This window comes from Sinohyriopsis cumingii, chromosome 6 (genome assembly GCF_028554795.1).
Source record: "Sinohyriopsis cumingii isolate HCF-2022 chromosome 6, ASM2855479v2, whole genome shotgun sequence".
Classification (NCBI taxonomy): Eukaryota; Metazoa; Mollusca; class Bivalvia; order Unionida; family Unionidae; genus Sinohyriopsis; species Sinohyriopsis cumingii.
This window is the reverse complement of record NC_142966.1, coordinates 56,113,765-56,243,023: the sequence shown is the minus strand read 5'-3', so window position 1 is coordinate 56,243,023 and position 129,259 is coordinate 56,113,765. Positions and strand designations below refer to the sequence as shown.

General features: G+C 37.4%; 2 protein-coding genes across 2 annotated transcripts; one reads left to right on the top strand and one right to left on the bottom strand.

Annotated features, from left to right (window-relative positions):
* Positions 1–12,041: 12,041 nt before the first annotated feature.
* LOC149796980 (uncharacterized) lies at positions 12,042–95,419 on the bottom strand. The gene is made up of 10 exons (XM_089960676.1): positions 95,276–95,419; positions 37,132–37,321; positions 35,131–35,234; positions 33,217–33,345; positions 31,796–31,978; positions 30,744–30,838; positions 29,473–29,652; positions 27,800–27,878; positions 26,590–26,889; positions 12,042–15,314 (listed from the first exon to the last, which is right to left on the bottom strand). Exons 1-10 carry the CDS (start codon positions 95,352–95,354, stop codon positions 15,103–15,105), a joined length of 1,551 nt encoding a protein of 516 aa, XP_089816802.1. The 5' UTR covers positions 95,355–95,419; the 3' UTR covers positions 12,042–15,102.
* On the top strand, positions 90,877–91,587 carry LOC149796981 (uncharacterized). The gene has a single exon (XM_089960164.1). It carries the CDS (start codon positions 90,877–90,879, stop codon positions 91,585–91,587), a length of 711 nt encoding a protein of 236 aa, XP_089816290.1.
* Positions 95,420–129,259: the final 33,840 nt, after the last annotated feature.

Here is a 129,259-nt window from a genome sequence, read left to right as displayed (position 1 = left end):
AAAGACAATCAGTAGCGACGCGTTCCAGTATAAAAAAGACCTGCGACAAAGTGGGTGCATCAGTGAACGTCCAAAAGATGTCACCTCCAAGAAGTGCACACCGTCACTATCGTCAGAAAAGAAGGAGACAAAGGCAGACTCGTCATCAGACAAAACGCTTAGCCAAGCATCGACTTTACCCTAAGAAAAGATACAGTCGTTCAAAGAAAAAGAGGCGTCAACAAAGGGGAGGATTCCTTGGCTATTTTGGAAAAAACGTTGTCACCTTTAGGACAAAGTGATAGTCCCCAAAAAAAAGATAAAAGGGCGTGTGTTAAGTCATCGACGTTAGTGTATGTTTGGTGAATGTCCCGGAACCCACAAGCAAAGATGTCACCCTCCAGAAAACATTTGTCCTCTAAACCCCAAGGAAAGAAAAGAAAAGGACTGCCTCCACGTTTAGTCAAAGATGGGGACATGTTATCTGTCCTGCCCAAAGCCTCTCCACCCCTGCGAAAAAAACTCATTCAAACGGCCTCCAAAGAGGTCATCGATACCGTGTGCGAATGTTGTTTGAACGTGTTGAAAGGCACGATCCCTTTGTCCAAACACCAGAAACAATGCTTAGGGAAACATCGTCACGTTCTTCGTCAAATGGTTCAAAAGAAAATTCCCATTCGTCAAAAGAAGAAGATGTTGGTCCAACGTGGAGGAATTTTCCCCCTTTTGTTAGGCCCATTACTGAAAGGAGTCTTGGGAACCGTATTGGGAGGACTGGTGGGAGCAAGATTAAAAGGCCCTCTGGAGTCCCAAGATCTCAGAATTGACCCCTGACATCCCATGGAAGGACGAAAACTAGCTTTAGTGCCTTACAAACGATGGATGCAATACCATCGTTAGCAAAAACAATGCACCCCGCATTTACCTCCCAATCCCAATTTGACTGAGATGTCCCAGTTACAACACGAATTGCAGTCCTTGATCGATCGCCAAGATTTGTCCGAAACAGAAAAATCGCAAAAGTACGGTCAACTCTTGCAACGACTGCAACTCTTTCACCAGAAAGCTTTAGACCAAACAACTCTACCCACTCTGAAAGATTTTAAGACCTTGATGAAAAGTCCAGCACCATCATCACTACCACCACCACCACTACTACCAACCCCAGGGGTCACCAGAGATGCTACCCCACGAAGACCTGAGGAAGAAGATATACGAGAAGTGTTTCAAACACCGTCAGCAGCTCCCATTTCAAGTAAGATTGCAGCATCCTTGTTGACCCCGTCCCCCACACCCCAACGAGAAGAAATGAAAGCTTGGGTTAAAAAGATGATGTCCACTCCTCCTTCGACAGAAGTGAAAAAGAAAGAAGGGAAACCAGAAGTGAAACAAGAAAAGAAGACCAAAGCCATTTCATTGCCACCTCCACCACTACCTTCGACTTCTACTCCCGTAGCCCATCGGACACGTAAATCCGTTTCCAAAAAACCCTCTCGTCCCACCCAAAGTAGCATCACCGAAGAGTGGGTGACTTATTAACACACAAACCAACAAAAAATGGAAAAAGTGTTAGCCAGCATTTACTACGATCCCTCCCATCCTGCAGATTACGCAGGAGTTCAAAAATTGTATCGTGCTGCCAAAACTCGACTGAAAAGTCTCCGTTTACCTCAAGTGCAACGATGGTTACAAGAACAAGCTACCTACACTTTACACAAACCCATTCGACGCAAGTTTGCCAGAAGTCACACTCGAGTGGAAGGCATCGATCATCAATGGCAAGCCGATTTAGCCAATGTCTCTCATTTGGCCAACTACAATCGTGGCTACAAATATTTGTTTTGTGTCATCGACGTCTTTTCCAAATTTGCCTTGGTCGTGCCCTTGACTTCCAAATCGAGCAGCGAGTTAGTGCGAGCCCTGCAACGGGTGTTGAAACAAAGCGGTCGTCACCCTCTTCGATGGCAAACGGACAAAGATACCGAATTTCTGAACCAAGCTTTCCAAAAAGAATTAAAGAAACGTGACATTCATTTTTTTACCACCGAGAATCCTGAAACCAAAGCCAGCATCGTGGAACATTTTGAATGCACTTTGAAAGAACGCATGTGGAAATATTTTACGCATCACCACACTATGAAGTACCTCGACATCTTACCACACCTGGTGCAAGCATACAACCAATCTTACCATCGAAGCATTGGACGTGCCCCGCAAGAGGTGACTCCCGAGAACGAAGTGCTGGTGTCTGATCGCCTGTTTGGTACGTCCCCGACGAGGGTTGTCCCCATGAAAAGTGGAGTGTTGGACGTAGGAGATTGGGTACGCATTGGCAAAACCAAACGCACTTTTGACAAAGGTTACTTACCTAACTGGACCACCGAATTGTTTCGTGTCACTGGATGAGTGCATGGCCGTCATCCTGCCGTCTATAAATTGGAAGACATGAACGGAGAAGTGCTCAAAGGAACGTTTTATTTGCCCGAGTTACAACGTGTCACCAAAAAAGAAGACGACGTGTACGACATCGAAAGCATTCTCGAACGCAGAACCCGTAAAGTATGTAAACGACGTGTCACAGAAGTCAAAGTACGTTGGAAAGGATATCCACCCACTTTTGATTCTTGGATCGACGCTTCGCAAGTCATCGACTATAAAAAGAAGTGACCATCATGCCCTTTCACACAGACGCAGCTACTGTGACCACTCCTTCACCCAGTTCTTCTCTGCAAGATTTACGGAAACAACCCTTATGGGTGTGGTGTGGAGAACGTATGCCTAAAACGCAAATCGTCTTTTTCTGCCAAATCTTTGTGGTGTATTGTGTCATCGGGGCAGCCATTGCCAATTTGAGTTTGCAACAAGGAGACAAACAATTGTGGACCATTTTATTAAGCAGTTGCATCGGTTACCTGCTTCCCAATCCCTCCCTGAAATTCTCTTCCAACGGAAACAATGGGAACCTTGTGTCCAGTGCCAGTGTCAGTCACCACTCCAACAACAACAACCCCATTTTGGGCGGAGACACGCCTCTGACGTCCGGTAACCCCTCGGACAACCACAGAACTCTGGAATTATGAACAATTACAACCAATTTTACTTAACCTTACCCAGTGACAGTTCCATGGAGGTGTTTGCCAATAACACGTTGTGCTGTTACACGACCAAATTACCTCAGGCCATCCAATTAGATCACGAAGCCCATTGGGAGGCGGATTTAGTGGAAATCATTCACCCGACCCAAGTCCTCAATGTCCTTCCCAATCAAAATTTTTTTTTCAGTGGAAGTTCATGACGAACAATTGCAACAGTACTTGGATACCAACGTCAAATATGACAAGAAAACCCCTGGCACAAAAAATCAAAAGTGGACCACCTATCACTTGTTCATTCCCCCAGGCTATTATTTTAGTGGTCAACATTTGGTGAGCACCATAGCCTCCAGGTTTAATGTCGTGTTTCTTAAAGCTTTGGAGAGTGTCAAAAAAAGTGTCACCATGGAATACCATAAAGTAGCTCGTCGCTTCCTGATGAAATTTCCTGAGGGGGGGGGGGGGTAAAATCATGTCTATTTTATTTTGTCCTGAATTGTTTGACATGTTGGGCGGGGACATGGACATGAGGATGACCATGTTCAAGAAAAACGAATTACCAGTCATTTACGACAACGATTCTTTTGCCAAGTTTTTTCGTGCCTCGGTAGAACTGAACCAATGACGGAATTTGATCTTTGTGTACTCCGATGTGGTGGAGTACAACGTGGTGGGACACACCTCCGTACCGTTACTGCGTGTCATTCCTTTCAAAGTGGATTCTGCCACAAACGCTGACGAGGAAGGTGGAAACACTTATCACGTTCACCGCGAATTTGTACATCCTCACTATTTGCCGGTCAGCAAGTCTTATTTGGACACGGTCAACATTGCTATAAAAGGAGATCTGGGACAAAATATTCCATTCACCAAAAGAAAAGTCACGGTGAAACTCCATTTTCGAAAGCAATTCTCTCACGAGTTGTAAGTCATGTATCCAGTGTACCGAGGCGTTGCTCGACAGCGAGGACACGGTTTAGGAGATATGCTAAAATCGGCTTTTCTTTCGGTGGCTCCCGTGTTGAAACCGTTGGTGACACGCGGATTGCACGCCTTGAAAGATGCCGCACTGACACAAGGCAAAGAATTTCTCCAAAATGTCATCATCGACAAACAAAACCCAAAAGAAGCCTTCTTGAGGGCAGGCAAAAATGTCTTGCTGCAAACGGGTAAACACCTTTTAGGTCGACGAGAAACACCTATAAAATCATTAAGCCACAATCATTGAGAAAATATTAGATATGTATTCTGTTGTTTACAAAATCAGTGTTACTGGTCAGGTACGACATAAACTTGATTTTGGATGAGGTCAAGAACTAAATATAATTATGCATGACATATAATCGTGGAGAAAAAGCTAAGAAACGATACAAATTACATATTCATAACATTCTTTTTATTATTATTATTATTATTATTATTAGTATTAGTATTATTATTATTTTATTATCATTATTATTAGTATTATTATTATTTCCTCAAGTTTTATCATTGGAAAAGAGAAAGCTTTTAAAGTTTGTGTGGTTTTACTGTATGAAACTGTCTGAAGGACACTTCAAGGTATTTGCTATAGCTGAGCTTCTTGGATTACTAGGTATACAATGCATGCAAATGTTGTCAAACAAAAAAGTTTGAAATCTTCGCCTCAGACGATAATTTTAAGATGCTGAATTATAATCTATATTATGGTACTGGAGAGCCAGAAAGTTTTACGTTCAAATATTCATAAAAAACATCACTTTCTTCTTTCCAAGAACACAAACTTAAATGTATTTTGGAAAGAGAAACTGAACCATTTATTTGAAAACACTGTAATTTATGACCTGTACAAGTTTGATGTAGGAAAACAAATGGATGCTGAACATTTTTGGACTAATATTGACAGTATTTTAAGAATATAATGAATGACATCTTCAGAAAATAGCACAAGTTGGCTTTGATTGGGGGCTTTTGATAACCATAGCTATGACAGATAAAGACTGATGGTTTTATGTCTATGTAGATTGGCATACATGTAACAAAATAAGTTATGTAAAGATAATATAGTTGATTTTGGCCAAATATTGACCATTTTACCTGCAAAAGATGAAAAATCATGCATAAAAAACAACTATTTTGTTCTTGTAAGGCATGCCATAAACCAGGATAGAGAACACTCTAGGTTTACTGGTAGATAGATCAGTTGAATCATATAGAATATTCTGGCATGAGTAACTTTAGGTAATTTATTAAAGATATGGTGTTCCTTCCCACTTTAATTTTAATTGTCCTGCTCTAATTGTATTATTACACAAATTAAGTCATAAATGCCGCCCACGTGTATGCGTTTCTATGGATACAATGTGAGGCTGTTCTTCCCTATAGATATCATGGTACCACCTGTTTTTCCATTGACATTAATGCTAATGTTTTGTGAAATAAATATACTTTTATCCGTCCTCAGCATGCATGTCACACAGTCATAGAGAACAATGTTAGGTTGTCAATTTCACAAGGACAGAACCAGGTACTCCATTGTATTTAAGAGAGATAACTCTGCTGGATCTAGACAGGGGTAAGAGTTATCTAGCAACAACAAAAAACATTTTCAATAGAACCTCAGCAAACGGGAGGTAAGACTTTTTAACATTTGGGGCGGCCGATCAAATTTCGAGAGGCCTTGGTAAGACCCGCATTACAAAATGCTTGATCAGATATTTGTGTTGGGTGTATCTCCTAGCAATGACGAGGTCATAACGCAATCAAATGCAAAACATCATCCATTTCTCAGAATGCATATGATATGCTTTTAGAACCTTATTTTGGAGTGTTTTCCATATGAGCGATGTAGCATACTTAGCAATCCATAACGGATGAGTCAGTTTCTATCATATATATACGGCTTTGCTTCATTAGAAAAGGTGCATCTTCTATAGCTACCATATCGAAAGCGTATCTTCAACTTCGCGAAATTTACATATCCATTTTTGATCCATCTGGTTAGTTCTTTAAATGTTTCTTTGACACGTACATTGAAAACTGTGATCCTCTTGAAACCGTGTAGAGTCTCTTAAAAAAGCAAGTATAAAATCTATTTTTGCAGCTTTTCTATAATGGCTCATCCATTTTCAAACAGACACTGCAGAAAAATTCATTAGGACATACTCTATCAAACCTATTTTCAATGTCTCGCCCTTTGAAATGGTGCGGCTTTCATAACATAGATCTGAAATGTCTAATTGCAACTTCATCCTCAGAACGGTCTTCCCAATTGTGCCCAGACATGGATTAAATGTTTAATAGAACTTGTACTATCAAAGTTATATCAAAGTGGCTTCCCTAGCAACGATGTGGCTTCCATAGCAACCAATTAGAAAACCACCATATAATACTAACATACCATCGCATATCACTATATGTAACTAATATATAACCAATATCAAAAGGCGTCTTTCTGTTAAATATGTCCTTGTACTATGTGTAGTAGGAGGAGTAATAGCATGAATGCCTTTCACATTCATACAACAGGTGATGTCCTATTATCTTGACACACTGAAGTTATTCAAAGTAACAGAGTGAAATAACATGTCAAATACTACTAATGGTCAACAGATAACTGGAAATTAGTATTGCTTGTGTATTTGTTATTAACCATGGTACCTACCATATTACTATGTTTGCCTTATGGAACAATGTATGCAACGTAAGAAATATCAAACGCTTTTGGTCATCTTGTTTTTATTTTCTTACACATTTTTATTCCTTATACCTATATTTCCCTTTTAAAACAATTTATGCAAAGTAAGCAATTTCATTTCTTATACATTTCTGGATACTTTGAACTTGGACACTTTGGTAAAAACCTCGAACCTGGATTAGACCACAACCACTTAAGGGTCAACTGGTATTGTATATCAGTGTGTGTGTCTGTGTCTCTGTCTGTACCGGTGTTTGTACGATTTCACATCAGTTTTTATTACTGTTCACATTTTTCAAAATTTTTGAACCTTTGAAATTGTTCCAGTTCAAATTTACTTTTATCCCGTTTTAGGGCAAAATAGTCATAAATATAAAAATTGATGTTTATGCGTTTTATACAGTTGCAGAATGGGGCACATTATTTTCTTGTTGTTTGGTCGTATATCCACTGGTCTGTATGTCCCATTATGTATATTTAGTTATATCCTTAATATTTGTATATAATTGTAATTTGCACTTTAGATAATAAAAACTTGATGTTTACGTAATTAACATTTGTAAATGATTGTAAAATGTAAAGGGACTGTTTACAGAGCCTTTGAACATTCTAGTCCCTGTGTTGTTGACAATTAGATTGAAATGATTCACACACACATATATATATATATATATACAGAGAGAGAGATAATCAAATAATTCATTTCTTTGACGTAATAATATGGGAATAAAGTTTGACCAGTGTTTACATCTGTGTTCAGATATAATTTGAGAGGAATTATTTATTTATAGCATTTGAGTTACTAAAATGCTCATTCACGTTTGGATTTATACACACTGCTTTGTATTATTGCGAACACATTTAAAGACATTCTGGATTGCATCACTGAGTTATATAAGATCATACAAGGCTATCCGAACTCATTTGGAAAATTCTGTATTTTTAGACCTGTGATAGGATATTTAGGGCTATTTAGGATTTAATTCAAAATGCTGTAGGCCTAAGTGTCTCTTGAATTTTCGTTTTGTAATGTAGGGAAATAAAGAACTTGTTGATTTTACTTAACATTGTTGGTTTGACGTTCTTTCTGTTATAAAATTAAAGACCTAGGGTAGAAACATTTTACTCAAATGTCTTTCAAAATGTTTTTTTTTTGTCGGTTCTTATGGGGATCTGGCTGAAATAATGAAATCCACTTCAGACATTTGTAGTAGATAGTATCATTTTTATTTATACATCAGAGCAATTTTCCGCGAAATATTGTCAGATTATTCCAAATCACCTCACGTGAAGACGTCTGCTTGTACAAGGTGTGAATGTTTACCATTTAACACTTTCTTCAACATGAATGCGCTCGTGTCTAATTACATCATAAGTCTCTGTAACTGAAATGCCAATTTACATCACAGTTGAAGGGATGCATTGAAGTGCTAATTTGTGTTTTACCAGCGAATTCCATCTGAAACCTGGGTAATTTGTTTCATTCGTTATCGTCTTTGTCATTGTCAAACCTTTTAGTAAGATAAAGTCCACTTTTCTCAAGTATTTTCGCCTGGTGACTCAAGTCAAATTAATAGAATAAAACTATATGTGTCAGTGGTAACCTCCGTGAATATATATATCCATCCCATGAATGGTCAACAGGCCATCAGAGTCAATGCCACGAAATATCAGTAAAATGTTACAGTTGTCGAGATCCTTAAGCACGTATGCGTATTATCGTGTTTCATAAATTACATTTGTGTTTCTGTGTCGGCCTCGGGAACGTATTCTAGCCAGGTTGTCATGGTGCTGTAACATCACATCATCGTACACAACAAGATTATCAAGATCGTCAATGCCGGAGACTTCATCGTTTGTACAAAAAGGAATCAATGGAAGGTGATGACTTTTTGCCGACGCAAGAGTTTCCACGACACCTGTGCGAATATAATAACATTGGAAGGTCGTCAGCAGATGGTGCAAAAACATGTTACTCGTCTCATGCTAGTCGTCTCATGATCAGATTGAGCAGCAGTGTAGTTTTCCCAAATCATTCAGGGTCAATAATCATCGCGTTGACTGAGTTTGGAAAAAGTCAACATACTGAAGTGTTCCTGGCTTTGCCTGTACAGAGAAGTCAATGACGGTAAAAATGGAGTCATTACTTTCTCTTAATAAATGTTGAATGCCACTTATTGTTTAACACAATCATGCATTCATATTGTGCGCGATGCCGCATGAAAATTTGCACTGCCAATCCAACGCGGGCCCAAACAATTAATGGTAGAACAGCAATCTCGCCAACGTGTGTTCGATGTGAAGCAAAGAAGTTCGTTTTCGTGTAATGGACGTAAACATGAGTCTTAAAAATAATGCAGCGGTGATGTCGCTGCTGCGTTAGCGACTCTATCCATGGCACCGTGAAGTAAATACCCTAGTGAAAAATATCCAAATTACATTCTTGAGGGCATGGGGCACGCTTGGATATAGTGAGGGCTGCACAAGTTACCCAAGGTGTCGATATAGCATGGCTTGCCAAACAAACGTTGTTGCAAATTTACCTACCTGCACCAAGAAAAATTATGTGGGACCCCCAACGAAGTTAACTAGACCGATCTTTGTTTCTCCAACATGATCGGGTACGTGGACTAACATACAAATATGCGTTCACTATTGCAGATGCAGTAAGAAGATACAAAGAAGCCAAGCAGTTAACGTCTAAAAGTATATGTACACGTTAGCCTCGAACGTGACCACTGCTGCTTAAAGACTGTACTACTTGGCATATTGTGACCTGTTACCTTCAACAGGTTAACCGTGTATTGGTACGACTCTGTGGTCTTAAACTAAGTAACAGAAAAAACGAAAACTAATGAGTTTTGTACAATGCAACCCTCGAATAAAAAGTGAACAATTAAAAATAATTTAGAGTATGGTGAAAAATACCTAAATAGTAATTTAATTAAAGTGCTATCACAAGTCAAAACGTATCGAGTATTCCAAATGAGTTTTAGTAGTAGTCAGAATGTGTGCATTTGGGATTTTTGTGAAACAAATGGAATGCAGGTGTTGGAAAAATGAAAATTCAATGTTCATGGGTAGATGATGATGATGATGATGATGATGATGATGATGATGATGATTAGTATTTACCAATGTCAAACCCAACGCGGAAAGTGCTAATGTGATCACAGTTGTGTGTAGTGTTCTGGGTGAAGTGGTTCTGTGATTTCAGTCGAGTTTATCATTATCTAAAGAACATTCGTCAATAAAACAAAGTTAAGGAGAGAATACACATGACAATGAGGGGTTTGTTCATGTAGCTGTTGTTGTTGTTTTGGGGTTTAACGCCAGTTTTCAGCACACGATAGGCTATACATGGCGGCCAGTATTATGTAGACGGAACTCTGTAACTCTCCTCATCTCACTTGTGCAATAACTTCTGCGAGGGACCCGTGATGGCTCAGTGTTTAACGTCCAGGACTCGCAACAGAATAGGTGCGGGTTCGATTTCTACCATGCCAGGTCACCTACCGCTTGGGCTCTTTTTTCTCTCCAATTTTGCAGTAAATATCTTATTTGCGTTACTGTACTGTAAAACAACAAGCCAAGCTAACCACTTTTGCTACTATACTGTAAAACACCAAATCAATATATTTGTGTTATTGCAATGTAAAACACCAAACCAAATTAAACGCCTGAGTTACTGTACCGTAAGTACCGAGCCAGACTAAGCATTTGTGCGAGCTTGTGCAGTTTCACGTTAGGTTATATATATAAAAATAACAGAAGTGACGCCGAAATGATGTTCTCGGCAAATGATTACATTGTCTAAACTTATCAAGTCCATGTAATAATATCCAACACTATTGTCCATACTGGCTAATATTTAAAGTACTTTATTTATATATGTCCTGGCACATCCATACCGTATTTTCAAGTGATAAGATTATATAAGTATATATCTAACAATATATTGCTTGTACGGTCATTTAATTACAATCTCTTGACATTCTCAGTTTTTGTTGGTATCGAGGAGCAATAATTTCTGTTTAATACAAATCTAAAAAAAAAATCTATATACTTGATTTAAACAATATGGCATAAAGGTCAAAGGCAGTTAAAATCCGAACTCAGCCATAAGCACGGCAAAAGGGTATTATAGATATAACAAGGAAGACATATTTTAAGACATGCCTCGCAAACAATCGGGACTCCGGGTGGCCGAGTATTCTAAGGCGCTCTTCGACGCAGATCACTGACATCTTACCTCTGTCTGTGGTTGATCTGTATCCAAAAGTTACAGCAGTCACTGTGCTCTACGTTGCGACAGTAGACATGACTAAATCAATATGAATATGTCCGGAACGGTAATTTCACATTGTAAACAAAAATCCAGCAATACTCGAATGCGTAATTAGTTTCTATAGTGACATACAATTCCATCGTGACGCAGCATCTTTGCCGGCTTTACGTTTGAGTAGAATTGCTTCAGAAATTCAAATAAAATCTCTCTGTTTGCTACAGGCTATATATGTACGCTTAACTTCTGACATGTTACAAGATAGAATCTAACTCGAATGAAAGGCAATGTAACAGTTGTTCAAATGTATTTGATCCCTTGGCATATTCTCCAGTAATTAATCAACAATCTCCTGCCTTTATGGTTGTCTCTGGACAGTTTAAAATATGCAATTCATCATAGTAAATATGGTAAAGTGAACATTTTGCGCATCAAAACACTATCTATTTAAAAACAATGATATCCTTTTCAGAATAGGTTTTAGTACTTCAAAAAGACGACCACTTTTAAGTGATATCTTTTGGATTTTCTGGGAATACTTTTAATATGAGCCCACTTTTACAACCATGTCTTTTGAACTTTGTTGCAATATCTTTCAAAAATTCATTGATGCTTTTCATTTGGTATTGATGTATTTTGTGATCTACGATCAGTTCCTTTAATCCCCTAATGTCGTCTGAACTTTGCATCAATGACTTTTGCAGACTTATGTTTATAATTATTCATTTCCTTATTTTCTTTCAAGATCATCCGCCCATACGTTACCATAATGAGCTCAGACAGTTTGGTTCACTAAAAGGCATTGATTGTAGGAAACCAAGAGCAACTGAACTTCGTCAGTTACCCAATAGCTCGCGTTTAACGTTGATGAATACATCCTAACAGATTCACTGACTATGGCAACACAGCAGAAAGACTCTAGGTTTTAATGCAACTCTAAAAATATATTCATCACACTAACACGCTCTATATTATCGTATCGCTATAAAGAACCACAAAGACTTAAGCGAAAAGTGACAACATTTATTGTTCAAACAATGTGTAAAAAGAATTAGAAACCAACACAGTGATTGCATCAATTATTTACAAAGACAAACTCCTACAATTTCTTTAAAAAATAACGAAAAAATAAAAACAGCACTTGATATGGATCTATACGATTGAACAAATTATTTCAGCATTTTCACTACAAAACACGTGACAAGCGAATAAATACGTATTTTACATTTGACCAAGCAGACATACTTTGTCCGATTAAAGAATGAAAGGTTTTGTAAATTGTTTGATGGTCCTCAACATTTCATAGACTAAATGTAAAGTTTAATTTTGAGCAAAATAAATTTTAAGTTAAATTTTTGTGCCGATTAAATTTAAAGTTTACTTAATAAAGAAACATTATGATTTTCTTTATATTTTTGAACAACCGATTTTCCAAAAGAGATGTTAATCTGGTAAAGTTTTCCTTGAAGAATTCAGAGTCTGAATAACTTAATACAAAATAAGTACTTAAAGCATGTAGCAAAACATGGTCAGCCCAATAACACATCTTCCGTTCATGCGTTTATAAAAACTAAAACATCAAATATATGTGACAAGCTTCTACTGACCGAAGTGCTAAAACATCTTGTCAATTCATAAAAAGAAAAATACGTCTTCCAGTAATACAACTTTTATCACAGTTATTGTATAAATAAAAAAGAGATATCACATTTTCCAACATTAATATTTGTAATTGAACTTTACATTATTCGAATTATGGCAAAAAGTTTATTATACTTCATATATGTAAAACCTTTAAACCTTTTCTATTGGTCCAAATCTCGGGTACTAAAAGTCACAATAAGCGTTTAACGTATGAACTGTGCAACTCTTTTTAGATCAGCAATACTAGATATAATAATCGATTTTATTCGTCGGTCGGCAAAACAATATTAGTCTGCGTCCAGATGAGAGGGCAAATAACGTACGTCCGTTATGTTTTTTATAACCTTTGCTTTGACTTCATGCGTGCAAAAACGTTATAGAATCACGCGTTAATGTTTACCCTAGCATAATACGCCGAGCTTCAAATATATTGAGAAAAGTCTAGCAACAAATAACATACTATCTGCAGCAGTCGATTTAAAATTAATTTTTGAGAAAAGAACTTAAGACCACTGTTTTCAAAATAGCATAAAATGTGAAACGTTACTTGTACAGAAATAAGTGTCACTTAGTTTTTAACAAGTTATTCTATTTTTAGAAAAGTAACCAAGGGAAATAAATCCTGCTGAAATTAATTTTAACATGAACTGTTAATTTTTAAAAATGGCTAAAAGGTCATAATAGTCTCGCTGTAATGCGTTATTACAATGCCGCTAGCTACCTTGCATAAGTCAGTTAAAGGTTATTCTTACTTTAAGAAATAAGTGAACCAGAGTGATTTTGGTAATTCAATATATATATATATATATATATATATATATATATATATATATATATATATATATGAATATAAAGCTATCATACTCTGCGGCAAATAGCTAACACTTGGTAGTTCTATATGTCATGCTATAATGCTAGGAGGAAGAGGAATCGAAAATACGGGAATCTAAATATTAGACATTGTAACGTGATTGCAAAATCAAAGAATCTACAATCTCAGTAGAAAGTATTAAAATATCTAAATTTTAATAAAACTGATAAAAATAATAAATTAGTTTGAAATAATACGTATACTTCAGTAATAATATTCAGTCATACATCACATTTTGTTCTTTAGTTCAACATTAGTCTGGTGCTTGAGTTAAACAAAATATATACACATAATTCGGTACGTTATCTATGACAACAAGAATTCATTTAAATAGCTTTAACAATTACAAAGAAAACACGTGCGCTACCTCAATCCTGTGTATAGTGCATGATTCTAATGTATCCATTACTTTTTTTTTTACTTTAAAAAAAAAACAACACCATTTCAGTTATTTACTTACACATTGAAATGAATAAGCTTCTTAAAAAATGAGGTATACAATGGATTCATGCTTAAAATCATTTGTATTTAAAAGAATTGTAATCAAATCCGATAACGACTCACCGTACAGCTGAGACAACAAATTATGGTAGAAAATTCATATTTCATAAAATTAAAATAAAATATTAATAAACAGGTGGGTAGGGTAATACTGAATGACATGAATGACGGCTTTTCTCGTTAAAAACAAAGTTTCCTCTCAGGTTCATATTCTCAAGAATTGTTTTATCTATGTCTTATATCCAGAAAGACACATAATTGTAATTCGAAACTAAAAGCCGACAGCATTTCCACCCCACCCCACCCCCATACATTGTACAAGCGTAGTTAATCATATTCTGAACGTCATAGGGAAACCGCATTGTTTACCTGAAGTTATACTAATCATAATGACTTCAATGCAATTGAATTCATAAGTACAGAAAATTTGCATCAAAATCTAGTCTGAAGATTCAGAAGCAACGTTTATGTGACAGGTTACGTTTCTAAACGAGACTCTACCAATTTTGTTGCACGGAAAATAAGCAGCACGAGCGACAAACACGAATCATCAGAGCATAATGTACTAAATACGTCGTAGCTGTAAGCTCTTTTTGTAAGGAAACAAGAATTGACAGAAGCACGTGTCGACGTATTGCTCACAAAGTAACATTGACACTGAAAAGGGATTATAAAATGGTCTTACAGTTCAGTAAACGGGGGCAATCAACTTGAAATGCCCATATTATAAAAATAAGAAATAATGCCTACCTGATGAATAATAAATGAGGATGTAAAGTTTATTTGAGAAATAATGAGTATCCTGCCAATAACGTTCGATTTGTCAACGAATCTGTCTCTTTCTCTCGTTTCTATCTTAAAGCAAATGTTATTGAGATAATTTATACATGTATCAGTTTTTATGATGATAATTCAAGTATATTAGATACGTGAAAAACATAAATATTCATCTTCTAACGCTTTGCAATTCTAATAAAAATTAATCATGTGTATGTCAAATGGAACGAAAAACCCACTGAACTCAAAATATGGTACATAATTCAGATTGCAGACTTTATTTTTTGGGCTTTCCAATTGAAGGAAGTGGCTTCTTCTGCACGGGTTTGACATCGTTCATCGGCACGCCATTTGGTACGATCTGGATTGCAGAGGGTGGCTGTGTTACGTTAATAGGGGTCAGACCCGGTTTAGGGGGCAGCTCTGTCATTAGTGCCGGGTTGTTAACAAAAGCTTCCTTCAGTTTCTCATTATCAGAAGGTGCATCCGCTGTTGAAACAAACATGAACATCTTTAAGCAATGCATAACAACGCACATTGCCACTTACTTAGTGACTGACTGACTTACTCGAAGTGAGATTAAAGAATGATTTTTGCATTTTTTGCATCTCATCTTAACATGGGCAAGAAATTTCCTAGCAGTTTTGTGTCATCCCGACCAACTGTAAAAGAAAAGAACAGGCGTGACAAAAAGCGAACAAACAGACGTGGTACGTCAATGGTTCCCATGCTTGATAATAAACAGGAGTGTTAAAGAGATTTAATATTATTTAATAGTAGATAAATGGTAGTAGTTCATTTGTATCTAACTAATAAAATAAAAACAGTATGTCGTAACAAAATGAATAGGTATGAGCTGTTCATTAAAGACGCATCTTATCTTAGTTTTATGTAGAAGGTCGTGAGACTATAAAATCGAATTTTGGAAGATTTGAGCAATCGTTGCTATCACATTAATGTCTTCTTTAATGCCTACAATGTACATGTCAGTCACTCGGGATGGCAGAGACAAACATTTAAATAAATATGTGCAATCCGTATATAGAAATGTTGTATGTGTACGTGTTGGTGGAAAGAATGGCCATGCTGTCCAGGAGACGGAGGAAACTAAAAACGCAAACAGTAGTCTGTCTCAAGTACAGTGCATTCTTTTAATCAAGATAAAGCAAACAAGAGTACAAACTTCACCTAACAAGTTCACATGTCTGCTATCAAAACTACAGAAACTACTAGATCCCCTGGTAGGCAGTGCGAAGCACCAAAGCAGTAAAGTATGCATTGTTTAAATAGGGTGAAATAATCACAGATGAGAAGATAGAGTAGTACTTCGAAATAATGACATGAAAAGAGTGATCAATCTAAATAAAGAAACGCCTGTAAAACTGGTTTAATTTTCCAAAAAGTTCGTTAACAGAAAACCTTGGAGGGTATCATTCAAAACTGTGACACTGACAACAGGACTTGTACAATAAAAATATATACATCAATCCTGTTCATAATTTCGATTATTTAAATTCGATCATCCCACTCCCATCCCTTATACTCGCCCAAAATAAACAACAGTGTACTCTACTGCGGCTTTTAATTGAATATAACTATGATTTTGCTATAGTTTTTACGTCATACCAAACGTTACTGTTGGTGACATGCGCCATTAAGATACGTGTGTACTGCGCTAGATATTTATCAGTTACTCTTGAAACCTTGTATAATGAGACAAGTGGAAATAATCTTAGAAATTGAGATACCAGTATCTTTATCAGTGAATAAAAAAAACTGTTTGCAAATCCATTGTTCCTTTTACAATGTCAGTGGTTATTACTTCATACTTGAGGTTCCATATACTAGAGGTTCCGTCATTTCTGTTTAGATTCGTGCGTTTACATTTTAAACAGATTCAAACATTCTTTAAAAATCCATGTAATGGATAATTAGCCAAAAGAAAACTTGTGTGCCACCACTTAAGAAATTACGTGCAGACTATTTAAATCATTTTTCTGATTAGCATTGTTTTATTTGTCTTATGTTTTGAAATCTTCTACTAAAGGCTGAAACTATATTAATATGGTTTCCTGTTCATCGCTTGTCTTTATTGTCAGTCTGTCCGACTGTGCGTGAAAGCTTTGTTTTCTTTCCGAATGATAAATGTCAGCCCGTCCGGCTGTGCGTGTTACAATAATTTAGACGTGGAATGACATTACGATTTGAAACTAAGTTCTTAATTTACAGCCAAAACGTCAAATGGTGAGGTCACGGTGTCTTAGAAAAGGAATATACAATTAATTTCTGGGCAATGATTATAAATCTTCGAAAATACATTTACCAAACCTCACTGGTAACTATCTCGAGAGGATCCAACTATACACTTCAGTTCTGGTTCTCAGCATCAAAGGTCAAGGTTACTGTTGACAAATGTTCGCCATTTTAGTCTGAGTTCTCCTTGACATGCCTTTACAGTACTTCACCTCACTTATATTGGTATCAGTCACTAGATTTAACTTTAGTTACAGTCGTTATTTATGACTCAGAATACGCGACTTTGAATGTAAACTTAAAAGGGCGTTATCAATTATTGACCTCGTGACACACGTTTTGATTGGCTTCTTTCGATCACCGGAACAAATAGTAAAACTGTTTACGTGGCACAAAGAACGACTGAGCTTAAATTTCCAGTTTAATGCATAGCATTACTTCTGAGAAGTCATTTTCATGTGCTAATGCTAGAAACTTTATTATATTAAATCAGAGTTCATGCGCTTCATGCCTGCAATACCTATCAGAGTTGTCTTAGTCTTAATTATACTCTGCCCGCAAAACTCGGGTGCGTGCGTTTTCAGCTATATCTTCAAACAAAATACTTACTCACCTTGTTAATACCTGAGTTTGCTCAGAAGAAAAAAAAATGACAGATATGTATATGATCAATTTAATATTGAATACTGTAAGAGTTCGAAGTCGATAAATTGTTGACATAGTATGTGTTAAATGTTAATGATTTATTAATGGGAATTTCATTATTATATGGAAGCACCGTTGTTTCCTCCAATCATATCACATTTTATTAATAGGACTTCACTATTATATGGAAGCACCGTTTTTTTCATCCAATCATATAACAATTTATTAATACAAATCCCCTTATTATATTCAAGCTGTCACGTTTGCCTGCCCGCGATTACATAAGTCAGGAACAAAGGAATGGGTTAGCGCAATGAGTATGTCGACCCTACACTGTTACGGCGATTTTGTTTGTACAAGAACCCTCCGTTAGGTGTTAAACCTCTCATGTAGATGTTGAAAGCTTTGTTCTAAGAACAAAGGACCCTCGATGCTATTGTAAATCTCTCCGCTTTGAGAGATGGCCCCAGGCTCGTCTGTTAAGATGGACCGACTGGGGGTAGAATTGATATCCAATCATAACTGAGGAAGGGTGGGGCCATCAATTCGAATCAGAACTTAACAGTCATTTGAACTGATAACGAATTAGTGATTTGTAAGCCGTCGTACTGGTAGAGCCACTCGTGATTTGGCGGGAAAACTCTTAGTACATTCTAAGGACAGAAAGCTTCGTAAAGGAAGCTTTTGGGGACAGAGTAGTCAAGTCCCGAGTCTCAGAGAGACAGGATAGAAATAGGCGGAGAACGCCGGAAGGAGAAATAGAGAATAGAATTAGGCGGGGAACAAGCCTCGTTGAAGGAAAGAGAGAAAGAAAAGGAGGAGGAGTAAGGAAGACAAAAGGGGAGGAGGACAGGAAGAATCAGAGAACGCCGGAAGGAGGAAAGCAATTGGTGTAGTAAACTCAGATGAGTAGCAACTAAGTACAGGGAAAACCATCTCACACTAAAATCACGTGATGAAATAGGTTGTCACATGGTCGAGAGGAAGTAGATTGGTTGAGAAATTAATATCGTTTAATTTGTATTAAATTGTTATTCTTTTGGATTCACCTTTGTGTTCTTAATAATTTAATTGTCGGTATTGCTGACTGGGGGCTCGGAGCTTTACCTCTCTCTATCACTAATTTCACTTCCTATGAAAACGAGCCAGGGTGGGAATTCCACAGTAATTCAAAAAATTTTGGGAGCACCCCACCCTAACGCATAACAGTGAGTCACATAGAACTTCACAGTGGGCGCTTCTTCCGGGATTTGAATTAGACATAAATATTATTTTACGACCCAAAGTTTATTTGTAAGGAAGTATTATTGAAAAGTGTGAGATATTTTCCATCCTGTGTATTTTGAATTTTTATGATTTTCTCATCTTGTGTTTGTTATATTTGATATTTGCATGCTTGGTAGATCTTTAATTACTTGCAGTAATTGTGAAGCATATATCGAGCAAATATCTTACCTGGACGAAATTAGTTGCTGTCGACAGGTAAGTATTTGGCTGGGAACTTGTAATATCTGTCCATTGTTAGTAAGGTCGAGACAAGGTATCACTTCCTATTAGTATAACAATATGGCTACAGAAAGGCAAACGATCAAGGAGTACCGTGCCATTGGTTCGGAAGATCTCGGATACGAGGGAGATCGCCTGGCAGCATTTATTGAAGAAAGAATCAAGGAATGGAAGGCAGAAAAAGCAGCGGAGAAGGCGCTGGCTAAGATAGCAGCGGAGCAAGAGCTGGCCAAGATATCAGCGGACAGAGAACTGGCCAAGATATTAGCGGACAGAAAGCTAGAGCTGGCCAAGATAACAGCGGACAAAGAAACCCAGAAAGAGCTGGGGCAGGCCCGGATAGCCGCCGAGAGAGAAACACAGAAAGAGTTGGAGCTGGCCAGGATATCAGCGGCCACAAAAGAACGAGAGCTCGCTCACACTCTCGAAATGGAGAAGGTCAGGTTATCGGCTAGGGACACCGATAGGGACGACGCCAGTACAAGTTCTGGAGGGACCGGTCGACTATTTTCTCGTGCAGTTTGAGAAACTCGCTCACGCTCATAAAATTCCTGAACAACATTGGGCGATTAATGTCTCAGCTTTTTTGCAAGGTGCAGCTCGTGAAGTCTACCACGGCTTAGCTGCAGACGATGCTGGCGACTATAATGCGCACAAGAAGGCCCTTCTTTGCCATTATCGGCTGACTGCCGAAACGTACCGTAAACACTTTCGGGACTCGACGAAAAAGGCAACGGAGACCCACTCTCAATTCCATACCCGTGTTCGAGGGTTATTTGAGAAGTAGATGAAGATGGCTGAAGTCGAACGATCGTACGACGGGCTACGCGAGGTTATACTCAAGGAACATGTCCTGAGTACTTACCGTCGCGAGTTGACAGTCTTTCTTGCAGAGAGAGAGCACCGGACGCTCGAAGAGATCACTAGCATGGCGGAAAGATACGAGCAGGCACACTCGAAGAGTGGAGGTTCTGGTGGTGCGGACCCACCCCGACCCACTAAGTCACGCCGTGTGGTTGAGGTAGAGCCAGCTGTCCGTAACCGTCGGGGCGACGGGAGGGTCGGAGGGGGATCTACAGGTAACGATGCCAACCATAGACCTGGACAGGCCTCACCCACGAAAGCGGGACTTGCAGGTCGGCGAGGGCCGCCGACGTGTTACAACTGCAAGCGCCCGGGGCATATTGTCAGGGACTGTCCCAAGGGCAGGTAGACCCAGGTGAATGACGTCGCTAGGAAGGAGCGCGAGCCGGAGGCAAGCTGTAAATCAGCCAACCTCGCATCTGCTACTGTCAACGGAGAAGGTGCCACCATCTTGTATGACACTGGGTGTAGCGTTGCAGCCCTTGTCGACAAGAAATATGTGAAGCCCGAGGATTACACAGGGGAGGTAATCGAAGTTCAGTACGCGAACAGCGCGCGTGACTCATTGCCAGTGGCTGTCATTGACCTCGATTCACCGTACGTGAAGGGGAAAATTGAAGCTGCGTGCTTGAATGGTTTATCACATGACGTCATACTGGGATGTCGTTATGTGTTGCCACAACCGAACCCGAAACCTGCACACCGATGCCGGTGAGTGCTGTGGAAACCAGGTCCAAGAGTCGACAGACGAAAGCGAAGCCGATGGAAGTTACGTCGACACCGGTGAGTAACTTTCTTTCGGCCGAGTTGAGGAAGCTGCAACAGGAAGACGCAACTCTGGCGCAGTTGCACAAACACCCTGCAGCAGAAACGGAGAAAGAAACTCCGAATGGCGTGGTGAAGTTCGCATGCAAGAAGGGGATCTTGTATCGCCACGCCAGGAATGGTAACGAACACTTTAAGCAAGTCGTCGTGCCAAAGGAGAAGCGATGTGAAGTGTTGAAACTCGCGCACGAGAGTCTCATGGGTGGACACATGGGAATTGCCAAGACGCGTGACCGTCTTTTAAAAGAATTCTACTGGCCAGGGGTCCATGGAGACGTTAAGCGGTTCTGTCTCTCCTATGACAAGTGTCAGAGAATGGCACCGAAAACGGATCATCGACCCGTCCCCTTGGGGAGTACATCCCTTATCGATGAACCGTTTAGACGCGTCGCGATGGACTTGATCGGACCGATAAAACCCGCGTCGTCGCACGGAAATCGGTATATCTTAACGACCGTAGGTTACGCTACACGCTATCCGGAGGCCGTCGCGCTGCGTAATATTGATTCGGAAACCGTCGCGGCAGCGCTGTTTGGGATTTGGTCAAGAGTCAGAGTGCCCGACGAGATCCTGACCGATCAAGGGACACAATTCATGAGTCGCGTTGTAGCAGAGGTAAACGGACTGATGTCGATTAAACATCTTACGACTACACCGTATCACCCTCAATGTAATGGGCTGGTCGAACGGTTTAAAGGGACATTGAAGAACACGCTCAAGAAGCTGTGCGAAGGCCGCCCTAAAGATTGGGATAGATACATTCCTGCAATGCTTTTCGGATATCGGCAAGTACCCCAAGCGAGTTTAGGGTTTTCTCCCTTTGTACTCTTGTACGGGAGGACTGTACGTGGCCCAATCGCCGTACTGAGACAACTGTGGACGGACGATCACGCTGTGGAGGAGGTACGCACTACCTACCAGTACGTCGCGGACTTGCGCAACAAATTGGAGGAAGTTTGTTCCCTCGCACAGGAGAACCTCAAGCGAGCGAAGGCGCGTCAGGCGAAAAATTACAACAAGCGCGCAAAACCACGCCAGTTTGAAGTAGGGGACAAGGTGTTGTTGCTGCTGCCCCAAGAACACAACAAGGTGCAAGTTTCCTGGAGGGGTCCATAGGTTGTCACCGAGAAGGTCGGAGGTCAAACCTATCGGATACGGCTACCAACGAAGGAGAAATTGTACCATGCCAATCTCCTTAAGAGATACCGGGAAAGAGAGACCGTCAGCGATTTTTTTTATCGCCACGATAGTCACCGAGGACGCCGAAGGCGATACGGAAGGTGCCAACACTGTTCCGAGCTGTCCGTTAACGAGGGCTGAGACACCCTCGGACGTGGAGTGCGACCCCATGTTGACTGCGGTACAGCGGGAAGAGGTTCAGACGTTGCTGGCCGGGTATTCCAATGTGCTTACGGAAATACCCGGGAGAACGTCGCTTGTCGAGTTCGGGGTTAAAGCTGGTTGACGACCGGCCAGTCCAACGGAAACCGTACTCCTTGCCCCACGCAAAACGACAAGTCGTGAGGAAGAAGGAGATCGAGCAGATCATTGCTCTGGGAGTAATCGAACCCGCGGACTCTCCGTACAGCTCTCCAGTAGTCCTAGTGCAGAAAAAGGATGGCACCCATCGGTTTTGTGTCGACTACCGGAAGCTGAATCAGGTGACAAAATTTCAAGTCGAAATGCTACCTGACCCGGAACGTATTTTCGCTTCTGTCTCGAAAGCGAAATATTTCTCCAAGCTGTATTTGTCCAAGGGCTATTGGCAAATTCCGGTAAGGGAGGAGGATAGGGCAAAGCTTGCTTTTGCTACTCCCGACGGGACCTACCAGTGGTTGGTCATGCCGTTCGGGGTACAGAACGCGCCCAGCGTCTTTACTAGGATGATACGGAAGCTGTTGGAACCCTTGCGCGATAGGGGTGTCCACAACTTCATGGATGCCCTCTTGTTAGCCACAGAGACGTGGGGTGAACACCTCACTCTGTTAGCTGACGTTTTGGAGCGGCTACGTCAGGCGGGATTGACAGCACTCCCTTCCAAATATCACTTTGGGTTCCGGACATTGGACTATTTGGGACATACCCTGAGCCAAGGCACGCTGTCCCCAGAGCAGTCGAAGGTGGAACAGCTGAAAAACGCAGCACGGCCCACCACAAAAACTGAGGTGAGGTCATTCCTAGGATTGGCAGGGTATTACCGGAGGTATGTGGCCAATTTCAGTGCGATTGCGGGGCCGTTGTCTGACCTAACCAAGAAACGGGCACCGAGTAAAGTTATTTGGACTGATTCGTGTGAGCACGCTTTCCAAACGCTAAAGGATAGGCTTACATCCGACGCGGTTGTCCGTCTACCAGACCTGTCCAAAGACTTCGTGCTTCGTACTGACGCATGTGACACGAGACTTGGAGCAGTACTACTGCAAGAGCACGAGGGCACGCTTTTTCCTGTCGCGTACGGCAGTCGGAAACTGTCTGCTGCCGAGAACTACTCCGTATCGAAGAAAGAATGCCTCGGAATCATGTTCGGGATATCACGGTTCGAGGGGTACTTATACGGGCGGAAGTTCATCTTGGAGACCGACCACCAACCACTCGCCTATCTCGCGCAGGCAAAATTTTCGAATGGACGCTTGATGCGATGGTCGCTGTTCTTACAGGAGTACCAGATGTAGATTAGATACGTGAAAGGAACCGAGAACGTAGGCACTGATTTCATGAGTAGGAGAGCTGAAATGTCATAGATCGCTTTGTAGATAACCGTATGTTGCGCGTATATTCGTGTCCGTAGTCAGCGTGTAGTGTCGCTATAATTTTGTTATTTTATTACGCGCAGGAACGCGCATTTGCATTTCAAGTAATTTGTTAAATAAAATCCCGATTTTATTCTCAAACGTGGGGGGGGGGATTGTCACGTTTGCCTGCCCGCGATTACGTAAGTCAGGAACAAAGGAATGGGTTAGCGCAATGAGTATGTCGACCCTACACTGTTACGGCGATTTTGTTTGTACAAGAACCCTCCGTTAGGTGTTAAACCTCTCATGTAGATGTTGAAAGCTTTGTTCTAAGAACAAAGGACCCTCGATGCTATTGTAAATCTCTCCGCTTTCACAGATGGCCCGAGGCTCGTCTGTTAAGATGGACCGACTGGGGACAGAATTGATATCCAATCAGAACTGAGGAAGGGTGGGGCCATCAATTCGAATCAGAACTTAACAGTCATTTGAACTGATAACGAATTAGTGATTTGTAAGCCGTCGTACTGGTAAGGCAGAATATACTCACTCCGAGGGAGCCACTCGTGATTTGGCGGGAAACCTCTTAGTACATTCTAAGGACAGAAAGCTTCGTAAAGGAAGCTTTTGGGGACAGAGTAGTCAAGTCCCGAGTCTCAGAGAGACAGGATAGAAATAGGCGGAGAACGCCGGAAGGAGAAATAGAGAATAGAATTAGGCGGGGAACAAGCCTCGTTGAAGGAAAGAGAGAAAGAAAAGGAGGAGGAGAAAGGAAGACAAAAGGTGAGGAGGGCAGGAAGAATCAGAAAATGCCGGAAGGAGGAAAGCAATTGGTGTAGTAAACTCAGATGAGTAGCAACTAAGTACAGGCGAAAGCCATCTCACACTAAAATCACGTGATGAAATAGGTTGTCACATGGTCGAGAGGAAGTAGATTGGTTGAGAAATTAATATCGTTTAATTTGTATTAAATTGTTATTCTTTTGGATTTCACCTTTGTGTTCTTAACAATTTAATTGTCGGTATTGCTGACTGGGGGCTCGGAGCTTTACCTCTCTCTATCACTAATTTCACTTCCTATAAAAACGAGCCAGGGTGGGAATTCCACAGTAATTCAAATAAATTTGGGAGCACCCCACCCCAACGCATAACAGTGAGTCACATAGAACTTCACAGAATCACATTTGTTTCCTCCAATCATATCACTTTGTATTAATAGGACTTCACTAGTATATGGAAGTACCGTTGTTTCCTCCAATCATATCACATTTTATTTATCGGAATTTCCTTTTTATATGGAACCACCGTTGTTTCTTCCCGTCATATCACATTTGCGATCACATTATTAGTTTGGTTAGTATTAAACAAGTCTACATTAGTTTGAGAAATCAGCAAACTTAAGATAGAGTACCCACCTTGTCGACGGTAACCTTGGATCACTTGTCGACCTAACAAATCAATAGACAGAAGGGCAAACGCACAATCAAAGCCGATTCTCTGTGTAGTTCAGATTCTTATTCAAACATATATGAAACGTATGTGCATGTAAAGTTGGTGTTTCAAAATTAAATCTTAATTTCCAATTTTTCACCTGTTGATATTGTTGTTTCGTTAGCCGTTTGATTTTCGCCTGAGAAACTTCCATTTCCTCGCTTTAAATTCCAAACAGTGTCCGTGCCATAATCAGTCACTACAAAAGCATCGTCAGTTTTTTTATTCATGCATATCGACTAAAGAAAGAAAACCTTGCGATAATATTTATGTAAATATTTTTAATGTTAAGCCTCTTTCTGGTTGTCACGATTTTTGTAGCATATGTTTCATTTTTTTTAAAAAAAACATATTTTTGTTAGATCATTTGAGAGAGAACAAAAAAGGTTCTAATCGAATATATATATATATATATATACTCATTTATAAGAGATCAGGGTTCGGCATTCTCGAAACTTTCAATTATACACTCGAAATCTCTGCCTCATTAAATGTAACTGCGTGTCACTTGTTCTTCCCGCCATTAGATACATTATCTGGCAATTTAGATGACTATGTTTAATTTTAGATTATCTTACTGAAAAGTTTTGAGAATAGATGCCTGGGTGTTTTGGACGCAGATGTCCATGAATCATCATACCTGTTTAACTATTGACACATGTCGTATACGATTCATTAACTTGCAACCAGTTCCTAACAATCTGCTATTTTCCTAATAATTCAAACATGTAGCAGTACCAATTAGTTTTAACTGTATTACCCTGTTCAGGTTAGGCCCTATATCATTTACACAATTCATAGTTAATACGGATGTGATATTAGCGAGACAAGATATGCACGCTAATCTTTACCTTTATACGTACATTGGTAGTAGAGAAATGCATGCCACAAAATTGTGATGACAAATAAAAGGATAAAAGAACATTCATGAACTACAGCAGTGTGTGTGGAAAGTTTTAACCCGAAACACGAAGAGAGAGTCCATTCAAACATAACATTATTTATTTCATATACAACAATTATGAGATTAAAAACAGAAATGTAACATAATGTATGTTGAATTGTTGGATCCAGTCTCTGTTATCAAAATGTGAAATAGACCTTAATCCGTGGCCACTAGCTCTCTCAAAGTATTTCTATTGACTTCATATATATGCCACACGATGACAATAACCGTGTAAAAAGTAACTAGTTTTATAAAACCGTTACCAAAGTGACATACCCATTCAATCCAGTGCCTACTGTTTTGGTTGTTTAATATATAAACTTTAATCACATGTATAGTATCTCTGACTGAACACCAGTGGATTGTATTTCGATGTGAAATAGTTGTAAAAACTCGCACTTAGGAAACAGTTTACATCGAATATACATTGTGAATGTATAGATGAATAAAATACTAATTTAAATACTAGCTTTCTCATTCTATAAAATTTTTATTCTCTTGCCTTTCGGGTTTGGCTTGATTGGATTAACTCCTGTCTTCTTGAACTTGAGGCAATACAGTAGCACTAACGCGGCAGCTAGAACAGCAATGAAAACCAATCCACCCGCTACTGCTCCTCCGATAACCGTCCCGCTAACTCCCGAACTCGTAGACGCTCCGCCAGATGTTCCATTACCACTACCGCTGGCGGCTCCCGTCGTTGTTGATGGTGTTGGTGTTGTTGTTGTTGTTGTTGTTGTGGTTGTCGTAGACGTTGATGTGGTCGTTGTTGATGTGGTAGAAGTTGTCGTTGTTGTGAAGGCTAAGAGTCAAAAGTTACGATAAAATACTTGCCTTGATACGTGTTTCAAAGGTTTCCCACATTCGGTATACAAATGTCTTCGTGATTTTGTTGACTTTAATTAAGCGGCATCTTATCTACAACTTTGCATCGATCCTGTTATCCTTCACTTACTGATTATATTTTTCTTCCATACGGAATATTAACCATAATAAGAAAAAGCACAGTCAATAAATATTATACTACGCTTGTTTTTTTATTTATTTATTTAATTATTTATTTATTTATTTATTCATTTTTATTAAACACCCATAAATGGAAAGGTTACTTCTTAGACAATATTCATCTAAAGGTATATAATCATAAAAAGTGCTAAAGTACTCCAAACGGTTAAATATTACAGTAGGCAAAGGAATACTTACGACAGTAAGCTACAAATAAAAACAGGAAAAGTATTAATGTTCTGCTTATAATTGGAATAAAAATAAAGCTTTGCAGAATTCACGAATATGCAATCATGAGTACTTATTAGTAAATATAAAAATTGGCAGAAATAATGCATAAGTAATCATTGGTACTTATTGGTAAAAATATTAGTCAAGAACATTGACTAATGTGTAATTGTGGACGGATTGGTTAAAAAAAAAGCCAACAACATTAACGTGTCATTTGGGATAAGAATTGTTATAAAAGAAATATACATTAACGGAATTAATTCGTATATAACATTGTGCGCTAATATGTACAGCATTAACAATTTGGGCAGTGATTATCTATAATCTTGAAATGACAACCCAACATTGGGTCTACTGCTTCGTCTCCGAAAAAAGTCATGCAAAATATCTTTCCTACTATCAATTACTGTGGAATAGAACTTATTATGCATATCAAGAATTTCATCTTGATATGTGTTACATTGCAAGGAAATTACTCATTAACAATGAACTGCATTCCTCTAACAGAACAATTTGTGCAGAATACAGCACCAGAACAAAAGTACCAGAATTTTCCTGATTTGACAAAAAACGAAAATTAGACAGTTCAGAAAAATTTAAAAAATTATTATTATTATTATTATTATTATTATCATTATTATTAAATAGGATCAAGTCAAACAGATAAATTGTATATATTTTGCACTTTTTGAGATGTAACAAAGATGACATATCGCTTTGTGTCAGGATATAGGTGTTAGGTTTAATACCGATAGACAGCAGCTGACCAGCATTTTGACGAATCACACCGTATGAGCAACCAATGATATAAATCGTTGCATTGCAACAGGTCGGTTTAAAAACCTAACAGAACGAAGTGTCACGACTTTCAAGAGTATTATCCAACACAACCTCTGTTCGCAATGAAACTTGTGTAATTCTCCAATGAATGTATCCCCATAAAAAAGAAACAAACAAAATATCAACAACAACCACAATAACACAATATACCAGTTTATACAGTAAACTGGAGTAATCATTTTCAAACCCAAAATACAAAATTTCAAGATATAAAATTAATCTGTGATAACGCTCAGAAATCCGCAATACTCAGGAAAAGCAAGAGGCTGGTTCCACACTGTGTGCGCGTGAGTGTATGCACGCGAGTGCGTGTGTACTATAGTGACTATAGTGACTATTTGTTCACGAGAACTTCATATCGAAGTAATCTTTTAACTATTGCACACGTTAGTAAATACTATATGATTCTTGTCTTTTTAAAAGTTTGCGAAAACATTTTACGCTTACACCGCCACGAAATACTTGAAGTTATCCTAGTTTGTAAGTCCCTGCTATGTTAGGGACAATAGGAAATATACAACTAACGTCAGATGCATAGTTACATTCTAGGCTATTTGAAAAATCATGATGATCAGGCACTGGTGACTGTCTTTACGGTATGTATTTGTATGACATAAAACTGCTACAGCATGTATTTGTATGACATAAAACTGCTACAGCATTACACAACGATTCTTAGTAGTACCAGTAGCTTTAAGATTATTGTGAGAAGTCGCCTGAACGGAATGTGAATAGGCTCAAGTCGCCGGGTATACAAATCGAACATTTTTGAAATTTATAAGGCGGACTTCTTTTGTACTTTAAATCCTCTAAATTGGTAGAAAACAACTGTTTATTATATTTCTAATTAGACTGAAACTGATGCATCAATGTCTTAATCCAGTCTTAAATGCCTTGTCTTCTGGATCTTGCTGAAAATAAATATGAGTATGACCTTCGCTCTAATGTCCCCAACATAAAAATGGCAATGGTATTTGTCATTCTAATGCAATATCGGATAGTCCCAGACATGTAATGATACCTTTAAATCTAAGGTAATTCCCACCCATGCTGGTAGCTCTTACATTATCATTAAACATAGCAAGGGTATACGTAAAAATAAGGTAATATCAGATAATCCCACCCATGTTGGTAGCCCGTACATTACCATTAAACAGAGCAAAGGTGCATGTAAATCTAAGGTAATATCAGATATTAACAACCATGCTGGAAGCCCGTAAATTAGCATCATACTTAGTTTCTGCGCGCGCATTTCACCTTCTTGCACATTGTTGCCTATATTACATTTATACAAAGGCGCCAGTTTTACCTTGAGGTCATAAATAACTGCCTCTGTCAAAAGCAAATTGTTTGCTAAATACTCACTGTATGGTGTCATCGTTAGTTTCGCCCCTATTGTAGAACCATTCACCACTGGCAAGACGGTGTTTGTCTGGCCAGATCGACAGTAGTCATAAACATACGTTGTCTTCGTGTTATCCGTAAAGGTCTGGAAAATAAATATCAGAATAAAAAGACACATGTGGTCAGACGAATCACATAAAGGACATTGCTTGATATTGATTCTGAGTTTCAGTTTATGTTATGTTTTCTTTGGGGGATGTTTGTTTTGTTTGGGAAGGGGGATGTTTGTAGGGGTCTTTTGATTTTCATTTCGTCATTGGGCTATCTAAGAGGTAACTCTAAAATATTTTGCAAGGACATCATCTCCGGAAGCAATAAAAACACAATTTAACTGTCCCCTTTAGCACTGATTCTTACAAATAAGGTTCGGCACAAAATACGGTGTTCTCATTTTCTGCATTGTTTGTTATTGTATTTTAATTTGCATCAATTTGAAAATTATCCTGATCTAGTTTCTAAAAGAAGATCAAGTTTTAGTCGTCTTAAAAATCTTCTTTTATTTTTTTGGGCGACTTCAGGAAGAAATTTCTCGACAGAGATTCGTGCACTGAAACTGTGTGCGTTTTCTCCGTTCTCAATAACAGCAGGGTTCGATAGCGAGTGTTTCTTTTCCTCAACAAGCCACGACTTCGCTGGCTGGAATTAGTATTCAATTCTGAGTCAGGCGTCTTTACGAAACATCGTGTGTATTTTTCTTTAGCCATATCGCCGTTTTATCACTGTATCTAGCACCTATTATTAAAGCTGATTAGTTCGGTTTCTCGTGTAAACTGCTCATTACATTCCGTATGTAATCATTGTACAATACATTATTCCAGACCCTAAACAACGATGTCCATTTTTACTCCGTACATGATGGTAAAGCGTGGAAAATACTCATGCTCAGACATCTTATCGTTAGCGAAATAAATCTCACAAATTTTACTTGTGTGATTCATATCTTAAAACTTTGCACAGAAATATCCATAGCGTAACAATCAAAATTTCAGACAGACTAATTGACATCTAATTCTAAATAAAATACCCACTGTATCTTACGAGCTATCCGTTTTTATTTGCTGATTTCGTATTGTAAAAATCCCTAAATGAAAATTCAAATTTAAAGAAAAGGTAATGTTTGGATAACGATGTGCAAGTGTGTTAATTAAATTTTTAATTATGAAAATGCATACTCACAAAACAGGTAAATTTATGAGAAGCCACTGAGTTGAAAACCACCATATATTTGTACGTTAGTGAAAGCGTCACAATGTGGTACCAGATACCTGATGCTAAAAAAAAGATGACAGTCAATAATAATCACTTTAAAATATAAAAACGTTATGGTGTTTAAGTGTAATTATTGGCTTATCCAAAGAATATGGACTATGTCTACAGTACTTTTTAAGTAAACAGACTTTTAATGTTTAAAATAAAGGTACTGCACTTTAGGATAAGCACTTTATATTTAGTCACGAGGGTAACGCTATCTACCAATTGTATATGCTCAATATGTGGGCATCTCTATCTACCAATAGAATATGCTCAATATGTGGGTAACGCTACTGACGAAAAGAGTATGCTAAATCTCTGGGTAACGCTACTTACCAGCAGAGTATGCTAAATCTATGGGTAACGCTACTTACCATCAGACTATACTAAATCCGTGGGCAACGCTGTCAACCAACTGAGTATGCTAAATCTATGGGTAACGCTACTTACCATCAGACTATACTAAATCCGTGGGTAACGTTGTCAACCAACTGAGTATGCTAAATCTGTGGGTAACGCTGTCTCCCAATAGAGTATGCTAAATCTGTGAGCAATGCTGAAGTCGTAAAACTTGTTTGACTAGAATAGTATGCTCCCTCAGTAATACAGCATATTTAAGTGATTACTGTAGCACGGATTTCTGAAGCCATTCAGATTTACGTTCGGTTACTTTTCAACACACATACTTTTGCTTGATTACTTTGCTGGTTGGTTATCCCCTTTGGTCCTCTTTTTCAAAATGTAGTAATGCTTGGTGTGATTGGTCGGAACAAACAGCCAATAGAATCATCAGATAAGTAATCATGACTTCCAATTATGTAGGAATAAAATTTAATACGTTCAGCATATATTTTTTTTTAAAAAATAATTTAGAATAAGTTATCTAAACTTCGTAAAAAGAAAATAAGGAATGGTAGAATTAAATTTTTCGCATGATAGAAAAGAGTACCAGTCTTTGCTGATTAAAGTATACTTACCACCATACGCAATAGACTGAGAGCATGTTGTAAAGTTGAAAGTCATGGATACCCTGGTGTCACAAAACACCCAGTTGTCAGAGGAACTGGCACACGCTGTTGTGCCGCTAGCGTCCGTATAAGTGTAATCAAAGTTGGCAAACAGTTCCGTAGAAACGTTCTGGGCTGCTGTAGAGGCCATACCTGTAGCAAATGCAGAATTGCGAATCATTTTAGACATCAACCTTTTTTTCAGGGGCAGGAATTTGTTTACAAAACACGATGATTAATTCCGTAGGAAATATGATTTCATCGTTTATCAAAATATCGGTGAAAAATTCCACCTGTGATAAATCCCACCCTGAAATAAAATCATCACCACCAGACCCTTAGAGAAAATGACTCGTGCCTTGAATTGCTGCTTTGACCAGTACCGACTTGTTTGAGTATAAAAAACAAGACTGCTATGAAAAGATCATGTATGGATGACAGCACTGCCTGACTTAAGTTGACGCAATGTTTTGACAGAGCGTAAAACTAGTTATTGACACAAATGAGGTACTAAAAGAGAAACTGTCTAATGACTTTTCACTTTCGAACATAAAAGAACTAACATAAAAAATCACAGCAATACCAAGTTTATTCTGAATCACAAAACGGGTACACTCCTAGCATTCTGATCTGAATACAACCAAACTTTATTTTGTTTGCAGAAATGAGAAATAATGGTGCAGTACAGGCCAATAAATACATATTCCCTGCTAAAAAAGCAAAGATATGAGCTGAATACGATAGTGTAAGCTAGAAACACAAATTTGTTGCAATATTTTAAAAATATTGTAAACAAAGTAAGACTCTGTGGTTTGGCTTAAGATATAGTTTTATTTAATTATCTAGTACACATAGATACATTAGAATAATCAAGATGAATTTATTTTATGAAATATTAAAAATTAAAGAAAGAATTTATCTAACTGTTCTGGTGCTCCTACAGTTCATTGTGCTAAAAGCCATCGAAAATAAATGTCTGATTGACAACTCGAGCTCCAACTAAGAGAACATGTACACGACTACTTAACAACTCGAAGCTTCAGGTACGTTTTGCTGATTAGCTTTATTACCCCTTGTGACTTTGTGGAGAATGAGATATCATATATATTCAAGAATATTTGACTCACGTTGAAACTCTCTAGACTATTACTTTTTCTCATAATCATATGCTTAAAATTCACATTATCATTCAAACGGAAAGTCATGAACACACGTTATGAGCACTTTTGATGTGCGTTATTTTAGTGATAGGCACGCTACCCACACCACCCGTAATTGCTTGCGGTTGGCTTGGTGAAGTATTCGCTTCATAAAAATATCAACCTCTACTATTGCCCTGTTTCAGCTGAATTTTCAGTTACGTATTTTATCAAGCATAGGCGTTGGTTTACCTGATTTCAAGAGGACTTTGAACTCTGCCACGTCGCCCCCGTAAGACGCATCGCACGTAACGGCAACTGTAGATAGGGTATTATCGCTTGTAACCAATACGCTTTCATTTTGTGCATTGGGTTGTTTACCTACGAACGAAACAAATACTGTTTAAGTATAACTTTTAGTAAGCCTGGTTTATTTGAGACATAACTAAACGGTATTCTGAAACACAATAAATCTTTAGTCAAGCCTGCGATTTATTTCAGTATAGTTCATAAAGACGCCATAGCCGTATATATATATATATATATATATATATATATATATATATATATATATATATATATATATATATATATATATATATATATATATATATATATATATATATATATGTGTGTGTGTGTGTGTGTGTGTGTGTGTGTGTGTGTGTGTGTGTGTGTGTGTGTGTGTGTTTCATTGTCTGGTTATTTATGACGATGAATTGTTATAAGATTATGTAAAAAGGTATGAAATTCTTTCGGTTACGCCTGCGGGTATTTCACTGTATTTTTATATATTCCGTTACGAAACCATAGTTGGACACCTAAAAGAAGGACTGTAGATCCAATAAGATTAGATATAGTACCACACATCTATCGATACAAAACGCTAGTTACTAGGTCTTAAGCGCAACTGAGAACACTTTAGCAAGCTTTTACACTTTATCTTCTTCCGCGGTAAAACTGCATGTCTTAACAAAATTAAGTCTTTTTTTAAAACTAATGATACCAGGGCCTCAAAAAGGAAATTTAAATTAGGTTAGCACTTGTTTCCTTTTCAAAGACGACGTTGTAAGATGTTTCATGGAAGAAAAGAAGTAAGTATTGATCTGCTCGAGTGAGGTCATTCCACTCTATGACGAATAGTTTAAGATAGACGGAAAAATGTATTGAGTGAAAGAATTGTGCGGCATTTCTTCTGAATATTTTTAGTGGCTTCCCTTTCATTTGTCATACGACAGCTCCGGTGGCCTAGTGGTTAGAGCGTCCGCCTCGGATGCGGGAGGTCGTGGGTTCGATCCACGGTCGAGTCGTGCCAAAGACTTACACAAAGGGTACTAACAGCTGCCTCGGTTGGCGCTCAGCATTAAGAGGTTAATGTTAGACTAGTGGGCCTGGTGTGGCTGGGTGGGACGTAATGCTACGTGTCTACAGCATGATGCCCCAGTGCTTGACATCGCTATAAACGGTCACACTGCAGACATCGTAGCGATATGACTGAAAAATTGTTAAAGCTACGTCATAAATCCAAATCACACACACACACACACACACACATTTATCATACAACCGTCTATCAATATGTCTCTATCGATCAATCGGTTGAAACATGCATACATACATACATACATACATACATACATACATATTGTTGTTGTTGTTGTTGTGGGGTTTAACGCCATTTTTTAGCAGACGATATGCTATACATGGCGGCCAGTATTAATGGTGCAGGAAGAACCCGGGAAAACCCAGGAAAGAACCACCGACCCACGAGAAGCTACTGGCACATACATACATACATACATACATACATACATACATGCATGCATGCATGCATGCATGCATGCATGCATGCATGCATGCATGCATACATACATACATACATACATACATACATGCATGCATGCATGCATGCATGCATGCATGCATGCATGCATGCATACATACATACATACATACATACATACATACATACATACATACATACATACATACATACATACATACATACATACATACATACATACATACATTCGTGGTTTATTCTGTCAATATATCTATGGCATATTTCATCCATAGTGAAGAAAAATTCGAATAGAAATAAAATTAAATTTTTCTACTGGATGAATCCGCATGAACAAATAAATTAAAAAACTTCTTCGTACTCACCATTCATTTGGTAGTAGTAGAATGAGTTGTCCGTCACTCTGGTTATGTTCAAGCACAAGTATGCATAGAAAGGTGCGCCCAGAGCTGGGATGGGGTCAGTGGCCCTGAAAGAAATATAGAAAATGATATGAAGATCATTTGGGATTATGTTATTCGCGTGGTATAGTTTAGAATTTTTAATGACGAGCATCCTGAGATTATAATCTTCACGTGATGTAGTTTACAACTTCCAATGACGAATAGTCTGTGAATATGTCCTTCAAGTGGCATAGTTTAGGATGAACAATCACGACGATTTTTAAACACAATTGTGACAAGTGCGTCATGACTTCGTGATCATAAAAAAATAACTTAAAATTTAACATGTGGAGAAATTACGGAAAAATGTAAGAGACTGAGGTCCGATGAAAACATTACATAGCCTTTTAGTTTCAGACTAATTACAAAGCACTTTTGAAAAATAAAATCTTGGAAAAGAGATCATGGGAAATAATAAAATAAAGTGCAGTCTATGATGGCCCCCAAACGTTGAAGTTTGTAGGTTTTTATTCTGCGAAAATGAATAACTACTCTAGCAGCAAAAGTAGGTCATTGCGACCACAATTTAATTGTTATGAGTCTTAATTGAAATGGCAAAGGTGAATGCGCACATGAAGCTTCATGACAATAAATGCAACAGTTGTCTATGAACCTGTGCTACGTGTCATCGAAAATAAAATTTCCTTGAAGAATGAAGAGTACCCGTCCGCATTTTTTAAACCTGTCTCACCCGTTTTGGATATCTGGAGGGGACAGTCTTATCACATTCTCTATCGAAAATATGCAATTCGCCGATCCAAACGATATCGGCATTAGTGGCTTTTAATGGCACAAGCTAAATTCATAGAAATGGTATTGAGTATTAAAGGCATAATATATCGACCACTTAAATATTTATCTTCTCATTTATAAAAATTAAAATGTATTTTGTCGCTTTTATAAAGAAAAAACAAACATGAGCCCAGTCTGATTAGAACTTGGATCTACTTGTCATTATAACTGGGTCGAAAAGGTCAGATAAAATTCTGACTAGAAAAGTACATGTGTATCACTTCTTCCTACATTTCTGCCTATGATGATTTCAAATGTGAACACACCAATCGAATCTCATGACTGAATTATGTCAAAGTGTCTGCGATTCCTATTATATTTTTGTGATAATGTTACCCTCCAAAGAAAACATACCATTTAGCGATAACTCAAAAGAATTGGTGTGCGATCACTTGGAATTTAGCACATGATATAGGATACAATGCTGTTCGATACATCTGCACACCTACAGGCTTCTCAAGTACTTTGCCAAAGCAATTATGATGCTGAAAAAATCGGTATTTTGTAGAAATATTTCCCACAAATCAGATCCTGATTGGATCCCATCCAAACATCTCTTGCCCAGTCAAAGATATATTGTGCTGGATGTATGTTCTTATACACTATAATATCCCTGACTGACTTCTGAAAAAAAATATATTTTTTAATATATCCGCTGAATTGTGTTATGCCTTATTCTTGGCACATAGTTTTTAAAGGCTTCTACCAGATTAATTCTTTATTAATTACTCTTCCTCCGTCATAAATGATTAATCTTCGAATTCAGAGTAGAAACTTTAGCATCTATATTTGTTATCTGTAACAAAACGCGATAATATCCATTTTGTGATGCTGGACATCACACCTGGACACCTTGCTGTAATATGTATTATAACTGGTAGTCATAGAGCGGTTTACCGCTATTTGATCACGCTGAAGTTCTGTTTTTAAGTTATTAAATAGCTCTTTTTTGATAACGGTGAACAGATTCTTTTTAGTAAAGGATAACCAGTATATTTTAGAGGCAAACCGGTTTTACAGAGCTATGAATTATTATTGAATTGGTTGTTTAACCGCGATTTTGCTGCGGCAAACCGCTATTTTAAAAGCAGTTAACCTGTATCTGCGAATTTGATCATTTTAAGAACCTACTTGAAAACTAAAAGGCCACCGCTTGATGCATCGTATGACGTATCGATGTGACACTGCCAGTGTGTGACAGTACTTGAATATGCCACCACCGTCCAGCCAGTCATGGCATTTGTTGTGAACGTTAACGTCCCCTTGTAACTGTCCTCGTATGTTGAGCTTTGAAACTGACTTGGAAATGTACATACAGCATCTGTGAGAAAAGAACAAAAAAGATAATGTTACGAACTTTTGTGCCATGTACTGCTGTCAGCTAGAAGAATATTACCACCAGTTTAGTGCCGAAGTTATATACTGTACTTACGTCCCAGACAAGTAAAAGACATTTGATAATGTATACAGTCACCACCCCTTAACAGAGAATGTTTTAGACATTCAGTTAAAGTTGGATCAACGTTCTGGTGCAGGTTCAGTTCGTAAATCCTGAGGATTCACTATATCGGTAGATGCAGGGTGGGGGTATAAGAATGGTCAGTCTGTTAAAAGTGTTTAAAACAACATAGTACTCCCGATCTGTGTGTGTGTGTGTGTGTGTGTGTGTGTGTGTGTGATTTGAATTTTTAACGTAGATTTTAAAAAAATTTCAATCATATCGCTACCATGTCTGCAGTTTTGCAGTTTATAGTGATGTCTAGCACTGGGGCATCATGTAGCACGATGTCCCACCCAGTCAGATTATCCTGACACCAAGCCGACCAGTCCTAACACTAACCTCTTAATCCTGAGCGCCAAGCAAGGGAGCTGTTAGTACCATTTTTGTAAGTCTTTGGTATGACTCGGCCGGGGATCGAACCCACGACCTCCCGCATCCGAGGCGGACGCTCTAACCACTAGGCCGTCAGAGCTGAGAACATATGTCACTGACACAATTTGTATATCACCACAAATATAATAAGATTAGTAGATGTAATATATTTATTGTAAATTAAACAGAGCGTAATGAACACAATCAGATATAAAGTCAAAATAAGTCCGAGTTTTGTTCATGTTCTGTGTTCATGCGAATTCCAACAGGAAATGAATGAATTTTACAATCAGTAAACAGTTTGCTGCTATGTGTGAAAATAAAACCAGAAAAGATCGAATATGAAACATAACGACTATCAATGTGAGCCTTGAATAGAGTTATAACTAAATGACTTAGAGATTCCTCTGAGGAAATTTAAACGAATACTGATTGTAAGCGGCAGCAATAAAGATTCATGTGTATTTTTCTATCATATTTAACCGTACTTCAAAAATATCATCATTTAGAAAATTAGACAATGTATTTTCTGTAAAAGTACAGCTAGTTTTATCAGCGTACAATGAATCTCAAATTATTTTTTTTAAATTGATAAACATTGCATTTGCAAAGCTTTATGTGGGAGAAAAAGTTAAAACATTTCAAATATGTACAAAGATAAATATTTAAAATATCAGCAAGATATATAATTCCCAACAAGATACAATTATACAAGTATGATTTATTGTGTGCCAGTCTGGAACCAAAATAAGTCAACTTAACCACATATGATTGTTTTACTGCGATTTAGCGATGCAAATGATTGATGCGTTTATTTTATTACAACAAGATAAAAAAAATATTACAGTGAAAATAATTAGACGAATACACTTTCTTTATACGTAAATACTGAAATACAAAATTTGTATAACGATATGACAGATGACATGACTGACAATCCAAAGATCAAAGTGTTTAAATATGAATAAAACCTTCATGGATCTTTTAAGGCTGAGAGAACACACATATCAGAAAGCTTTGTTGGTTAAACTCAGAACAATAATCGATTTGACAAACAAAAGTGAAAAGAAACTTTGCAAGGAAAACAGAAGCACGTGATCAAAATAAATTTAGAAGTCGAGACTTGCAAGGATTACTTATTTAATCACAAAGAAAATTTTCAAGAGGTACATCGCATTTAAATTAATATTTAATGAATATCATTTCCTTTTGGAAACCAGCACCTTGTAATAAATGGGAAATTCGAGTCATATCAAAGGTGTGTTCATTATGCTTTGTTTCAAGGTATCTAAGACATTCCTTTCATTTCTTTCGGAATAGCAATGTTCTCCTTCAGACACGGTTTCCACTGATTTTTGTCATTTTGCTATAGAAGACGATCAGAAAAGTGTATTTTCTCAAAGGTTCTGCCACCAAATTCTAGTCTAGTCTGATCAATTGTGTTTTCTTCTTATGGCGTCAAGATTCACACAGCTATCAACTGCAAACGAAGTATTTGTGTACTGAAAGATGTCGATCCGTAAACTCTAACCACTTATCTAATTTATCTGGATCTATTGCGATCACTTTTGCGTTAGGTATCATGTTGTATCGTAATTCTTGTTGCATAGAAAAGATGAAAAGTTGACTAGGATTTAACTGAGTCTCTTTGAACTTTACTGCCAAGAAGGTTTTGCCACAATTAGTTACTCCACAAATTCTCATGTTATGAGGTTAGCGTACGAAAAGGCGTTGCCATTGTCATTCCTGGACAAAGCTTTTCTCACGCACACGATGTTATTTCAAATATATTTATTTATATGTAGAAGACTTATTCTGAGGTGATAGTATCGTCTGTTAAATGTAGAATATTTTAATGACTTTGTCTTTTTGATATGGTTTCGTGATTGTTACAAATTGGCACCTATTAACAAACATGGAAAACAATTCCCATTTCGTACGAGTTTTAACTCTCATTTCCTGTTGCTCGATATTTTCTTCTTCATTTACACTCTAGGAAATCTTCCTATTAAAAAGATTTAAACTTTTCATGCGCTTACTGTTTAGCTATGTATTGTAATTCCGTCTCTGTAAAAACAAATGTGTCTTTGATACATCATTTATTTTAGTGAAATGATGTTTTCTGTCGGTTCAACAGTGTTAAGCGAGTCATCATATCATTTTCCAAATTAAAAGTGCATTCAAAATGTACCTTTTATTCTTATGGTCTTCAAAATCGTTTAAACTTTGTATTTGTCTACTTTTTGTTGCATAAAGATAACCATTTTTGATCAAGTTTGATAACGCATGTCCTCTGTATCTTGTACCTTACATTTTCTAGTCTATAAACTACCAAATCACCTAATATTACTTGATATGAATATTTCATCCGAAAATTAAAGTGGCCATTCGCAAATATTCACTAATCATTTGAACTTCTGAATGATTTTAATTTAATTTTTTTTAATTCTAAATGTATCAGTAGTCAAAAAACCTAATAGATTGAACCATTCGTTGATCTATTATCTCAGTTTCTTGCTTCAAGCGGAGTTATGTTTTTTATCTGTGTTGAGAGTTAATTGTAAAACCTGAATCAATGTTCTGGTTTACTTTTCAGAAATCTGTTAAATCTTATCACTACATGTACATTTTACCTCTGAGCAAGTTTAAAAGAAAACAATGGTTTTCTTATCCAAAAATCCTTAACTTTCATTTTGTCAAAGATTTTTTTCTTCATCAAAACGTTTTTGCAATTTGCATTCTTAGCCCGGGTATGTTGCTTGAAAAGACATATACCGCTGTCAGAATGTAGTTGTATCCATAGTTTAAAATATAATATAGTTTTATATCAAAAATGTCTGCCTATCATTGGAGATTCACGTGACTTACATACAACTTTCTAATTGAAATCGTTTTCTTGCTTGCTTGTGTACTGAATAGGTAGACTGCTCAGTTAACAATTTTTCAATTCAACCTATTTTATTTTACTTTTGACACATTTTGCCATCATGTTTGGTTCAAAAACCATATACTGAATCACCATCAAAATTTGTTTTCCATGAATAATATATATTTCTTTCTCAAGGCATGTGTACAAACATCGAATCTTTGAGTTTCTATTTGACCCAGAACCTGCAGCAATATTGTAATAAATCTGGCGTATTCGTATTTGTTTATAGCGCTCCGTTTCAAGGAATTCTTAGATGTTTGTGATTACTTGCTTGATTATGGGAAGTCGGTCCTGGTGAAATATTCCTCAGGCCAAAATAATTAGCCAATTACTAGGACCAAACGTCAGGGAATGAAGTGTTAGTGAGTTTCTATGATGCCATGGTTTACTTTTGGTGAATTCAGGTCTGAGCCGCGTGAGTGTCCCTGTCGTTTAATAGTCCCTATTAAAAGCTAGTTGTGTACATTGGCTGTGTAACTGTAGGCGCTGTATTTATGAATGAAGACTGGTAAATTACAGTGGAACAAAAGAGAAGGGACTGTTACGTCGTCGCCATGGTGGTAAATGTGATGCAAAGTTACAGGTGAAATATGGCTTAAAAGCATGATTTGACTGGCCCCAAGGTGTCGTAATAAATATAGTTCTTTGTATTAGATGGCTGAGTAGTATAGCTTTACGGCGTGAAAATGCTGACGGTACGTTACGGAAAGTTAATGAAGACAAACCATACAAATGTGCAGTTGATAGACAATAGGGAAGTTGTGAGATCTGTGGTCTTGTATTAATTAGAATAAATTTTTTTTATAGAATGTACACGTTGAACTGTCCAGTTTACAACAGTAGTTGTATAGAGGTCTTTAGAATTAGGGGAAACTAATGACTTCTAAAGGAATCACGCCAGAATAAAAATAAATATTCAGTAAAAGCAATTATGCCACTCTGATTTCGTTACTTTAACATTATGTGATTTTGTTTAATGTTCTTAATGAATGACTATATTGTTACGTATATTTGATTTAATTTATATTTGATTCAATTTAATTGTTTGTAAGTTTTAAAATCTTTCTATTTTTAATTTCATTACATGTCAAAATAATGTCCAAATAATGTAGTTTTGTTTACTAGGAACTCTATATTGTTCAGAAAATAGTTTGACCTTGGCTCTTCAGTTGTAAACACCTAAAGCTGACCTAGTTCCAGACCTTTATTTAGAACAGTGAGAAAGGTAAATAATTTTTTATTTGTATCCTATTCTTAGAGTAAAATTATTGGTTTTTGTCAAGGTCATACTGGGACTACGTTTTTTTATACGTAAATACTTCTCGAAGGTTCTGGAAAGTTGGCCCTCATCCGGGAATTTGTTTTGCGTTTCGAATTACTGTATAGTCATTGTTTATAGAGATTGGTCTCAGTCGGGGCTTTCATTTTACACTGGAAAGAGTCTTTTGTTTCAGTTGGAGTTGTAATTTATTTTTGTTTCTTCGAATTATTTTAATTCTAAAGCATAATTCTCTTTTCTGGAAATATATGAGTGCTCATAAAGAATTCTTGGACAAAGACATTTCATTAATTCAAACACCGGATTATTGTTTGTGAATAACATAGAACTGTAGACCTTACGACACCACAAATGATACAGTATACGTCATCGCCTTCCATCTTGGATTTTTCGTCAGGACTAGAATTTGAATTCATTAGAACATTTCATTATTAGGACTTCTAAAATTTGATTCGTAGATTATTCTTGGATATTTTTGATTTGATTCTTAAAGCTGTAAATCCTTATTATTTTCTTCATTTTTACAGCGTTCTCCATGGAAATAAATTATTTGTTAATTTTTTCAAAGCTTGTTGTCTTCGCTCTTTATTTTGTTACTGTTTATTCGAACCTAAACACGTAACAATATTATTTTTTCTAATCTAGCCCTCTGTGCACAAAAGCTTCACGAAAACGGACATTCAGTCACAATACGGCTTTGATATATTTATAAACCAGGTTAAATTATCAATGTCCCTAATCATAAATATTGTACATGAAATTACCCGGGAAGACCCTGGAAAGGACCACCGAACAACGGGAAGCTACTGGCAAACTTTCTCAAATACCCACGTTGGTCGAGCCGTAACTCGAGCTCATGTGGACATAGGTCAGATTTGTAAATGATATGAGCAAGGCGAGTGCCTTTGATTACTCGGCTACCAGGGCCCTTAGACCACCCAGCTACCAGGGGCCCTGGAAGTATGCGATATCTACTTTAAATACATACGAGTGAGATAGTGGGGAGAGGTAGAAGTTGTTGACGTACAAATAGTTCGACTGGCATTCACTAACTGCCCTAAACATCTCGAATCACCGATAGTCACCTTGCATACACTATGTATAGTCCAATGATAATCCATAAGTGTGATAAATTAAGAGATTGTATGTTGTTTCCTGCATCGTTGAATTCCTTATGTAGATTAAGAGCGTCCTATATTGACATACGCAATCATTAAATACCGTAACAGGCTCTCTGATTAAATGATAAATACGTATTACCGAAGGTTGTCTCGATCAACATACGACTGAGAAATTATTCCTGTGTACACATCACCACATACTTCTTTGGGCCGGTTTAGAATGTTCATGTAAAGTACGCATCCGCAATCTCAGCAATCTAATAATAAATCATCTAACTTGCTTACTTCACTTAGAAAAGAAAAATAATTTAGTTTGTAATGCTCCTGGTTTTTTTGGTTTTTTTTGATGATACCGCTTAATGTATTATCACTCCCGCATTTTCCTTGTCTGAATTTCAAACTCAGATTTAAGAATGTATTTGATAAGAACGTAAAACTAAATTTCGGATGCATTTACTGGTTGATTTTTTTTTTTGGGGGGGGATGACTGATTCACTAGTTTATTTATTTATTTATTTATTTATTTATATAGGTACGTAGATAGGCAGATATGTAGGTAGAAAGGTAGACAGTGATCAAAAGTGACAGATAAATCTAAATAGAATACTAAACTCATGCGACACAACACGTATTGTGACCTGAGCACACATAAGGCACATTACTAGATGAACGATTAAGTATGAGTATCACCAAATACAGAGACAAATAGGAATAGAAAGATATGTTCATCCATAAAGGATGACTCATACATGTTTACAAAAGTGTATCTTCACTTGAGTCATGAGGATTAAAGATTTGGGAACAAGGCACACATAGCAACTTAATGCCGCAGTTAGATGCAAAAATCGCATACGCCGAATCATCTGAGTAATACTGAATTTTGAAATGTACTGGTCCTAAACATCATCAGGTTCGACTAAACTCGGATAATGTCGACGTTTTATTACATTATGAGCCATTTAATTTTTCCCTCGAACTGAGAAACCCGGCCATTTTTTCACATGCGCAAAAAATTAATCTGATCTTGATCGGCGACATCCATGGGTGAATAGAAGTCAGCCGAAAGGTGCAACAAAATGACGAGCGAACAATTGGTAATTCAAATATTTAAGTTTATGTACATTTGATATAAGTCATTATTATGCTTTAACAGCATTGCTTCAAACCATAACACTGTTTCTATCCTCCATCTCAATTTCTTTTCGTTCGGTTTATCTCTTAATTTTACCATAATTTATCCGTTCAGCGATTTCGTCGCATGAAAGGCGAAAAAATCCTTTCCGCTCATTTGTTCACTCATTTTCACCCGTAAAATGCAACGATGGTCCAGAGAGAAAGAGAGAGTGTGTGAGACAGACAGACAGACAGAGACAGAGAGACACAGAGAGGGGTCATGGACTTGGGGAGACTTACCATAAGATTATCTTTTTTATTCCCCCCCCCCCCCGTGTTTCTCTGTTGGTGGATTAGTCTGCTTGCCTGACCAACCGTCACAGTGAGAAAGAACGAGACAGAGGGAGAGTTGCCTTCTGACAATTTAATATTTGAAAATAATTTGTTTTTATTACCTTGTTATAGGATTAAATAAAAGGAAACAAAGAAAAAAATGAAAAGCATCACAGTATGTGTATACCTCCTATACAAGAAACTTACCGTACAATCGATACGGGCTATTAGAACTTAACAGCATCGATATTGTGAACACGATATAAATCCCATTGAAAGTGTACACATACCATTACGATGATCCAGAAAAGTTCAATTTCAAGGTTTTCGATCCATCTTTAATTCTCTTCTCTCGCATTCGACAGATTTCAAAGTCTAGTTTTGTCCCTTACGTACGAGAGGGGGTGGGGTGGACAGAGGAGATTTCGATGAAACTGTATATCGTGTTTGATTCCTTTACAAAACGGGGATTATTCGTATTTTTCTCGTTATTTTTTATGACGTTACTGACTGGATTTTCGCCCGTAGCTTGCGACGATGCAATTTGTAACAAAATATTAAAATAAATGTAGCAGCGGTGCCTGCTAAACTAGCAGATAATTTACGGTATCTAGCAGCATTTTTTTGTATACAGTTACAGTCAACAATATCATAATACAATTCTCTTTAAATATTTCTTTAGCTTGTATCGGGTTTATAACTTGCGTCAGTCATACCTAATTAAATATTATTTTTTATGAAAAAGGGAGCATGACATCAGAGATTAAGCTTGTTTTTAAATCCTTATAACTCTGAAGCTGATGTTATATGTACTATCTATGATAATAGTTGCAACTAAATAATGTTTAAACAAACTTGATGACACAAACCCTGTTTTTGCTGATGAAACAACACGTAGGAAAGACAGAAATGCACGTCATTCACCTGTCTGCTTGAATCAACACAAATGTATGGTGTCATGTTATCAAGAAATCTTAACACAAAATTCTTAGCAGTATTAATCTTTTATCAAAAGAAGTAATTTGCTCCCATATACAAAAGGCGAGACCCTTTCATGTCCAGTAGTTGAAGTTATATATAGCCTTTGATATTCCGTCATGTGTCTAGCACAACATAAGTCCTTGATAACCCTTCCTATAATTTATATCGTGAAATGGATGTCATGATTCATACCAAAATATTATATTTACGGATATATGCTATTTTAAAACACATTATAAATGATTCATGTATTGAGAATGAATGTTTCCGAACTTAAACCCAGACAAATATACAATGAAAGTGGGCAGACAGAGTTTTTCTATACTAATGCCTTCCCATTTATATAAATGATAATATAGGTTATCTTCAAAAAGGAAAGAATATTGTAAAATAGTTTTCAGAAGAATAGTTATTTTTTTAGCAAACAGTATTTTTGCGTACGTTGCTATCAAAATTGTGCAAAAACCTTTCCCATTTTTCATACATATACTTTGTCAAATATGTTCCATTTACGGTAGAGGACAAAATAATAATTCTCTAGCTCGTGCGATGCTATATATTTTCTCTCTCTCTCTCTCTCTCTCTCTCTCTCTCTCCGCGACGCTTGAAAACATTCCTTTTGGGCATACAACTAACATTTTGAAAAGGACAATATTTCTAGAATATAATGCGGTTTGTGTGATGCACATATTTTATTTTTATTGACTGTTCGTGGTGAAAATTGTATTGTGACAGTATCGTGCCTAGCAAAATGGAAGCTACGTAGTTAAAATCTTTCCTTACTACACAGCTAGATAACTGAACCCGACCTACCTGAGCAGATATCAAACCGCAGCACTTGGAGTACGAGTTAAACGCTCTACCAATCGCGCATATCATGAATATTAACAGAATACAAGAATTTTGAATGCATATTGCAACAACTTTATAACAAAAAATTAAAAAATCCTTATTATAGCGCCACTTTTCTACCATGACGTCATAGAATCTGAAGGTGTGTGTATATGTGTGTGCGTGTGCTCTCCCAAACGATTCTGATTTTCAAGTAATGTGACAATCTTATACAGAGTTAAATCTAAAAAATTTGTTTTCAAGGCATAAATTCGCTGGAGTTATTTTATTTCGATATAATTAAAGCACGTGTTTTCTTATATTATAGCCTCAATAAAGAACATTGTCGAAGTAATTCTAAAATACTAATACAAAGTTTTTGGTGCATTATGTACTCTATGCATATTTTTTAAAACAGTATAACTTTGTAACAATACTAGCCGTTGTTGTTCAACCAAGACACGACCCAAAAGAGGACCAGATATATCAGCCCTACGCGTTTTACTATGTGTAGCACGTATACTTTTGTTTTACTATCCTTAAATCAAACAATCGGGCATAACTAGAGATTTAAATTTCACGCACATGTGAATATAAATGCCAAGAACTTAAGTTGTAGGTGAATACAAGATAGTTTTTGTCAAGTGATGCCATATACTAATGGAAATCTTCATTGAATTAACATCTAAATATGCTATAATAAACAGCTATTCAATATTTGGCTGCACACAACCAGTATCACCCAAAAACTGTCAAAACAATTCCTTTGCATCGACAAGAAGCATAATTTACAATGGGTATGACAGACATAGCTAACGAAAGTGGCTGTATTGACGCATCATGGAAGGGATTAATTACCTTAGGACCATTAGAGACACAAAAAACGTCAACATAAAAGATCCTTTCACGAAGTTAAACGACTTCTACAAGATAAAGATCGGTTGATAAACGAACAGAAAGGATAATTTTAGTCGATCATTGTATTGTCAATAACCACCACTCTTGTATGTCTTACCTCAGATGTCAAGATATGCAAAACTTTTGAAATAAAACTAATTAGAAATACATTAATTTGCATAGCCCACATGTTTTGTCTATGATAACGCGGCTAGACCAGATTTGATTATTTGAATCTTGTAGTCGAGTAAAAGGGTTTTATAGATAAACAAAACTTACAGATTCAAAACATAAAAATCAATATTGACATGACAAAAAGTAAGATTCTGTTAATTCTTGATCAAAGTTAAATGTAACAGAAAGTTGAATAATGGTAAATTGAACATTGGCTAAATAGAATGTAATTACTCTTCTAAATTCCAAAACGTATGTGACAATTGTAAATTGTAGATAGTTTCACAACAGGAACGATAAAGTAATGTCGAAACATAAATCCTGAGTTTCGCTCGACTATTTCAGTGTTCAACTTTCGTTTGCAAATGAAATGTTTGTTATGAGCTAATACCGCAATACTGTAGTTTTAAAAATGTATATTTTTCTTATTTTACATTGGTATGATATATCAAAAAGTAATTCTAAGACGTAAATTCGTATTTCATTCATTTTTAACCATATATCTCTCCGTAACACTTGTCTTATCCAGTCCCAATCAGTGAAATTCATCCAATAGATAAATAACTTATCCATATACTTACGATGTACAAGAAAGCTAGTATTTTTTCTCCACTCCACCAACCCTCTTCAGGCACATATACACTCAAAGGGGTCAAAGATAAAATGTAATCAATAATTATTACACTTTTTTATATCATTAGTCATCCTCTATGTATGGAATCATAGCTTGAAGGCACTCGATGTCAATCTTAGTAGGCAAGACAAACAATTGGCCGAATTTAAAATCTGCCACGGATTTTGACTTATAAACCTGAACTCACTGTGTCACATTCTAAGAATGCCATTTAATATAACATTCTTCTTTTATATTTTGGTGAGCAGGAGTGGTGGGATTATAACATCTTTGCTGTTAAAGTCCATAGGATCTTGCTTACTGTCGAAGCCTGGACTTGTTAACATGTAATAGCATTCGAACCTATATTCATGATGAACTACGGATCATTTTTAATCATTACATATTCTTTGGTGAAGATCTATACAATGTGTCCAAGATTCCACATATGTACACAATATATTTTTGAAGATCTCCACTCCAGGATGACGTTGGAATAGAGACAATAGCTATAGTCATGGAAATGTACACTCAAATGCACTATATATAGGCGAGACACAGAAGATACCGAATTTAGAACTTCTAATTTAAATGTTACAACTGTTGTTATGGAGCAGGTATACATGCTAAATAAAGGCAACATGCGGAAATTAATGGTCTAGAAGTTGTGCAAGAATCAAATTACTTAATAATGCCTACTATATCGATCTATTGTTCTTCACTTTACAGAAATATGTAAGTCCAGTTTTGTAAAAAAAAAAAAAAAAGAAGAGATTTTATTATGTAGTAATGGACCAGACCATGTATTGTTTTTGCCCACGTATGCAAAAAAGATGTTTCTTATTGAAATATGCACTACAAGACAGTTTGAAGTGTTTAAAAGAAATGATATCGGTCTATTTTACAGTATCATATTAAGGCAAGATGTTGTGTTGCCTTTTGTGTGCAGTCGAAGAATAGGAAAATGACATCAAATGATCATTCTATCGTACAGTCTTTTATACTATCCTTATTAAGACACGCAATAATTACAGTCTTCAGTTATGTTTATTTTAAATTAAGTGTGTAATAATATAATAAACGGATATCCCAGACTGTGCAAGTAACCCACCTCTCTTCATGTCATTACAATATTCTACTATTAGCATTGTATTTCCAATTATATATTAATCCGTCCATCCATCCATTAAATTATTCTTCAATCTATATACCCGTACCCGTCTCTCTCTCTCTCTCTCTCTCTCTCTCTCTCTCTCTCTCTCTCTCTCTCTCTCTCGCACACACACACACACACACACACACACAAACACACACACACACATGCATATTTTGGGCATAAATTTACATCTCTGTACGCACTGTGACTATGTATCAACTTGTCTGTGTAGCAGCGTTTGATATCTGTGACCAGGAACATGCGCATATGAAATTGAAATGGCGTGATTTCATAGCATAATACACTAGTTATAAAGTTTTATCTCCTTTCACTTATATTTCAAACATAATAAAGGCCCCCTCGCCAAACCTATTAAACACAATAGTCATAAAGTATGTTTCTTTATTCAAGTTTTAAGACCATCTAAGCCGTCTACAATTTCTTTAAAGTATGAGAGATGTGTGCTTTTGAAAGTTGACTTGATCCTTCAGCATGACGAGGCTCATCTAGGGGAGAAATGTGTCCACAGGTGTAAGGGACACTCCATTCCCTGGACTTAATACAATTCCTGATATTGACCATTTTCAAAATAATTAAATAGGGACAACATAAATTACTCGAAATCACAGATTGTGTCTAATGTATTGTCCTAATATGCTTGAACAACCTTAATGTATATGACTGATCATTTAGAAATATTATGATATAATTGTTTACTTTTCAGCTTTATATTATTATTTTATTTTTTTTAATTTTATTTTTTTGGGGGGTAATTTAATTATATTTCAATGACTTATCAATATAACTGTTTACTTTCCAGCTTTCTGTTATTATTATTATTAGTATTATTATTATTTTTTGGGGGGGTGTAATTTAATTATATTTCAATGACTTATCAATTCACTATGTTTTGTTTTGATAACTGCATACGTTTAGCATTTACTTACTGTTAATATCATAATACGGATCTTTCACTCTTGTAGGCATTGTGTGCGATAACTATACAACTTTTGTGACCATTCTATATCTAGTTAATAACGTGTGAAATTAATATTTTGACTGTGTACATAGTAGCCGGGGCATGTAGGTGCAAATTAGAATTTAAATATATGTTGGCTTCAGGTCACAGTGCTAGAGTGGGTGTCATTAGGGAAAGAGCAGATCACTTTTATATTTAAGTCGGATTTTTATTATCAGTAGGCGAGAATCAACGAGAAAACTAACTGATAAAACAGCTTAAAGCTATATATGTGTACACACGACAATATAAAAAACAATGAGATTTTTATCAGCCTTTAAATTTGTACGAGACCATTTTCAGTGGAAAGCGTGCAGGTCAGAAGATGCAAGAAAATAATTTAGTTTACAGCGTGGAAATTAAAATAAAACAACTTTACGCAAGTGGCTGCTTAGAAAGAATACAGAAATTACACCAAACAGGAATGGCTTGCTAGCGGTGTACTAAATAGCCCAATTTTCGGACAACAACGATAACGTGTGTATCTCATCTAGTTTAAAACTTTATGTATAATTTAAGATCATTTTTAACAATATAAGTACCGTATAGTTTAAGACCATATTTAGCAATGTATACCCCGTCAAGTTTGAGACCATGTTTAACGATGTATACCCCGTCAAGTTTGAGACCATATTTGACAATGTATACCCGTCTAGTTTAAGACCATATTTGACAATGTATACCCGTCTAGTTTAAGACCATATTTGACAATGTATACCCGTCTAGTTTAAGACCATATTTGACAATGCATATCGGTCTAGTTTATGACCATATTTAGCGCTGTATATCCGGTCTAGTTTAAGACCATATTGAGCAATGTATACCCGGTCAAATTTATTTATCTCTTGGCTGAAACCTCAAGTGACACTCATACCAATTGTATAATTGCCCACATAGAGGACTGCATTGTTAGCTGACACTTAAGTTATTTGTCATTCCTTCTTATTCTTTAAAACAAGTACTGAAATATATTTTCGTGTGATGGAATCTGACTCGGTGTGACTATCTTAAAATACCTAATGCAATAACGTAATCTTGTCATTTTAGACTTATCGAAAAGGATTAAAGAATACACAGTTTATCAGGAAAATTTAATCTCATTATTCTGAATAAATTATTATGGTGAAAATTATTACTCTGAATCGACTGATCTTATCACACTCCAAACACCCTTATGACAACTACACGTAACTAGGCTAGTTCCTAATTTTTCACTTGAAAAGCCGAATAATTGTAATGCTGGTCTTTTATTAGAGCATGCATTCATTTAAAAGCTTATTATTGTAATTTTGATATCGACAATAATGGTCTTTCTAATTCAGTCTTAAAGACATGTGTATGTCATTGTCCTGTTTGTTTTGATAGCAAACAAATCACTGTTGCTCTGATAACAATGTCATGTATAGAGGCTATTCTTTTGTATAAAAGCGCTAAGTGTACATAACTAATATGTTTGAGCGATCTGAAGAAAAAAAGGTCTTTATCAAATATAATGCATGAAATAACCTTTCGTAATCGGCAACTGAAATAACTAACAACAACTTTTTTATGAATGATACGATAAAGTCTTCTCTAAATAGAAAAAAAGGGAAATTTCTCATTAAAAAAATGAATATATCGACCGATACAGCGGTTCATACATGATACAAATAATTTTAAACAGTTTCTGATCCTTCCTAAAGCTGCAATGTATACATAACAGATTAAATAGATAATTTCAATATCAATATCTACCCATTGATTCAAATTGAAAGACATTATTGGTTAATTTTGAAATATGGAACGTCTGAGAACGTAAAGGAGAATGTAATAGCTGCTTTACATTTGAATAGAATTTATAAACTGCATGTCCTACAATACCAGTGGACTGATAATGAGAGTCTGGTTTAATGGTTTATCTATATGTGAATGATTTTAAATTGAAATTCAGCTTCTTAAGAATTGAATTTCATATTTTACAGGATTCTTGAAGTCATGAAAGTTACAAATCCATTACACAATGCTTGGAAGGTTGTAACGAAGTAAAGACTGTTCACCCATAAGCAGTATTCGATTTTCAACATTCACAAAAAAATCCGAAACAAATATAAATTTCAAATTCTTAAAATTACAAATAATAAGAGAACTATAATCTATTTTAAGTACTTTTTTTTAGAAATATTGTTTCAAACACACAAACATACACTCCTAGTTTTCTACGTCACATGATGTAATTTTAACCAGTCTAAATGATTGGCTATAAATGATGTCATTATAATTGTGTGGTTTAATATTATGTTTATACACCATCAAACTGTTGCTGTTTCGTAGACTATTGTGGAACAATGACTTCTATCTGCACAAACTCTTAATTCATTGATGACCTCGATACAGATGAAAAATATATGATATGGATATAACATTAGTAGTAAATGGGGATACCCTAGCCTCAATGGGAATTATCATTACAGTACCCCCTGGGACACTCTAGCCTCAATGGAAATTTAACATGGAGAAAAATCGTGGGACAATCTAGCCTCAAGGGGAATTTAACATGGGAAAAAGTCTTGGGACACTCTAGCCTCAAGGGGAATTGAACATGGGAATAGATAGTGGGACTGTATAGCCTCAAGGGGAAATTAACATGGGAAATGGAATAGGGTTGGGACCCTATTTTAATACGGTCCCGACCTGATGGGTCTATGGAAATGGAACAGGGGAGAGGGATATAAAACACACACACACACACACACACGAATTTAACATGGTGGGCCTGTCTAGGGACAATGATGGTAGAGGGCCAAACACAACAGAGACAGAGACATACATACAGTACAAGCGTGAGATTTATATATAAAGCATTACCAAGACCTGAAATCTTGATGGGGTGTTCAAAAATTTGCATAATTGTAATGATGCTATAAATAGCTATAATCAAGGAAATGCTCAACGACAAAATGGATGTGACTAAAAGTAACGTTAAAATGACGAAATTGTCCCAGAATTTAAAGGAAAATAAACATATCCCCGAAAATTAAGTTACAATGGTTTAGACTAAAATGGATAAAATTAGTAACTACTTACAATATCAACTTCTGTGACGATCGTGGATAAATACCTATGTATCTATAATCAGCTGAAATTCCTATGAAATCCCACTATCTATTTATAGCTCCAACTTGTGGGTTTTTCCTTTGGAAAATCCCACTATCTTTTTATAGCCTCAGCTTGAGTGACGTTCCTGTTTATGAATTCTAGTATATATGTATAGCTACAAAATGTGGAAATCCCCAAGTCGATATTTATAGTCTCAAAATTTCCAGCGTCAGTGACGTCACTGTACTGAACACTAGGGGATAAATGGCAACAGTGTTGCAAGTGGCTGACCTGAATACGCGCTACTGTAGGTAGGTAGGTAGAGTGTATCTGATAGGGATAAAGTGAGTTTTATAGGGACAAACAGAGACCAATACACACACACACACACACACAACATACGCGCGCAGACTCACACACACACACACACACACACACACACAGAGGGAAGAGGAAAAAACAAACCCCAAAATATACTATCCACATTCGGGAGGAAGAAAAAAAAACAACCAAATATACGATCTACACAACGTACGCGAACAAACACACACACACACACACACACACAACATACGCGCGCAGACTCACACACACACACACACACACACACAGAGGGAAGAGGAAAAAACAAACCCCAAATATACTATCCACACTCGGGAGGAAGAAAAAAAACAACCAAATATACGACCTACACAACGTACGCGAACAAACACACACACACACACACACACACACACACACAACATACGCGCGCAGACTCACACAAACACACACACACACACACACACACAGGGAAGAGGAAAAAACAAACCCCAAATATACTATCCACACTCGGGAGGAAGAAAAAAAAAAACAACCAAATATACGATCTACACAACGTACGCGAACACACACACATACACACACACACACACACACACACACACGCACACACACACACACACACATAGAGGGAAGAGGAAAAAACAAACCCCAAATATACTATCAACACAGAAGGGAGATAATACAAACCCCAAATAAACTATCCACACAAACGTACGCGAACGCATACAAACCCCAAATATACTATCAACACAGAAGGGAGATAATACAAACCCCAAATAAACTATCCACACAAACGTACGCGAACGCATACAAACCCGAAACATACTATCAACAGAGAAGGGAGATAATACAAACCCCAAATAAACTATCCACACAAACGTACGCGAACGCATACAAACCCCAAATATACTATCAACTCAGAAGGAGATAATACAAACCCCAAATAAACTATCCACACAAACGTACGCGAACGCAAACAAACCCAAAATATACTATCCACACAACGTCGCTAACGCATACAAACTCCAAATATGCTATCCACACTCGGGAGGAAGAAGAAAAAACAACCAAATATACGATCTATACAACGTACGCGAACACACACACACAAACACACACACACACACACACACACAGAGGGAAGAGGAAAAAACAAACCCCAAATATACTATCAACACAGAAGGGAGATAATACAAACCCCAAATAAACTATCCACACAAACGTACGCGAACGCATACAAACCCCAAATACACTATCAACACAAAAGGGAGATAATACAAACCCCAAATAAACTATCCACACAAACGTACGCGAACGCATACAAACCCCAAATACACTATCAACACAGAAGGGAGATAATACAAACCCCAAATAAACTATCCACACATTCGTACGCGAACGCATACAAACCCCAAATATACTATCTACACAACGTCGCTAACGCATACAAACCGCAAATATACTATCCACACTCGGGAGGAAGAAGAAGAAAAACAACCAAATATGCGATCTACACAACGTACGCGAACACACACACACACACACACGCACACCACAGAGGAAAGAGGAAGAAAACCATTATACACTATCCACACGCAGTGAAGAAATAACCCTTTATATATATACTATCAACAGAGAGTGAAGAAAATAACCCATTATATTCCATCAACACAGAGTGAAGAAGAAAAAGTTTTTTTAAAGCACCTAAGCCCTTACCTGCAATGACCAACTCTGCCAAACACCTACACCCCACCCACCCCCACTCCCAACACTACAAAACCCATTTAACCCGTTATTTTATGGCATCAGTGTGTGATTTAGGAAACATCAAGACACAAAATGATGGACGAATAGACTGACTATTGTTTACGGACTTGCATGCCTAAAGAGCGTGCGTGAAGGAAAACATCCTTCCATTTCAATTCTAACTAAAACATGATCCAGAGGGATAGAGAGAGGTGAAAGAGCACAATTTCATAAAGTGTGAGTAAAAACAAAACACGCCATCCTTATTATACAATGTCAAGACCAAGAGACACTTACGTTTTCTTTCTGGTCTATTCTCTTTTAGAAGGTAGTATGAAATTTCACATCAGGGCCAACGCATCGGCTCACATTGTCAATTTTTCCATTTCCATGTTTTTACTGGCACAAGTTCTTCATCATCTTCAATTTCTTCTTCTTCTGAATCCTTCTTCTCTGTTTCGTCTTGTTTTTGTTTCTTCTCTTTTCTCGTAGGGCACTCTGAATTCCAATGTCCTTTCTCCTGACAACGATATTAGGTATCTTGACTTTTGTCTCTCTTTCTTAGACGAAGCAGGTATTCTGGAGACAAATACCCATCTACCTTTGCAGATATAGCAAACTTCATTAGCACTTACACACTTTCGTATGACTCTCATCAAATCAACGACCAAAAGAGTAAGTTTTGTTGCCACTTTCGCATGTGAATTATGCTTTCGTATGACTTTTAGCAAATATTTGACCAGCAGGTCGATCTGTGCTGACTCTTCCATCTTCTTGATCGTTTGAGAGCGGAATGAATACTCTGACGCTAAGACACTCTCCTTATATACATGGACCTGCTGCGTATGAAACCTAGTCAAATGTAATTTTGCAATAAGATGAAACGATTTCATTGAGGAAGTAAAAAGCAATGATGTACCGTATCGCCTCACACAAAACCTGAAGTTTTAGTTCAAATCCGTGTCAGCGATTTCGAAGACGACATAACTGAGCTTTAATCAATGCTCTCCAATTATGCCACAAAACCACGAGTCTTGATTCACGCCAAAAGAAATTTCGTTCGGTCCATAAAAAATAGTATCACATCTGAGAAACGCAAAAACGAACTTCCAGAAAACTGAGAACGACGGCTTACACCTACAACGTAAATGTGTGAGTTCAAGTAGTGCGTAAAACTTAGTCAAATTAGATTTTTATAGTCAAGACGAAACGATCTCTTTTCGAACAAGAAAGCAGACACCAAGCGACAATGGCGATCCGTGTCACACAACACTTTTCAAAATGTATATTATCAGAGGTTTGTTCTAGCGATCTGCACGGTTAAATTAAATGTTGATGTATTTTGCAATAAGACGGACACAATTTCCATGGGATCGCCCATGGTACGATTGTTCGTGCATTAGTTTAATTTTTAAAAATATTTTTTTATATAAATCGCCTATAGGATAGACCCAGTAAAGCATGGCCATTCTCGTCACTGTCTGAATAGCTACTCAAGTCAATTCGAAGCGAACGCGGTAAGAAAATAAGTATGGCCAATGAAATGGCTTACAACGGGTGATGCATTGTTTTGTTCTAGGGCTGTGTGGCATAATAATCCCTATGTTCTTGCGTTGTTACCATTACAGTGCAGACAGACTGAAATGTGAACTTACAAGCCCTCTTTGTGTGTGTTGTACCATTTCCTCTTACCACATCAAAATACTGAGCGTCACAGTATTGGTTCGCGTTTTCCAGCTGACCATTTTTTTATATCTCATTTAAACATTTCGACATAAACACTCACATCGGTAGAGTCAGAACAGACGTGTTACAGTATTGAGGGGCATGTTATCTTTTCTTTTTCAAACTAATAAATTTGGGGTTTGTATGAAGTAAAGAACCGAAAGTACAGTGAAACTCAAGGATGATGACCCAATCTGTCTGTCTATTGATGCGTGTATTTACTTAAGAAGAAATATGACCTCTAAAACACAAAGAGATACGGCAAGCATGATTAGATTAAACACAACGATGTTTTCCTTCACGCCCGTGTAATTTAGAGTTTCAATCGTCTTTGAAGACAAACTTGGTCTCCTTTCGTAGGGCTTGAAATAATAAAAAAACTGAAAAATCTTAAGCACTTTGCTATAGATAATTTCATCAACAGACCAAACAACATAAATACCGTTACAACAATAGAAAGCCTTAAATCTTCTATCAAAAAGAAATGCATGAAAAAAATTAAAGATTAACGATAACTAACCAATGAAACCGAATTTAACAAAGGCAATGACATGTGAAGAAATGCCTCTCACTTTGGAAAGGTAGGCGAATGTACTCTGTCATGCACCGTCAACTTGAAAAAAATTATAAACAGAGAGAAACCTGAATTCAAAATTCAGTTGTTTCTTTTTCTTCAAAATTATTTCGTTTCTTTTTTCTTTTTTTTTTTTTGGAACAAATCTAAGCACTAATATAGAGTGGAAAAGGGAAAATGCACATACAAGCTTTGATATTTCTGAAAAAAGGAGGGGATATTCCTAACGTTCATAACCACCTATATATGCTTGGACTTGTCTGTGACTTATCCACAAAACAAGATATACATATTTCTGGTCAAGCTGCAAGTGTGTGCGTGTTTTTGAAAATGGTAAAAATTGGATATACAATTTTCTCGCGACACTTATAAAGTGAAGAGTCTGTGCAAGTGTCAAAAGCCAAAGTCATATAAGTTTTGTATTTTGTACGGCTTGTAAAGATTTCTACTTTAGAAAATGTGAAGTATCACAAGTTATTATCACAAACAGAAGTGGAACATAGGGGCTTGCAAGAAAGAAAATAACCCAGACAGTTGGTGTCATCAAGAGTGCTAGAGACGGTACCCGAACTTGCTTGCCTGCTTACTTGAATTAAAGTGATTTTCGCTCTAATGGAGCATGTATCACTGGTTTAATAACGCACCGCGTGATTTTTAATTACTCCTGGGGAAGGAAAGAGAGCCTCATCCCCCAGGCTTTTATGTACTCACAGACTATTTTTAAATTTAGCCACTCAGGTGTAGGACTAACTAGTCCTTAACAACCTGACTGAAAGACTTTAAACATGAGTGGGAATTGTCTCACCACACACTCATTTTTCTGTCCGAGCGTGGTAAAGGAGGAAAAAAGTGCTCAGCAAGACAGCCATGGATGTTAAGTACTCACCAAAACGCTAGCCCGTACTTATTTCAAATCAAGTCCCGTTTTTGCTAATGGACAATAAAAGGTACCAATAATGTGTTAACCACCTGTGCAATTAGTTCAAATCTAACGAGTCTGTTAAATTTCCTACTTCCTAACATATCTGTCTAATATTAGTACTTAGTGTACATAAAAATAGCCATACTGATCTTATTTTAAATTATTATGTCTAAGCGACATATACCAGTTTGGTCACTGTTAGGTTTAAAAAGTTAAGTTTGTTGTGGTGTTCCAATGGGTCAAGTTTGTTTCGAGAATAGTTTAGTCAAGGAGGGATACCAAGCCAAATATGGTTCCCTATTTAATAAAAAGCAATCTTTTGGAGCCCTAAAAAAAAGTCTGTTTTTTCTGTTAGAAGGTAACACGTCTCTCTTTTGCTTTCACGTTCTTTCCCGCAACCCTAGTCTCATGATTCTTGATATCAGGAAATGCGTAGCCATGATGGGCGGTAATGTAAGCAGCGGTTTCTACCAGTTGACTGAGGGGGTATCCAGTGTAGGCTTGTCTGTAGAATTGGGGAAGAACTCTGACCCCTAATCCCCATTGAGAAGGTCTTGGTTTAAAGGTGTCTAGAGATTTGTAGGCAACGTATTGTATGGCTGTAATAAACTGCCCTGCTATGTTGACGTCATACAATGCTTGATCTAGCCCCATTTCGGTGTACTTCTCAACGAGGGTCAGCGTCCCCCTCCTCCTCAACCACCTCAATTTCCTCTTCTGGTTCTGATACTAATTCTTCAGTTGAGGTAGATAGTTTCAAATCCGCTGCTATGGTGTCTGTCGCTGTTATTGTTGTTGTGGTTGTTCTTTCAGCTGAGATTGCCTGTAGTATCGGAGTGAGAAAAGAACGTAGTGCCTCCGATAATTACATTTGAGTTTGCCATACCGTTTGTGTAACATAATTGGACCTTTGTTTTGCCACCACTCTTTCCGGGACGGGTTGTTTGTTAGGTATAGTCGGCTGTTGACTAGCTGTTATTTGTGTTCTCGAGGTGGGTGGAGTGCTAACTGGCTAGGTCTGCATTTCTTGCTCCCGCTGCTGTTGCGTATATTTCTTCCCTCCACACCGAGTTCTGGACCTAATTCTTTAAATTTCGTTGTACTCGAACTTACATTATCCATATTATCACCAACAAAAGAAAACAAAACGCACAGACCTAAAAGAAACACTCATTCACTTTTTACAGAACATTACTATTTTTAAAATTTTGATAAGCGACGGAAACGAACAACTTAGAGTCACACTTTCTAACCAAGATAAAGAAATCATGTGCTGATAGACTCACTTCTGTATTTTTTCTTCTAACTGACTAACGTATCATAGGCAATGGAATGTGATTTCTTTTCGAGAGTATGGGGTAGCCCTGAAATTTTTTTTGGGAAGTTGAAGCTATGGCGATCGCTTAGGTTATAAGATGACGGCCTCCTCTGACGACAGGCTTTCTCACAGGATAAGGTCTGCTTCTTCGGAAAGAGAAGAAGAACTCTTTGGTGTCGATAAAACTGTTAACAAAGCCTCTGCCAGGTTCATGCTGCTGCTGCTGTTGCTGCTCTCTCTGCTGTTTATGAAGTCTGTACTTCTCCGTCCATTCTTCTTTCTCCTTCTTGAATTCCTCCTTGAAGAGCTCTTCTTTCAGGTCTTCAGTGACTTTCAACATTATGATATTGTCTATCTCTTCAGGTCTCGGTATCAGACTTGTCATGACCCTATGCAAATTCACATAGGCTTCGTTCAACTTGGCTTATCTTGAGCACATCTTCGTAGGAAGATGAGTCGACAATGGATGGACAGACTGGAGACACAACACAACACAACATTTTTGAATTCAAAATTGTTGTGTTGTGTTGTGTCTCCAGTCTGTCCATCCATTGTCGACTCATCTTCCTACGAAGATGTGCTCAAGATAAGCCAAGTTGAACGAAGCCTATGTGAATTTGCATAGGGTCATGACAAGTCTGATACCGAGACCTGAAGAGATAGACAATATCATAATGTTGAAAGTCACTGAAGACCTGAAAGAAGAGCTCTTCAAGGAGGAATTCAAGAAGGAGAAAGAAGAATGGACGGAGAAGTACAGACTTCATAAACAGCAGAGAGAGCAGCAACAGCAGCAGCAGCATGAACCTGGCAGAGGCTTTGTTAACAGTTTTATCGACACCAAAGAGTTCTTCTTCTCTTTCCGAAGAAGCAGACCTTATCCTGTGAGAAAGCCTGTCGTCAGAGGAGGCCGTCATCTTATAACCTAAGCGATCGCCATAGCTTCAACTTCCCAAAAAAAATTTCAGGGCTACCCCATACTCTCGAAAAGAAATCACATTCCATTGCCTATGATACGTTAGTCAGTTAGAAGAAAAAATACAGAAGTGAGTCTATCAGCACATGATTTCTTTATCTTGGTTAGAAAGTGTGACTCTAAGTTGTTCGTTTCCGTCGCTTATCAAAATTTTAAAAATAGTAATGTTCTGTAAAAAGTGAATGAGTGTTTCTTTTAGGTCTGTGCGTTTTGTTTTCTTTTGTTGGTGATAATATGGATAATGTAAGTTCGAGTACAACGAAATTTAAAGAATTAGGTCCAGAACTCGGTGTGGAGGGAAGAAATATACGCAACAGCAGCGGGAGCAAGAAATGCAGACCTAGCCAGTTAGCACTCCACCCACCTCGAGAACACAAATAACAGCTAGTCAACAGCCGACTATACCTAACAAACAACCCGTCCCGGAAAGAGTGGTGGCAAAACAAAGGTCCAATTATGTTACACAAACGGTATGGCAAACTCAAATGTAATTATCGGAGGCACTACGTTCTTTTCTCACTCCGATACTACAGGCAATCTCAGCTGAAAGAACAACCACAACAACAATAACAGCGACAGACACCATAGCAGCGGATTTGAAACTATCTACCTCAACTGAAGAATTAGTATCAGAACCAGAAGAGGAAATTGAGGTGGTTGAGGAGGAGGGGGACGCTGACCCTCGTTGAGAAGTACACCGAAATGGGGCTAGATCAAGCATTGTATGACGTCAACATAGCAGGGCAGTTTATTACAGCCATACAATACGTTGCCTACAAATCTCTAGACACCTTTAAACCAAGACCTTCTCAATGGGGATTAGGGGTCAGAGTTCTTCCCCAATTCTACAGACAAGCCTACACTGGATACCCCCTCAGTCAACTGGTAGAAACCGCTGCTTACATTACCGCCCATCATGGCTACGCATTTCCTGATATCAAGAATCATGAGACTAGGGTTGCGGGAAAGAACGTGAAAGCAAAAGAGAGACGTGTTACCTTCTAACAGAAAAAACAGACTTTTTTTAGGGCTCCAAAAGATTGCTTTTTATTAAATAGGGAACCATATTTGGCTTGGTATCCCTCCTTGACTAAACTATTCTCGAAACAAACTTGACCCATTGGAACACCACAACAAACTTAACTTTTTAAACCTAACAGTGACCAAACTGGTATATGTCGCTTAGACATAATAATTTAAAATAAGATCAGTATGGCTATTTTTATGTACACTAAGTACTAATATTAGACAGATATGTTAGGAAGTAGGAAATTTAACAGACTCGTTAGATTTGAACTAATTGCACAGGTGGTTAACACATTATTGGTACCTTTTATTGTCCATTAGCAAAAACGGGACTTGATTTGAAATAAGTACGGGCTAGCGTTTTGGTGAGTACTTAACATCCATGGCTGTCTTGCTGAGCACTTTTTTCCTCCTTTACCACGCTCGGACAGAAAAATGAGTGTGTGGTGAGACAATTCCCACTCATGTTTAAAGTCTTTCAGTCAGGTTGTTAAGGACTAGTTAGTCCTACACCTGAGTGGCTAAATTTAAAAATAGTCTGTGAGTACATAAAAGCCTGGGGGATGAGGCTCTCTTTCCTTCCCCAGGAGTAATTAAAAATCACGCGGTGCGTTATTAAACCAGTGATACATGCTCCATTAGAGCGAAAATCACTTTAATTCAAGTAAGCAGGCAAGCAAGTTCGGGTACCGTCTCTAGCACTCTTGATGACACCAACTGTCTGGGTTATTTTCTTTCTTGCAAGCCCCTATGTTCCACTTCTGTTTGTGATAATAACTTGTGATACTTCACATTTTCTAAAGTAGAAATCTTTACAAGCCGTACAAAATACAAAACTTATATGACTTTGGCTTTTGACACTTGCACAGACTCTTCACTTTATAAGTGTCGCGAGAAAATTGTATATCCAATTTTTACCATTTTCAAAAACACGCACACACTTGCAGCTTGACCAGAAATATGTATATCTTGTTTTGTGGATAAGTCACAGACAAGTCCAAGCATATATAGGTGGTTATGAACGTTAGGAATATCCCCTCCTTTTTTCAGAAATATCAAAGCTTGTATGTGCATTTTCCCTTTTCCACTCTATATTAGTGCTTAGATTTGTTCCAAAAAAAAAAAAAGAAAAAAGAAACGAAATAATTTTGAAGAAAAAGAAACAACTGAATTTTGAATTCAGGTTTCTCTCTGTTTATAATTTTTTTCAAGTTGACGGTGCATGACAGAGTACATTCGCCTACCTTTCCAAAGTGAGAGGCATTTCTTCACATGTCATTGCCTTTGTTAAATTCGGTTTCATTGGTTAGTTATCGTTAATCTTTAATTTTTTTCATGCATTTCTTTTTGATAGAAGATTTAAGGCTTTCTATTGTTGTAACGGTATTTATGTTGTTTGGTCTGTTGATGAAATTATCTATAGCAAAGTGCTTAAGATTTTTCAGTTTTTTTATTATTTCAAGCCCTACGAAAGGAGACCAAGTTTGTCTTCAAAGACGATTGAAACTCTAAATTACACGGGCGTGAAGGAAAACATCGTTGTGTTTAATCTAATCATGCTTGCCGTATCTCTTTGTGTTTTAGAGGTCATATTTCTTCTTAAGTAAATACACGCATCAATAGACAGACAGATTGGGTCATCATCCTTGAGTTTCACTGTACTTTCGGTTCTTTACTTCATACAAACCCCAAATTTATTAGTTTGAAAAAGAAAAGATAACATGCCCCTCAATACTGTAACACGTCTGTTCTGACTCTACCGATGTGAGTGTTTATGTCGAAATGTTTAAATGAGATATAAAAAAATGGTCAGCTGGAAAACGCGAACCAATACTGTGACGCTCAGTATTTTGATGTGGTAAGAGGAAATGGTACAACACACACAAAGAGGGCTTGTAAGTTCACATTTCAGTCTGTCTGCACTGTAATGGTAACAACGCAAGAACATAGGGATTATTATGCCACACAGCCCTAGAACAAAACAATGCATCACCCGTTGTAAGCCATTTCATTGGCCATACTTATTTTCTTACCGCGTTCGCTTCGAATTGACTTGAGTAGCTATTCAGACAGTGACGAGAATGGCCATGCTTTACTGGGTCTATCCTATAGGCGATTTATATAAAAAAATATTTTTAAAAATTAAACTAATGCACGAACAATCGTACCATGGGCGATCCCATGGAAATTGTGTCCGTCTTATTGCAAAATACATCAACATTTAATTTAACCGTGCAGATCGCTAGAACAAACCTCTGATAATATACATTTTGAAAAGTGTTGTGTGACACGGATCGCCATTGTCGCTTGGTGTCTGCTTTCTTGTTCGAAAAGAGATCGTTTCGTCTTGACTATAAAAATCTAATTTGACTAAGTTTTACGCACTACTTGAACTCACACATTTACGTTGTAGGTGTAAGCCGTCGTTCTCAGTTTTCTGGAAGTTCGTTTTTGCGTTTCTCAGATGTGATACTATTTTTTATGGACCGAACGAAATTTCTTTTGGCGTGAATCAAGACTCGTGGTTTTGTGGCATAATTGGAGAGCATTGATTAAAGCTCAGTTATGTCGTCTTCGAAATCGCTGACACGGATTTGAACTAAAACTTCAGGTTTTGTGTGAGGCGATACGGTACATCATTGCTTTTTACTTCCTCAATGAAATCGTTTCATCTTATTGCAAAATTACATTTGACTAGGTTTCATACGCAGCAGGTCCATGTATATAAGGAGAGTGTCTTAGCGTCAGAGTATTCATTCCGCTCTCAAACGATCAAGAAGATGGAAGAGTCAGCACAGATCGACCTGCTGGTCAAATATTTGCTAAAAGTCATACGAAAGCATAATTCACATGCGAAAGTGGCAACAAAACTTACTCTTTTGGTCGTTGATTTGATGAGAGTCATACGAAAGTGTGTAAGTGCTAATGAAGTTTGCTATATCTGCAAAGGTAGATGGGTATTTGTCTCCAGAATACCTGCTTCGTCTAAGAAAGAGAGACAAAAGTCAAGATACCTAATATCGTTGTCAGGAGAAAGGACATTGGAATTCAGAGTGCCCTACGAGAAAAGAGAAGAAACAAAAACAAGACGAAACAGAGAAGAAGGATTCAGAAGAAGAAGAAATTGAAGATGATGAAGAACTTGTGCCAGTAAAAACATGGAAATGGAAAAATTGACAATGTGAGCCGATGCGTTGGCCCTGATGTGAAATTTCATACTACCTTCTAAAAGAGAATAGACCAGAAAGAAAACGTAAGTGTCTCTTGGTCTTGACATTGTATAATAAGGATGGCGTGTTTTGTTTTTACTCACACTTTATGAAATTGTGCTCTTTTACCTCTCTCTATCCCTCTGGATCATGTTTTAGTTAGAATTGAAATGGAAGGATGTTTTCCTTCACGCACGCTCTTTAGGCATGCAAGTCCGTAAACAATAGTCAGTCTATTCGTCCATCATTTTGTGTCTTGATGTTTCCTAAATCACACACTGATGCCATAAAATAACGGGTTAAATGGGTTTTGTAGTGTTGGGAGTGAGGGTGGGTGGGGTGTAGGTGTTTGGCAGAGTTGGTCATTGCAGGTGAGGGCTTAGGTGCTTTCAAAAAACTTTTTCTTCTTCACTCTGTGTTGATGGAATATAATGGGTTATTTTCTTCACTCTCTGTTGATAGTATATATATAAAGGGTTATTTCTTCACTGCGTGTGGATAGTGTATAATGGTTTTCTTCCTCTTTCCTCTGTGGTGTGCGTGTGTGTGTGTGTGTGTGTGTGTTCGCGTACGTTGTGTAGATCGCATATTTGGTTGTTTTTCTTCTTCTTCCTCCCGAGTGTGGATAGTATATTTGCGGTTTGTATGCGTTAGCGACGTTGTGTAGATAGTATATTTGGGGTTTGTATGCGTTCGCGTACGAATGTGTGGATAGTTTATTTGGGGTTTGTATTATCTCCCTTCTGTGTTGATAGTGTATTTGGGGTTTGTATGCGTTCGCGTACGTTTGTGTGGATAGTTTATTTGGGGTTTGTATTATCTCCCTTTTGTGTTGATAGTGTATTTGGGGTTTATATGCGTTCGCGTACGTTTGTGTGGATAGTTTATTTGGGGTTTGTATTATCTCCCTTCTGTGTTGATAGTATATTTGGGGTTTGTTTTTTCCTCTTCCCTCTGTGTGTGTGTGTGTGTGTGTGTGTGTGTGTGTGTGTGAGTCTGCGCGCGTATGTTGTGTGTGTGTGTGTGTGTGTGTGTGTTTGTTCGCGTACGTTGTGTAGATCGTATATTTGGTTGTTTTGTTTCTTCCTCCCGAGTGTGGATGGTATATTTGGGGTTTGTTTTTTCCTCTTCCCTCTGTGTGTGTGTGTGTGTGTGTGTGTGTGTGTGTGTGTGTGTGTGTGAGTCTGCGCGCGTGTGTGTGTGTGTGTGTGTGTGTGTGTGTGTGTGTGTGTGTGTTTGTTCGCGTACGTTGTGTAGATCGTATATTTGGTTGTTTTTTTTTTCTTCCTCCCGAGTGTGGATAGTATGTTTTGGGGTTTGTTTTTTCCTCTTCCGTCTCTGTGTGTGTGTGTGTGTGTGTGTGTGTGTGTGTGTGAGTCTGCGCGCGTATGTTGTGTGTGTGTGTGTGTGTGTGTGTGTGTGTGTGTGTGTGTGTGTGTGTGTGTGTGTGTATGTGTGTGTGTGTGTGTGTGTATTGGTCTCTGTTTGTCCCTATAAAACTCACTTTATCCCTATCAGATACACTCTACCTACCTACCTACAGTAGCGCGTATTCAGGTCAGCCACTTGCAACACTGTTGCCATTTATCCCCTAGTGTTCAGTACAGTGACGTCACTGACGCTGGAAATTTTGAGACTATAAATATCGACTTGGGGATTTCCACATTTTGTAGCTATACATATATACTAGAATTCATAAACAGGAACGTCACTCAAGCTGAGGCTATAAAAAGATAGTGGGATTTTCCAAAGGAAAAACCCACAAGTTGGAGCTATAAATAGATAGTGGGATTTCATAGGAATTTCAGCTGATTATAGATACATAGGTATTTATCCACGATCGTCACAGAAGTTGATATTGTAAGTAGTTACTAATTTTATCCATTTTAGTCTAAACCATTGTAACTTAATTTTCGGAGATATGTTTATTTTCCTTTAAATTCTGGGACAATTTCGTCATTTTAACGTTACTTTTAGTCACATCCATTTTGTCGTTGAGCATTTCCTTGATTATAGCTATTTATAGCATCATTACAATTATGCAAATTTTTGAACACCCCATCAAGATTTCAGGTCTTGGTAATGCTTTATATATAAATCTCACGCTTGTACTGTATGTATGTCTCTGTCTCTGTTGTGTTTGGCCCTCTACCATCATTGTCCCTAGACAGGCCCACCATGTTAAATTCGTGTGTGTGTGTGTGTGTGTGTGTTTTATATCCCTCTCCCCTGTTCCATTTCCATAGACCCATCAGGTCGGGACCGTATTAAAATAGGGTCCCAACCCTATTCCATTTCCCATGTTAATTTCCCCTTGAGGCTATACAGTCCCACTATCTATTCCCATGTTCAATTCCCCTTGAGGCTAGAGTGTCCCAAGACTTTTTCCCATGTTAAATTCCCCTTGAGGCTAGATTGTCCCACGATTTTTCTCCATGTTAAATTTCCATTGAGGCTAGAGTGTCCCAGGGGGTCCTGTAATGATAATTCCCATTGAGGCTAGGGTATCCCCATTTACTACTAACATTTATAATTAAAATGTACTCCTAAATTCTTTTTGACAACATGAATATCACAGGGTTTTAATGCGCCAGTGGTTGCTCTACTCTACGTTATTACATTTTGGAATCCTTAAAAAATAGTATTTCAATCGAGATTACACTAACTTCAATCCAAATTTCATCAAATATGTCCATCATCCTAAATACTGCCCCCAGATGGTCGTCAAGTATGTCCATCATCCTAAGGCCCCAGATAGTCATCAAGTATGTCCATCATCCTAAATACTGCCCCCAAACAGTCATCAAGTTGGTCCATCAACCTAAATGCTGCCCCCATTTAGTCATTAAGTACATCCATCATCCTAAATTCTGCCCCCATCAAGTCATCAAGTAGGTCCATCGTCCTAAATACTGCCCCCAGACAGTCATCTAGTATGTCCATCATCCTAAATATTTACCCCAGATAGTCATCAAGTATGTCCTTCATCCTCAACACCGGCCCACTGTTGAGCCACGCGAAACTCGAAAAGATCATCCCTAACAAGCTAGTTGTAGCTTACAGCAGACCAAACGTTCTAAGAGACAACTAAGTCTGAGCAAACTAAAATCACATTTGAATCAGTACCGTCAAAAGACAGGGGCGTGATAAACACTAGTCCTGAGTACCCTGCTTCCTTCAGGCATCCAACGATGATGTTTTATTTCCTAAAATGCACGTATTAATTTTAAATTCTTGGCACTGTTTTGCGTTTTCTTGAGCTATATTTAGGCCTACTTTGTGAAAAACAGCCAATATTTAAGTTCAGTCTACATTTAAAGAAAAGCAAATTGAAATCAAGAATCTCAAGCACTGAAATTGCACTGTGATAGTAACAAACTGCATTTGTGAGCTATTGTTTTCAAAAGTGATGCTGATATAAAAAAAACAGCTACAGACGATAATGATTTGTTGGCATTTGACGATCACTAATGCGCTTTAAAATTTTGGACTTTCATTTATAATTTGTGACTTTGTTGCCCGCAAAATTAGCATGTGACCTCCGTAAATTTCAATACATTTTTTATTTAAAGTTTCTATCCATTTTTTGCACTAGAAATTTCAAACTAGAATCATTGCTAATTTACTTTTCAAAATTAAGCTATTTGTTTTTTTATGTATTCACACAGTAATATGAAAGCCACTCCAGCCCCCGTTTCAATGTGCCCAGGGCCTCTCTAATCGGTACGATGCCATTGACTTTACCAAACACATCTTGGCACATCAAAATACTGTAAGTACAAAAAGGTCCTAAACTTGCATACACACGATGAAACTAGTACATTTTGAAAAAAAATGACCAGCACAGCTACAGGGGGGAGGGGTAGGCTGAATATTTATTGTTTTAATATTGCAATCAAATTAGTAAATGTGATTTGTCTATTCAAATGCATAGTATATGTCTCCGATTATTTAGGAGAGACCAATAAACTTAATAAATAAATTAACCTCCACAGATCACGCTCAATGGAAATAAAAAAATTGTGAACAAATTAAAACAAATCCAGGTGGCAGAATATTTCGGTTCCATTCGTCTGACCAAATCTGCAATCAACCTGAATGAGTCCAGAGGCTAGCTGAATGGAAACGATACTGAATCCGCCAACAAAAGAAATTAAACCGAGTTATTCAAACCGGGTGGTATTAAAACGGACTTATTATAATTATTATTATTATTATTATTATTATTATTATTATTATTATTATAAGTAGTAATAATAGTAGTAGTAATATTGTTGTAGGTGGTGGTAGTAGTAGTAGTAATAGTAGTAGCAGTAGTAGTAATACCAGTATTAGTATCTACATGTATTAGTATCTATATTTTTTCCACACAAAATGTTTTCACCCAGATTAAATATCATGTCAGTAATAATATATCTTTAAAAAAAAACTTTCGAAATAATATATTGTGTTTATTGTAGATGGTTCAACACTGTGACACTATGCTTGAAACGTTTATTTTCTTCTTTGTTATCCTTTAGCGTTCGATCAATCGATAGGCTTTGTTATTTTCACATTTTCTTCTCTGTTAATGGTTTTGTTTTGCGTTTGTGTCATCCGTGAATGTTTGCTTTTGACGAAAGGAACCGGTAGGTCCCGTAATCGCTAGGTCTAGTTGACGCTAGTTTTTCACTGCATGCTTTCAGTTAATTTTATATGTGCAAACACTCTCTGAGAAATGTTAACATTCTCTAGCAAATGCCACTTGCAGGGATCCAAGGCATCATGAAAGGCTATTATATGTCCTATGATTCATATTTCACAGCTCACCGCCTCGCATAGAATGTAAAGGAAAACAGAAATGTCATATATAAAACACATTCAATTTTATTGCATCATGGTTAAGTTTTACTTATATTTAACAGGTACAAATAAAATATGCTAAAGATTTGCTCCAAATTAGAACTTTAAATCAGTATTAACATAAAAAGCTTCATGCCCTGTCTCGAGTAAAAATATACAAGACAACGGGAGGGGCGGAGGTGTCCCACCCCATGAGCATAAAACAACTGCAACAGTTCCTGGAGTTAATTTTCTGTACAGCACGATGCTTAAAAATATACCGTGTATACATTTGAAATGCAAGAGCCACCGGGAGCATATTACCCTAGTCCCCAACTTATTTAGAGCCATCCATCACCTACCCCGTAAGAGTCCATCATGCGCAGAGGTGATTTAGAACTAAATAGAAGTGTAATAAAATTATGGTTTGTGTAGTATGCACCAGACTTTATGACAGAGTGGATTAGTTTCGTAGAATGGCCCCTTCGTAATTTCTTTAGATGGGGAATTCTCTAGGTATGTTAATTATGTGAATTCTCTGAATAGCTCTGTGTATTGGGTGTTTGGGTCGTTTTTTGCACTGTATGTCGTGAAGTACTAATATTATGCTTGAAAAGGGCAACTTAGGAATCATACAAATGTGAAACAAGGCAAAGAACATGCAAGTGTGAAATTAGACTTTCGCGATGTGTGATTATTGGGTGACTAGAAGAATCTAACTGCAGTATTTATGCGATTAAATTAAGAACCTTTCAGTTGCCAACGACTTTTGTCTTGCTGTACATGGAAATGGGGGAAAACATAGGCTATCAAATCATTCTCACGCATGATTGATTTGCCCTGTGTGCCCCCTCCCCCTCGCGCGTAACAAAAGTTTTAAACGGTGATTAGAGATATAACAAGTAGTTTTTAAGTTTGTAAGTTCAATATTGCGGCTGAAAATTTGTTTTGCTTCATATTATATAAAAAACACAGCTGGACCAGCCACTTTTGGTTGTACTAATGAGTAAATTCGAAAGTTAGAACATCAATAATTCAGACATTTTAAAATGTGCATTTCTTTATTAATATTTAATGTGCCTATTGTGCATATTTGAATTTAGCATGGAAAGAACATAATAGTTTTAAGCAAACAATCTGTGTGAAATGTCATAATAATGGGGGAAAAAATCTTTAATGTTTATATCCATAAAAATACTCCTCGATATTAAACCTCTTAACTTGCGTTTTGGTTAATACTATTTTTCTGTACGTCTTTTGATGCAACACTTTCATTTTTCAAAGATATGGGCTTATTCAATTCGAAGTTTGTGCTCTCTCCCACATGATACTAGTAAGACCTTGAACTTTGTCGTTAAGCCACAATGGTCACTATATATTCAGATAGATTGATGTCGTAACATAAAGATATCGTCTTTAACACACCGACATAGGCATGAAAAAAGGACTAAAAACTTACAAACTTCTATAGTCTTAGAAACTTGTTCTCAGATTCATGTTCTGATTACGAAATAATACATTTAAAAAATAAGAAAATCAGAAAGTTTAGTGGAAACAAGATGTCTGATACGATTCTATTACACTAAAAGTAGGTTTTGAGACACATTGTCTACATATGGATACTTTGTATCAATCACGCTAATGATTTTTGAATGTAAAAAACAAACAATGATGGAATAAATAACAAGGACATTGTTTTTTAAGTATCAGATGAGCATATTAATAAATCTACGAATAACTCGTCAAAAATATGATCTTTTCACAGCGTTGCTTTTGGACGAAGAGTCATGCATAATGTTAGAGACATAAGGAAAGTATGTCAAACTGGATTGAATACAAAATACAACTGAGTATCTTTACGGTAACTGGTGCTATGAAAATTGAGTCCACCCCTTTCTGAATATTGGGACTCACGAACCATAGACAACTCTAGTCAAATGTATTAAATTGCTGCATTATTTCTCTAATAGAATCTGATGTAAAGTTGTTTGGGGAGGGTGTCTTTTGTATGAATTGTAATGATATAATTGTTTAGGAAATTTTAAAATGGCAACAGAACTGCATAATTTTGTAAGGGCACAAGGGAAACGATATGATGAGGAAAATATTACTTGTTCTTCACTTCGTTAATGGTATGTTGAAACAGTAAGATACCTCTATAAGATTTTGTACATAAAGAAACCTAGAGGGCTAATTTTACAGATTAAATTTGGGCCAAATTAGCATGGGGAACCAAAACTTACATATTATTTGGTCATCTGATATCGCTGTGCAGCGCTATCCTAGAAACGCTTCTAATTTATATTTAATGTTTGGAGATAGGACTGAAAAGACAGTCGAGACGTGAGACTCGGCTTCAAAGTATGACCTTCGAGTCAGTAAGAGAATGCAGTCCCTGTCGTTAGAGCACTTCTTTGCTTTTGTTTTCTTACTGTGTTCCTTAGATTTGGGCATTCTTGGTATATAAAGAGTAATGTTTGTTCTTTAGAATATTAGGATTGTGGTGTGATAGTCCACGTGTATTTTGGCTACAGTGCAATGTGAATAATTAGGCACTGATGCTGTCTACAAAGTAAAGTGAATAACTAGGCACTACTATCTACAGTGCAAGGCGAATATTTAGGCACTGATGCTGTCTACAGTGCAAGGCGAACAATTAGGTACTGATCCTATTCAGAAAGTGGAATATGGGACATATAGCACGATGATTTATTTACAGTTCAAGCCAGTGGCGGCGCAAAAGGTTGTATGCGCAAGGAGCAATGTTCAATGGTGACTGGTGACAGCCCTACTGAGGCACCCGGGAGCAATTTTCTTTAATGGCGCCCCTAACTTGCCACAGACAACAGTTTTTACGTCACATGACAAAATCCCGCCTCCTCCCCAAACACAAGTTTGTTAAGAATTGCCCTCGTTTCACAACGGTGAGGTGAAATACTATGAAACTTTTGGCTACCAAAAGGCTGGTGACGGCACCCCTTCGACTGGCGCCGGGGGTGGGACCATTCCAACCCTTTATCCAAAGCCCACCCTTTTCCAAAAAATTCAGATCACCTATGAGAAGAACTCTACCTGTAAGTTTGTCTTGGGAGATGAGAGAGAGAGAGAGAGAGAGAGAGAGAGAGAGAGAGAGAGAGAGAGAGAGAGAGAATAATTGTGTAATCAGTTCTTGTGCACCTGTCTTCACCCTTTCGGACCTTCTCCATGCATTTCTGCCCATATTTGGAAAAACACAAAGAAAATATAACAGTATGACTCCATCAAGGAGGAAATTTTCAGAAAAGCCATGAGGTGTTCCAATTGACGATAACCATAATAAGATTACGAAGGCTGGAGGCCTCAGCAGAGGCGCATATGAAAATCATCTCTTGTACGCTGATGTATCAAGTCCAATGAAAAAAGTCCTATTTGGTATAAATTAGCTTTTTAAATTTTATTTTCTCACAGTACTGTTCCAAAAATACTTATTTAAGGAAATTGTAATAATATTAATCGACGAAAATAGTTGGCCACAATGCTTTGTATGCACTCATATGACTGTTACCGTGTTGATTAATAATATGAGTAGCTGACCTCCGTGTCATATCTATCTACATCAAGTATTTGTTTACTAGTATGATAATGAACCTAGATCTCATATCTCCTTTATTGTAAAAGGTGTGTAAACTCTAAACTTTAATATCTGTCTTGATCATTTGAAACGCAATTTTTTTAAACCTGATGTTTGAGTGGCATATAATTTAGATAAAAGGCGTCGCGACAACTAGGAGCAAATACATTTCACTGTACGATGAGATTTATCTGGTAACGGAGCAGTTATTAACATTTACATACATATTGAATTTTAGTATAAATTGGAAGACCGGGCTCAAGTTTCTTGAAATATCTCATAGCATTTACCTCAGTTAGGTATACTGGGCCATGACCCTTTAGAAAAAGCGGACTTCTTGAAAATACTTGATTGAATGATCTAAAAATATTAAAAATTAAAAAATTCAGATCTTTTCATATCCGAAATGATCTTTCTAAACAACAATATTTTATCCGATTTTCATGGCATTAGGAAGCATTTTTGATCCAGTGTATGTACTTCATCCGCTGTAGAAAAGTAATGCTGACTTAAAACAACAATGTACATAATGTTATTCGACCCATGTCATATACGTATGCCCAATGCACTCTTCCGGAGTTCCATGGTCAAAAGGTCTTATTTCATGTCTACCGGAAGTAAAGAATACTTTTTATATATACATTGAATAATCTGTGAGCACATACGTCGTTACATAAGCTGCCTATTGCAAGTAGCAAATTCCTTTTGAAATTATTCTTTGCATGTTAAAGCCCCAAAAACCACAACAGACAACAAGCCGAAGTTAACATAATATCGCAAAATGGTTCTCTAAGAGCTGACGATTTCATTAAGCTGACTTTTGTAGTATTGTAAAAACACAAGCAATGTAAACTATCTCCCAACTTTATATCATGTTGACTTTACCTTTTTTACTTTAATTGATACAAAACTTACTTCCAAAAAATAAAGGAATGATTAATACGCTTAGAGTTTTGCTCATAATTTAAATCATCCAAGCTCTTTACTTTATAAACCTAGGTACCAAGCTCTTTGCTTTATATAAACCAACTCACCAAGCTCTTTACTTTATAAACCTAGGCACCAAGCTCTTTGCTTTATATAAACCTAGGCACCAAGCTCTTTACTTTATAAACCAACTCACCAAGCTCTTTAATTTATATAAACCAACTCACCAAGTTTTATCGAAATCGGAGAAAATGAGTCTCTAGATCTGTAGAAGTAGCAATGTCAGACTTCTACAACAACATAAGACCGTTTCAATTGCTATCGTCTGGGCAAAACCCGGCGATCAGACCCAGAACCACTTAATTAACTGAGATCTTGATGACTGAAGGATATTACCAAGCTTTATTGAAATCCTATAATAAAGAGTCTCTATCGTAGAAGAAATTCAACCAACTAGTTGTCAGATCGCCTCATAAAATAAGCAAATCGCCTCACAATAAAACAAAAACATCCAATCTGTTATTATTAAAACATTTACCATGTTTTATGAAAAATGAGGTTAGAAATACCATCTATCAAGTGGTAAGAATATCAGCCAATCAGAGTCAATATCACCCTATATCAGCCAATCAGGATCAAGATCACCTTCTAAACAATAGATCTCGCTCATAATATAGCACATTGGACATTTTGATGATATTGGTGTTAAAAGTCTATGCTCTTAAAATAAGTAACAGAAAAGAGTGAAGACAACAAGCTTTGTAAAATTTAACAATAATTTATTTTCCTGGAATGCAAAGTTAAAACGAGAAAAAAAGAACTTACGGTATTGCAAATTAAATCCAAATTATTATCCAAGAATTAAATACACAAGTCCTAATAATAAAACGTCCTGAATGAAACTCAGTTCAAATCCCAAAGAGATCCAAAATTGATGGCGATGACTTTTCTGTTATGGTCAGCGAAGTGCTTATGAGTCAACAGTCTCTTGTTCAATCACAGAAACATTGTTCCAGGTTTGAAATCGGTATAAATTCCAATGAATGTCTTTATCCAAGAATTTTGTCAGAGCACTTTCGTATTTCCAAAGAAAATAATCACTTGAATTAAAAAATTTAAAGAAACAAAATTCAGCCCAAACTGGACACAATATAATTCAATTTAAAGTGCTATATGTTAAAGCACGACTGGTAAAATCTTCACAGTCACAAGATAATATAGTTCTCTGCTTGACTTCAGGTCACATTAGCATCTTCTAAAAACAACCATTACCTAATGGAAAATAACATTATAGAATCGTCTAATGAGCCTTGTTTACTTAGAGCACAATAACCAATAAATAGTCACGTGGGAATCTCCAAAATCCTGACCCTGATTAACATATTTACCACTCCTTGTTTACCTGAATAATAATTTGGTTAATAATTTTATACACATAGTGTTTAATTAAGCTACTTTTTTGGTTCTTTACATAAATGAAATTTAATCAGGTCAAGCAGAAATGAACTCAATTTTGGACAAGGTCAAGTCCAGCAAACAATGTTACATTACAATAACATGTCATGAAGTAAAATCAAAATACATTTAACACTAACAAACAAACAATTAAATTAAATATATATAATAATTGGTCTGATGGAAAATGATAGACTCCATTGTGGTTACAAGTTAATGTTCATGGATGAAGTACAAGGGACGCAGGACCAATGCGCAAACTGACTGTGGCCTTCCCGCCGGATGAATTTAAACATTTTATAAAAACATAGTTTGTTATCAAGCTATGGATTTACAAAGCTATCTGATTAAATCATCTAGACACATATGATAACTTCACTTTTGTAAATTTTAACATCGCCGAAGCAAATGTTCCACGCTTGACGCGCAGTTAACAATACGTGAAGCAGAAAAGACCCAAGGCACTTAGTTGTATGGGTAGGTGAACCCAAAATATCCCTTACAGGTAGGGTGGATTTGCGTAGTTTTTTTTATTTTAAAAGTATGACATCGCGCTTCTTCTGGATTATGCAACCTGGTTTTTTACTTTATGTAAAGTGGTGCACCTCTTATGTATTCTATAAAATTAAATAAAAATAATAAAAATATTTTTTTTAAGATCGCGTGCTGAAAGCACTTTGATTGATCAGACTTTCAGGTAAGAGCTAAATTAAATTGTAACCGGTGGGAATGACTGCGTATGAATTATTAACACAAATATACTACGTTTTGCACAGGTAAAAATCGGTTCTTTTTTCTCGGTAAAAGTTCTGTCTGGATTTTTTTTATGCAATTATAGACCTTTGTTAAAACGTTGAATATTTCTTGAACTTTGACGCAAGCTACTTTATTTGCAATGACTTTCACATTATATTATATAAATAATTTTCGTTTTATCTTTTCTTGGCACTTTGTCATCATCGAACAACTACCACCGGGTATTTACCCCAGTCGAGTTCCAGACCTACATATTAATTTGTTCGTACCATACGTCGATGTCAAGCTGTGTTACCTGCTAATGAAAACCGCCGAATCAATACCGATATTACTTATACTGCTGTTCAGCTTGCTCCATGTGAAACCAATGACATCTTTCTCAATCGGCATGAATGCTTATCACGAATGGACATAACAGGCAAAGAAATAAAACGAAATGCATTGTTGCACTATGGAAAGGAAAGGATTACTTACATTGAAGACTTCTGGGATACAAAAGCTTCAATAAAAAATCACTTTTCAAGGGGTAAAATGATTTTGACAAGCTATAGATTGCTTGCTAAAAGTACACCAAGAAATTTTTAAGGCGATCGATTGTACCGTCAATAAGAACATACGTGAGCTGTCAAATTATGTAAAGTCTTGTATAGAATATAACAGAAATGCGTCAATTTGCATAACACACGTTTAGTCTCAATTTACCACTGTTAGGCTGTGTTTAATTATTTTATTTTTAACAGAGTCAAATGGCTGAGTCGATTAACCTGAAACTGAAAACCAGGAAACTCAATACTGACATGACGAGCGTAGGATTCTGTTTCGGGTAGAAACAAGTTTGGTCATGTGGAGCCAGAATAGAAAATTGAACAAAGGTAAATTGAACGGTCACCACATAGCATGTAAAAACTGTTCAGAATTCACAAAATATCGGTGATGGTGTTTTAATCATTAAAGAAAAAATAAGAAGACATGTGACGGTTCTAACTGTAATGTTGTATCAACAGACTCCAATTAAATAATTTCAAGATGGCATTGTAGAGACTGTAGACATTTGAAACCATTTTTCTATTCTCGATATCCAATTTTGTCCTTTTGTTAATCAAAATCAGAATGCATGAATGCACTTAGATCAAACCGATGATTTGTTTGGAAAGAACGGACCGATATCTCTTTGAAGATGATCAAGCTGAATAGTGGGTTGCAAACAAACGGACTAAGGTCTTCTTGATGGAGATCAAACTAAATTGTGTCCTGGAAAGAACGGATTAATGTCTCTTTGATAATGATCAAACTGAATTGTAGCTCGGACAAAATGGATCTATCTCTCTCTCTCTGAAGACGATGATTTGGCTTGGAACAAAGCGGATCAAAATCTCATTGATGAAGATACTGCTGACTTGTGGCTTGGAAAGAACAGATTAAGGTCTCTTTGATGAATATCAAACTGAAGTGGGGATTGGAAAGAATGGATCAATGTCTTCACTATGAGGATCGAGTTGAAGTGTGGCTTGGAAAGAACAGATCAAGGTCTCTTTGATGAATATCAAACTGAAGTGGGGCTTCGTAAGAATGAATAAAGGTCTCTCTGAGGTAGATCAAACTGAATTTTGGCTTGGAAAGAAGGGATCTGAGTCTCTTTTTAAAATGTCTTTATAACCAGAAGATGATTGCAAAATTTCAAAGGAGCTGACTACATTTCTTGTATGCTTTTTAAAATGTTTATATTATTTATGCATTTATGTTTTCATTTTCGATGTTGTATCGTCTAAATCCTGTTTAAGGTTGACTCTAAAAATGCTATGCACAATGTTCGACTCGACGGACATCAGTAACTGGGTAGGGTGTTGTAAATAATTCTAACTAGAGGAATGTCATTGGCACAAAACACAGCCATTTCTTTTTTCTTTCTTTATTTCATTCATTACCGCTGTTTTTTTATCTTGACCGAAACACAAATGAACCGCTGCAGCTTGAACGGTTCGCAATTATAAACAGCCAAATCTACAACCGTCATCTCCAACCCAAAAGCCTCCCCTCCCAGGGTCATTTCTAAAACCAAAAATCTATTACATGTATCATGTATGCTCCTGTCCTGACTCCAGATTATATATATATATATATATATATATATATATATATATATATATATATATATATATATATATATATATATATATAAGTATTATCAAAGGCTTCTGATGAAACACCCTTGATATGGTATGGTCCCATATATGTGTTACCGCTTTAACTCCCTAATCCATGGCATCTGGGGTCCAAAAAGGGAATTACATACACTATGTGACTTAATTTATTAAAGAACTGAACCAAAGGAGAAGTTTAGTAAACAGAAAAACCGGAGGTGTATTTGTTTACTTAATAACCCTGATTTTTTTAATAAAAAAAAAAAACACTCCAGCCGGACTTATGGAGATGGAGGAGATAAAAGCATGGGTTGCACTTAAATTCTGAAACTGTTATCCTAACCCACAGTGGAGTCGCTGAGTCACGGTAACCCAGTTGGAAGAGCGTTGGACTAGTAATCCATCAGTCAATAGTTATCACCCTCATTCCCACCCCCACCCCTAAAGCCAGGCCAGCCCAGGTTGACTACTTTGGCATGTCCTTTGAAAGGCACTTAGCTCTCCCATCCTCGGCATGACCATAGTCTTTAATGCCATGAAAGTGCCGTTAAATGAACAAAAACACAGCGACAAGACAAAATGATTCAGTGACATTTGAACTGACCTATGTCATTGGGATCCAAGATCATTGAAAAAAACAAATCCATTCCGTGATTTTAAACAAATTCACACACACATATTGTGACCCATGATGACACATCTTGGTGATATTTTGCTTTTTGACCCCTTGGGCTCGTTTTTTTCTGGACTCAGTCGTGAAAACATGCAGTGTGTTGATCATGTATTTTGAGTAATTATGGACAGTGTAAAAGTTAATTTCAAACTATAATCAACAGAGGAGAAAGAATAATATGTTTACTTTTACTGTTAATCCAGCCCCTGGAGATTATGGGATTGTAGAGAAATCTAGATGCTTGACTTTATATGTTTGACTCGTATGAAAGTCAACAACCAAGTTTATTTGTTAGATCAATAGCTATGCAAAGTTTTTAATTATTTGCTTGATTAATAACGATAAAAAGATGTTTACTTCATAACGAATATGACAGAAAACGTACGGACGGATACGAAGTTGAAACCAGTTTACATCATAGTTTGTTTGAAATTTTTAAGGGGTGGGGTTATTGCTTTTTTGTGTGTTGGGCTGAAAGAAATGCAAGTGTAAAAGTAGGGAATTAATCGAGTCAAATTAAACGTGCCAAACAAATACACAAGAGGAAAAAAATAAGAAGAAAATGATTTTGCTCATTTTCGGTTGCTGCTTCACGCCTATAAAACATGTTAGATAATTTATATGCACGCACTGTTGTTTAGGCCAACAGAACATTATTCACATCAAAAGAGCTTGTTCATGCTGTTTCTCTTTATTATAGAATGTCATAAAGATTGAGGTCGTCCTGCTGACTTATGATATTACATTACGCACCTGTGTGAGATTAAATACTGAATAAGCGCTCTTAGTTTTCTTCATGAGGACAAACTTGTAATTCTGCGACCATATACAATAGACCAATAATCATTATCTTAACTAGTAAGGTTTGTACTGGTGTGGTGTACTTCTAGGCAAGAAAGAAAAAAGAACATGAAAATTAAGATTCGCCACTCATATTGTCAATTTGTAGGTGAGACCCATTCCATTTAATCAATTTCATAAATGTGTATGTCTTTCACATTCGATTTAAAAATATGATACCTTCATTCCAGCATTGACGATCGTATCTTACAGTACATTTCAAAATTTCACGTGATTGGTGCATTATTGTGAGGAAAATGACCACATACCTTCAATTTTCAAAGAGGTATTACACAAAATCTCTCTCTAATTTACATGATGTATGTATGTATGTATGTATGTATGTATGTATGTATGTATGTATGTATGTATGCATGCATGCATGTATGTATGTATGTATGTGTGTATGTGTGTATGCATGTATGTATGCATGTATGTATGTATGTATGTATGTATGTATGTATGTATGTATGTATGTATGTATGTGTGTGTGTATGTATGCATGCATGTATGTATGTATGTATGTGTGTATGTGTGTGTATGTGTGTGTATGTATGTATGTATGTATGTATGTGTGTGTGTGTATGTGTGTGTGTATGTATGCATGTATGTATGTATGTATGTATGTATGTATGTATGCATGCATGCATGTATGTATGTATGTATGTATGTCTGTATGTATGTATGTATGTATGCATGTATGTATGCATGTATGTATGTATGTAAATCTGTGTATGTATGTATGCGATCCTGAAACGTGTGTTATTTAAAGTATACTTGTATTTGTGTGTGTGTGTGTGCGTGTGCGTGTGTGCGTGTGTGTGTGTGTGTGTATGCGTGTGTGTCTGTGTGTTCAAAGAGATGTTTTTTTGGGATGAAAGATCCAATATGACATTTTCACTTGTTAATAATCTCAGAAGATTTAGGATGTACAAAAAGTATGATGAAATAAGGAATGCTATATTTTAGGTCCTAATACATTTAAGTTTTTGTTTTGTTTGATAGGAACTGATACAATTAAAATAAAACTCAAACCTGATCTTTTAAGAGCTAGTTTTTCAATTACCAGAGTTAACACAGGGACAAAATTTAATATCGAGATGACTCTAATACTGCATATAAACACTCATCGGAAACAATAATGTTCCTCTAATTAATCGCGCATATTCAAATAAAGTGGCTTTATTATTCGTGTACTTGGTGAAGTCAAGCAGTCTTTGAATGTCTCCGTGTTCCAAGGAGGGGGGGGCGCGTGGTAAAAGTCTAACAGTATTTGACCATATTAGTGTTCCAAGGGGGATACTTATATTACATTCGATTAAAATGAGACTTTAGATGAAATAAAATCTTTGGAATGATTCAGACTTCTAGTTTACAGATTTCTGATTTCTAAACTCAAGGTTGGAATAAAAGTTCTGCAAGGATTATTAACCTCCTAATCAGACGGGCACTTTCAAAAAAGTATAAATAAATATATTTATTGTGAAATCATAATAAGATAACACTATCTGCTCTCTGCAAATTAATTTTGAACGCGTTTTATTGCATTTGAATCAAGATAAATTCATTGCATATAGAGCAATTTACACTATTATTCGAAGTATCTTATGCTTGATGGCTAGAAATCTTCAAATGATATGACTTTTTTTTCTACAATGCTCAACACGTCATTGATTTAAAGAGTAGGAAATTCAAATGAAACAAGGTTGAAACTTTTATTTCAAGATGATTACTAATTATCAAGTTTATAATAACTATCTTCATTATAAGATTACAATGAGAAACTTGAGGTAAAGCGGATTTATCAATCCATATATCTGTCTAATCCTGTAAAAAGCTAATCGCACACTGTGCACGTGTTGGATGTCAAATACTCCTTCGTTTTTATATCAAATCATATACCTGTCTTTGAAAGCAGGACTAATTGGAAAGCAGGTAAACAATTCTAAGACTTCTACTGATTTTATAGCGCAATGGTACAAAAAATGATTACATGTACAATCACCCATTTTACAAATGATTCTTCGTTATATATACGCCCCATGAAAGCATCAATATAAAGATCAAATAAAAACATCAGCATATATGCCGCTTAAAACCACCTTTGTTTTGGTCACAACAACAACTGTAAAATCAACTTTCGCCTAACAAAGAGATCAAGACAGCATATAATTTGGTAGGTAAAGAGAGAATGAAAGTGTGGGCATTGTGATATTAGGACAGTTAGTATTCTTGATGTGAAACACACAAATGTACCCATTCAGAAATCCAGGATTAACTAGTAATCTATCTTTTGTTTGAGCCGATGTATATTTGAGGCGATTAGCTTTATTGGTAAGCAACGCATATAAATATATTACGTCAGCTTTATAATAACATACAGTGAATAAATATTAAATATTCTATATATTACATCTAACTGAATATTGTTAAAAGTAATTTAATCTTAACAACTGGAAAAATAATAATCCAAAGAGTGTCTTAAATACCTCCGAGTCAATAGTGTTATGAAAGCGCAACGATTCTGTTTCGGGTGGGAAAAGTCTTTAATGTGGAGACGTGTTATAAAACAGAACAAAAGTGGTTTGAATCGTTACCAAGTAGCCAATACATGACGCTGAAATTTGATTGCTAGTGCGATGTTAGCGCTGGAGTGTATTTGTTCGTTTTTGTTTTATAGCAAAAGCAGCGTTGGATCTGACACTTCTAGTTGTATTCGTGAGTAAACTCAACAATTCGACATTTATAAGATCAATAATTCAATTATTTAAGGATATGTATTTTTCTGTTATTAACGAATGCGCCTTTGTGCATGAGAATTCTACTGTCACGTAATTTGGAAACAGTGGAACCTTTCTCAAGCAAACCTTTTATGAAATTCAATAATACTGAAGGATATATGAACAAAATTCATTATTTTAGCATGCTCTCCAACTATATACCAAAAAGATCTTAAACTCCTAACATCAAGAGATCACTATTTTATACGCGACATCGCTTGGCCATTTGAACAGTTACGTAAGCAATATATAAAAATTGATCCCATCTTTGCTAAGACATTGTAAGTGTGATCTAAGGATAGGTGGGTATAGAGGGCATGTCGATTGTATCACCAAACTCAAACATCGCTTTCTCGAGATCGTGTATAATTTATTTCGCCCATTCACTTCGTGAATTGAAATGAATGAACGATTCGAAGCACACTAAACATTACAACAAAGTAATCATCACTTACAGACAAGACATGAGATATTTAAAAATGAAAGCTTTCTATTTCGCCTCTAAAATTAGTCTTTAGATGAGAAATAATATGAATATATAATATAGCATGTATTTGGGTTACAAGTAAAACTGGGCGACTAATTTTCAGTATTAACTTTAGATCACATATGATTTGGTAAACAATACGTTTATTCTTTACTCTAATTCATGGTCGCCTTATATCAGTGGATAAAAAAAAAAAACTATCTGAAAATAATAAGACAATGCACTTCCCATGCATCCATGTTTAAATCTGTATATGTGATGTTTGCAGAAAAAGAGGAAAAATCAAATAAAGTGGACCTACTAGAAACCCCAAAAATGTACAAGAGGTAGGGCAAGCTTGGGAAAAAGATAATTGAAATATGTTAATTCGCTGACCTGATGACTCGCGTGTAAGTTAACAGGAAAGAAAGTATGGTATACCGATTTAAGACGTGTAATACAAAGTAATGCCGATGAAGAATCACACGTTGAAATCGGTTCAACTTAGTAAATGTGATCTTTCTAAATCGCGTTGAAATCGGTTCAACTTAGTAAATGTGATCTTTCTAAATCGCGTTGAAATCGGTTCAACTTAGTAAATGTGATCTTTCTAAATCGCGTTGAAATCGGTTCAGCTTAGTAAATGTGATCTTTCTAAATCGCGTTCAACGAGGTATATGTAACAGAGGCAAATAGCTATAAATAGGATAACAATATATCGAGTTGTTCTTGGTTTTGTTTTGATTTTTTTAACCACTGCACTATCTGTACTACCACTTCAAATAGAACCAGAAATTGAGAAAGAAACAACAGAAATGGCTGTCCCATAATCTCTCTCTCTCTCTCTCTCTCTCTCTCTCTCTCTCTCTCTCTCTCTCTCTCCTCTTCAGACGTAATAAATCAAAATTAAGCTTGATGGATTTTTGGCTCTTACGGTTGGAAAGCTATCAAGTCAGACGAAATATTACTTGCTCGGTTGCAGAAGAATAATGGCCGCGTTATGCAGTGCAATTATTTTATGTTATACAACTTGTAGATCTGTACCTCCACAGAGTTCATGTGGTAGAGCGTTGGATTCTTAAGTAAAGGGTCCCGAGTTAGATATTCACCCAGGTCAGTCCGGGTTGGCCGCCTTGGTATGTCTTTAAGAAAGACAATAAGCTACCATTTCCTCAGCATAATATAGCCAATAATGATTAAAATTGACTTTAAAACCAAACATCCCATCCCTCAAAAAATGTATAACAGACATGTTTAACTCAGCACTATTCGCTTTTTGCATGCATTCACGCAAATCGATAGCTAGTTAGAATGTAAGCAGGTTCGCACGCACATGACCTTTTGTTGGTATGCAGTTTGCCTTTCGTGACAGTGTCATTCACCTTCGTGATTAATCGAGACTAGTAAAAGATCGTAATGCACGCTAAAGAAGGGTTTTCGTGAGAGGTGATAAAAAAGGAACGCGTAACTAATAACATAGATATTAAATCTTTCCTTTTCGTTCGTTCTTTTTAGAAACTGTTCGATACAAAATAGCTATGACGGATATCAATAATTGTTTTCATACGAGGTTATATCAAGGGAGCTCGTGGGAATATGCAAACAATTTGACATAATCGAACACCATGATATGCAAATCTACAATACTAAAAGATCGATCTTTAACTTCGTCTTACTAAAATAAGAAGATAGCAGCAATTTCACACCTTTTCACACTCTATTTTTCAAATTTCTAAACAGAAGAGACTGATAATCAAACGTGGTCAGTTAATCGCTTGACAATTCATCTTCCAACTTTTTGAAAATGAAATTTGAACGTTGAAAGATGAACAAATGGATCAAGATGTGGAATATGGAAGAGTTTTCAACCTTTTCATTTTCCATCTTATAATTTTCAAAGCTGAAAAATGAATCGTAAGAAGACAAAACGTTTCCCAACTTGCATCGTCTATCATTATATTTTCAGAGACGAATGATGTTTAATTTTCCATCTTTTCATCTACCATCGAACAATTTGGAAAGCTAGAAGATCGGTTTCAAGGGTTAAACGTACCTGATTAAACATTTGTTATACTTATACCTGTTAATACGTTTCACAGCGCACAATACTTAATGCGTTTTTAATACCAAAGTAACCTCACAAAATGCCTCACTTCAGAAAAGAAAATCGTCCATATGGGTTGTATATCGTCTAGTGTATGTGTTGTAATTATTCGTGAGATCAAAATTTCGTTTAATGTTGCGTCTAAGCTGTTAACTGGCAAAATTAAAACTGGCTCCATTTTTTTTGAATTCAGTCTGATGTATACCTCAGTCTATTATCATCACCATCATCATCATCATCATCATTATTTTTATTATTATTATTTATTATTACTAGTCTTTTATTTTAGGGTCTAATGGTCTTTTTAGACTGACGTGAAGGAAATACATAAATTGGTACTGTTGATATAAGCTCTTTGTGTTGCCTATTTTAATAAAATTTTATTGTTGTCTATTTCAAGTCAAGTAGTAATTCACCCGTTTAGCTGTCACCATAGATCTCAAATCTCTCTAAATCAAAGCATTGTATGATGGATATCGGTTTAATATGTCAAGTTTTGCATATCTCACGACAAAGTCATGTACATTTGAAAACTGAAGAAAACGAAAACAACATGCACGTAATGAAAGATCACAGAGAACCTATATGGTCCAGGTAGCAAAATGGGTCTCTTGTTATGCGTCTCTCAACAAACTAATGCGTTAACCAGGATTGTTTTTGATAGTATCGCTATACTGAATGAAGCTGTATTCGTCTCTTATTTGCTTCCGGTAATCTCTTTGCAGAACAAACTATTGATCCATTCTTATGAATTTTGACAAAAGTTTTTATGATATGAAGAAATATTGGAGTACACATTAGTATTCAACAGGAGATCATGGCGCGCATTTTAATTTTCTTTAAAAATGGACATTGTCAGGTATTGAAGCATATCGAATGCTTTCAAGTCAGCATTGAAAGATTTCTCAACTCATGCAACACTGAAAAGGCCTTTAAGTGATCCTCATTAGTGCAAAATAAATTGACATTACACTTGAAAAAGTCTCAGAGCATTCTTGTATTCATCCAACTTAAATACCTATATCCTTTCATAAGGACCTAGGTAAACGTCCAAATGCTGAGATTACAATTATATGAACTGCACACTGCACTTCACAAATTGAATTACAACACGGAGAGGACTTTTCAGATTTAATCACGACACAGAAAGGATATATATATATATATATATATATATATATATATATATATATATATATATATATATATATATATATATATATATATATATATATATATATATATATATATATATATATATAAACCATATAAAAGTTAAAACCAGATAAACTTTGACGGTTGAAAATAGCTGCTAAAAACAAAAGCAAAAGTGTACTTTGTATAAGTATTATAGACAACAGAAAGTTGAAAATTTACAATTGTCAAGAGAAATCATATCAATACAATCAGTTTGTTTTAAATCATCAATTTAAAATCTAACACTCGAGATATTAACATTTATTTGCATTTCTCTAAAACAACATCTAAGGCCGGATCAGACCCAGTGTTTGGGGGTGGGTCCAAGATGTCAAAAGGACCCTGACGTTCCTGACGTTCCTGGAAAGTGCACTGAAGCAAAGGCCTATATGGCTGTTTACTCAAAGTGTGTATAATAACCTATATACGCACACAAGAATAAAAGTATGGTAACATTTCAAGTTACCAGTGAATATACGTTTATGTGTGTACATTTGTTTTCTGATTTTTGCACCACCACCTATCCACCCAATCCGGTTATGAGATCGCCTTCCTTTCTCAGACTTACCACCATACTAGATATTAGCCCAATAATAAATTATCATTTTGAAGAAAAAAATTCACAAATATCTTCAGAACTAAATGAAACTATAGTACACCGTTTCATATCTTGATCTGCACAGACGTTAAGATATAAGATAGATACATCAAAGATCACGTAGACCGTCCTTTTCCTTGTAAATTAGGAAAATCGAGAAAACACTGGCCGTAACCTACACATATATTTACAAATCAGATACTAGAATGTAGGACCAGTGTCAGCATGTTTTTATAATACTCTTTAGGCATAATAAAAAAATTGAGCACATCGGCATACTTAAACTGGGGTTAAATATCTTTCTTTGAACTTTCAATTTCAAAAATAAATTACGGCAAATCTTCATGACCAAACTTTGCAAGGAGACTTAAAATTTTACACGTGACGATTTTGTCTGTAATTTGGGAGTTTTTTTTTCAATTAATTGTCAAGATCATGTCATAATTAATTAGGATAATATAGAATATACATCATTACTAAAATTTTATTTTAGAGTACAGATGTCGTAGAATAATCTTTCTTTTTGAAGGAAACAATAATCAGATTGGTTAACAAACCAGTCTTATACATTTATCAACACTTTAATTATAATACATAAGCCGTCTACAAGTATAACAGTTTAAAAAAATATATATCACGTAGACCAAAGTTTTGAATATACATCAATGGAAATTGTGTTGAATAACAAAACAATGTATAAATCTGTCCTGTAAATGGCTGTGATGAAAGCAAACAGCAAATATTTGTCCGGAATATACAAAAAGTATTGTTTGTAATATAAAAAACGTAATATATTTTATCCCAAGGACTCTTTTCTTTGGCAGCTATTCGGTTGTGAAAAATAATATTTAAGGCTTTGTTAGGAATCGCCTTCGCATAGAAATGATATGTTTCCCTTTAATAGTAATGCATTTTCCTTTGTATATCTATTTTGCGTAAAACCATTGTTCAAATAATTTATCTTTACAAGCAATTGTTAAAATAATTTATCTTTAGAAGCAAAGTTCTGATGCAGTCCAAAGTTCAAGCGTGTATGAAGGACAATGAGCAGAATTATAATAAATGTTCATAAAATTGCCTGCTCACTCATAAAAATACGAGTACAATAAATATTAAGGACTGTCCGTCTAAAAGGAATGGAGAGCAAATTGTTTGAAGAGAATTGTACAACAGGATTTATATTCGAACTTAATTGATTAATTTAATGTACTTTAAATAAAGAGTGGAATATCCTTAAGATAATATATCGGTTTCTTAACATGTAAATCAACATCTTTTCTAAAGCGTTGTATCCTGTGTTTGTATATTTTGATTCAGAACATTAGCATTTTTATTCTCTTCTTTTTTTTCACCATAATTAGCCTTGACCCGCATTTTTATCCCGTCCATGTAAATAAATAAGCATTTATGTCTTTTCACCAACATTGTTGCATTCACGTTCAATTTATGAATAATGTATCTTTTTGTCATAATTTAACAAATTTTCAAGGCTGTGTTCACTAAATTATCTTAACAGTTTTAGTCCTCTGGTGCTTTTTACATTGGGAAATAGTATCCTTAAATCTGACTAGTTTAGTCATGTTTGTAATGAATTTTAATGATTACCCTATCCTACGCAAGAATGTGATACGCAAATATATGAGTGGATCTAGGCAGTTTTAATTTAAATTTTAAAACATCCCAAAGTCATCCTGGTCTAGTAGTTGTTTACTTTTTATATGGATTTAAATGCACACAAACATGAGTGAGTTACAGATTTTTAATAATTTATAATGTTCTCTTATCCCTCCTGTTCAAATGCAAAATACAAAAATAGGAGTGTTCCCTTATCGACAAAATATATAATGCTATTTTGTATCATAACTTTACAGCGAAACGTCGAATAATCTTTTAAAAAATAAAAACAAAAAAAGATATATTGAAGACAAACATACAGGTTATCTCGTCGACAGACTGGTGAACAATGTATTTGCATATATGAGTTTTAGCGGATTATATATTTCAGTAAAAAAAAAGTGAGTACATTCATTTCGGGAGACTGATATGGCACGTTTTTCTCGAGAGCTTTCAAATCTGTTTTCAAACAATATGACAAATTGATCAGTGATGGGCATCGTAACGTCTATAACAGGTAAGTGAAATTCATATATATATATATATATATATATATATATATATATATATATATATATATATATATATATATATATATATATATATATATATATACCGTATTTTAAGCAATTAAATACAAATACAGCGCGGTGCGGTACCTGTTAAGTTGACAGGCATGTCGTGACAATTTTTAATCATAAATGGACTTATGAGTACTAAAGCATGTTGATTGGCTGTAAACGCAAAATTAACAATTGATGATGTTAATAGTTATTTTATCTACTTAAATTTTAATTTGCTAACATAATATCACCCGCGAAAATCGAAACCGTTCTTTTTCCCAAATCAGGAGTATTAACAATGAACATTTGAGGAGATAAATCTGGTTAATAATCATGAATTATATATATACAAATATTCGTTATAAGAAAGCAGGAGTAAGCAGTTTGATTTTCATGTTTACTGGCCTTTTATCAGATAAAATTCAAATCTAAAGCATTTTATTTTTAAATACACTCTGCTTACATATACAAACGAAAGTGTCTTGCTGAATTTCTTCCTGAGAGTGCCTAGCCTTCATTACACAGGTATGGACTATTAATAAGATCCATAGATAAACCGGCGTATACAACTCAAAGTTATTAATCCTGTTTGTCAGGTATACTATGAATTTAATTTCGTGTATATCATAATGTTTTTCTTTTATTTATAAACATAAACAAACAAAAAGTAAGAAAACGAAAAAATTGAAAGACAGAATTTTGTCAGCAACAAAACAAGTTGTATCAATATATTTGCATACCTTTATAAGTTATTTTGCCTTGTGTACTTTAATATGTGACCGAGATTTTGTATTATTATTATTAGTAGTAGTAGTAATAGTAGAATTATATTGTTATGTGCTAAGTAGTACAGTTCGATACATTTTGAAAATTTTAAGGTAATATCTAAGATCAAATCAAACCATTTTAAAAGATCTGTCAGCTCAGGAAGTATAAAACTCGATATCGATATGTTTCTTTTACTCTTTAACACTTGGACCCATCAGATACATGTAAGGATATAATTCTCAAAGGAACGTCTCTTTAAAATGAACACCTAACGATTTTCATCTGATCCGATATTAAGAGTACTTATTGTTTATAACTTGAGAATGCATGGGAATAGACTCGATTTAAGAATGCTTGAGAATAGCCTCGATGTGAGAATGCTTGAGAATAGCCTTGATTTGAAAATGCGTGAGAATGGCCTCGATTTGAGAATGCTTGAGAATGGCCTCGATTTGAGAATGCTTGAGAATGGCCTCGATTTGAGAATGCTTGAGAATAGCCTTGATTTGAAAATGCGTGAGAATGGCCTCGATTTGAGAATGCTTGAGAATGGCCTCGATTTGAGAATGCTTGAGAATGGCCTCGATTTGAGAATGCTTGAGAATGGCCTCGATTTGAGAATGCTTGAGAATAGCCTTGATTTGAAAATGCGTGAGAATGGCCTCGATTTGAGAATGCTTGAGAATAGCCTTGATTTGAAAATGCGTGAGAATGGCCTCGATTTGAGAATGCTTGAGAATGGCCTCGATTTGAGAATGCTTGAGAATGGCCTCGATTTGAGAATGCTTGAGAATGGCCTCGATTTGAGAATGCTTGAGAATAGCCTTGATTTGAAAATGCGTGAGAATGGCCTCGATTTGAGAATGCTTGAGAATGGCCTCGACTTGAGAATGCTTGAGAATGGCCTCGATTTGAGAATGCTTGAGAATGGCCTCGATTTGAGAATGCTTGAGAATGGCCTCGATTTGAGAATGCTTGAGAATGGCCTCGATTTGAGAATGCTTGAGAATAGCCTTGATTTGAAAATGCTTGAGAATTATCCTCGATTTGAGAATGCTTGAGAATAGCCTCGATTTGAGAATGCTTAAGATTAGCTTTGATTTCTCAGCGTGAGGAGCAATTTATATTTAATAATGACAATATCTTATCCTTGACAGTTGCAAGTCTACAAACTTGACAACGAACTAAAGTGTTTATGACCGCATTGATCTAAACTAGTGGAGTAGAGAAACAAAGCTGTGCATTTATCTCCAGATATATATTTGTCAGCAGATCGATAGTGCTATTACTCATGGCACTTAAACATGTGCCTTTTTATACACTGGCATTAAGGACCCGTTTTTCTTTCATCTACTAAAATAGTATTATTATTGATATGAAAGACAAACACTCACACCATTGACATAAAATCCCCTTTCAAGGAGTTAAAATGACTTTCACGAGCTGTGTATCGGTTGCTAAACGTACAGCGAGGTGTATTCGAGGCGATCAATGCTATTAAATGGAATAGGCCTACATACCATGTCTGACGACAGTTGTCAAAATGCACTGCCTTGTAAAGAATACAATTGAAAAACAATTAGATATGTCGTACATTTATTCTTATTATAAAATGGTTAGGCCAAATTTCATTAACTGACATTCTGATCTATTGAAAGTGTAAAAGGCTTACAGACATGCTTTGAATTAAAAGCTCAAATACAGGAAAATCAATACTGATATCAAAAGAAAAGGGTAAGACTTGATCATAGAGAGAAATATAAAAATGGATTAAACCTGCTTTACTCGTTAACAAAGAAGTTTTAAAAATTTCTCTTAAAATAAATTTGTACTTGGGCCGTAGTCTTTTCATGATTTAGGACGTTTTAAGTCATAGCAGCGACATATATGAAATAGTTGCAATGAAATATAAGTGAATAAACACGGCTTTTAGAAAATAGAACGATTATTCCAACATTTCAGTACATATATTCGCCATTCGTGAAAGTACCTTGATTTAGCTTGAAAACAATAATACACTGTTTTATTTGTATACATTTTTTATTAGAAAAGTGTGTACAATGACAGATTTATGAAGTCACAGTTTAATACAAAACCGACCTACAATATCCAGGCTCTGATAATTTGATTCCACTGATAAATGTTTTCGCACATATTTCGGGAAATCGAATTTTTCAGATCAAGTGCTCTTAGTGACTTAGTACATTAAAACCTGAATCCCATTCCAACTCCCACGTGGTACAATTGTGGTTTAGACCTTTCAAAATGTTAATCTAAGACCTGCTGATCGTCAACATCCCCTATTGAGCCAAATAAACAATTTCAAATACAATCAGGCCTGGATTTCACAAACACAACTTAAGTCTGGATTTAGATGTAGATCTAAAGCTCAGAATGTTTACTTGTCGAAATCTTTGTTGACTTAATTTTAATCTATCACATGTCTTAAGTCTAGTCTTAGAAGTCGGGCCCTGGTAATTGCAAAATTAATCCTAATAGTGGTAACAGTCACACATATCGTCAAATTTTGGTATCTTTAGCCTCCCCCACCAGCACCAACACCACCCCACTCCACCCCACTCATCTACTGCATTCAGTGCTAGAACCTCTCGTTGTAATCTCCCTTCCATTCTCATACATCATCCCAAATATAACCAATCTCCCTACATCGGTTTAGATGGAGTTCACGTTATAAGGTAGTCTCCATATGAAACGGTTACCTATTACGTCCAGCCACTCCTCCCCTTCAGACCACATTGAAGATCTGAACCTTTTACGTCGTCTACTCATCGTCCGAAAACATCACACAAAATACGACAATTCTGCCTCCGTCAGTATAGATGGAGTTCAGAGTACAAGAATCACTTGGACGCACTGGCCGTCGAGCGGTCGGACATGACCTATTACAATATATCCGCTAAGGTACTCACAAAATCAGCTTGATACAATTTAATCAATCTTAAGACCGACGCTGAGATTCACAGACAATAGCGACTGATGGGTCTTGCAAATAATAAATCTATTATTAGGCGATATGGAAACTAAACCAAACCTAATAAATATAAGTTCGAGATTCATGTTGACATCCGTGTAGTTGTAATAATAAAAGTTGATGTTCACCCAAATAAATGAGAAGGTAAGAAAAGAAAGAACATTTAAAAATGCAATAAAGAAAAGGAAAAAAAAAAGCCTTTAGGACGCAAATTTTTCTGGATGCCACAGAAACCAACGTGTGACTTCGTGGAACGCAATGCAAAGACACAACAAGGTAGAAGCTAAAATGTTTGAGTGCGTTTCGGGAATGCTCATATTGAGTAAACTCTTCCAATATGGTACGTCGATGAAACTTTGTCCACGAAATGTCTTGTAATTAACGTGTTTTTAATACTATAGAGACATTAAGACCGAATTTAACATCTTAATAGCAGTATTCAAATTATACAGCTACGTTCCTTTACATCAGTATGACTTAAAAAAGGAGGGTCATCCTTTCACGGACGTATTTAAGGGGATCTCCGAATTGGCAGAGACGAAATAAAATAAAGGACCCTTTCTAGTCTATAAAATACCCATCTATTCCTAATTCTTTCAATAAACAAACTTAATATGCTGCAGACACATTACCTTCAAAAGACCAATTACATGCTATGTTACATTTTTAGATCAAACTTCCGTCTGTGCAAGCTATCCTGCACTAATTATGAACGATTGCCTTTCTTAATTATGTTAAACGAAAAACGTTAAATCTCATTTTCATTTGTTGTAATTTAGTACTGATCACCGCTTCCTGTTATTAGCCAGTACACCGGATGTAACCTTAAGCTCATCATACATGACAGTTTAGAGGCATTAGGACAGTAAACCAACTCTTCCCGTGTGAATTATGTTTCCTTCTCATACTTTTTCTAAATGCAACTTTTCAACTTTTAACTTAATCACCTATCCAATCCACCCCCTCCCACGGGAAAACAGTGCTGTGCTAATAGATACCGATACGCTCTTTACAGCTCTACAACCGAAAACATGTCAATGGTTTGTACCTACAAGTTATATGCTGCATATTAGTCTGTAGTAGAAATTGGTCCTATGGCTGACAAGAATTTTTTTGTTACCAAGCTTTATTCAAGCACCGAAACCTCACGTGCCAAATGAGCACAGCGTTTTTGAAGCAAAAACGTCTGTATTGTCGTTCAATTTGTGAATAATTGATATATCTAGTAACCAATATGTAAGAAAGACGATCGTAAACCGTTACGTAACTTCAAACATGAGAACAGAAAAGTCAGTAAAGTTGAATATTATAAATGTGCGATCAGAAGGCATTTCCGAGTGATTTCATGATCGCTTTAGCAAGGAAATGAATAGGATATGCAACTCTACGAACTTTCTGGCTCTTTAACATACTGCAGTATTTATTTGCTGCATGGTAATTTTGTGTTGCTTATTTTGTGGTGTTTAGGAGGCACCAATAATTTTTAAAAACTCCTTATTACAGTTCTTCTATGATATTATTTTCTTACAACCAGAGTTTGAATTCATGGTCAGAGTTTTAGAGTAAAGCATCAAATAATTATACGTTATTGACATTAACGATCAAGCAAACTACTGTCCATTACCGTTGGACATTTTGGAAGAAACTGGCTGGAAAAAACTATACAGAGAAACCTCTCAATTGAAAATAATGAAACAACTATAAAGAGACCCGATCCTTTTTTATAATATATATAAATGTATGTATGTATCACTTACCTGATGTCCCTAATCTTAAGATAATTATGTAATGGCACAGGTATATTCGCAGAAAACGTAATACTTTTCTGTCCGCCATCTCCTTCCACTCAAAAGGTGGGCTCCTCGCCTGGAGATCGATCAATAGTTAATGTCCTGTCTTGTTTGCACGCAGCGCACTTGTAACTATCTACCTCCTTGGATAAGATCCTATTCGTCACCTGAAACGGGAACAGTTGTCATAACTTACAACCTTACTCCAGTGTATTTACAACAGAAAACTTCTTTTTGGGAAGTTAAACAACTAAGTTTGTTAAGTGGTCCATGCATAACCGATATTAATAATGTTGTATCGGTTATGTTCCAAAATTTATCATATTCGTTATATCTTCTTGTTGCTTATTTGAGATCTCGAAAATGGCATTTTTTTCTAAAACTGTTTTATTTCCCCACCACTTGTCCACCATAGAAAAGAAACTATAAATTACTGACAGACCTATATATTGGAAATTCCTTCTCGCTGTTTCCCCCAAAGTGTTTGGAGCATATAAATTAATAATAACCTCATATCGATAGTGATTTGGTCCAGTAGACGTGAAAGCTAGTTACACATGAGTGGAAGACAAAGTCGATGCTAAGCGTATATTTATAAGACGTTTTTCTCCGACAGTGAAACGCTTTCTCGTGTTTAAAGAGGGCTATATAATTTCTATTATAAATATGACTGCTTCTAAACGTGCTTCACTTTGACCCTGTTGTTTTCAGGGTGCAAACAAGGCATTTTTCTTGTTTAATGGATGAAAATTAATATGTAATACAAGAGTAAAGCGGACTCCAGTTTAATTTCCTTTGGAAGAAAGTGTTGAACTGGTTGTCAGGTGAGTTGTATTGAATGGACCATTGAAAATGTAGATATGCTCGCTTCGTCTGAATTGACGCTCAAAGCTACCAAAGAGGTTCACAATAAAGCCGAAGAAAACGCTCTTATTTATGCATTATTCACTTGAAATTATCTTTGTATTCTTTATTCAATGATCAAAGTTATTGAATATTGAAATAAGTAAATATGATAAATATGTGTTGTCCGAACATATAAAAAATTGCCAGTAACGGGTGTTTAAATCTGATTCAGTACGGATCTATAGATATAATAAGGCGATTCCTCTGCTTTAATCATCCAAAGCGAAAAGGCGAACATTGCATCTTATTTCATCGTCTATTTTCTAGTGAATATACATTCCTTATGTAAATTGCCCGTCTCTGCGGTAGAATATTTTAAATGTAAGCAAGGTAAAACGTACTTGCTGAAGTGTAAATACGTAATTATATATATGCTACGTAGCTTTCAGTAGCAACGCAAAGAAAGTTGAAAAATAACGATGGGAAATGTCATTTTGTAGGTTCACATTTTTAACCCTTTGTATTCACGTTCAGCATTGATTTCATAAACTCACGCAAGGGCCGATGCAATTTAAAGTGGCAATGATAAGCGTCACGGCAGTGAGAAAAGTTAAAACTTCTTTTCTGTAATACTGAATCGGATACTGGCAAAGGGATGGTTGGATGAAATTTAATTTTAAACGGAATCAAACAGGGAAACAAATGAAAGACAGAAAGAACGGAAGGAAAGGTGAGAAACAAAATAGAGAAATAAAGAACAGAAAACGAAACAATAAGAAACAAAATAGAGAAATAAAGAACAGAGAATGAAAAAATAGGAACTATAAACTTGTGTTCATGGGCGGGGGAGGGGTGCATTGAGGGAGAGTAGTCCATGTCAGTTGTACACCCATGGGAAGTTCGTGACGAAAGTTGACAGCATATATCAATTGAAAGCGTATAACCTGGTAGACAATATCTGCATTTTATATAACAAGTCAATGACAAACTGAAGGTCAGATGTAAGACCAACAAATAAATTTTAGAGCTACATATATTTCCGTAAATAACCCTCTGTCGAGAATAAATAAAAATGTAATATTGACAATTACATTAACAAAACTAGCAGAGAGCCGCGCTGGTTCAGTTATCACGACTGAAAGTTTTCCGATTCGAATCCATCCATCGAACCAGCATGGGTCAGCTTACGTGGTATATCGTTGGGTAAAGCACTTTACTCCAATTGCCTCGACACTAAATAATCCGCTTGAGTTACATCAAACCAAACAAAGAAACAAAGCCAACATCAGTGAAGTATGGTCTTTTTAATTGCCCACTACCATGAGGAAAATGTCTCACAGACACGAATAAAATGTTACTAGGTATGTACAAAAGAAGGATATTGTTGCCCATCAGTGATCCTACGGGCATTCCTTGTATCAGTGCTTCCCAACCTCAAGGTCGCGATGACGTTCTGGAGGACTGGTTGAAACCTGTGCCGAAAATGAAGACCTGTGCACAAGCAAAAGAGAAACGTTGGTACCGCAATTTGGAAACAATTATATTTCACGCATTCGTTGGCATTATAAAGAAGCAAACTCCACTGACGCAAGTGTAAACGAAAATCAAAATAGCAGAATGATGTGTGTGTGTGTGTGTGTGTGGATGTGTGTGGGTGTGTGTGTGTGTGAGCAATTAAAAACAGATCATAGCAAGCAAGACATGGAAAGTCAATGGATATTATGGTGGCTTACAAAGAATCTCTTTAAAACTCTTTAGAAGACTTTCGTCATTATCTTGGTTCTTAATTATGATGCCATTTTGAAAAGAAGCACATTTCCATCCTGGAATTTATGTAAACTGATAAGCTAAATATTAGGATGTCACAAACTATACTTAAATGCTAGAATGGAGGTAAAGAGCTCAAAATTTTGTATAAACAAACGAGGTTTGTATACAAAGCAAGAAATTACAAAAATAATAATGACTGACTATGTCATTAGGATCCTAATGAAGAAGGAATAAATCTGAGGAAAGACAATCGTTTTGGATTATCTCGGGTCATTTGCTTTCCGATACGTAACGAAGATAGTAAATCTGAAATTGGAGAATACCGTATATATTCGCGTAAAAGCTGACCCACAAACTGAACAGGTATAAACTACTAAAAGGTGCATGACCCGCGTAAAAGCTGATCCTCAACTCCGAGACATCTCAAGATGCACGAGGTAAGTTCAAAATGCATTTATTTAGGCAAATTTATGAATTTTAAAAAAAAATACGTGTATATTTTTCTCAAGGTCGGCGTGCATGATTATTAAACAGAATTGGTATCAACCTTTTTGAAAAGCAATTTATTTAATTTTCTGTTCTTTTATTGCTTCTGCCTAATTTAGATTTGTGTATAATTTGATCGAAAGATGACAAGAATTTAGTAATCGCGAGTGTAACACTACCCCTCCCTTTTGATTCGATTATTGTTTGTTTATGCATTAGTGCATTGGATATTTTATATCAGTGCACCGATAATTACGTTTTTACTTTGCTTTGAAATTGTAAATACCTAACTCATTAAAGTGTAATCCCAGTATGACAACACAACGAACAACAATACGGTTTAGAATCCTGAACGTATTTAGTGCCACCGCATGTACAATGTATGTTTGATTACGCGCTGAATTAAGTACATCCTTTGGAGTCGAATCATGGGCATCATTGCGCTAAACTTTAATGATATCTCCAAAATACAATAATGAAGTTTCAGAAGAAAAAAAAATGCTAATACCGTAAAAGTCGAGTTGTAAGTTTGCTTTGATGTAAGCGACCTTACACAATACCTGTCAACGTTCAAGCCGGTAAGAAAAAAAAATCCTGATTTTGGGGGTCGCGCCACACCTACCTCCCGATTTCATAATATCTTTTGATTTTTGCAGAGAACTCTCGATTATTAAATTATGTCTTCGATTTTCATTTCTTCTAAACAAGAAAAGTCCTACATGTTCTGTTGTATCACCTGTGAATTATTGTTGTGACGAAATAAATACTTTATTAGAAAGAATTCGCTTCTTCACTAAATAGAATGTTACGTTTAAACACTATTCACGTAAATTAATGATTTTTTTACCTCTACAACAATACAATACAAATAAAAAACCAGAACAAAAAAATAAACCACAACAATAAAATCGTCCACAATTAATTTCAATCCCAAGAATGATCACTGCGAATGCTTTAACTCCATATGGTATAGCGCCATTCCCACGAAAGAAACTTACACGAGTGAACACCTGGCATTTTATACCGTATTTACCAATGTTAATCATCATTGTTAAATTAAAAGTAGGAATGAAAATAACATACCACACAGCAAATGTGTCCTCAAAAAACTAATTCAGAATACATATTTTATAGTAAACAATACTAAACTTTTACGAGTTGACAATAAGGGTATAAGGTCAGATATACAACGAGGTGAAAATAGTTGCCACATGTTGCCTATTTAGACACATTTAGTTCAACAATATTGGGAATCCTTTATTTGCCAATCAATTGCTGGTGCTTGCGTAACACACAATAATGTAGAATATGGTTTCTTTGAATTATGACGGAGGGCCAATCGTTTTCACAAAATAGTTGCATGGATAAGGATTAACTTTTAATTAGTTGCGCTGGCTTTCTTGCTTGTTTATTTAAGACTAATCTTTAGCTATTGTGCAGTTTGACCTCAGCTGACCAGAATATGAAAACAGGGCACATCCTGGGGGAAGATAGGGCGCGTCACAGGGATATACGGCAGGTCTTTTGGGAATTTCACGCATATTGGACCAGGAAGATCTATCAATATTTAGTGAAAACAATGCTTTAACACTGCCACGAAAAACCTCCTGATTTTAGGTCCCAATCTCTGTTGTTTTATTCAGTCTCCATACTTGGCTTTTGAAAAGTTCATAGGTATGCCTTACTAAATGCCGTTTAACTAAATTACGGTAATCGTGCTAATATTATGGAATAAAAGGCATATACACATCAATGTACTGGTATAGTTGCCGATCAAAATTCTCTCTTAACACATGCCAGTTTCAGGGTTTTCATGATTAACTGGCCTGTAATGTTGTCGCAAAACGAACGACAAATTCGCCGACTATCAACATAGGAGACGCCGAAACATCAAGTTTTCCATTGTGTGGAAAGTTATGATGTTTGTTCAGCCAAAACACAACTTAAAATTGATTGATGTTGATCTTAGTTGATCTATATGAGAGTTTTAGCCTTTATTATTACCACTCTTCGTGAACATGTAAATTATGATAGTTATGTGCTTTGTATAATTAAACGTGCGGACCTTTTTTAAAATATTACCTCGATTTCTAGGATAGCTTATATCATTTAAAATGAGTAACTCGTGAGCGCGTGATTCACCGTAAATGAAGCAGATATTAAGGACTAACTGAAATGTTATCTGGAAGAATGCAGTTTGGTCGAAACAATAAAGCAAAATCTGCATCTAATATGTTTGTGAATAAATATGGATTTAAGTGACGCTATGCACGCTTTGCACTGTGTACGTACTGTACATTATAGTTCACTCTGGTCTCCCGGGTACACTCAACCGGCCCGCGATTTATGAAGTCTGTATTTACTTTTGTTTAATTTCGTGTTGGAGAAATCAGAAAATATGCACATGCAAAATAATAACAAAATCAATCATAGTACTTTGTAACAGTTTAATAATTGTCGGGTCAGCGAAAGTTATTTCATTTTACATGCCAATGTCTTAGGACACGGAAAAAAATATTGTTTCGTGTCCCAAGAGCCATTACAGTAGCCAACAAAAAGACTTAAAAACTGTCAAGTTTAGACATCAGCCCGCGGATAAGCCGATCTCCCTTCTTTCAGACCTTTATTTTTTCCTTAGGTGTTCGGCTTATACACGAGTATATACGGTAATCAGAAAGTCAGAAAGGCAATGAAACTGTTGTGATTTGTAAATTTAAAACATGAGCAAGGGTTATACCAGGGCTATAGCTATGATATCCCGACAAGAAATTGTTGGCAGGTACTGCCAGCCAGGTCCTACTTTGACTCGTCCAGCACGAAACGGTTCCTTGAATAGTACAATAAGCGGAGTGTCACGAGGAAAGAATGTGCTAGTTACTTATGTACTGCAGGAGAAAATAAAATTATATTCATGCTAATTTACGTTTGGACAAAGAGTACCGCACATTAAAACTTTGATCATATAATATAACGCAAAACGTCAGGATAAACAACTCAGCTAAAACGTAGATTAGTATCACGGTTTGGTATAAAAGGTTTCGTAGTTTACCTGTATTTATTACGTTTGTGCTGATTAAACTAATTGTAAGTCGGTTCAATGATATTTAGAGAGAAAGATGGAATATAGACCTCATACATTTTCTTCAGACTACATAGATACTGACCGGTTTACCTTACCGTTTGAAATGTGGTAAGTCTGTTGCAGATACAGGGGAAACAGCTTAGTAATTCTGATGGCGGTAAGAAGTGTAGCAGAAAGGCAATGTAAGAAACCATTTCACTTCTTCTATTCAGTGTGAATCGGTGTTTTCTACTCTACTGGTCCTCAAAAGCATCGTAAACTTCAATGACAGCAAAGACAGTAGACTCAAGAAATAAATTTTGTTCATCTTTATTCATAATGACCTTGGGCTTTTTGGGTTCGTAATTACCATGACAATTTTGAATATAGGCAGTGTAACTTCTTTTGACCTTCATGGGAATCAGCTTTGTAAGGAAGATGGAGCCATATTCAGTTGAACTTAGGGCATCACACGGAAATCATATTTTCAGGTCATACTGCAGTGGCCTTGACCTGAGAAGTTTCATTGGTTTATTCAAACCTGCCTATTATAAATCGTAACAGATAGTATTATTTGAATGTTATTATATTTCTTATATTTCTCCGTTATGTTTTGAAATGTTTGTACCAGCTTATGTGCTGTTTGAAGAAATGTGAGTCGAGTCTGACTTTTGACATTGATATATGACCTTGTTGATAAAATGGTAACCTTGATTATTTGGGGTTTTGTTGCTCTTTTAAAATCCTGAACGGTGTTTGCTTTAAAACTATACATGTTGCCAACATTCCTCACAAAATAACCACCTTCGCGACAACACGCTTTGGACTAGAGGATGAGGTTCATCAGACAGAGTTAACGTTACTACGTGGATAGAGTTGATGACTGACCGTCGCTGAGTGATAACTAAACATTTCAAAAATTGGCATAGGGAAATTAAGTAGGCTCCCTTATTTACCACCAAGTTATGCAGGCCTGGTATTTAGGCTATTTATGCTGCAGTCTTTGCGCAACTATACGGCACATTTCAAACATGTGCCCTCACACCAATCTCATAATGCTACACATGGTCAAAGGGACATAACTTGTTCATACATTCATTTAATTCCTAAAATAATTCGTAATGCTGCTTTGAATGTTATTTATTTATTTATTTGTTTTAACTGCACTTTTATCACATTACTGGCAATATTATGCCGATAAAATGGAAGCTAAGTGAATTTCCCAAGAACACACCGAAGCAGCCGACCTGGGCTAGCCATGGCGCTATTGAACACACGACCCTCGGATTGTGAGTTCAACACTGCCAAACTGAGGTACTGCCTGTTAGAAATGTTGATTGTCTCTAGCTTTTAATGAAGAGTAAACTCATTAAGGAACCGTCCTTTCCTCTGATAATTCATCTATCATGGGAATATTTTTTCAACTCTAAAGTAGTTAAGAGAAAGCTTTATTTTGGTATGTAGCAATAAGAGCCATGGCATAGTAATCGCCCAAGCAGGCCTTTGTGGTGGGGGGTGGGGTGGGTCCAACATTCCTATCATACGAAACGTTTGTCTTGAGAGATGGGGTCACAAAATTAAGTTTTGATTACAATTCAAACTTATCTAAATATTAATTTATTTTGTTCTTTTTCTTGTGTTTATATCTTGTTCAGGTTCGCGTTTGAATATGGTAAATATCTCACTATTGTACAGTTTAATGTGTTTTCATTCTTTTTCATGATCAAACCTCTAGACTCTCTCTCTCTCTCTCTCTCTCTCTCTCTCTCTCTCTATATATATATATATATATATATATATATATATATATATATATATATATATATATATATATATATATATATATAGATAGATAGATAGATAGATAGATAGATAGATAGATATAGTTCTGACTACATAAGAATAGCGCTTCGATTAAAAGTGTACAAACATTTCTTAAACACTTAACATCCAGCTTTAAGGGAATACTAATAACTCTTTGGATCTTATAATGAAAGGCCAAATATAACAGCGTTTCATTTTCTATTGATTTATTTCTCAGATCGTTATAATTATTTCACTTTTTGTAAATCTCGAAGAGTTACGTTCCATGTGGACAGTCAGTCACACCATTTAGCTCCCCAATAAACAAATGCCATTATAAAATCAATATTAGCAAATATTGTCGACGCATTTGAAATTACTATCCATTATATAATGTAGACTATTTTCAATTTGTACCTGAATAAACTATATATTGCACTTAAACGGCTCTAAGGTACATATTAGACAATTTTGAAGTTGGATCAACTCGAAGAATATATATCATGTTCTGCGTGTGCATACCTGGGGAAACATGCTTTATTAATTACAGTAGTGACAGTATATCACAGTAGATGCACCTGATCATAAAAGCGGTACTTAATGCACCCAATTAATTCAGTCAAAAACGTTCCAATGACACTCCTGTACCCTTTTTTTTAAAAAAAATAAGGGTGAAATAATAATAATGGTGTAAAACACATTGACAAGAAAAGATTATTAAAAACAATGTTGGGTAAGTTTTGCTGACTCGTTATAGAAAAAGCACGCGTAAATCTTACAGTGCAGCATGTTCCCAAGTTCGCGTGGAAGTTCTGAACTATAAAACATCTCACGTTTCACCAATGCTATTAAGTCTTTACAATTACGAGTGAGTGTATCATTACGTCGACTAGATTGCATTTCGAAATTGTCTATGTCAGTGGTTCTCAAACTTTTTGTCGTGGACCGTATGATCATTGCTGAGAGTCTTGGCGAACCACTTAATGATCTTTCTTAATGTTGGTTAGATCGTTAGCTATTTCCTGTTAAAGCGCTTCATACAAAACAAATAATAAAAATTATTATTGTTAATATATTTGCTCTACGAATAAAAGCAGACAGCACATATTTTAAAACCAGTAGTTTTTTTCTTTCTAATGCAATGAAAGAATCTTCTCAAAACAAAGTTCGGGATTTTGAAGTTGTTTTTTGCAACATTTTCGTGGACCACCTGAATGGAGCTAGTGGACCACCGGTTGGCCGCGTACCACAGTTTGAGAACCTATGGTTCCAAATTATGTTTCTTTTTACATTTGGCATAATCCTACGGTCAATAATAATCTAGTGCTATATTTTGTTCCTTTATTTCTACTCGTTTAACCTTTAACCTTTTAGCTTCATCTTTCATTAGTGTTTTTGTAGATAGTGTACGAAGCAAGATTACAAGCCTACTGAAGTGCTGAATTCAACACTCTACAACGTAATTACAGTTACATCGTTATTAAGGTCTTTTTTTTCTCAAAATAAAAACAGTAAGCCTTTATTAGGTAAATTATATCTTTAAAAAATATAGTTATTTTTTATGATTAATGTATGATAACATAAGTTTATATAATTGTAATTATCTCAGATTTTGTTTAATTTAGCTGTTATAAGCTATGATCTTGTTATAATTGTACCTGTATTGATCAGACTGGTCTTTACGTTTCTTTGTTTACCTGCATACAAGATTTATTAATCAGCTTCTCTTGCGATACATTATTTATCTGTGCTCTTTTAAGTGTTATATGCCTTTAAAATAAAAACAGTAATGTCGGGTAGATTTTCATGATTAATATATATATCTAATGTTGTAGCATTGACCATAGAACAATAGGCTGGACCATATTCTGGACAATAAGCTGGACCATATTTTGGACAATAAGCTGGACAATAAGTTGGACCATATTCTAGACAGTAGGCTGGACCATATTCTGGACAATAAGTTTGACCATATTTTGGACAACAGGCTGGACCATATTCTGGGCAATAGGCTGGACCATAGTCTGGACAATAAGTTTGACCGTATTCTGGACTATAGAGTGAACGAAAGGGTCTGCCATATTCTCGACTATAGATGGGACTAAAAACTGGGCGATATTATGGACTATATGCTCTACCATACTCTGGACAATAAGCTGGACCATATTCTGGACAATAAGTTTGACCATATTCTGGACAATAAGCTGGACCATATTCTAGACAATACGTTTGGACATATTCTGGACAATAAGCTGAACCATATTCTGGACAATAAGTTTGACCATATTCTGAACAATAGGCTGGACAATAGGCTGGACAATAAGCTGGGCCATATTCTGGACTGTAGAGTGAACGAAAGGCTCTGCCATATTCTCGACTATAGATGGGACTAAAAGCTGGGCGACATTATGGACTATATGCTCTACCATATTCTGGACAATTTGTTTGACCGTATTCTGGACAATAAGCTAGACCATATTCTGGACAATAAGCTAGACCACATTCTGGACAATAAGTTTGACGATATTCTGAACAATACGCTGGGCCATTTTCTGGACCATATTCTGGACATTAAGTTTGACCATATTCTGTACAATAGGCTGGGCCATATTTTGGACAGTGAGCTGGACCATATTCTGGACAATAAGTTTGACCATATTCTGGCAATAGACTGGACCATATTCTGGACAGTAAGCTGGGCCATATTCTGGACTATAGAGTGAACGAAAGGCTCGGCCATCTTCTCGACTATAGATTGGACTAAATGCTGGGCGATATTATGGACTATAAGTAGTGAAGTGGGGCGATAGGGGGACTATGGGAATTAGCATTAAAACAACCCTTGGGCCTGTATAGGGACTATGTAAAATTAACATGGAGAAAAATCGTGGGCCTGTATAGGGGCAATGGGAATTAACATGGGAATAAATTTTGGGCCTGTATAGGGACAAGGGGAATTAACATGGAGAAAAATCGTGAGCCTGTATAGGGACAAGGGGAAATTAACAAGGGAAATGGAATAGGGTCGGGACCCTATTTTAATATGGTCCCGACCTGATGGGTCTATGGAAATGGAACAGGGGAGAAGGATATAACACACACACACATAAAATAAAAAAATAAAAAATGGGATAGGCAATTGAAAGTCTATCTCTTTTCGAGAGATTGGAGTGGCCCTGAAAAGGGCCTTTGGTTTTCTTCTTCTAATTTCTTCTATTTCTCCACCATCTTCTTATTTTCTGTCCTACACTTTTTCTCTTCTTTTCTTTCTTTTCTTCCTTCTTTTTTTTTTCTTCTTTCTTCTTCTCCTCCTCTTCTTTCTTCCTCTTCTCATTTTCTTCTTCTTTTTCAATTTTTTCATTCCATACTCTCATCCTTATCCTTTCCTCTTCATCCTCCTTCTCCTCCTTTATTTCTTTCAACAGATCACTAATGATTTCCTTTAGTTTTCGTAAGTTGTTAATCTCCATCCTCACTCGATGGGGACTATAAGAATAGTGATCCTCGTTTAGGTTAACCAACATTTGCTCCATCATACCCAAATTGTCCAGGACGTCTTGCAATTTTTTTCATTTTATCAAGGTGGTTCGAAGCCATCTTCTTTTTTATTCTTTGCAGAATGGTGTGAATGACGAACGTTGTGGGTTCTTATACGAAAAGCGCGGACGTGAAGGAAAACATCCCCTACTTTTCTCATTTCATATTATCTACTATCCACATACGTGAATCAGCAATAAACAAACACCAAATCTACTATCCACACACGCAAAGCATTAAAATTAAATCCATAATCTACTATCCACACAGACGTACGTGAGCGCTTACAAAACCCCATAATGTACCATTCACACAAACCTACTTGATCACTTACAAACACTAATACACACACTCGCACTAGGAAAAAAAGAGTCAGTGTTTATATTCACACTACTCTACATACACACATTGGCAAATGGATTACTATTTCTTTTCTAAAGGTTTAGGTAGCCCTGAAAAGGGCTGTTTGTTTTTTAAACTCCAGGGCACCTGGTTAATGATGGCACCTTCCGGGTCTGGCACCACAGATACAACGTCTACTCCAATCATTGGTCCAATTCACTTGAGTCGTTGGAAGAGCAGACGGGGGTTGAGTGGCTTCACTATCCCACTCCTCCGTTTGCGGAATAGTGAACACTTCTTGTTCCCTCTGTCTTATTTGTGTTCTATTCCACACTCTAGGATGAACAACTGGCCTCCTTGCCTCCTGTGGGTCCTGTACTGGTTCTTGTTGTTCACGTTGTGACTGTGGTTCAGCTACAGGCTGGGGAGATGTCCTTGCCTCAGGTGTCACCTTGCACACAGGGTTCATCATAGGGTGACACCTGATCTCTCTCTTTCTTTCCTCCTCTTCTTTCATTTTTCTCTCTTCCTCCTCCTGTCCTATCCTGGCTTTTTCCACAAGGGCCTCCGCGGCCAGCTCGTTCAGGAGGCATCTGGCATACTCCAGATGCATCTGAAGTTCCATGAATTTAGTCAGTCTGCTGATCATTCTACTCATTTTCTAGTCTTGATCGATCAACAAGGATAGCAAAACTGCCTAGTGATTTTCAATTTATAGTTAAAGCGCGGACGTGAAGAAAAACATCCCCCTAAGACAAAAGTTATATTACCTAGATCATGACCAAAAAACGCGCGGACCTAAAAGAAACACTCACTCATTTTCTTACTATCCATTACTATTTTAAAAATTTTCATTAATCACTTCAATATACTATCCACATACGCAAAGCAATTCAATCAAACCCCAAATCTACTCTCCACGCACGTCAAACAACAAAAAAAAAAAACATTATCATTATCTGCTATCCACACAAACACATACACTCACACCACAAAAGAGTCAGTGTTTATATTCACACTACTGTACATACATACATTGGCAAATCTATTGTTTCTTTTCTAGAGTATTGGGTAGCCCTGAAAAGGGCTGTTTTTCTGTGTGCGAAGTTGAAGCTAGGGCGATCTTTTAGTTTCTAAGAATGCGACGTCCTCTGACGATAGACTTTTTGATGATAGGTCTGCTTCTTCGGAAAGAGAAGAAGAACTCTTTGGTGTCGATACGACAGTCGACAAAGCCTCTGTCAGGTTCAGGTTGCTGCTGTTGTTGTTGCTGTTGCTGCTCTCTCTGCTGTTTCTGAAGTCTGTACTTCTCTGTCCATTCTTCTTTCTCCCTGTTCACTTCTTCTCTGGAGAGCTCTTCTATCAGGTCTTCAGTGACTTTTAACATTCTCACATTCTCTGTCTCTTCAGGCTTCGGTATCAGACTGTGTCTGACCCTATGCAAATTCACGTAGGCTTCGTTTAGCTTAGCTAGTTTGGAGCACATCTTCGTAGGAGGATGAGTCGACAATGGATGGTTAGACTGGAAACTACCCAGGTTTTTAAAGTCAAAGCGCGGACGTGAAGGAAAACATCCCCACACGGTTTTCGAGTCGGAACGTTCAATGAGTGTCATGAGAGCGATAGTAAGAAGTCAAGGAGCATGAATCAAAATTCTTATACCCAAACAAAAGACAAAGGCATTTTTTTTTTCAAAACAACATTTTTTTATTCAAAATCACTTAACATTAACAAACAACATTTTTAACAATAATCCAACAATATAACATCAAACATTTTTTTAAATCACAAACATTTTTTCAACTAACACATTATTTTGGACAAGGCTGACAACGTTGTGAATGAAATTGTGATTTCCACTGTTGGAAGTCATTAGGCCATTGATGGACACTACGTTTTCTAGCTTGAGACAAAAGATAAGCATAATTGTCACAAAACCATCGATCTACTTTCACATCGTTTCTAGAAGAAGAACGAGGATCAAAATGAGTCACTAAATGTTCTAAGCAATAGCCCATGCTGCGATGATGCAGAAAATACACACAATATTGTCCACACACCAAGGAATCTGTGCCTTGTAATTTCACATTATTGAATCGGGTGGTCTGAGCATTTCTTCTCATAAAGTCAATGATATCGTCTTCCAAAGGGGGTAATCCATACGAATCGAAATATTCCACACATCCTTCTTGAGGAAAGTAGACGGCTACCCAGTGGGTTCCTGGGAGATGACTGTCGTCCGTGTTGATCACATAAGCTTGATGGTCTTGAGGTTTGCGATGAGGGAGTTCATCTTTAGCACAGACGACAGGATTCCAAGGAGCCGTGTACGAGCTGTGGTTCAAAAGGTAATAAAGTTCCCAGGTATCCATTTTTTGTTTTTTTTTTCTTCTTCACAGGTAATAATAAGTGATCAATTCGATCCTGACTTTTTGCTTGAAAATGTCTGACAAGTAAAAGGCGTTTAGCTTCGTCTCCCCACTCTGATTCAGGACAGCTTCGATACGATGGATCTCTTGACTGGTTAATGGTGGACAAGAGTGTTCACGCAAGTCTTTATACCACTGATGCAACACGACTTCGTCCGAGATGAGACTCCAAGCTTCGTCCAAAATACTCGTCCAATTTTTCTTCTTGACTCAGCATCAGGCATTTATCGTGTTGAATTTGACTGGGATGATCGTTTTGACATCCATAGCAATTTTTCTTGATCAATTCCGTCATTTTTTCGACCAAGTGTTTGGCAAAACAGGAGACTAAATGGGCTTCTTGTTCTGGCCATCTTGACTTCATCATGATAACTTTTTCGTCTTTGTCTTGAGATTCTTCTTCCACAGTCTCCTCACATTCCATGTTCAAAGTTTCTCCAGTAGGTAAAGAGGGATAACAGTCTTCCATGGTTTCTAATAATCTAGAATGACTTCTCTCAAACTGTTGATTTCTAGGGTATTATCGAATTCTGCATACAGGATGACGTTCACCGTTTCATCAGGGTCTCGGTTTGCAAACTGAATTTCTACTCGAATCTGGCCTGATTTTATAGGGTGGAAATGTCCCTCGTCGTTGCCTTGGTCTGGAGTGAAATCAAAAGCCCACAAAGCATAGCCTCCTGCATAATCTTCGTACGATATGCCATGACTGGTGTTGGTTCCTAACTGACCGGTGGCTTCGTACAGGGACAAGTACGACCTCAAGTAATTCTTCTTGTCAAAGTCAGGTTCGAAAAGTCTGGTACACAAGGTCTTGCCATCGCGACTGACTTCGATCTTGGACACGCCAAAGTGTTGAAAGTAGAAAGGATTTTTATTGGCAGCTCCGTTGAAGGCTGTATTCTCGACGATACCAACGATCACACGTTTGGGTAACTGTCCTTGGAACAGATGATCTTCGATCTTGGATCGCTGTCCCTTGGGAATGGTGAAGGTTTTCACTTTCACGCGTCGTATGGGATACTTGGCGGTCGTTCTGCTCAACGTCTGACTAATGTCGTTTCCCACTTTAGGTAACACTTCCACACGTCGTACGTAGAGTCTGGCTTCTTGGATGATGGTTTTGTAATTGTCACTATCAGCCATTAAATGGAAAGTGACGCTGCTACGATTCAGTCTCAGGCGAACATTCACCTCGTTCAGCAAATACTTTTCTTGCAACCACATGTCCAAATGCAAACGATCCATCAGTTCTAAGCTCTGTCCGTCTTTGATTTTGTTTCTTCGTTCTACAAATCCCTCATTGTGGTCTTTCTTTGGATCAGTTTCCAATATTTCAAACTGGTTTGCATCGTCAGCTTCCCATAACACACAAGCACTGAGATGAGTGTTCTTGGCGTCTATTCCGTACGTCAAGAGATTTTCCAAGTACGCTCGATAAGGGTAAGTATCCATGCTGCTACTGACTAGTTTGTTATTCAAGTACAAGTCCACTCCGCTAAACAAGGAATACATGAAATTGTTGACGGGAGCTACTTTCTCGTCATCTATAACACCGCCTGTTTTATCAAGAACTTTGACTTTCAGGTACAAGTAACTGCTGTTCAAATCGATGTAATCTTCGGGCTGTCCTTTGATTTCAAACTCGATGGGAGCGGAATCCGTCAAAGAGGAGACAGGGTGAAATTCCACCCATTGGGATTCTTGCATGGTCATCATAGTGGGTGGCATGGCAAACAGATCCAGTTCCGACTTGGAACAGGCGCAAGACTCTCGGTGCATCATTTTTTCTGTGTCTCAATAATCGAAAACGTCTAAGTCTCGGACGGTTCTTCTTTTCTTTGCCTTTCTAGCTTTAGAAGTGTGAAGTCTGGTGAAAGGGTGTTTTCTTCGTCGTCTCTTTCTGCCTTGTCCTTGCTGTGGAATGCCTGACTCGGTAGCGTGCAGGCTATTTATAGATGTTTCTCGTCGGCCTAAAAGGTCTTTACCCGTTTGCAGCAAAACATTTTTGCCTGCCCTCAAGAAAGCTTCTTTGGGGTTTTGTTTGTCGATGATAACATTTTGGAGAAATTCTTTGCCGTGTGTCAATGCCGCATCTTTCAAGGCGTGAAATCCGCGTGTCACCATCGGTTTCAACACGGGGGCCACCGAACGAAAGGCTGATTTTAACATATCTTCTAAACCGTGTCCTCGCTGTCGAGCAACCCCTCGGTACACTGGATACATGACTTACGAGTCGTGAGAGAACCGTTTTCGAAAATGGAGTTTCACTGTGACTTTCCCTTTGGTGAATGGAATATTTTGTCCCAGATCTCCTTTTATAGCAATGTTGACCGTGTCCAAATAAGATTTGCTGACGGGCAAATAATGAGGATGTACAAATTCGCGGTGGACGTGATAAGTGTTTCCACCTCGTCAGCGAGCGTGGCAGAATCCACTTTGAAAGGAATGACACGCAGTAACGGTATGGAGGTGTGTCCCACCACGTTATACTCCACCACATCGGAGTACACAAAGATCAAATTCAGTCCTTGGTTCATTTCTACTGGGGCACGAAATAACTTGCTAAACGAATCGTTGTCGTAAATGACTGGTAATTCGTTTTTCTTGAACATGGTCATCCTCATGTCCATCTCCCCGCCCAACATGTCAAACAATTCAGGACAAAATAAGAAAGACAACATTTTGTGCCCCTCAGGAAATTTCATCAGGAAGCGACGAGCTACTTTGTGGTACTCCAGGGTGACACTTTTTCTGACACTCTCCAAAACTTTCAGAAACACGACATTAAACCTGGAACTAATGGTGCTGACCAAATGTTGACCACTAAAATAATAGCCTGGGGGAATGATCAAGCGATAGGTCGTCTTTTGAGTTTCTGAGTTATATATTTTGTTATCATATTTGACGTGGGTATTCAAGTACTGTTGCATTTGCTCGTCATGAACTTCCACTGAAAAAAAATTTTGATTGGGAAGGACATTGAAGACTCGGGTCGGGTGAATGATTTCTACCAAAGCCACTTCCCCATGGGCTTCGTGATCTAATGGGATGGCCTGAGGTAATTTGGCCGTGTAACAGCACAACGTGTTCTTGGGAAACACCTCCATGGAACTGTCACTGGGTAAGGTTAAGTAAAATTGGTTTTGGTGACTCATAATTCCAGAGTTCTGTGGCTGTCCGAAGGGTTACTGGACGTCAGAGGCGTGTCTCCGCTCAAAATGGGGTTGTTGTTATTGGAGTGGTAATTGACACTGGCACTGGACACAAGGTTCCCGTTGTTCCCGTTCGAGGAGAATTTCAAGGAGGGATTGGGAAGCTGGTAACCGATGCAACTGCTCAATAAAATGGTCCACAATTGTTTGTCTCCTTGTTGCAAACTCACATTGGCGATGGCTGCCCCGATGACACAATACACCACGAAGATTTGGCAGAAAAAGACGATTTACGTTTCAGGCACACGTTCTCCACACCACACCCACAAGGGTTGTTTTTGTAAATCTTGCAGAGAAGAACTGGGTGAAGGAGTGGTAGCACTAGTAGCTACGTCTGAAAGGGCATGATGGTCACTTCTTTTTATAGTCGATGACTTGCGAAGCGTCGATCCAAGAATCAAAACTGGGTGGATATCCTTTCCAACGTACTTTAACTTCTTTGACACGTCGTTTGCCTACTTTACGGGTTCTGCGTTCGAGAATGCTTTCGATGTCGTACACGTCGTCTTCTTTTTTGGTGACACGTTGTAACTCGGGCAAATAAAACGTTACTTTGAGCACTTCTCCGTTCATGTCTTCTAATTTATAGACGGCAGGATCACGGCCATGCACTCGTCCAGTGACACGAAACAATTCGGTCGTCCAGTTAGGTAAGTAACCTTTGTCGAAAGTGCGTTTGGTTTTGCCAATGCGCACCCAATCTCCTACGGCCAACATTCCACTTTTCTCGGGGACAGCCCTCGTCGGGGACGTACCAAACAGACGCTCAAACACCAACACTTCGTTGTCGGGAGTCACGTCTTGCGGGGCACGTCCGATGCTTCGATGGTAAGATTGGTTGTACGCTTGCACCAGGTGCGGTAAGATGTCGATGTACTTCAGAGTGTGGTGATGCGTAAAATATTTCCACATGCGTTCTTTCAAAGTGCGTTGAAAACGTTCCACGATGCTGGCTTTGGTTTCGGGATTCTCGGTGGTAAAAAAATGAATGTCACGTTTCTTTAATTCTTTTTGGAAAGCTTGGTTCAGGAATTCGGTGCCTTTGTCCGTTTGCCATCGAAGAGGGTGACGACCGCTTTGTTTCAACACCCGTTGCAGGGCTCGCACTAACTCGCTGCTCGATTTGGAAGTCAAGGGAACGACCCAAGCAAATTTGGAAAAGACGTCGATGACACAAAACAAATATTTGTAGCCACGACTGTAGCTGGCCAAATGAGAGACATCGGCTAAATCGGCTTGCCATTGATGATCGATGCCTTCCACTCGGGTGCGACTTCTGGCAAACTTGCGTCGAATGGGTTTGTGTAAAGTGTAGGTAGCTTATTCTTGTAACCATCGTTGCACTTGAGGTAAACGGAGACTTTTCAGTCGAGTTTTGGCAGCACGATACAATTTTTGAACTCCTGCGTAACCTGCAGGATGGGAGGGATCGTAGTAAATGCTGGCTAAGACTTTTTCCATTTTTTGTGTTGGTTGGTGTGTTAATAAGACACCCACTCTTGGAGGATGCTACTCTTTTTCTCTTGGGGTATTTTCTTGGATTGCAATGCTTTGCGTGTGCGGCCAGCAATAGGTGTCGAAGAGGAGAAGGATGTCTGAGCGGGGGATATCGGTTCTTGTTTCACTTCTGTCTTCACTTCTGTCTTCACTTTCTTTTTCTCTTGTGAGGAGGAAGGGGTGGCCATCATCTTTTTAATCCATCCAATTCTGGAGGTAGGTGGTGTTGTTAACTTGCGTACATTTTCTGGTGGAGTTTGAAACCCTTCCTCTTCTTCTTCTTTTCCTGTCTTGGTCACTGGTAGTGGTGGTAGTGGTACTGGTGATGGTGCTGAACTTTTCATCAAGGTCTTAAAATCTTTCAGAGTGGGAAGAGCTGTTTCGTCTAAAGCTTTCTGGTGAAAGAGTTGCAGTCGTTGCAAGAGTTGACCGTACTTTTGCGATTTTTCTGTTTCGGACAAATCTTGGCGATCCATCAAGGACTGCAATTCGTGTTGTAACTGGGACATTTCGCTCAAATGGGGATTGGGAGGTAAATGTGGGGTGCGTTGTTCTTGCCAACGATGGTATTCCATCCATCGTTTGTAAGGCACTAAAGCTAGTTTTCGTCCTTCCATGGGATGTCAGGGGTCGATTCTGAGATCTTGGGTCTCCAGAGGGCCTTTTTATCTTGCTCCCATCAGTCCTCCCAACATGGTTCCCAAGACTCCTTTCAACAATGGGCCTAACAAGAGGGGTAAAATTCCTCCACGTTGGACCAACATCTTCTTTTTGGCGAAGGGGGATTTTCTTTTGAACCATTTGGCGAAGAACGTGACGATGTTTGCCTAAGCATTGTTTCTGGTGTTTGGACAAAATGATCGTACCTTTCAAGACGTTCAAACAACATTTGCACAAGGTATCGATAACCTCTTTGGAAGCTGATTGAATCAGTTTTTTTCGTAGGGGTGAAGAAGCTTTGGACAGGACAGATAACATCTCCCCATGTTTGACTAAACGTGGAGGCAGTCCTTTCCTTTTCTTTCCTTGGGGTTGTTTAGAAGAGGGATGTTTTCTGGAGGGTGACATCTTCAGGAGCAAAAAAGCACTGATACCCTACTTGGTCACACACCTTTTTTATACTGGAACGCGTCGCCACTGATTGTCTTTACGTCGTATCAACTTCAGGACAGGCATGACACGTCGTGCAGGGGTACGTAACGGACTAAATCGAGCCAGTTCTTGCTTGGACAAATCCAGTAAACTTTGTAACATGCCCAATCTTTCTTGAACTTTGATTTTGGGAGCAAGTACTTTGTGAGCAGCAGCCACTGCCACTAAATTGGAGGGTCCTGGCACTGGGGAAGTTCTTGGGGTCATCAACGGAGAAGTTCTTGGTGTGATCAACGTCTCCAAGTATTCTTCAGTTCTTGGTGTCATCAACGGAGAAGTGGATGAACCTGAGGTTACCGGAGACGCGGTCACCGCCGTTGCAGGTCGTGGTTTGCGAGTGTAAGGTTGCGTCCTGGCCGAAGTGCCTCTCTTGCGACTAGTTTTCTTTTGTGGACTTTTCTTTTTCTGGGGACTTTTTCTCTGCTTCTTTTTCTGGGGGCTTCTTTTCTTTTTCCGGGGTGGTGTCTGGTAAGAGGAGGATCCCGCCACTGGAGAAGTTCTTGGAGACACAGGTCTCCTTGGGGACCTGGTCTTTTTCTTCTTCTTCTTGGGGCTTCGTTTGACTTTTGTCTTGGGGAGAACTTTGGGGGCATTAGGATCCCATCTTAAGAGAGAGCGAATGATGACCCCTCCTAGAGCACCGCTCCCTCTTGGTTTCAAAATGATTTGTTTTTTGGTTTGAGTGTCGATGCGGGGATCGGCCAGTTGGGTCAAAGCGACTTTGTTTCGATCAAAAAAGCGTTTGGTTTGATGAGGAATCTGAATGATCCCATGCGGTAATTGACGTGCTGTCACCGTGAACCATCGTAAGACTTCTTTGAGATAAGCTTCTAAGATACGAGCCCGTATTTGTGGATTTTTTTCTCCACTGATGCCATACAAGGCACGAATCAATTTGACGGGGAGATGTGATTGAAGGGACGACATGTTGACGTTGTGTGAGACAGACGAAAAGTGTTTGAGGTTTTCACAGATTTTTTTGGTGCGGTTAAGTCGAGGACGGAGACGTGTACAGTACAGGCCCTCCGTCTTGGCACCAGTGGTGAAACAAGTGGGTACGAAATCGCAAATCATCGGGGGTCGTAGGTTTCAAATCGACGAGTAAATAGGTGTGTGGAGTTTGAGTGGCATCGTTGTACGCCTGAGTCAGCCAAGGCGTTCCTAACTGTTTGGCTAAGACTTGCACTTGCGATTTATCTCGAGGGCTTTTAAACAAAACCACGTAATGCGCATTGAGACTGATGGTGCGATGGGCTTTACTTTGTTGAAACAAATTTTGGGTGATGTAAACGACACTGGCATTACGGTGATGCCCTTTGCGCGTGAACCACAGTTTAATTTCTTCTTCGTCTTCTCCTAACATGTCGTCGAAAATGACCAAATGGGTTTGACGGGAGTTAGAGACGATGCCGTCGTCTTCTTTAGGAATGCCTTCCACAAACACGATGGAATCGCCTTGACTTTCTCGCAAGAGGCTGTACGCCGATTGGCACTCTTTGTAACACGACACGATCCGCTGAGGTGGTCGATCGATCAAATGATGTTTATGTTCGATCAAACGTTTGACGAATTCGGTTTTGCCTGAACCGCTAGGTCCGGCAATGAGCATGTTGAAGGGAAGGCGAAGATACAAAGCCTCCCAACTGGCACGATCTAAGTGTTCGTCGATGACTATGGAGGAAGAGGGAGCAGAGACAGCAGAGGTAGCCATAGTGTTAGGAATGCCACTTGTGACACGAAAACAAACAAGACAAGAGTTTATATACTTTTTCAGAACACGTTTATTGAATGTTTTAAACATGAATACGAAAGACAAAAATACATAAAAGCCAAAGGCTTAAGTACAAGGATAAAAGGCACATCAAAATTATCAACGTGGAATAGAAACAAGTGTCTGTACAACATGTTTTGGGTAAGGTTCTGACCAGTTCTATAAGGGGTAAGGTCACATAAGTGTCCTCCCGAAAGGGTCTTTCAGACCTGTCCACGACAGTCCTGTCCTGGGTGACGGGTTCTTCTGGTACTGTCACTAACACAGGTTGAAAAGTAACCTTTTTCCTTGAACAACTCTCGTGCATACTGGGCCACTTCTTGGTTCCAAGCCTCAAAACCCCCATTTTTCCAGTCACAGACATCTGTCCAATGGGGGTGTAAGTCACAACCTACACACACATCGTCATACACGTCTTGGGTAGCTAAAAGTTGACGAATCTTTTTTTCCTGTTGAGGTCGAGAAGTATCCAAATGAAAACGCAAGGCTTTGAGCAAAAGGAGTCTTTCGTGACCATTTAAGGCCATTGGGGTGGTAAGTACTGATCTTAAAGAGTCCACAAGGAATCGGCTGGTAAACGAAATCCCAGAAAACAAGTCACTAAGACACACACTATGCGTCGTTAAAAATTGATTGGATACAGTTCTTTTAATAATTGATGGTAATGATCCACGGTTTGAATATTTTCATTGAGTTCCTTCCACGGAATCTGTTCAATCACATGTGATAAAAGTCGTGGCATGGATTCCTATTTTTATAGTCTCTTTGTTTCGGAAGCAATACATGTACTTTATAGCCAGAGATCTTCGTTCTCCAGTGGGGAATCTAAATCTTGCATACTGTAACCTACAGTTCAAACTTCGTTTAGAAGTTTCCTCTTCCGCTAAGCAGATTCCACGTAATAGACCTTTGTAATCCTTTAACTCGTCTTCCTCAATGCGTTGCACTAGGTGAATCTCGAAATAACCAAAATGATGAACATTTCGATCATTCACTAACTCAAAGTGTTGAACAAGATCTGACCACTGAAACAATTTCTGACGAATCAGTTCTCTTATACCATTCAGGTACCAGTGGTTCAAACACCGGTGACGTAACGGATGCAACTGTTCTTTACGTTTGACTTGTATTTTGACCAGCTCAACTCCACAGGCAAAGCACGAATGTTCTCTTGTAAAGTATCCATGAATAGGTCATACTAAATCCTCTTTCTGACACAAGAAATGTACCGTTTGCACAGACATGGTTTTACTTCAGTGTCGAATTTAAATCGTTTAGTTACTACTTTACACATTACAATTCGTTCAGAAGTTTCCTCTTTCACTAAGTTGACATTGTGTACAAGATATTGGTAATTCGTTAACTCTTCCTCTGGAATTCGATGCAGTAAGTTTACAATGTAGTAGATAGAATCATCAATAGCAAACCAATCCTTTTTAAAACTAGGGGATCGTTGATCAATGTCTGTCCAATGGAACACTTTCAACTGAATCAGTCCTTGTTTAGAATTCATGTACCAGTGGTTCAAACACCGGTGACGTAACGGATGCAATTGTTCTTTACGTTTGACTTGTATTTTGACCAGCTCTCGGTAAATGCGTTCTCTCAACTCCACAGGCAAAGCACGAATGTTCTCTTGTAAAGTATCCATTTAAATATATTGTCCTACTAAGGGTAAGTAATGACAACTGGGAGACCGTCGAGCATGTTCCAGGTAGGCTGAATCTTGCGGTTCCCAGTGGTGAAGTGACACAGCGCAACTGAAGCACTTGACTTTATCCCCTTCGCCCAAGTAGTAAAATCCGGCTCTGGCTAATTCTTTGGGGGTCGGTCCTCCCAGATACTTAGGCCATTTTCCTTTGAACGATTGAAAACGATTTTCAAAGTTGCAGTATTCCGACAAACGCGCAGGGAACCAATATTCGTCTTTCACAGGTTCGTTTCGATGAGGGTAGGGTGACATGGACAGGAGTTTGCTCAGGGCTGGATGACATCCGTAGGGAGGTAGACGTGAAGGTGGACATCCACATTGACCATGAAACCCAGTAAAGTGTCCAAGAGGACGAGTGGCATCGCTTTCGCATCCCTCAGGTTTGACACCCACAGCATCACTTTCCATGATAGGAGTAGTGAGAACAAAGTTCCCATGATGCTTTACGGCATCGCCAAGGTCACAGCGTACAGCATCGTTCCCATCGCAAGGCTCACAATCGCATTCCACTTCAGAGGCCCCAAACTTGAATTGTGCCTGTCTGAACTTGTTTTGTGTTTCTCTGAAAGTATTCATCTTGTTCGCTTGGTCTTGGTAGTCACAATCGATCTTGACCATAGCCCCCTTTTTATACTAGTCGCAATGCAGTCTCAAGCTTGTACATCGTTTCTTTTTTATGTCTTGTTTCGGAAGGTACCGTCTCTAAGGTACCGTCATAATTGTACCGTAGTGTAATGGATGGAAAGGCCATAGAAAGGTAAGGGCAGTGCGGAGACCATCGAGTATGTTCCAGAATAGCTGAGTCTTTATAGATACATAGATCCATTCGTAACTTCAGCCCACAAATGAAACACTGTACTTCGTATCCCAATCCAGTCTCAGGTCCCGAGTAGACAAATCCTGTTCTAGCTAAAACATGCGAAGAAGGTAATCCTTCCCTATCCGTAGGTCATGCTTGAAACGTGTCCAGTCGACGGGCACAATCACAATAGTCAGGTAAGAATACCGGAAAATGGTAGGGTTTGAACTTGGAGTTCTCACTGGATTTCTCATTTGATTCTTGCTGTGGCGAAGTCATACTTTTGGTGAGTGGCTATCCTCTTACAACCAATGTTTTATACCAACATGTCCATACGGTAAGGTAAAATGATCGGGAAGTCGCACTCGCTTCTGGTACACGATTTGATAGACTTTTTCCAAGGGTCGACTGACGATGTGGTGAGTGGGTAAACATACAATCTTGTTGGGTTGATAGGTGATCACTTTAAAGTCTTCATCTTCTCTAGACTGCAAGGCTTCTTTCAACACCCCAAAGTTGACCACACGACTGGTACGATAATTCAGAGTCAATCCTTTCACTTTACACGTTGTGTGCACTTCTCCTTGTTTGTCCCGGTATTCGTAGCCGTAATTTTTGGAACCGCCACTGACGAAACTTAGAATCTTGTCGTCGGGGTGCTCGTCTGTCCAGGCTCCTAAACGGTCTCCTTCGATGTCAGGGTGCTGTTGACTCGGGTGATGGATGTAAATGCAACTGTCTGTGTCAAAGTACAGGACACGTTCCCCTAACAGTTCTAAACCTTCGTACAATTTTAAGCGAGCATGAGCTGTCACGTAAGCCGCAATGATGACATTTCCAAAGGGGTCGTCTTGTACAAAGTCCAGATCTTCTTCGTAATTGACCAAGATCAAATTCTCGCGAACGACGTACACGTGTTTCATGAATTTGACTCTGTCGTGAATCATCTGGAAATAGCGGGAAGGTTGGGTCAAATATTCCGTCTTGGGTAAACACGGTCGTTGTGCCATTTTGCCCCACAAACAATTTAACATCACTTTGGCAAACGATCGCCTGCCTTCGTTTTTCTTGATGTGATCTAAAGTGATGCCTTCTTGTGCCCAGTATTTCTCTTTGAATGTCTTTTGGTCTTCGGGAGTGTGACACCAGGACGGATAGCCGCTGGCTTCTTGTTTCAGTTTCAAAAAGGCATCCACGTAGTCGGCGAAAATGCCTTTCTGCGTGGGGTCACCCTTGTGGTATTGTTGTGTCTTCGGAAAGTGACAAATTTCGTACACTTCTAACAGTTGGTATCCCATGTCCAGAGCTTTGAACAATTCTACGCTGACCCAGGTTCCCGTCAAGGCACGTTCTTCCTGGGTGTGCTGACAAGTCTGGTTTTGGTTGCACGTTTCTGCACAAGTACGGCACAAAGGAAACATCAGTTTGCCTTGGCAATGGTGAGGTAAGACGGGATGGTACAAGTCCGTGGGAGGCAAAACTTTACACTTGATCAGACCTTCGTATTGTCGAATGTTTTTCAGGTCGATGTGTTCCGTCAACAATTCTGGGTGCCCTGCAGGGATACAGCGAACACACGTCCAAGTGTTTCATTTCTTCTCCTTTCTCTTCGTCGGCTTGGTACAGCAAACAGGTGGCATTGGTCCTTCCTCCGTACAAACTATCCCTCGGATTCAGGGGGTCCATGAACTGGTAACTTTCCACGAGACGTTTAAACTCGGGATCGGTTTTCAAACGGTGATCGTACTCGTGTTCCCACAGTTCCACCATTTGATATCCTTCCTGTTCTAACTTTAGACGCCGCTGACAAGTGGTCTGGTACAAGTCTTCCATGGTTCTTTGTAAAAACTGATTTTTAGTGCAGCGGTCAGGGTAACAGACGGGCATCCGTGAAATAAGCAACCATTAAACTCGTACACGATCTTGGGGTTTTCTAAGTCCAAGCCATCGACCGAATGCGTTCCGATGGTCTTTTCGCCCCCTCCGTTGCGGGCATGCTGAATCCATTTGTCTTCCTTGTCGCACAAGTAATGTAACCAGCGTAGGGCTTTGACCGAGTATTGACGTTTGACATAGTTGGTCGTTTGAGGACTAATGACAGCCACGGTGTTTTCAGGCATGAATCGTTGCCGGTACACTAAGGAACACGCTTTGGCAATGGTGCAAGCTTCTTTCAAAGGATCGACCCCTCTCTCACGCTCGATGAGCCACGCAGAAATTTGGAATGTGAATGCCTCTCTCTTGCATGCATTCGAAATCGAAAAAGATGAAATTGCCTTTTTTATTCTTGTGACCGTCCTCTTTATCTGGTTGGGGTTGGTATTTTTGCAAGTAGCATTGGTGTTCCAAGTCCACGATGTGATGACAAATGTGACATTTTTTCTTTCCTCGACATACGTGTGCCTTGGCATTATTAGTAAGTATGCCTTGTCCACACGTAGGGCACAATCTCAGCAGTTGACAAGCACATTTCTTCTGTTAACCTTGCGTCTTCAAATGTTGTTAGTAACAGGCAGGGCTGACAAACGTGCTCAGACAAGTTGAACAATACACTGGTTCTTGTCCTTCGCTCAGACAGGGTTGAGAGGCCAAACATCCTGAGCATTTCGATCCACAATGCTAGTGTTGCTCTCGATTGTTATAGTCATAGTCACATTTCTCACAGTAATAGCTGTATCCCAGGAATGCAGTGATACTGATAATGGTATCGAAATGGTCATCGTGATGATAAAGGTGAATGTATATTCCATCCTTAAAGTCTTTCCCTCGAAACAACAGAGGCCCGCGCACTTCTTGAGGGTGCACTTTCAAGGTGTAGCGTGGAGCTAGGATATCTTGCAAGTTTTGCAGCTCAGGAATGCCGCAGGGTGTATCTGTGGACAGACCAGCTTGTTGCAACAGGTGTTCTGCTTCATTTTGTTGTTTGGCTCGGGCCGATTTTCGAATGTTCTCCCAGTCTCTTTTCCATTCTGCCGTGTCGTTCTTGTTGGCATAGGTTCGTCCCACCACGATAGCCCTGGCTAAACACATCTGGTCTTGAGGGTTGTGAATTTGGATGAGGCTACGCTTAATGCTGCGAAGGTCGTTCACCAATAACACCTTACTGAGTTGTCCGGTCCCTTGAGGAGGTGAAACGTGGGTCATGTCCAGTGTGGCTTTTCCATCGGTGATGTCAAACTGGTCATTGGATTGTTGTATGTGTTGAATCTTGTCCATGACTTTGGAAGCAGTCAATTCTGCAGGGGTGCTAAACTCGATCCAAACAGGGGATTTCAAGCCGTCGTGTTGTATGGAAAGTCTCAAGCGATCGTCTTCTTTGGCTTGACATTGTCGCTTGAGTGTGGTGAGCAAAGAATCCCACACCCCGGTGATGAACCCTTCTGCTTTCTCTAAGGGTACGTCGGCCTTGAAATCTTTAAACTTCACCGTGTATTTGTAAGCCGTGGTTCTAAATTTTCTAGAGGAGCGCTTTTCTGTCTCTCGAATGCAATAGTATTTTTCAGGGTTAACTAAGAGTGGTGAACTTTGTTTAGAGGGTTTGGATTCTGGTTCACTCATGTCCTCTTCAAAATCACTGGCATGAATTTGTGCCAAGACTTCAGCACTGGTACGAGGCAATAGATCACGTTTCTGCCTCTTACTTTCTTCTTCTTTCTTCTCATATGAATTGGCTCGTTTCATCTTGAAAGCAAAAAGTCAAATGACTAAAGTTTAAACACCATAGGTTACTTTATAGTCATGGCAGACCAGCGTATATAAAGGGTGTGTGTCTTGTCCTTTCACTATTCATTTCACTCTCTAACCGAGCACAACGATGGAAGAGACTAGCCAAATCGAACGTTTCATCAAAGCTTTGCGATGGGTCATTAGAAAATTTTCTTCAGACCAGCCTTTGGACTACTCTCCTTCTTTTCGAGATAAAAGTGAAGATACTTGCTATATCTGTCAAAAGAAAGGGCATTGGTCTTCAGAGTGTCCAGATCGTCAAAAAAGAAAAAAAGGGGTTAGAAAAGACAAAAGTCAAGATACCTGTTATCATTGTCAAGAAAAAGGACACTGGTCTCCAGATTGCCCAAAAAAGAAACAAGAGGAGTCAGAAGAAGAGAGGGATTCTTCAGAGAAAGAAGAAGAAGAGGAAGAAGAGGCGGAAGAAAGCAGACAGGTAAAGAAAAAGAAACAGGTGAAGAAAAGAAGAAGGGAAGAAAGTGAGGAGGAAGAAGAGGAAAAGACTGTGACTGTGAAGAAATTTAAAAAACAGAGAGAGTAAATAATGACGCAGAAGAAGTTTATGAACTTTTTAAAGTGATTTGTTGTGAATTGTGAATTGTATTGTAAATATTAATAAAAGAATAAATTAATTATAAAAGGGAAGTGTCTTTGGGTTTTTGATTTTAAAATAAGAACCTACACTCATGCATTCATACACAGACACGTACTATAGGGGTAAAATGGGTTTTTTTTAGTTATTGGCAATTGAAAGTCTGTCTCTTTTCGAGAGGCGTGGGTGGCCCTGAAAAGGGCCTTTTTTTGGTGTAGGGGTGAGTTTAAGCAATCAGCTTTAACTGCCTTAAGCCTTTGCCACGGCCGAGGCCTACTTCTGATGTTGATGATGATTTGGTTGAAATCACTAAGTGTGGTACGGTAGGCTTAGTCACAGGTCTGGAGTGTTTAGCTCGGAAAGGTCGTATTCTTTTCGGTCGTGATGAAGAAGTCTGATACATTTGTTTCAGACTTCTTAACTCCGCTAGAATGTCTAACGGTACCGTGACCGTTTGATTTTCACACCCTTATTTCTTTGCTACTGCTACTTCTTCTTCTTGTTTTTTTCTTACCTCTTCTTCTTGCTGTTGTTGCTGTAGAAGAAAAGCTTGTTCCGCTTCCTTTTGCTGTTGTATAAATTTCTCCAATTCTTCTTTCTGTCTCTGTCTAAAATTCTCCACGTGCGGTAATGAAGGAGAAGGTGGCGAAAGTTCCGGAACAAATTCTTGCGAGGTAAGAAAATCCACATAATACCAATTTACCTCTTCTGAAAGTAACTCCGGGTTCCCTTGGGCGGTCTCCACTGCTGGTGCACCCCAATTTATCGTTTTCTGAGTTTCCGTCATGTAGAATAACTGTTGCATGAATTGACTGCGCACAGGCGCTAGCGAATCTATATAGACCACGTGACGTCACAGACTGCTCTCTTCCGATTGGATGCGGGCTGACTGAATTTTGTAACGCGTGTTTGGATTGGTTTGGATTGGTCAATGAACTCAATCCGTTTCAATCCTTCCTCTACCTATAAATAAGCGCAGTTCACTGCATTGATTCACCTGTTCTCGGCGCCTCAACATGTGGACCGACGTTGAATCTTCCACCCTTGTATCTTCGATGATGTTCAGGACGGACATACATGTATGTCCGATCCAAGTGGACAGTTGTCCACAGGACAGACACCAGTCTGTGGATACGTAGAATCTATGTAGAACGTCAAGGATGTCTCAAAAGAGTCCTGATTTACGGTCCTACAGTGAGGACAAGAAGAAGACCAATGCGGTGTCCTTTATGTTAATGGATACATGAACATAAACCCAAAGGCCCTTTTCAGGGCCACTCCAATCTCTCGAAAAGAGATAGACTTTCAATTGCCTATCCCATTTTTTTATCTTTTATTTTATGTGTGTGTGTGTGTTATATCCTTCTCCCCTGTTCCATTTTCATAGACCCATCAGGTCGGGACCTTATTAAAGTAGGGTCCCGACCCTATTCCATTTCCCTTGTTAATTTCCCCTTGTCCCTATACAGGCTCACGATTTTTCTCCATGTTAATTCCCCTTGTCCCTATACAGGTCCAAAATTTATTCCCATGTTAATTCCCATTGTCCCTATACAGGCCCACGATTTTTCTCCATGTTAATTTTACATAGTCCCTATACAGGCCCAAGGGGTGTTTTAATGCTAATTCCCATAGTCCTCCTATCGCCCCACTTCACTACTACTATATGCTCTACCATATTCTGGACTATTGGTTGGGCCATCATCTGAACTATAGGCTGGGTTATATTCTTGATTATAAGCTGATTGGGGCATAATCTGTACGATTGATTGGACCATATTCTGACTTCAAGCTTAACCATATTCTGGACTAAAGACTCTTCCTTATTTTGGGCTATAGGTTGGACCATATTCTGGACGATAGGTTGGACCATATTCTTGAGTATAGGCTGAACCATATTATGTACTATGGGCTGGATCATATTCTGGATTATAAGCTGGACCATATTCAAGGCTATGAACTAGACTATAAGCTGGAACATATTCTTAACTAAAGGATGGACCATATTCTGGATTATATGTTGAATCATACTATATAGTATTGGCTGGACCATAATTTGGACTATAGAATGAACTATGGACTGGACCATATTCTGGACTATACGCTGGACCACATTATGGACTATAGGAAGGTTATTGTTATTAAAGGCTGGACCATAATCTTGACCATAGGCAGGATCATGTTCTAGACCAGTGTGATCCAACATGTTCAAAACCTTGGGCCACATGGACCAAAAATAGAACGTTCGCGGGAAATACATTATATATATATATATATATATATATATATATATATATATATATATATATATATATATATATATATATATATATATATATATATATATATATATATATATATAGTCATTATATTATAACTATGTAACTAATTTTTTTATATGTGCGCAGGCAACACAAACAAATTACTCGCGAAGATATTTGGCCTATAGTTGGACCACTCTGTTCTAGACTGTAAGTTGGACCATATTCTGGACTGGACCGCTGTCTGGACCATATTCTGGACTATAGGCTAGTTGCTTATTCGTTCACTTCGGTTCCGACATAAAAAAAAGATCTTGGGTCTCAGTTTCGGAGAGAATGACTTCTGAGCGGACAATGGCTTGTTGCTCTCTAGGTTAATTGTTGCTACTGATTAGTTTTGTCTTTTGGGTGTGGTTTGCTGCTTTTTTTAATGCTTTTTCTAATGGAAGTAATGTTATACCTGGATATGAATGTTATTGTTATAAAAACAACAGTATTTTGGCACTGTGTTGGTTTTTGACAAATTGGGCTTGTCATGTCTTGCATCGGGGTAATGGTTTTGATTTAATTTTTAAAGCGTGAAAGTAGTTGTGCTGAGCGACCTAGAATGCATCACGTCTATAAAACTCTGGAAAATTCCTGGCTATTGTAGTATCTAAGAATATACCTTAAGGTTACGAATTGGTTATTTTATACAACCTGTAAAAGCCCAAGTCCGTCAAAGACCGGAGATATTTGGAAAGAATAGTCAAACAAATGAAAAGGTTCACACAAAGTTTCGATCAATCCAAACCCACTATCAATGAACTTTACCCATCTTGTTCGTAATAAGAGAGAAAATGCATCTGGTTACAGGAAGAAAGCGAATATTGTCATCTGAAATATGATTCGCAACAAAGCAAACGAAAATCTGAAGCTAATAATCTATGTAGCGTGTATAACAGGATGACGGCTGTTGGGCATGGAGAGGTATTTGGTAATGTTAAATCTGTTTCCGAGAACAACTCACTGGTTTCTCGGTTGAGTTTCCATTATACGATAGCCTTGTAATATAGTGCGTTTACCGCCTGGCATGTTGTACATGATATTTTTGCCGGACTCAGTGCACTGATAGTAAGAAAACGAGAAGCTGTCTTAGGGCGAAATATACTGGCATTAAAAAAAAAAAAAACACACAATATGGTGCATCAACGCCCCGCACGTTCTGCCATGTTTGCTCTTGTCTCCGCTAGCCTAAGAGTGGTGGAGTTTCTCAACCCGACAACAAGGTTCTTTGCGTTAGGGAGAGAAGAACCTCAAGAACATAAGATACCGAGAGAGTTATTTTAGTTAGGTAGAAACAGAACAGCGAGCGGAAGCAACTTTGCACTCAATGCTCTGATACGTATTGCGCACCCGTGTGCTATACAATTTAGAACATGAAATGTATATGGGCCGGTGGCTTTAAATACTGAATAACGATTGTTATTGTCATTGTTTTTGTTATATTTCATTTTCGGTGTCTTCGTTATTGATTGCATGTATGATGGAGTGTAACTTTTTGTAGATGCCATATAGTACATTAGCCTAGGTCAGCGAGACAAGTAACAAATTAAAATTGACTAATGTGTTTAGGTAACCTGTTAAGCCATGGGCTTTATGAGAATACTGTCCTCAATGTTCATGCTTTGGGCATGGGTGAGTTTTAATTGGGATAACGATAAAATCCCTGGGGCATAAGTGATTTTTAATTGGGATAACGATTAGATTAATCGGCGAAGCAGGGTGAATTTGGAATTAAGTAACAGATTAAATAACAGAGCACTATGCAGAGTCAATTTCGTGCCATTTGAAAAAAGTGTCGTAAATTGAAATTTTCCAGGAATCGTTTGTTAACAACGCGCAGACATATCAGGTGTTATTCAAACCTGTATATTCGTATGCTACTATTTGGCGCTTAGATAAATTTAATCCTGATTGGCTAAGGTAAATAAAGTGTGTGTGTTTCCCAGACGAAATTCAATATTTTAAGTATTCTCCCCGGATAATTGGTCGAAGTTCCTGCCGGAAGGCAAGGAGTTCGTATTCCGAGATTAGTAGAACGAAATTTCTTGTTAAAATTGTCCAAAGGACGGGTGTCTGGAATTTTAAGGAACACGGAACCTCAACGGTACAGAGAGATTCTGCTAGTAGGATCGAACGAGTTTTTGAAAACCACAAGGTATTGTCTCAGTCTTATGTAATTTGTACTTTGATAGAAGCTGGTAATTGTTAGTTTTAATTTGTTTTAAATTCATACATCGATTTTAATTTGATGAGATAGGAAGGGAATTGTTTGCATTCGTTTGTTTTGATTGTTATATGACTAGCTTATTACCATTCTAGAAATGTTATGCCAATGTATTGTTAGCGAATATTGTAGTTATGAAATGAAGTGAATTTCGTTAATTAATTTTTATAATTACGATGTGAATTCTTTTAACCGAGAATCGATTGTATTACCCTTAAGAACATTTAATCTAGTTAGTGATGTATCGTTCGCACCAAGGCATAGGTATGGTTTGTTAAGAGGTCTAGTTTATGTCATATTTTATTAGTGATACCGAAGAGCTGTTAGGGAGAGACATTAATCTTCTTCTACTAGGGTATGTTTATCACTGTTGGGATGCGAACCGACCCACATTAGCCTTAGTTTCTCTTTAATTACAACAAGACTATATCTGACGTAGCAAGAGTGGGGATATTGTTCGACCGCAGGAGATGACAAGACCTAACAGTTATTTAAGTTGCATGTATTTATTTTATTTTTGACAAGAAATAGCTCCATGTGTACGTACCCATATGTATGCAAAGAGTGGAAACAAACTGCGGTCGAGGACCTGAAAGAGACTGGGTGAGTGAGAGAGAGACCGGCAAGCACAGGGTTATGCATGCGTGCTGGGTTACATTGTTCGATTATACACTCAGTCTAATG

What these genes read in the sequence shown, in the direction of transcription:
- LOC149796981 (XM_089960164.1), top strand. Translation starts at nt 90,877, where the DNA reads ATGCTTGAGAATAGCCTCGATGTGAGAATGCTTGAGAATAGCCTTGAT.
- LOC149796980 (XM_089960676.1), bottom strand. Translation starts at nt 95,354, where the DNA reads ATGGCGGACAGAAAAGTATTACGTTTTCTGCGAATATACCTGTGCCAT. An exon ending in CTCATAAATTTACCTGTTTT is followed by an intron (nt 29,653 to 30,743) that starts GTGAGTATGCAT and finishes TTTATTTTCCAG; the next exon opens with ACCTTTACGGATAACACGAA. An exon ending in CAGTTATTTATGACCTCAAG is followed by an intron (nt 27,879 to 29,472) that starts GTAAAACTGGCG and finishes TTGTCAAATCAG; the next exon opens with GAAAATTCTGGTACTTTTGT.